Raw genomic sequence first — 142,676 nt, 5'->3', positions numbered from 1 at the left:
AGGATGCTTAAAAATGTTTTCGAGTGAAAACTTGGATCCTTCCTTGGGGAAAACAGCAGCATGTGCCTTTCAGGAAGCTGCAGTCAGACCCCAGCACCAGGAGGAGAAGTTATGAGCCCCCAGTGCAGCCGCACAGCAAGCAGGGTGGCTAGGCCTTGCTTCTGCACACTCTGAGGTAGTGGCATTTCTGTGTAAGTGGTGGTGCTCCCATCCAGGTTGCTCCCTGGGCTGTGTGCCTCTGCCAAGGGTGGGAGGCATGCAGCGAATCTCCCAGAGGCCTCTGTCCATTCCAGAGACACATGGGTCACCTAGGGGCTTAGTTTGTGGCCAAGGTGAGATCCAAGTCAGTGATATCTGTAAGGGGTCAGCATGGGGTGAGGTCAGAGGTCAGTTCCGTTCTCTATGCACAGGGGATGAAGCTGCCATCCGACTCCCCTCAGCTAAGGCCAGCCACCAGGATGTGAGAGCTTCCTCATGGTTTTGCTGCAGGCCTGAAGAGGTGGATGCCCTCTCCCTGAGTAACTCACCCCCTGCACCCATGGGTGCTGCAGAACTTGGGCAGCGCTCAGTCTCTGCTTCGCATCTCGGACCAGGAGCTTGGAGATGAGGTCTTTGGCCTCGTTGGAGATGTGAGCCCAGTCCTTGTCAGGAAACTCATACTTGCCTTTCTGGATGCTCTCAAACAGCTTGTTCTAGGTAAAGAAGATTCCTCCTGAGGCCACACCAGCCAGGGGATGGGCAGGGTGTGCCTGTCATGGTTTGATCATGTGGACCCAATCACCCTCAGCTGCAGGTACAGCTGGTGGCTTGGGTATTTCCCAGACCAGGGCTCCTTCCCCAACCCCTCCCCTTCCCTGAACTGTCAAACTGCAAAGAACACCCTGGGTGGGTGGGATGGCTATACTACTTGGACGGCCAGGTGGGTGACCAGTGAGGAATGAGCAACTAGAGAATAACGCCCAATTCCTTGGCCCTCCATCCAGATGCCTGGGCTCATCTACCCCCACCATCATCCTTATCCATCCTCCTCCTCCCTCGACATATGCAGCTGTTACAAACCTCCTGTCTTCAATTGTCCTGTTCCTTCTACTTGCATTTCGTGCCTCTCCTCCCCTGGGGCCAGACTCCAGCTCCAAGACTCACTCAGTTCAGGAGTGATTTTCTTGAACAACCTCCCCTGAACTCCTCAATGGCTGAGGGCCTGATTATCTCCATCTCACCTGGTGGCTGCCCTTGGCCAGAGAGGGACAGGGCACGATCCACCCCCTTCCAGATCAGGCACAGTCACCGAGCCCTGTTTTGCTTGGCCTCCCACAACCGCCTGACCCCGCAGCGGGCCCTGGGCTCACCTGGCACACTGTGCAGACCTCTCCCCGGTCCCAGCCACAGTCGGCCCCACAGTGACCCACAAAGGGCGGGTAGCCGCTCAGCATGATGTAGAGGACCACGCCCAGGCTCCACAGGTCACAGCGCTTGTCGTAGAAAGTGGCCTCATCCGTGAAGACCTCCACCACCTCAGGGGCCATGTATTCTGCAGAGCCGCACTGTGGGGGCCAGACACGGGAAAGGGGGAATGGCAGAGAAGAGAGAGGCTCAGTCCAGGGAGAGGACTACAATGGGATTTGAGCGAGAGGATGGAGTTGCAGAGGAAGAAGCTGTCAGGAAAGTCAGCCAGAGAGCTTGCTAGGTGCCACCAAGGCACTTAGAAAAGCTGGGTCACTGGACATTTGTAACCTGAGTCCTAGCATTGTCCATGATCCACAGCCCAGTTAGCTCCAGGTCACCTTCTGATCCTCTCAGGTCCTTCTCCAGAAGGCAGAGACCCTGGTCAAGAAGCTCCAGCCATCTCTCCCTGCCCTGGCTCTCTGCACACAGTCAGTGAGCAGGTACTTCCATGTCCCAGGAGCACAGCTCTTCGAGGACAGCCAATTCCATAAAGCAAGGATTTCTTAAAGCAAAGTCCTGCCAAGCCTCCCTGCTAGCTTTGAGCATGGAAGTGTCAGAATTTAGAATTAAGACACCATCAAAGCTAGGAGAGCTCTTAGAACAAAGCCAATCTCCTCAGGTCTCCCATTTATGGAAGTGAAACCAAGGACTAGAATGGGACGGGGGTTTGTTCAAGCACATCAGTAGCAAACTAGGACAAGAAACCAGGATTCCTTCCTCCCATCCTTGCACAGAAAGCTGCTGATAAAAACAAAATAAATTCCTTTTACTCCCCTCTTCATTATTTCAGGCTCACTGGGAGACAACCCTCCTCCCAACTCCCAACATACAAAACTAATTTGGTGGGAAGATGGCGAGTGCAGAAAGGACATTTTCTTTGTTATTGGCAATTAGAGTTAATGACTTTGAAAACAGGGTACCTCAGTGTGGTAGAAGCTAATATAGAAACATCTCTAATAATGTTGCTTAGGATGAGACATGGGCATATTTAATCGCAAGTCTTAAAAAACTGTTATTAGGAAAACTCACTTATGAAGCATGCAGATCTCAAAAGAATTATATAATAATTAGAGTATAGCCAGTATGTACAAGAGATGTCTGAGGAAGAAATAGCTTCCAGAAGCCCATCTGGGCAGGAAATGGGAAGTGAGAGAAGCAACAGGATAACTTGGCCAGGCTTATGTGCAGAGACCCTGGACCTCTCAGTTCTCCCCACACCACAGAGACATTCCCCATCCTCACCACAAAGTGGACGTGCCCCACCTCTGCCGTGGGAGTGGGAGCTGTCCACACGCTCATGAGCAAAAGGGTGGGCCTGGGAGTAGTGCCTGTCACCTGGGCCAGGGGTCAGGACTCAGCCAGTTCGTATAGATACCACTTGTCTTTTCATGAGCAGTGGACCCACCCCAAACTAAAAGCTCCAATGTCAGTTTCATTGAGTAGGGGAGGGGTAGGGGGCTGGGGGTGGTTATCAAGACAAGAAGTGAGGCTAAACAACTCAGGTAGCAGTAGATACCCTTGGTTTCCCTTCCTCAGCCCTCAGTCTGTTTCCAGAGCTTTGGGGACAGGAGCTGAGAAGGAAAGGGCACAGGTGCTTGGCCATACATACTGGAGTAGTCAGCTCTGGTGTGGTTATGGGGGTGCAGGAGTTGTTCAGTTTCACCCCACTGCCCAAGTCAAAGTCACAGATCTTCACTGGAGACACCTGAAAAGGAAAGCAGGAAGCAAAGTTACAAACAGGAGCAACCGAAGGGCATGAGGAAACAGCATGACTGTGTGGGTACACAGTCATGTGGCCGCCACGCTGAAGCCCAGCTTTACCTGGTGGGCATTTTCCCCTCCTTGAGTGAACTAGAAATCACCTGAGGATCTGTCCTAAGGGGCCCTGTTTCCCGTGCTCTTTCCTTATTTCCTGACTAGGGGAAAATGTGTGCACTACCTGGGGTCAGACTGTTGTGAACTTAGAAGACAAGGAGCAAACCTATAGATTTTCTGCCAACAGTGCAGGTTGCAACTCAGAAGTTAAGAGAACTTAGTATGTATTCCCTAGGTATGAACTACCCCCTTGTAGCTCATTCACTGCAGGGCAAAGGAGTTTTGCACAAAACCCTTGACCACTTCAGGTGGCTTGGGGCGACTGACCAGGTTTTGCTTGCTTGGGGCTTTGTCGGTTTAAGCACTGAAAGTTCTATGTTCCAGGAAATCCCTCAGGTTGGGAGGGCTGGTCATTCTGGGCAGCAGCAATGTAGCAGCCCAGCTCCCCTGGACTGGATGGACACTGCGCCTGAGACCGCAAACAGCACAGATCATCTCTGGAGCCGCATGGGAGGCCACTGTGCACACATGTGGTGTGAGAATGGTCTGTGAGGTGGAGGTAGCACAACGAGTGAGTCCAAGTGCCAGTCCTCACTCACTATTTGCCTGCTGTGCCTCCTACCTCTCTTTCCTCCCTCCCTTCCTTTGCTCTCCCGTATAGTCTACCTTTCCTCTTTTCCTTTTCACTTAGCTTCCCTTGTGGTTAAAATATTGGGTTGGCCACGAAGTTCATTTAACCTAAATGAACTTTGTGGCCAACCCAATATATATAACATAAATTTTAACTATTTTTAAATGTACAATTCAGTAGCATTAATTATACTCATACTGTTGTGCAACCACTACCAGTGTCTTTCCAAAACCGTCACATCACCTCAAACTGAAACTCTGCACCCATTAAGCAATAACCCCTCATTCCCCCTCTCCAGCCCTAGTAACATCTAATCTACTTTCTGTCTCTATGAATTTGCCTATTCCAGATATTTCATTAAATGGAATCACACAAAATTTGTCCTTTTGTGTCCGGATGGTTCATCCAAGTGGTAGCATGTGTCAGAATATCCTTCTGTTTTATGGGTGAACAATATTCCAACTGTATGGATATACCACATTTTGCTCACCCATTCATCTGTTGATGGGCACCTGGATTGTTTCCAGCTCTGGCTACTGTGATTAGTGCTGCTATGAACACTGGTGTTCAAGTCTCTGTTTTCAACCCTTTTAGGTATATACACAGGTGTGAAATTGCTGAGTGTTATGGTAATGCTATGCTTAGCTTTTTGAGGAACTGCCAAACTGTTTTTCACACTGGCTGAACCATTTTACACTCTCACCAGCAGTGGGCAAGAGTTCCAATTTCCCTACATCCTCATCAATATCAGGTAAGGCTTTATGGAGGTCCTTCCTGCAGCAAGGGGGAGCAAAAACAAACAAGAAATTCCCTTGTTTACTCGCCCCCAAGGGCATGGTGAGCTTGTTCTTTAATGGGGTGAAGGTAGGGGTGTGTCCAGGAGTCAGGCAGGAGAGGTGGCTTAAGTGGTTTTGGTCACCTCTTAGGTGGCATCGCATCAACACTTTTTATTTTCTGTTTTCTGTATTATAACCATCCTAGTAGATGTGAGGTGGTATCTCACTGTGGTTTTGATTTGCATTTCCCTGATGACTAAGGATGTTGAAGATCTTTTCTTACTGGCCATTTGTATACCTTCTTTGGAGAAATGTCTTTTCAAGTTCTTTGCTCATTTTTTAATTACATTGTCTTTTTGATGTTGAGTTTTAGCAGTTCTTCACATATTTTGGATATTAAATCCTTATCAGATATGTGATTTGCAATATTTTCTCCCATTTGTGGGTTGCTTTTTCACTTTCTTGATGCTATGTCATTTGACACTTAGTCTTTTTTAATTTTCATTTTTCAGCCATAAAAAGGGGCAACAGACCTGTGTCATGAAGATCAAATGAAACAAAGGACACGAAAGTACACTGTAAATCAGAGGTGCTATGACAGAGTCGTTCAGAGCACTAGTGGAGTCCGTGGTCAGACTACCTTAGTTTTAATCTCTGAGGGTGTTAGTTGCTTAGTCGTGTCTGACTCTTTGTGACCCCACGGACTGTAGCCCACTAGGCTCCTCTGTCCATTGAATTTTCCAGTCAAGAATACCGGAGTGGGTTGCCATTCCCTTCTCCAAGTTTCAATCTCTGCTACTTATCAACTGAGTGACTTTGGGCAATTTCTTAATCTATCTAAACTTCTGTTTCCTCATCCCCATAAAATGAAAATAATAGTATCTACCTCATGAGATTTTATAAAAACTAGATAAAATAAGTGTAAGTGTCTGGTACAATGTAAGTGCTCAAAAAATGTTAAACATAATTATTAATATTAACCATAATGATAATCATGATAAATTATAGTTTTATGCCAGAGCCATGGACAGGAAGCCACAAGCTCTTATTTAAGCAAATATATTTCTATTTCCCACAAAAGCGTTGTAGTAGCAGGCTGATTCACATGTTCCCTCACAGTCACTCCTTATTTATGAGCTCTCACCTAATCCATACCAAGACACGTGTATCATGCATATGTACATGTATACACACAGAGCTAGGAATGTGGGCCATCAAAATAACCCATGCCTAAACCCTCCTAACAAACAAAGAATCTGTCAAATTCACATATGCTTATGGAAATGCAAACACTTCCATTTACTAACAGATTAAGATAAAGATTAAAATAGGTTGCATTTGGGGACTTCCTTGGTGGTCCAGTGGTTAAGAATCTGCCTGCAAATGAACATGACTTCAATCCCTGGTCCAGAAACTAAGATACCATATGCAGTGGGGCAACTAAGCCCATGCACAGCAACTACCACGCCCGTGAGCCACAACGAAGACCCAGCACAGCCAAAAACAGATAAATAAATCCAATAGCTTAAAAAAAATAGGTTGCATTTGCTCAACACCAAGTATAAATGTCTTCTTTTTAATGGGTACCTTTGGAAATAAAAATGGAAGCAGAAACGCTTTTTAAGAACTTGCTTCCTATCTATAGCTCGTAGTGGCAGACAATAGCAGGCATACATACTGTAACATAAACATCATTCACAAGCAGAGATTTGCTTGATGTAAGATCGAACTGTTGTTTGACTCATACCTACTGCTCTAAAAGTAGGTGCCTTGGACTAGAAACAATCACTGTGTGCAGGTCTCATATATTTTACAAACTCTCAGGTTTATGACAATCTGCTCAGAAAGAACACAGAAGGGCCCAGGACTAGCCCTGCCTGGGACGTAGAAACACTACACGTTAGGATAACACTCTCACGTGTCTGTAACAGTCAGTTCAACTGAGGCTGACAGAGCCGCTGATGATTTACACTGAGAGTAAGGATGGCTTCCCTGCATCTGTGTCAACTGTGACACCCCAAATCAGGCCCCAAGTACCTTTTCTGGAGATTCACACAGTATATTTTCTGGCTTCAGATCGCGATGAGCAATGCCTGAAATGACAAAGAACAAAGAAATGGTTAACATATACACACAATTATCAAACATTCCACACACAATTAATTTTTTCCAAATGCTGTTGTTCGCAGATTAATTCCCAATTATGGTACATTAAAAAATCAACGAGCTACAGGAGGCAGAAGTAACCAGAGACACAAACAGAAAGCACAGTTGATTCTGCAAGTTCTTCTGAAGCAGAAGCTTTAGAAGTCTGGCAGGGATAAGAAGGGCTAAATGAATCCCAGCCAGCCCACCTCTCAGTACTGCACTACCAACCCAGAGTAAGGAACCTAATACGAACCAGAGCAAAGAGCCCTCCAAACAGCCCTGCTTGGAACAGCAATGAAGAAATAATTAGTGTCTTGTTTAAGAGCATCTCAGGGGGCTGGAACTGCTTTACCTCATTTCTTCATGTGTGGCCAATTAAAAAAAAAAAAAAGATTCCTTCAGTAGGACTCCCTGAATGTTCAGAGGATTGAGAGTTAGTTAACAAATCTCCCAAAGCTTGTCTGACTCCCTTCTCACTTGCTCTGCATGTATAAGACAGTCCTATCAGAAGGTCAGCAAGGACTGCTTTGGCCCAAGGGTGCTGTTCTTAAGAACCTCCCCTGTATTTTGGCCTTCCCTGGTGGCTCAGTGGAAAGAATCTGCCTGCCAATGCAGCAGACGTGGGTTCAATTCCTGGATCGGGAAGATTCCCTCGGAGAAGGAAATAACAACCCACTCCGGTATTCCTGCCTGAATAAGACCATGGACAGAGGAGCCTGGCAGGCTAGTCCATGGGGTCCAAAAGGAGTAGGACGCAACTTAGGGACTCAACAACAACAATCCCTGCATTTTGGTCAGACCTCCTTGAAGGAGACTGCAGATAGCAGCTTACCCCATGAGGCATTAAAAGCTGCTGACTTGGCCAACAAGGCATCTGGGGGTAAACCATCTCCTAATCAAAGACACTGACAAAGATTCATGACCATGGTGTTCTAGTGGTGGACACAGAAACCTCCCATTCCTTTTTCCTCCCACAGAGTGAATGGTGCAGAGATAGAAGGGCTGTAAAATAGAGTAAAAGTCCAACAGCTACTGCTTGGAAGTACTGGGAAGCAGCAGAGGATTCGTGGAATAATGGAGAACAGCAGACTCTGCTTCACTATACCTCCCTTGCTGATCAACTTTGCCGGCAGCCCTCTGGCTCACCGGCAGGAGGCAGAGGCCCAGCCCACCGGATGCTCTTCACTAGGGAGGAAGAACCTGAGCTCCAACAGGCTAAGTAACCTCATCAGTCACCTAATTGAATGAGAACCCGGAGCACCTCAGTCCAGGCTGCACAAATTGAGCCAGGCTGCAGCTTGCTGCACTAAAAGTGAAAGATATTTTCCATTACAGCAAGTGCTCCCACAGAAGGATCACAAGCCACGCATGGAGCCTTACTCTCCAAATAGATGCCCATGGCCCCGTCATCCCCCGGCCTGAGAACTAAGAGTCAGGCCGTAATAATGGGCTTGCCTCAGTGAGCACACCGGCCATCGAGCTGCTTCAGTTCATTTCCCAGAGGCTGAGCTGCACTGTGTCCAGTATTTAGAAGTATGGAACTTGTTTCAGGCTGACCCATTCTAGCCCAATTCATCTTTCAGGTGTGAAGTTATTTAGAAAACAGCCAAGTTCAGCTGCAAATCGTTTCTCATCCCCTCCAACTTCTAGTCACATGGGCAGCTGGCCATCTAGATGTTAACCAGCTCACTTCAGAACTCCTAAGACACCACCAGCCTCTGGTCCCTGTAGTGCATTCTGGTGAAAATAAATAAATAAATAAGAAATAAAACCACCTTTACCCCCTCCAAGGTATGGATCTTGTAAAAAGCGTGACCCAGTTTTGCAATCTACCGAGGCTGCTAGGGGAGCAGTTGTAAATCTCTGTCAGGCAGGTGTTACGTACATGCATCCCAGCTTTCAGAAACAGAACTACTGCTATTCATCATGCTGTGAGAAGTACAGACGCCCCCTTCTAGGAATTTTCAACCCATGTGCAAGTCAGGCCCCCAGCGTGGGCATGGAGCAGTTTCCTCAGGCCCCGGAAGAAGCGAGGTGGATCAGTGAGCCTCCCCTCCTGCACATGCCTCACTAGCTGCACTGTATCGCTCGCACAAAGCAGGATGCAGGAGCATCATGCCTGCAAGTGGACCTGAGCACTCCTGACCAATGAGACGGGCCAATGTCACAGAAGTGAAAGGAGCAGAACTAAGCCTCAAAGTATGCTCTCCACCTCCACCCCCAGAAGGCAAGACACTTTTCTTTAAGGAAATTAGTATAAGGAGTAAAAATGCTGCCTGCCTGGTGGGGGTGGAGGGTAGAGGAAATATTTTTGAAGAACTACTATGTGCCAGGCACTGTGCTCCACTATTACATGTGTACAACACACACACAAGAGACACACAATTATGTAAGCGAATCGATACATATAAAAGACCCAGGACAGTGCCTGGCACATAACAAGTGCTACGTAAGTGTTAGCTACTGTTGATGACGTCATTATGACCTCTCTTAATTCTCACCACAGCTCTAGGAGGGAGCCACTGTTACTAGGAAAGCACATAGCTGGTAAAAAAAAAAAAGATGAAGCCGGAATTCATTTTTGCCATGCTACTGCTATTAGGCAAATTTTAAAATGTATGTGATAGTACACATATTTCCAGAAATGTGAAAACATATAATGTGCAGGAATATTTAATTAACTACAAAAGTTCTAGATAAGGAATCATACACTGAAGTGTAATTCAAACAACAGTAGCCTGCTATTTACCATCACAATCAATGTTCGACAGATACATACTCCAACTTACCATGGTAACAGAAAAATGCATTTCCCATTTATTGTGAACAAGATATAACACTACACATATACTACCATGCCAGTTTTGAAAAGAGAGATACAGTGATATATTTTAAAACACTAGACTGAATAATACCCAAATATTCATCCTAGAATCTAGGTTGTATTATGCATGATTTTTGTATTCTTCATTAGTAAAGGAAAAGATCATTCACATACACACACTCAGACATCCCTTGTTCAACATGAAATCTATTTTTTCCCCTCCTTGCTCTTTCTCCTGTATCCCTAGCCTACTTAATAGCTCCACAACCACCTGCCATTCCCATCAGAAGTGTAGGAGCCACCCTGGCCTGCCCACTCACCATCCTGGGTGTGCCTGCTAGCTGCACCAGCTCCCAACCTCTACCTGGCTTGCCCCTCTCCCTTGGCCCTGAGAGGCGACCAGCCCAACCCACCCACTAAGGCCAAGGCCCGGCTCACCCTTGGTGTGCAGGAAGTCAAGGGCGGCGGCGACATCCCGCACCACTCGGCTGGCTTCTCGCTCATTAAAGTGCTTCTGCTTCTGGATGTGGGCCAGGATGGAGCCTGAAGAGCAGAGCGGACAGAGAGGACTGTCTTTTCAGGCTCTAGTAAGAGTAGTGACTTCTCAGAGGCCAAGTTTTCAAAGGTTTCAGGTGGGGACACAGGCTTCCTCAGCATTGAGTGTCCAGCACCAGTGGGGTATCTGGCACAGACCAGGTACCAGCACAAAACTGGACTGAACAGAACTGGACAGCTATCTTCTGCACCTGTCTATGATGAGTGCAGAAGGGCAGATTTGGGGCAGATCTGGCTTCTGAAATCAAAAAGAACTAAAAGTGACTCCACCTGGGGCTGAGGGCATCTCTAGAGGAACTTTTCCTCCCTTGCATCTGAGCTCAGGTCCAAACAAGAGCACAGGCCTTCTGGTGGAAACACCACACCTCTACTGGTTGTGTAAAGGTCTAGAAAAAGGGAAAAAGCTGCTTTCTCTCCTGAAATTTCCCATTTATTATTATTATTATTGTTGCTGTCATTTTGTTGGCAATGGCTAATATTATATTGAGTAGTTGCTCTGTACCAAGCACTACGTGATATTTTTTAAATAGATTACCTTATCCTCATTGCAACTGGACATAATGTACAAAACACAGTAATCCTCACTAACCTGAAGCCAAGAAAGGTTAAGCAACTTGTTCTAGATCACATATCAGTAAATGGTGGCGTCATCAGGATTCGAGCCCAGTTAAGTCTGGCCCCAGAGCCTGTGCAGACCTCTCCTCAGCAGGACTTGTGGTTTGACTGCTTGGGGGATATGATTCCCTGAGCCAACCAAACACTCTTTTTTACCCACTGGGTCTGGCCCTCAGAGCTGTGCTCTGAGTGATATGGCTACAGATGAACCCGGCTGCATCAAGCATCTCAGAACAGGTAACTCACAGTGCTAGTGTCGCTGGGTGAAGTGGGGCACACACAGGCATGAGCGCATGGCTTGGTTCCATGTGGTCTGTGCTCACCACTGGAACCAGAATTTCTGGCCTGAAGGTGCCATCTCGGTGTCCTACCAGTGGCACATGTTTACTTATTATCTTTTGGCTTTTGACATGGGAAGAGGATGAAGGATCTTTCACTTGCCAGAGTAAACAATCAAAGGATCCCAATACACTGTGGAACATTCTGAGAAAACTGGCTCTAGGTTAAGTCTTGCGCTTGTGCAAGTCTTGTTTCCAAATATGTTAAAAGGGAAGGTGAAGAGTACATGTCTACAATAGCCCCCAGTACACCCAATTGTTTTAATAATATTAACAGCTGACATTTATTAAACTTTTAGTGCCCACTGGGCACTGAGCTAAGCATTTCACATGAATTATCTCATTTAATCTTGACAGCATTCCAAGGAGGTAGGAGCTGTCATTTTCCCTATTTACACATTACAGAGAGTACCATTTGGAAAGGTTAGATAACTTGCTCAAGGTCACACAGCTAGTAAGAGATGGGGCTCCCTTAACCACCTAGCCCCTCCCTGTGTAGACCTCCACTTGGCTCCAGACATTCTCCTTAACCTTCACCTTGCAAATGTGACCTAGGGATGGGAGAGTGATAGGGAGGAAGGGGCTTCCTATGTCAGAAAGGCAACTTAAATATATATTCCAGTGATCATGTGTGTGGGTGATGGTAGTAGCAGTGGCGGTCAAGAATGGCATCTTTCCACCTGCAGGACGGCACTTCTCAGGCCTCCTTTCTATCCTGGTCTGTGTCCTAAACAATGCATCCTTCCTCTCCTGTGGTGAGCCTTTTTGGACTTCGCAATGTATGTAAGAGCTTCTGCCCCATAATTAATTTCATTAAATAGTGAATATGCCAAAACAATGGATTGATAAATTGATGATGAAATATATCTATATATGAGCCCTGTTATAATGAGAAGGCATTTATAGAATGCACACACCAATGACATTCTAAGTCCTGCAAAATGCTAATTATCATCCTTCCCTCCGGCCTCCCTTCTCCCAAATCAAGGGCAGTTTTAAGTCCTTCATCCTTTTTATTAGCTTGACTCATTTTAGAAGTCTCTGGGATTCATGATGGATGATCACTACCCTGGGTCTTAATCAGAAGTCCGAACACATGCTCAACAGTAAGTACCTCCTTGCAATTTCTCAAAGACCAAGTAAAACCTTGTGTCGTCTTCAAAGAACTCAATCAGCTCCAAAATGTGCCTTAAATAGGGAAAAATAGGAGGAAAAGGAAAAAAGGGAAAATGGTGTTATATATTGAAGCTCACTTATAAATAGATAAAAAAACATGCTCTGTAACAGGCAGAAATCAACTTGCAATCAGAATGCTTATTAAAGACCCAGGTTTAAGAAGTAGCCAACGGTGTTAGCAAGATTCAGGTCACCTTATCTTTCCATAATGTTTAGTCTCTGGTGTTTTCACCAAGTCTGTGCTGTCAAACCCCAACCTTAAAACCCACTAGGTAGAGTTATAAAAAAAAGTCCCGGTCACATTAAACTGAATAAAATCTGCAGCCGACTGGAAGCAATTGCGGCTAATAACACTGAATAGTAGGTGTGTGTCCTGGAGGCAAGCAGCAAATAATTACTTGCCCTCCCTCTTGCCCATAAATCACGGGGTAGTATTTACATTGCCTGGAGAAAATGGAAACATCTGTCAAATAGACTTGGGGCCTAACGTGGGCACCGCTAGACCCTAACTGCTAAGCGCTACTTAATGAAACGGCCACGTTCCCCACCACCATAGCACTTGTGGCCTTCCCCAGTGAGCACTCTCTGTCTGCCTGAGCATTACTGCGCTCTGCCAACAAGGTCATCTTGTAACTCAGTAGGGAAGCCACCAGCCTGGATATCAGAGGTGTTGGGGGCTTTTTTTCTTTTAAAGAATGAAATAAACCAAGTAGAGTCTGTAATGCTGAACTCAGAAGCTGCAGGGCTGAAAATAAAAATCTGTCCCTCATAAAAAAATGCTGACCACTTTGGGACAGACATCGGGCTTTTACTAGCAAAAAGGCGTCCGAATAAGATGGCCAAAATGGCCTAATTTGAAAGAAGATTGTAGAGGCAGTGCCTGGAGTTAAATCAACAGCAGCCCCCTTCTTCCAAGCTTAATGACAAAGCCATCAATACCGGCCACTGGCTCCCTGATGACCCTGCCATGACAGGAGAGAGCGGGAAGCAGAGTCCTAGAGGTGACCCTGATTTAAAGCCACAGTGGGAGAGCCACTCATTCCGAGCTGGTGGTGAGCAGAATAAGACAGGGCTAGAGACCACCTTGGCCCAGTTATTACGCAAAGAGTGTTAAACAAGGTTTCAGGACCCTTAGTAGTAGCTGAAAGTTAAAGTTGCTGTCGTGTCCAACTCTTTGCAACCCCATGGACTGTATAGTCCATGGAATTCTCTAGGCCAGAATACTGGAGTGGGTAACCTTTCCCTTCTCCAGGGGATCTTCCCAGCCCAGGGATTAAACCCAGGTCTCCTGCATTGCAGGCAGATTCTTTCCCAGCTGAGCCACAAGGAAAGCCCAAGAATACTGGAGTGGGTAGCCTATCCCTTCTCTGGTGGATCTTCCTGACCCAGGAATTGAACCGGGATCTCCTGCATTGTAGGTGGATTCTTTAACAACTGAGCTATGAGGGATGCCTTAGTAGTAGCTGCACATATGTAAACATGCCAGAAACAGGAAACAGCACAAATAGTCTCCATAGTTATCATCATCCTCATCTATTTACTAAAGCAGGTCTCTACAGATTTCTACTAGGCAACACTCAATCTACTTTCTACAGGTGCTTGCAAGAAATAAAACCTATTTTTTTTCCAAGTAGCCACTGATTCAGATTGCTTGCTCTTCTAACTTGCCTAAATTCCTGGTATGTACAGTATTTCAGCCTACACAGAAGACAGTTTCTTTGCTGCTGCTGCTTCTCTCTTTCTCTCTCTCTTTTAAAAATTGTAAGATGGAAAGAGTTAAATACAGTTGTGGGGGAAGGAGCAAGAGCTAACTGCTGGTGTTGGGAGATGGTGAGAAACAACTTCCTTTTCTGCAGCCAACCATTCCCCCAGGGAAGCAGCAAGTCACCCAACACTATACTCACTTGTTTCCTTGACACTGATAGAGAGTCTCCACTTCCCGAAATACCCTACTCCGACTGTGTCCTGCATGTTTTTCAATGATCTGTGTGAAAAATAAAACCTGTCATATACACCCACCTGGTCAAAACACTCCCAACAGGTGCCCTCTGGCAGAGTACAAGGCCAAATTCAGCCCAAATCCAGTGTCAAGCACAAGTCTGGAGTAGGCCATGGTGACACAGGCACTGTGGTTCTGTCAGCAAAGCAACAGACTGGCCCCAGGACCTTCCAGCCCACCTGTTTGACTCTGGCCAAGTACATCGCCATCGAAGCCTGTGAGGTTGTTATCCCAGAAGCCCAGGGGAGACTGAGGCAGCCAGCAAGACAAAGAACCAGCTCTACCAAGCTCCTACTCTGAAGGCATCTCTCTCTGCCTTAAGGGTAAGAACTTACAAGTTCTACTGAAGGATCTTCTAGTGCTGGAGGAAGAGCAAGGGGATAAGGGATACAGTGAAGAGGAAATAAAGCTCCAAGGCCCAGCTCAGATGCCGCTTCTGCAATTCATCTGAGAACGTACCCTTTGGCAGGCACTGTATGAAGTCATTTAGGTACATAATCTCAGTTAATCCTTACAACACAATCCCGAAAGAACAGGCAGAGGTAAAGCATTGGGCCCACAGCTCTGCTAAGTGGCAGGGCTGCCATTCAAGCCCAGAGCTGCTTCTAAAGCCCTCACTGTCCAACATCCGCTTATATCCTACACAACTTTGCTCAGAGAACCTGGAGGCTCTCTCTCTCCAACGATGCTGTGAGTTGCTCCCCCTCCCCACCTATACTGGAGATGCTTGGCAAGTACTGACTGAAGGAATGGGCCAGCCAACAGATGAGCAGGGGGGTTATGTGGGGACTGGCTGATTCTGTGCATCTCTACAGACCCATCCAGAGTCCCAAACCACTGCAGGTAGAGCCTGTGAGCAAGTCTTCCACAGAGCTGGCACTGCCTGACAGTCCCATGTGTGGGGTGGGCAGACATCTGGGTCCTTCATTCCAAGACTGTCACCAAGGACACTTCAAATGTCTCCAATATGTAGCAGCACACACATCTACAACCAAGTGTAATTTTCCAAATAAGTCCAAATTGGTTAGTAGACCACTGGACTCCCGTTCTGAGCTGTCAAAGAGGCATGGTTCTGGGGCACAGAAGCTATTCAGCTTGTTTGTTAATCAAGCAGATCAAAGTTAGGAAGAAATTCCTAGCAGGCAACTATCCAGCATAGTTGGATGGGGTAATTTTCTCTGAGGAGGTAAAGAGCTCTTGCTACCAGAGATCGTAGGGGTGTGCAAAACATGAAAAACTATGAGGAGTTACAAGGGAGGCTCAGGATCAGATTATCTTCAAATTCCATTCCAAGAGTAAGACTCTAGGATTCATCAGTTGGATGGCTGTTGTGAAAAGCCCTAATAAAATCAAGTATAGTGGAGCCAGGCTGGAGAAGTAGCTCACATCTGGGGCACTTTCAAAGAACAGAAGAGATGTGAGACATGGGCAGCATTGCTGAAACTGAAGCATTGCACGCCCAGGTCTGGTATTTGCCCAAAGATGCCAGGGAGCATGGAGGAAGGGCAGCCTTGAAGGAATAGTTCTGTCATCCACAAATGTATTAAATATTTGACAATTCATTTACATTTACCCACTTAAGCATATTTTTTTAAATTACTTGAAATTTATACTGATATGTTTAGAACAAGGAATCAAGATAATGCTTTTGCTATCACACGAAGCAACACTCCAGCAAAAAGGGCTGTGGCTTAGCATAAGTGTTCTCCTTTATAATTCCATCTGGGACTATGACCATTTGGTTAAAAGGAGAAACATATCTTTCAGAAGCCAGTTTGGCTGGGTTTACCCATTTGAGGCAGCGATGAGACCTGCTGGCTCAGGCAGATGTCTTGGAAACTTTGGTGGGTACCAGAATCACCTGGATGGTTCAAATTAATGTTTCTGGGGCGTGCCCCGAGTTTCTGATTCAGCAGGTCTAGGATAGAGCCAGATAATTTGTGTCTCTAACAAGTTCCCAGGTTGTGCTGATGCTGATAATGCAGGGACCACACTTTGAGAACTACTGCTTTAGATCCAACCCTTCTTTCATGTAGCATCAGCAAACAGAAGAGCAGAGGGGCAAGGTGAGCCACTATGAGGTCATGTAGCTGGAAGATACTTCTCCCGCCCCAAAGCTGAGCACTTAGTCCTGGTCATCACACTGGTGCACATCACTGGTACAGCATCTTGTAAACTGTGACATGTTTCTACCTCTACCAGTTCACTTTTGTTTTCATCTTCATAACCACTCCATGAGATTGGAAGGGTAGGTATTATTATCTTCCTTCTAGAAATGTGAGAACTGACACTCAAAGAGGTTCAGTGACTTGTCCCAAGTCAAATAGTAGTAGTTTGTCAAAAAAGAGATTCAGATAGGCCTTCTAATTCCAAATCTGACTGTTTTCTGAAGCTGACTTCATTCACCAGAGGAAGTGCCCTAGGCACTTTACACATATTATCTTATTTAAACCTCACAACAATACCATATAGGTTCTATTATCACACTCATTATGCAGATGAAGAAACTGAAGGACAGAAAGGTTAAGTAACTTGTCCAATGTTACACAGCAAGTAAGTAGAGAAACCGCCGAATCCAGTGAACACAGCTTTGGGGCTCCCATTCTTATTAAGCCACTATGCTGTGAAATGTAAAACATATCTGGTTTAGGACAAGCTGGGACTCACTATCCGCCAAGTAAAGCCTGGCATCTAGATGAGACACTCACTTTGACAGCATACTCATTGCCATTCTGCAGGCTCACAGCAACTTGAACTTTGGCATTGGCTCCCTCTCCCAGCAGTTCAGAGGTCAGCTTGTACACATCTAGAGGTGAAACGGAGGAGAAGCATAACAAGATGAGTCACCCCTTTGCAGAGAAGGAAAGAAGAGCTGTGTCACTTGGCTTCCCCAGGCTGACAGCGCAGGTGCTCAAGGACTCGGCAGTGCTCATTGATGAGAAAGGCCACTAGTGCTCCCGGCTGCCTTGGGACTCAGCTTCACAAGTAGGTATCATTGCAGGATCTTGTTCCTCATTTTAGAGATGAGGTCAGTGAAGGGGGTTCAATTCAGCACATGCTTCCCAAGCACCTACTGTGTGCCAGACAACATGTTAGTCTCACAATAGGGACAGAGTGAGGAATAAAATATAGTCCCTGGCCTTTGAGAGTCACAGTCTGCTAGGGAAGACAGACAGGTATGTACACAAGTGACCCCAGAATAAACCAGAGAGGGACAAAACACAGTAAGAAAAAAAAGAACAGGGGAAGGGAAAGGTTAAATCTGTTCAGTGGATCTGGGGGATCCTCACAGAAGGGATGTGATCTGAATGGACATCGTTCATTCACTCACTCATTTTTTGAGTACCTACTACGTGCCCAGTTCTGTGCTAGGAACTGGTGATACAAAGGGGAATAAAGCACTGTTTTATTTTATACCACACATAGTGGAAGTCACTGGAGATTTCTGAGAAGTTTCCAGCAGTTGCCCACAGGAAACAGGAGAGAGAAGTAAGATGCAAACGGATGCCTCGAGGTTTTTAGAGTGCTGAGTCAGAGCAATTCTAACACAGCAATAGCCCTGGGTTGTAAGTGTATTTAGGTGATCTCCCAGGCTCACAAAGACCACAAGCTCTCCAAACCCCTTCTAAAGGAAGCCACAGCTTCATCAAGGACTCTGCTGAGTTGACCTCCTCCTCCCTTGGCCACTGTTCTTCAGCTTTTTCCTCTAAAGGTAGCCTAGCATTAAAACCCGCAGAATACTGTTAACCATGAAATTAGATTTTATCACTTAGTTATGAGAAACTCCATAAGTGTACAAGTCATCTGTGAATAACAGGAAATACTCTCTTGTTCATTGAAAGAGAAAGACCTGTTGATTTGGAAACTTCTAAAACCCTCGGGACTTTTGTTCATTCCCCACCCTCACCCCCTCTGCCACACACACACATCTATTGTTAAACACAAACAGACAAAACCTTACACTAAGCACCTTCTTGGTTCCATCACTGTTTGGTCTTACAGCTGTTTGTATTTTAAATGACATGCTTCTCTCACAATGGATACTTGGATAGTAGCCTCTGCACATGTCAGGACAGGTTGGTGGCTGGAAGTCCAATATTCCTGACTTATAAAGGGTTTGTTTTAGGACCACGCTACAAAACAATCAATTCACTAGTATGTCTGCAGTGCTGGAAAGAGGGACCATATAGGGAAGCTATTTCAGATCTCACAATGAAGGAAACAAAAGTAGATGCGGGGGGTCACTCTGTCATTCCTTGGTTACTCCTAGGAATAGCGACTGAGACTTTCAGGTGTGTCCAATGAGTCACTTCATCTCATCCAGTGCCCGGTGATAACAGGACCAGCTCTGAGCCTGGTGCCTCACACACAGTGTTCAAAATGTTTGATGACCTGATCATGTCCCCTGAACACAACATGTACTCTTCAAATGGAGTCAGAGTCATCCAGCACAAATAGCTGCAATCTCTAGGAGCTGAATTCTCTACTGATAGAAGGTTTAAGTTTATTATTTTTTTTGGTCTGGCCATGCCACATGGCTTGCAGTATGTTAGTTCCCCAACTAGGGACGGAACCCAGGCCATAGTAGTGAAAGCGCTAAGTCCTAACCACTGGACTGCCAGGGAACTGCCTAGAAGATTTAAGTTTCATTTAGAGCCACGGCCTTTGATGTTTCATCTTCCTCTGCCATGGTTGCTCTACCTCTCAGCAGCTCCTCCAAGACTAGCTGAGGGAAAGATCACATCTGAAAAGGGGCTGAAACATACCAGGCGATCTTGCTCCAAGTGCAACTGTGACCGGCTGCCTTTCTGTTCCCTGATGAAGCGCTCAGACCATTCAGAGGAGGCCTGTGCATCATCTGGGAGCTTTCCCCATCCTGGTGCTCTCTCTGTCACCCACTTTCTATAAACCCTCTCATCCTCACCTTTTTTTTTTTTTTTTAATTTTCTCAGCTTAAAACTGCATTAGTCAGCTAGAGCTGCCATATCAAGATACCACCGACTGGGCGGCTTAAACCATAGAAATGTATTTTCACACAGTTCTGGAGGCCATAAGTCCAAGATTCACGGTGCTGTCAGATTTGGTGTCTATGAGGCTTACAGACGCTGCCTTCTTGCTGTGTCCTCACGTGGCTTTTTCTCTATGCTCATGTCTCTCACTCCTATCTTTCATGCCTATCGCATGGAGAAACATGAAGCTGGCTCTAAGATCTATACTCAGGGCTACCAGGATGCTTGCATGCTTGGGGAGTCACCAACCCAGCTCTAATAGATCAAAGAGAGTGACCAACCTTCAAACTTTCCTGGCAAGGAATCAGTGGCCCGGGCCTTCCGCTTCTTCTTCTTCCTCTTGTCACTTTCTGCAATGGGAACTGGTTCACTGCTACCCATCTCTGTGAGGAGAGAGGAGATGGAAGGGAAGTATCACTGGACTGATCAAGCTATAAGTTTACCCAGAAGAAAGAGGAGGAGGGAGACCCAGGAGCTTTACACTCGTGGCTTTTAAATATCTATGAGGACTATTGATCTGTTTTGACCCAGGAGGCAAAACTAAAGGCGAACCAGTATAGGAGATCATTAACTGTGGAAAGGAACTCAGACAGATGGGCTAGATTAAAAGAGGATAGCAGAAGCCTGCTGTAACCAAGCTCATTTGCACATGGATTTAGATGTGCACCCAAACTGAGCAATGAATCCATAAGCAGAATCCTACCTGTGACATCTTCCAGCCTCAGCACCAGAAAGGTAGGACCCAGAGAGCTAAGCAGAAAGGGAGATGGGTTTGGGAGGGCAGTCCATACAAATAAAGTGACATGCTCAGTAACGTCCCTGTGGATGTGCAAAGGATTCAAAAGGCCCTCAGTGGAGACTGCTTCTGTGAAGGTATAACAGGGTAGGGGTTCGGTTTGAGGGTGGCCCTAAATTCCTTCATGTCCAAGAGCATAGACTTGAGGGCCTGTGAGGGCCGGGGTACACTCTCCCTCCTCAGCTCCTTATTTGAGAGGATGCAGGTAGGGTCCATTCAGAAGTCTGCCGTTGACAGGTCTATGCCGAGTTGCTGGATTCAGTCATTTTACAAAAACATTATTATCTCTCCCTGGAAGGCATCTGGCTCTCCACCTTAAAGGGAGGATTTGTGAGGCAGACATTTAGACATTGGACAGGAAAGGGTGGGGCCAGAGAAAATAAAGCAGGAGACCGAGAGGGGGAAAGAGAAAAGGAGGAATAATGAACCAGTGGCCAATCATAGTCCTGTTTCTAAGACACTCTGGTAAGGGCCTTCCCCTGTTAAAGACAAATTACTTATAGAACATGTCATGCCCTTGATCCAGAGTGGAGCCTTAATACTCTTTGCCTGCAGTTAGAAATAATAAGATTTCTCTGAAGTCTCTGGGTCTAAATCCCCACCAGGGTGATTAAACCTTTACATCCTTCTAAAATAGAGGCGCTCGAGTGCTGATGGGGTATACAATGTGAGAGACTTTTAGACCAACCTTCAATAAACACAGGCCTGGGTTGCTGGATTTCTTTCTTTTTTTTTTTTCTGAGATTTTGAAACGGAAGCTGGCTCTTTGCCTACTGAGGGGAAAGGCCCACTCTCTTCTCAGAGGACTCCAGCTGAACACGATCAGAAAAATGGCAAGTCTGCTCAGGAAGATTGATTAGAGTCTAGGCATAGCTACTGTACACTGCTCTCAGAAGCAAGTATGCGACAGCCATTAGGAGAAAGCACACAGAACAATGGCGTGTTTCAATAGCAAGATCCAGAAAAACCTGGTTAAGCAGCCAAGTGTCTGACAGCTCAATGGAGGTGCATCCTTCCTTCCATTTTTAGGATCTGATGACAGCAGACTTTCATTTACATTTTAGAATACAGAGAAACACACGAAGACAAGGAATCCACAGAGGATCTCAAACTACTACTCTAGCTGACAGCTTCAAGCACAAGATATATATGGGGACTGCAACATGCTATGAATTCAAAGAATTGAACTTAAATATTAGCACCCCAAGATCCAACCTCCCAAAGGGAAACTAAAAGGAAAAGAGTTGCCCAACATAGTGAGAAATTCTACAGAAATAAACACAGGGTCACTTATCTTCAGGACCCCAGGAAGGGGGCACTGGCCATTGGGACAGCAGGCTGAGGAGGGACCACTGTCCCTCTTGCCCTGCCCTTGTGTGCAGTCCAGTGGCAAGCCCCCTCCCGCCCCTCCCCACATCTATTTTCTCACTAGCACTGTGAGCCAAGTGCAGAGTGGACAGATCTGGGATTTACTTCTCTTTTTCCTTCCCCTGTCCATGGTCTGAAGGAGGGCTGAAGGACAAGCAAAACAGCTCAAAGGCAGCAATGGAGAGGTGCAGCAAGAGAGCTGGGGGCGTTATGGTTCACGAGGGATGCCCAGACATACTTATGACTCTAGCTAGAAAACCCTGTTAGCCGCAATTTATACTTGGTTTTCACCACAGCAGGGCTGAGGGAGCCTCTCCTGGAAGCAGCATACCTCTGAGCACTGCCACACATGCGATATTAGATTTTATGGCTTCGCACACAAAAAAGAGTACCTGCTCTATTCTGCATGGATTCCAATGGAAGAGGGTATGCCAGAAGGGACAGATGGTTAAGACCTTCCTTGGAAACAGAACTTGTTGAAGGAGAGCTGTTTTTGAAACTAGGAAGAAAAAAATGTAGGAAGGCAGTGAAGTGAAAAAACATATTTAACTTCTCTGTTTACAGTGGGGTGGGGTAGGCAGGAAGTGGGATGGAGATGTATCATCATCTTACCAAAAGGGTCTTTACCTGGAGCCTGTCCATACACTCTCTTGGGACCTTAGTTTATTATGTGTGTAATCATTTGATAAAGGCTTCCTCAGGGTGCGAGGCTCCACAATCAAGCTGGTCCTTGGCTCACCTCCTTTCCTTGGCCTAAGAACTCCTCTCAGCCATCAAAGCCCAGCTCAAAAGTCTCCCCTCTCTTATAATAAGTTAAGGTTTTCACAAATACTTTGGAAATCTATGCAAATAGATGGTGTTACTGTACAGAACTCAAATAGGGTCCTCCATCCACTGCTTCCTAACACCCTGCTAGCAGCTAATGCTAGAGCACTGGTTCTATTTGGCCTTGAGCTCTCTCCAACGTCCTAAAGGCCAGGGCTGTCTTCACCTGCTCACCCCTGCGTCTTCTAAGTAAATCATGGTGCAGTGTCAGACGCATACGAGGCATCAAAAAATGTGTACTGAAATAAAAATGATATGAGAGGACACACATCCTTGGGCTTAGGTGCAGGCCTGTCACCAGGCCCTCTAAGTACCAAGTGCACACACTGTAAGAAATATAGGGACACCTTTGCCCTGCACGCAGCACAGAATAAGGCTTCATTCACTGAATTCCCTGAAACACTCCCTCTCAACAAAGCCCCCTGACTGAAAGGTCCTTAACTTTCTAGCAAGAAGCCTTGTCTCTGCTATAGGATCAAATGATGTATCTGCTGTTTCAGAGGGAGTGAGCACTTCCTTCACGTCTGAAGACAGACCTCAGCTAGCACTTCACTGCCTCCAGCCCTTGCTTTCCTCTTGGGCAAGGCTTAGGTATCATTGGAGGTGGAGCTGGAGAGGAAGCACACTGCTGACAAGAAAGGCATGTGGGCTTGGTGTTGGGAGACCTAAATGACAGTTCAGTGCAGATATTACCAGATGTAGCACCAAGACCAACTTACTTTGCCTTTTAAAAGTATCAGTTTCCTCATCTACAGATTAGGTTTAAAAATAATACCTGCCCTTTCCAGCAATGCTGTGAGGACCCAGTGTTTTACATAATATAAAAGTGTTTCAAAAAACATGTGTATGCATAAGTCTGCATGCACATACACAGAGGAGAAAGACTAGACAGAAATACATAAAAATGTTAAACTATTACAATCTGAAAGAGTGTTGATTATGCACCAAGCACAGGTTATTTTACATACATTATCTCTAATTCTCACAATAATCGCCAAAGGTAAGTACTTCACCATATTTCAAGTGAGGAAACTGAGGCTCAGAGGTTAATTTATTTGTGTGTGTTAGTTACTCAGTTGTGTCTGACTCTTTGCTACTCCATGAGCCTGCCAGGCTCCTCTGTCCATGGCATTCTCCAGGCAAGAGTGGGTTGCCATTCCCTTCTCCAGGGGATCTTCTCAACCCAGGGTTTGAACCCGGGTCTCCTGCATTGTGGGCAGATTCTTTACCATCTGAGCCATGAGGGAAGCTAAATTATCTACTGAATGCCAAACACCTAGTTAGTTGTTTAACTGGAATTCAAACTCAATGGTGCCCTTTCAAGTCCAGGTTATATCTGGCCTATAGTAGTTTTCTCTGTGTGATGGGGTGATTTTTATTTTCTTCTTTATATTTTTCAGTATTCTCCAAATGGTATACAATGATGTTTACTACTTTATTTAGTGCTATTACTGTTTCAGTCAAGTTTTTATTTTTCAACAAAATGTACAATATTATTTCTCTAACGTACACTTGAATTTAGTCTGTACAGCTTTACAAATTATACCTAGATTTCTTTATATCGAAATTCAACACTAGGTGGAGAAAAAAACATTTCAGGAATTCTGGTGCCTTGAATATATCATTTTTATAATTATGAAAAACAACAAATACCATTTTAATTTTTATCTTTATAAATACTGTTTTTTAAAAGGAAAAACTTTGTGGGAAAAAAAAAAACAACTCCAAAATAATGCATTGAACACTTGTGTCTGAGATACACCCTTTTAAGTCCTGGCTCTTCACACTGTGTGAGCTTTGGTAAATTGCTTAGCTTCTCTGAGGATCAGTTTCTTCATATACAAAACAAGGTCAGAGTAAGGCCCCCAGCTCTCTACATCAACAAGGCTTTTGTGAGGATCAAATGAAAAAAGAGACGTGAAAGCACTGCTGACTTATTCATTCAACAAATACTATATTTATTGGGCACCTACTGGCTGTCCGTGCTAGACAGTGAGAACACAAAAGAAGACACAGTCTCTACGCTGATGGAATTTAAATCCACTGACATGGAAAGCCATTTCAATTCAGCGGGATAAGTACTATGACAGGGGAGTACCAGGTGCTGTGGAGCAAAAGACAGGCATTTAACTCAGTTTGGTCACTGGAGGAAGGGACAGCTAAGCTGAGACCTGAAGGATGAGCAGGAACCAGCCAGGTGGGGGCTGGGGAGAGAGATAGAGGAGGTGCATGTGCTAAGGCCTGCAGAAGAGGTTGTGTGGCCGGCTAGTGGAACTGCAAGTCGTTCAGGCTGGCTGGAATGTAGAGGACGTGGGGAAGTGGTGATAAGTTAGTTGAAGGGGTGAGCAGACGCAGATCATATGCAGTCTCACCATCATAGTATCATCACCATCACCAGTTTATGTGTTTCTCTTCCTTGGCATAAGTTTATCTTGCTTTCTCCATTAAAATAAGAGGAGGGATGCATAGTCTCCTTTCTTTGTAAAACACATTATCAAGTGGAAGTGTAGTAGGTGTTAAAGATACGATCCAACCACCAACCTGGTTCCTGCATGTGGAGAGGGCCCAGAGAACTCACAGAGCACAAATGCATTGAGGGGTCTTACCCCATAGGGCTATAAGAGCCACATATATTCCTGACATGCAAGTACCCATCTACTGTTCAGCCCACAAGCTGACCTCAAGGCCCAGCTTCTGAAAGAACTGTGTCATTTCTCCACGAAGTCTTAGGAGCCACACTGCCCCCAAAGGCACCAGATCTGTTCTCCACCTTTTGGTAGAGCTTAGACAGAACTAACCAGCACGAACATCTGGTGCATGACACCAAAGATGATAATTCTTCCCCAAGAACATGACTTTGCTGGCTATGTCAGCTTGGCAAGCTTAGTTCATGCTCCTCTCCCAACTACCCTAGAATTCTTGTTAAGGTCTATAATTCACTTTCCAACCTGTGAGAGTAGTTCCCTTAGTCACTGGAGCTTTCTAGAGAATGAATAGTGGTGGCAGTAAGCTGCTGAGGATAATTATCAATTCAGCTGTCTTCTCAGTCATCAGCTGGCTAAGGGCCCCCAAACAAATGGAGAACTAAGAAACTGAAAGGAAACTGAGGAAATGAAAGGAAGGGCAATGGACACTCCTAAGGAAGAGGCTGAGACTGAGGAATCTGGGCAGAGGAAGAGGCAGGGAGGAGGAGCTGGGGAGTCTGGCCTGGAACATTTACTTCTCTGAAGTAGTAGTAAGAGTACACACACCACACTGACTTGATGCTTACCACATGCCAGGCAAAGTTCTAAGCATTTTACAAATACCACAGTTTACATAAACTGACTTACTCAAGCATTAGAGCTCTATAAGGTAAGTATAATTATTATACACATTTTACAGATGAAGAAACTGGGTACAAACAGATTAAGTAATCTGCCACAATCATACCGCTAGTGAGTGGCAGAACTGGGATTTAAATCTAGAGAGTCTGGCTCAGAATTCAAGCTTTTAACTATTACAGTATATTTAAACATGAATGCTGAAAGGCAGAAGTGGACAGGCAGCCAGAGTTAGCCAGGGGCCAGACAAGAATGCTTTTATCTAGAAACCTTAGCATGGAGCCTCCCCTCTGATGTGCTGTGAGCTACTGATCCTCTCACCAGCTGAACAACATCATTTTCTCTGAGTACTATGATGTCAAAAACATTGGGCGGCTCTACCTTACATAAAACAAGGTCATGACTTACCACATTATCACTATTAATCTAAAATCTAATTATGCAGAAGTTTCCTCTCCCTTGCTCTAGGGTAGTTTTGTATTTTGTGTTTTGGCCTGTTACCAGCCAGTCCAACTACATTATACCATGGCAGTTCTGATATCAGGACAAGGCTACTGTACTCTTCTGTCTGACTGATTAGTTGGTTGATTTGATTTCTTGTGGTATCATTACTATGTAGGGGACAAGATCAAGGAAAGGGCACACTCAAATGGAAGCCAGTCCAATTTAACACATGATGGATGAAAGGAGCACCTGGTGAAATCAGCTTGTCCTGATCAAAGGACGGCCTGTGAATGTGATTCCAAGGGTCTACAGTATTTCACAGGTTTGCCCCCGAGTCCAGGGTGCAGCAAGGCTGGGCAGCATTATGCAGACTGCAGCCTACCACTCAACTACAGTGAGGCCCACTAAGGCTCCAGTGGGGTGATGATTCACAACAGGCCTCAAACAGGGCGGGGGTAGTACGATTCCCAGGGGCAAAAGGTCTACTTTCAGGACCATCTTCTTCCTCTGTTCTGATTCTGGGATCATGTGTAGCCTTCAGAGCTGTCACTGCATCACCTGGTAAAAGGAATGAGAAGAGGAAAGGTGGAGGGGGTAAAGAGAATGTGTACTTAAGAAATGGTAAACAGGAAAACAGAACTACCATATGACCACACCTGGGTATTTTTCTGAAGAAAAATGAAAACTTTAACCTGAAAAGATACTTGCTCCCTCATGCCCACAGCAGCATTATTTACAACAGCCAAGATATGGAAACAATCTAAGTATCCACTGATGGATAAGCAGATAAAAGAGCATGAGATACACACATACAGACATATATATATACACAATGGAATAGTATTCAGCCATAAAAAAGAATGACATCTTGCAATCTGCAATGATATGGATGGTCCTTGAAGATATTAGGCTAAGTGAAATAAGTCAGACAGAGAAAGACAAATACTATATGATCAGTGAATGTAACTTATATGTGAAATCTTAAAAAAGAGAATAGACTGCTCATTGCTCGAGGTGGCAAGTAAAGGGTGGGTGAAATTGGGGGTAAAAGGAGTCAAAAGGTACAAAATTCTAGTCATAAAATAAATAAGTCATGGGACAGAATGTGCAGCATGGCAATTATAAGGGCTTCCCTGGTGGCTCAGTTGGTAAAGAGTCTGCCTGCAGTGCTGGAGAGTGGAGTTCGATCCCTGGGTTGGGAAGATCCCCTGGAGAAGAAAACGGCAACCCATTCCGGTATTCTTACCTGAAGAATTCCATGGACAGAGGAGCCTGGTAGGCTACAGTACGTGGGGTCACAAAGAGTTGGACATGACTGAGTGACTAGCATACAACACAGGACAATTATACATAATAATACCGTATGGTATATTTGAAAGTTGCTAAGAGTAGACCTTAAAAATTCTCATCAAGCACAAAATTCTGTAACTGTGTACAGTGATAGATGTTAATGAGACTTACTGTGGTGATCATTTCACAAATATCAAATCATTATGTTGTACACCTGAAACTAATATAATGTTGTATGTTGATTATGTCTCAATTAAAAAAAAAAAAGAAATAGCAAGCAGGAGTAAAGGACTGGATTTGAGTGAGCAGGATAGTATAAAAAGCCTAAGTCAGCTCATCCAAGCTTATTAATACAGCCCACAAGGCCCTTCAACATCTGGTGCCCATCTACTTTCCAGCCTCACCAACCTTTAGTCCTTTATTCTTTCAAGAAAAAATGAAAAGAGTGGCTAATTCAGCTTGCAATTCACAAACAATCTCACAAGTGCTTTTCCTCAATACAAGTGCTGTGCTTTGATATACAGCAGGAGTGCTTTGAACATTTTCACTGTGTCATATGGAATATTAAAAACTTGTGTACTCAAGGAGATTCAGTAAAATTAATGATTTCTACTGCTTCATCAAGGACAGATTTAACTGAAAACGGCATTTAAAAACAATTCGAAGTGTGTAGTGGTAAGGAATACAATGACTGCGAGTACAGGTCAGTGCCACTGCCAGGATTTGTGCTAAGGCACCAGCAGTTTGCCTGTTGTTGCTCTGCAACAACAAACAGCATCCTGGCACTATTATGAAAACAGCTTTGACCTTGTAGATACCCTGAAAGGTTTTCAAGGCGCCCCAGGGTCTGCAGAGCACATTTGTGAACCACTGTTCTAGGCAATGGGGAGGGACTAGCCACCCCTGGAGCTATGCCTTAGGGCAGGGGTCCCCAACCTCCAGGCCTCCTGTTAGATCTGTGGCAGCATCAGATTAAAATAAAGTGCACAACAGATGTGTAACTCACCCGAATCATCCCTAAACCACCCCACAATCCCCAGTCCATGGAAAAATTGTCTTCCAAGAAATTGGGCCCTGGTGCCAAAAAGGTTGGGGACCCCTGCTTTAAGGCCATCAAACTGGCTGTGATGGCAAAACAAACTGTAGGCTGGAGGGGACTGAAGGGCAGAGTGAGGCTGTGGCAACCTGGAAGAAAGCAGGGAAGGTGTGTAGCAGAGGTGGGGACAGAAAGGAAGAAAAAGAGGTGAGGGGTGTTATGGGGAGAGGGAATGAAGCCACAGAGGCAAAGCTGGTCCTGATCCTGCCCAGTGACTGGAGATGGAGGAAGAGTCAAAGACCACTACCCTCCTCAAAGGAAGGCATGGGGCCTAAGTTCTCACCATCCCCACTGCCTTGTATGGAACCAGGCACAAAGGGTTACCTCAATATGTGTTACCTAACCAAAGTCAGGTAACGTAAGAACAGCAGTACCATCAAAGAAGGGGAGAATTCACCAAGGGCAGCTCATTGGGATGGGAAGCAAGGGAAGTCTGTGTCCCTGGCAAGCTTCAGCCGAAGGAGGGTGACATAGCAGCCAAGTAGGAAAACTCACAGGTCAGGCTAAAGCCATTCTCACATAGCCCACAGCTAAACCAATCAGCAAATGAGGCACTGCTGTAACTCTGAGGCATGATGAGACCTCAAGTCAGCATGTCATACAGAACCCTTCAAAAAGTCCTCAGATACATTTACATTTATTTTAAAAACCTGAAAAGATACATTTCAAGCCATTATTAACAGCAGTTACTTGGGAAGAATGAAATTAAGTGGGTTCAGAATTTTATTTTTTATATTTCTGTTGTATTTGATTTTGTTTTGTTATGATACAGTTGTTTTACCTTTATAATTAAAAGGGAATAAATGTTTTATTTACTGCATGGTTTTCCTTATGACCCTCTCCGCCGTTTTCTTCTTGTGCTTCTCCCTGCTTAGTAACTGTCTTAGGCGTGCCAAGGAGCCCAGCTAATCCCAGTTGCCCAATTGAACACTGAAGTCTCGGATTTACTCCTTCCTCTGGCAATATCAGATATAGGTCTACGCCGCTTATGGAAAGTTCGCTTTATGCCACTTTGCTTTTATGAAAGACCTTTGTTAGTATGTACCCATTTTCAAGAAATACTAAGAGGGTTTTCCTTTTTATGAGAAAGGATGAAAAGTGAAAATGTAGTTCAGCACATCTTGAATGTTACAGTGGCAGCATGCACCATAAGCAGTGAGAGTGGCACCACTGAACTCCTTCCCTAGGAACTACACTCAGCATCCAGCTGATGGAGCTTGGAACTCTATCTGTGAGCATCTGCGCTTGAGCTCCATTTATTTTGTGCATCCATTAGCAAGATGTGTCCTAAGATAACTGCTTTACACCATTTCAGCTTAAGGAAAGTTTAACCAGAAGGTTCTACTTTCAGATAGCGGGGAAATCTGTAATTTCAACCTGATGCAATCTAAAGTGTTAAGTAAGGGACTTCCCTGGAGGCCCAGTGATTAAGACTGAGTTTCCAATGCAGGGGACACAGGTTCCATCATTGGCTGGGGAACTAAGATCCTATGAACTGTCCGGTGTGGCCAAAAGGTAACAATTTTTTTTTTAAAGTTAAGTAAAATGTGGGCATCCAATCTTACCTATAGGTCTGCCCAACTCTGCGAAGTGAATCCTTTGTAAAGTTGAAATTTCAAACGCAATAATGCTTCTGTTAGGGGGCTGCGGTTTTCCAGCTACAGGAAAGGTTTCAATGGCCTCTGTGCACAGCAGACATTATTCAGTTCTCCATCGGCCTCTGCTTCATCATATCTGGCATGAAAATCTTCAGAAAGCAGAAACGGAAAGGACATAAAGATACTGACTTAATCACCAGAGAACATAAAGATCAACCTGTATTCCCTAAATCTATGTGTTATACCAGTAAGTAGGTAATCACAAGGCAATCATAGATTTCCCCAGTCTTTAAAATCAGGCATTGAAGCATTTAAAATGCTGACACAAAGCTTTGACTTAACAAGTGTCTGGGTTAAAGTTTTCAAATTATGCTTCTACTGTGGCATTCCAGACCCAAAAAGAAGGAACTGGACCTGGATAACAGATATGGACACCTTTGTTCCCTGAAGAGCCTAGCACAGAAGGTAAAGGCTGCCACTGCTCTGTTGTCCACTTATTTAGAGAGGAATGAATTTTGGGTCCCTCTCCCAGTGGTCAGGTCTAAGACATACAGTGGGGAGGCAAGAGTCAGAAAGGAAAAGTAGATGCTGAGAACAGCAGGTGGCATGAACAGGAACAAGGTTTTCTGCCAATTGCCTCACTATTGCTGGTTTTCCATCTGATGACTTCATTTTCCGAACGTCTACTGCTATTTTTAATCTCATGGCTCCACTTACCAGCTGCCAAGGTTGATTTGTCAATTTCTCTATGCAATGAGTATGTACTTCCCCTTTTCCCAACGGAAAAGCTCTGAAAATGTAGTTTAAATCCGAATTCTAGGCCCTCGTGCTAACATTTCTAAAGTGTTTTCCTAACTGGAAGCCGGATGTGTTTCATCATTACCTCAAATCACATGTCCCAAACTGGACTTGTCCCCAACCCCCAGCTACCACCTCCTTCCTCTTTTTCTCTATCACATTATCACCCTGCCAGTCACTTAGCCACAGAACCTTTAAATCATTTCTAATTTTGCTTTCTTTTCCAACCTCATAAGCTCCAACTATTACTACGGTCAGGCTCTCCTTCAGCCTGGTATGTAGTTCCTTGAAAAATAACACCCATTCATCCTTCCAGGCCCATTATAAATTACTGAGAGCAGTCCCACAAATTACAGGAATAGTCCCTGGCTTTTTTTCTACTTCATCCAACATTGAATTGAAAGCACACCTACTATTGTAATACTTAGAGTTGGCTCCCCTCATGCACACGTGGCTCTCCCATGAGGTTGTAAGCTCCTCAAAGGCAAGGACGTATCTTTTTCATCTTTGTATTTCCAGCATCTAATGTAGTATCTGGCACAAAAAAGGGCTTCAGTTAATATTTGAATGAATTATTTCATCCATAAAATATTTCTTTATTGTTCAGAAAAGAACATTAACACATAGAATAATCCCTCCTATTGTGCATTTTATTCCCAAACAAATCTCTGTGGCCCAAGGCAACTATTTCCAAGGTCTACCAAAGCTCAGGTTATGTTCCCTCTCCCTATGGCAACAATGCTTCCAGGGACAACCTTGAACACCCTTGACTTTTAACTCTTTGCTTTCAGTCTTGCCATAGGTTTGAATCTTTTGGTCCCTTCTTATTGCCTATAGTAGGGGTTGGCAGTTTTTCTCTGTAAAGGGCCAGAAGTCAATATTTTATACTTTGTATGTCACATGGCCTCTGTCAAAACAACTACTCAATTTTGCCTTTGCAGAGCAAAAGTAGCCAGAGATGATATGAAAATGAGTGAGTGTGGCTATATTTCAGTAAGACTTTATTTATGGATGCTGAAGTTTTAATTTTATATGATTTTTGTGTCACAAAACATTAATTTTCTCTTGAACTTTTATCCAGCCATTTAAAAATGTAAATGGCTTGCAGTCCAGACCAAAACAAGTGGTGAGCCAGATATGGATTGTAGGCCATAGTTTGCCAATACAGCTTTCCTTTCCTCACCAACTCCATCCTTCTACACACACACACACACACACATTTCTGTTCATTTCCACCTCTAGCAGTCTTCACAGTTTCTTTATGGACTTTCATGTTATTCTGTTTGGAGCCACTCCAGGGCTGGGGAGAGAGAAAGTGAGTGGGCTTTTGAGTCATTAGGGCCTAGATTCAGAGTCTAGCTTTATCGTGTAATAATGAGGTATTGGACATAATATTTAACCTCTCTGTGTTTCACTGTTGTCATCTATCAAAAGGGGCAGTAACATCTATGTGACAGGGATTTTGTGAGAATGAGCTAATCTGTATCAAGTTCATGGCACAATGCCTGGTTTATAGTATGCACTCAATAAACAGTAATTATTACTCTAGCTTGGGATACTGCTTCCTCAGACCAGCTGTGACTCTGGAAAGCAATCCAGCCACTCTGTAAACCACAACTGGGCAGCAGAAGAGAACAAACGGAGAGCAGAGTACAAAGGTAGAGTCAGAACTTGGAGGTTTTCCGACATGTGACCCAGGATTCTGAGTGCCTGGTTGGCCCTGATTCCTTCTGACACCATTCCAAATTTCAGTGGGCCTCTTTTCCTCCTCAGAAAGAACTTCTGACACTCACACTACCTGAATCTTCTTAGCATTTCATATGAAATATCCAGAAGAGCCCTGGAACCCTCTCCTCATTCCCGCACCTCTTCCTGGTATAGAGCTGGGAAAGAGTGAAATGTGACTGGGCCAAATCTCATAGACTGGTCTGCCACCGGATCTTATACAGGTCAAGCACCCAACTCTCTCTTAATTATTCATGAATTTTCTGCTATACAGGGAATGAATTTTTTTCAGAGTTCAAGAACTAGTCTCTCTATAGAAGCTTTCGAGAAAAAAAACCAAGGACACAAATAAGACATTTCCCCCCATAAAACATCAGTGGGGCGCAGATAAGACAGATAAGCTTGTGGTATCTCTGTCCTTTATTCGAACAGCCAGATTTGAACCTGGTGCTTCCCTGCTGCAACACTTCTAATGGGTACCTACAGCCTCCGGAATGGCCAAGCTCCCATGCTGCCACTCAGGGCCTCCACAATCTTGCCCTAGCCCACCCCTCCGGCATTGTATCTTACCACCCCTCTTCAGAAGTCCTCATCTGTAGCCCAGGCAAAATGGACAGTTTCTGCCTAACTTCACTGAACAATTTCCAGCTTCCCACACTTGTGCATAACTCAATCACGGTACCTGTAGTATTTTATTGCACATCTCCCCCTAGACTGTGAGCTAGCCACAGGGAAGAAACTGTGTCTGATTCACCTCTGGGTCCCCTACCCCTAGCACGGTGCCTGACATGCGGCAAACATTCAATAAATGTTAATGAATGAATGAAAACATCTGAAGTTATTCTGCCCTTAAACTGTTTTAGTTGGACTCCTATTAGTAGACTAAGCACAGTCTGGGTCATTCTCAAGAAGGAGAAAGACCTAAGAGAAAGAAAAGCATGACCAATGTGATCCAAGCAACAGAAAATATGTTTTAAGAGTGAAGTAAAAGAAAACAACATGGCTGTTTAGCCTCCAGAAGAGAAGATGAGGCCCAATCTGATTCTGGTTTTAAGTCTACAAAAGGTTCTCATGAGAAAATCTTGATCTCATCCTTCCTTATAATCAGAGGGAACTCTTCCATATTCATGAAAAGTGGAAAAAGAAGAAACAGCTTAAGATCAGGCTAGAGGGGCTTAAGTTGGAGAGAAAGAAGAACCAAATCAGGCAGCACTTTTCAAAAGACACTGTTACTGTACTTTTTGGCAAGTGAATTGAAGGGGTTTGGCTGAGTACTGTTTTTTGGGGCCATGCTACACAATTTGTGGGATTTTAGTAATCTGACCAGGGACTGAACCCTGGTCCTCGGCAGTGAGAACAGAGTCCTCTGGGCTGCCAGGGAATTCCTGGTAGGCACTTTTGTTGAAGGCTGTGCAAAAGGAAATAAATATGCAGCTCTGTTCCTGTTTGCTGTGGAGATCAGGTGGATGAAACAAAAATCAGGTAAGACTCTTCTAATGAGTCACTGACTTTTTTTTTTGAGCCACTGACTTTTAATTGACCCTTTTCCTACCGATAGTTTTGGTCATATCATCCTTTGCAGTCCTGTGATGGAACAATCTAGTACAGGCCTACCTCAGAGATATTGCATGTTTGGTTCCAGATCACTTCAATAAATCAAGTCACATAAATTCTTCGGTTTTTTGGTACATGTAAAAGTTATATCTATACTATATGGTAGTCTATTAAGTAGGCAATAGCATTATGTCTTAAAAAAATGTACATACCTTAATTAAAATTAATAATTAAATTAAACCAATTTAATATCAAAATTAATTAAAAATAATAAAATACACTTATTGCTAAAAAATGTTAACCATCATCTGACAATATATAGTTGCCACAAACCTTTAATATGTAAGAAATGCAATATTTTCGAAGTGCAATAAAATGAGGTATGACTATATTTCAAATTTTCTTGATGGGACAATGGAAAGAAAGAGAAGGCAATGATATCAGAGTAAGACAGTATGGAAAATGGTCATAAAAATATACCTTCTATAAAACCAATACCTAATTGGATATCAATAATAATTATCAATAGTATTACTATTGGGACTTTCCTGGTGGTCCAGTGGCTAAGACTTCATGCTCCCAATGCATGGGGTCCTGGTTCCATTTCTGGTTAGGGAACTAGATCCTGCATGTCACAACTAAAGAGCTCAGGTGCTGCAACAAAATGTTCCCTTTCTCCAACTTTCTTTACCTCTTTTCTGAAGACAGAATAAACAGAGCCCCAGTCACAGCATTGGAGTCTTGCAGTATAATGAAAAGAACACAGGTCTCTGAATCCAACACTAATAGGTTTGGACCAAGCTCTGTCACTTATGAGCTACATGACTTTGGGCAAATCACTCTCATCTTTCTGAGGTCCAGTTTCTTCATCTTTAAATTGGGGTTAAATATCCCCATGCTACAGGATTCTGAGGATTAAATAAATCATAGTGTGTAATACATCTAATATACTCAGCCACAAAGCAGAGTAGAGACTAGATAAATGTCAGTGTTCTTCTCTTCACACCTCTGTACATTATGGCCACAATTCATCATTTCAGTTTGTTTCCCTTCCTCACCAAATTCATTCCTCTCCCTCTACCTCACCCCCACCTCTAGACCACTGCCCAGGTTGTTCCTTCTCACCAGAATGGACCTCCTTCAAGGCCGAGCATAAAATTTCCAACCTTCAGGAATCCTTGCTGAACTCCCTTTGGTCATGTTGGGATTGATTTCTCCCACTTTGTTTACATTCTTTACTACATTTACTCGAGTCAATCTGATTTCAGTTATTTATGTACTTATCTGTCTTGCCAATTACACTGGAGGGAGAAGGCTCTGAGAACACAATTACTTATAGGAGGGCAGGAAATGTGCTGCTCTCTTCTGTGTATATTTCTTAGCACCAGGGTCCTGTATGTAGAAAGAGCTCAATATGTGTTTATTGAATTGAATCTCGCCACCATGGTTTTTCCAGTACTCATGTATGGATGTGAGAGTTGGGACTATAAAGAAAGCTGAGCACCGAAGAATTGATGCTTTTGAACTGTGGTGTTGGAGAAGACTCTTGAGAGTCCCTTATACTGCAAGGAGATCCAACCAGTCCATCCTAAAGGAGATCAGTCCTGGGTGTTCACTGGAAGGACTGATGCTGAAGCTGAAACTCCAATACTTTAGCTACCTGATGCGAAGAATTGGCTCATTTGAGAAGACCCTGATGCTGGGAAAGACTGAAGGCAGAAGGAGAAGGGGATGACAGAGGATGAGATGGTTGGATGATATCACCGACTCAATGGACATGAGTTTGAGTAAACTCCAGGAGTTGGTGATGGATAGGGAGGCCTGGTGTGCTGTAGTCCATGGGGATGCAAAGAGTCAGACATGACTGGGCAACTGAACTGAACTGAACTGAATCACTGACTGATAACCTTTACAGAAAGCTCCTGGACTGAGTTTCTAAAATTTTGCTCTCACTGCCTGACTTGTTTAACATGCAATTTTTAAAGTATACTAATATTCCTAAACTAAGAGCCACCAATGTTCATGCAGTTTGCTTCATTCTATCACTCATTCTTTCAACACACTCTGGACTTGTCTAAAGACATTTCTTCAGGATATAGGAAGACATGGCTGGGAGGACATCACTCACTCATGGAGGTAGGTGACCCTGAAGAACTGTTCTACCCCACTGGTTAGAATGACAGTCATTGAAACCATATTAAAAGCAAACAATATTCCAGGCCAGAATACTGGAGTGGGTAGCCTTTCCCTTCTCTAGGAATCGAACCAGGGTCTCCTGCATTGCAGGCAAATTCTTTACCAACTGAGCTATCAGGGAAGCCCATAAAGCAAACATGTAGAACCCAAAAGTAGAGCTGAATGATTTCTAGCTGCCTCCATTTCCAAGTGTGTAAAATACATAGTTTTGACATGTCACATATAAAGCACTTAAAACAGTATATGTATGCCACATAATAAGTACTCAATAAATGTTCAATATTTTCTTATAAAGTAGCAGACTGGAAGAAAACAGAGTCAGAATCTTTCACTTTTCATATTATCTCTACCACTGACTCATGTCTTGTCCAGTCTTGTCCCTTCCCCTCTCTGGGCCTCTCCTCATATGTAAAACTGAAGAAGAACCAGATGTTGCCCAGGCTCCCTGTATCTTCAACGAGGTATATTTCTCTACAATCAACAAAGAGCCTTCCTGTTCCAGGTGGCAAAGCTGCTGGCAAGGAAAAATTGTAGCTGCTGGTCCCCAGAGGAGAGGGGCGAAGGCAAGGTCAGGACAATTGATTGGTAAACTACCTGTGCACCTTCCCCCTGTGTGAACTATAACACATTCAGTGCAGGTTCCTGAACAGAACATCACCTCCTTGCCAACAGAACTCACAGCAAAGGCAAGGCAAGAGGCTGAAAACAATAGTAGCAATGACAAATTCTGCCTTGTGCAGAATTCCTGCACTTTCTCACCTTTGATGCCTATAATTAGGGCCCATCAACCTAAATTAGGACTCTCCTTAGGCACAAAAAGAAGGAAGAACACAAAGGCCCACTCTGAACCTGAAAGCTCATAAAACAAAGACCAAAGCGAGTATATAAAAATGTCACTGACTCATCTGACTGCACACACTGCAGAGGCCTACTATGTGCCCGGCAGAAGAGGGATGAAACAGACACAGTCCCTTTCCACCAATGTACTCAAGAGCACATCTCGGGTGACATATCCCAAGGCACGCTGTAATCAGAGCTATAATCAAGGTGTAGGTTCTACTATAGAAGTTGGGAAGGGGGCAACTAATCCAGTAGTGGGGATCAGAGAAGCTTCAATGACAAGTTACAGGAGACACAGGCCTTGAAAGATGGAGGTGGGGACTCTAGGAAGAGTGAATAAAGGAACATGCAGGGAGTAGTTGAGGGAAATTTTAAAAAAAAGTTTATTTTGCCTGGGCCACAGGGTTCAGGTTTGGGAGAACAAAGGGAAACAGGGCAGGAGAGAGATTTGGGAACAGATTATGGAAGGATTTTTCCAAGAGGCCGAGGAGTCCAAACTCCATAAGGTAGGCAACAAGGCCAACCAAGGTTACTGAGCAGAGATATGTTGAGAACATTTCTCAGGAAGATCACATGGGCACCCATGAAAAGGAAAAAGGAACCAAGTTACTAAATTACTATGGGATCTTCATAAGTTTGTGCCAGAACCCAACAACTCCTGTTCACAGAACTCACTGCCCAGGTTCAGCTTCATGCAATCTGAGTTTAAGAGGTGCTCCCTTGCTAGGCCCTATAACCATCAAAATCTGCTAGCATAATAGGCCTCCCAAAGTCAAGAACCCAAGTAGCACTATGGATCACAGAAAGGGAAGAGCTGATGTGGGAGAAGTTGGGGCGAGATCACCAAAATCCCCAGCTGGCCCAGCTCCACATTAAAAAACAAAACAAAACACCAACCCTCTTTACATTACTTCCAGCCAAGCCTTCTTTAGAGGGGCTGAAGCTAAGGATAGTGAGGCTGAAAGCACTTGGGTCAATGGCTGAGAATCCAGTGAAATAACAGTCATGAATTGTTCAGTACAGTGCTGGGCATATGAGGACTGGTCAATAAGCACTGATCCAACCTGCAAGGTCAGCTCCACCTGTAAACCCACTGAGGCTTCAAAACCTAGATCACCTTAACTCTTCCCCCAAGGCCTTTCTAATGTCCAAAATGACCTAATTCCTAGAAATCACACTCATTTCATACACCAAATATTCAGCACCCAATTCATGACAGATGCCACACTAGGGGACTGCAACTCACCTTCACAATGACCCTCCTATGCCCTTTTAATACAAGAGAAGCTAAAGCTCTGGGTGGGACAACAACTTGCACAGCTACTAAGTGGCAGATACAGTCTGTCTCCTTAGGGAGTTAATTTCAGCCACCTGTCAGATGGTCAATGGCAGATCAGAGGCCAGCGTGGTGAGGGCACACAGCTAGTTAAGTGGCAGAGGTGAGATCTGAACCCGGGACTGCCTGACCCAAACTCTCGAGCATTTCCAACATTTCAATCCTGTCACCCACGCTGGCCTCTGATCGGCCGCTGACCATCTGACATGGTAGCCTGGACACTCCCTAAGGAGACAGATTGTTTCTCACACTATTCTCTCTCCTCACAGTACAGCGACCCACACAAGGCAGGAACTTTTAAGTGAAAACAGTTCACTTTAAAATAATGGAGTACACAGATATGAAACATTCCTCACATGAAAAACTATTCATGACGCTGGACTGCCTGAGCCTTGAGTCCAGCCATACAGCCTGAATCGTACCGAGTCTCAAACCGGCCCCTGGCTAAACTCCGATCTCGGACACCTATCACAACCCAAGCCCCGAACCCAGGCGCCGGCTGAGCCCGGACTGGAGACACACGATGCCCCCAGAGCTCGTCCCAGACAGAGCTCCAAGGAGAGTCTTAAAGAAGCTGCTCCTTCAGCTGTCCGCCCCCGCCTGCCCGCCCGGCCGGCAACAGAATAGAATCTGGTCGTGACCTCGGGCCGCTCCGAAAGTCCCGACAGCTCCTTCCCAGGAACAGGACTCATTCACGGGGCGCCTCCCCTCCCCCGTGGGCGCCCCATTTTACTCGCAGAGATATCTCGCTGTCTGGGCTTTACCTCAGCTGCCTCCCTGCGGTATAGGTCGCTCGCACTCCACCTACAGAACACTCCCCGGAGAACGCGGAAGAGGCAGTACTAGCCCCGAGGGGAGGGCCCGACCTAAGAGAGGCATGAGGGGCGGAGCTGCGCCTGCGCCCTGTTGGCTACGCGCTGGAAAGGGGTGTGGCCTACTAAGTACACTGCGCAGGCGTGATGGAAGGGGGCGGGGAGATTGCTGGGGTAGGGGGCGGGGCCTGGCGCCTTCAGACGCTACCTTTTCGGACTGGAGGTCTGGAGTCCTGGGAAGCCCCTGGAAGGAGGAAGCCAGGCAAGGAGCAGGTATAATTATATTTACCGAGCGCTTCTGCATGCTTGGGAGGGATATTTTGAATGCTGCCAGTCTTTTTAAAAACGAGAACGAGTTCTGTAAAATTTCTTAAAAGGTTTGCGTGTTTGGAAATTTCTTAAAGAGATGGGAATACCAGACGACCCTACCTGTCTCCTGAGAAATCTGCATGTAAGTCAAGGAGCAACATTTAGAACGGGGACAGACATGGAACAACGGACTGGTTCCAAATTGTGAAAGGAGTACATCATGGCTATATATTGTCACCCTGCTTATTTAACTTACATGCACAGTACATCATGCGAAACGCTGGGCTGGATGAAGCACAGGCTGGAATTAAGGTTGCTGGGAGAAATATCAATAACCTGAGATATGCAGATGACACCACCCTTATAGCAGAAAGCCAAGAGGAACTAAAGAGCCTCTTGAAGAAAGTGAAAGAGGAGAGTGAAAAAGCTGGCTTAAAACTCAACATTCAGAAAACTAAGATCATGGCATCCGGTCCCGTCATTTAATGGCAAATGGATGGGGAAATGATGGAAACAGTGACAGACTTTATTTTCTTCGGCTCCAAAATCACTGCAGATGGTGACTGCAGCCATGAAATTAAAAGACGCTTGCTCCTTGGAAGAAAAGCTATGACCAATCTAAACAGCATGTTAAAAAGCAGAGACATTATTTTGCCGACAAAGGTCCATCTAGTCAAAGCTATCATTTTTCCAGTAGTCATGTATGGATGTGAGAGTTGGACCACAAAGAAAGCTGAGAGCTGAAGAATTGATGCTTTTGAGCTGTGGTGTTGGAGAAGGCTCTTGAGAGTGTCTTGGACTGCCGGGAGATCAAACCAGTCCATCCTAAAGGAAATCAATCCTGAATATTCGTTGGGAAGACTGATGCTGAAGCTGAAGCTCCAGTACTTTGGGCACCTGATGTGAAGAACTGACACATTGGAAAAGACCCTGATGCTGGGAAAGATTGAAGGTGGGGAGAGAAGGAGATGACAGAGGATGAGATTGTTGGATGGCATCACTGACTCAATGGACATGAGTTTGAGCAAGCTCCGGGAGTTGGTGGACAGGGAAGCCTGGCATGCTGCAGTCCATGGGGTTGCAAAGAGTTGGACACGACTGAGCAACTGAACTAAACTGAACTGAATTTCTCAATAGCCAGATGATCCTGAGTCACTCAGGCTTAGGTTCCAGCCGAGGTTCTCAAAATTGCTATGTGCCCCACATGGCAACCAAGTTCAGTTAAACAGAGATGAAGGCTCCAGGGACTCAGAGGAGTAAAGTCTTAAGAAAGGTCTCCCCACATCAGATGGAGTTCCAGCCATGCCTGTGGCTCCCTTCACCATACACTCCACACAGCTCCTGAGGGTGGGGCAGTAGGAGTACCAGCAGGAAACAACCTCCAAGAGGCTACAGTGTTCATGAGGGCCAAGGATATTGGGGCATCCTTTACTCAGCAGGTGAATGCTCTGCTCCAGGGTGGGGCAAATGGCATGCTTCCCTATTCCCTGCTCCAAATATTTTTATGGCTCCTGAGCCAACAGGAAAACAAAGCCTTCTGCAGCCTGGCTGCCCTTCTGCATTCAATACACTGCCTCTCCCCAGATCTCTCTTGCCAAGTTTTGCCCTATGGGGGCTCTTTTCTTTGTGTAGCTGAGGCCCCAGCTCTCTCTTTTATCTTCTTTTTCTGTCTAGTCTTCTCCAAGCATCCCTCTCTGAATTTCTCAAAGTAGTTTTATGAGGGCTTTCTGATGCATTCAGACATTCTCATGTAAGGTACAGGTCTTGGCCACACAGTTCTGAGGTAAATCTACCTTTATATGGTGTATTCCAGAACAACTGTGATCCCAGAGCCTGAAGTTTCTGAGTCTAGTAATTGAGGAAGTAGTGAGTGACCTGTCATAGGAGGTGTGCAAGCAAAGCCACCTTTTAGAATGCTGGACTGGGGCCTCCTCTGGTAAGCCAGAGGAAGGGGCTGCAGAGTGGAGGGCCTTAGACACCTACAGCAATGAAAAGAGGGACACTGGGCATCAGGAAGGCAGCCAGGCAACAAATGATTCAACAAGCTATTACATGTCAAGCATTTAGAGTTTTAACACAGGGTGCGTGCTCAGTTGCTCAGTCGTGTCTGACTCCTTGCAACCCCATGGACTGTAGCCCGCCAGGCTCCTCTGCCCATGGGATTTTCCAGGCGAGAATACTGGAGTGGGTTGCCATTCCCTTCTCCAGGGGAATCTTCCTGACCCAGGGATGGAACCCATATCTCCTGAGTCTCCTGCATTGGCAGGTGGACTCTTTACCACTGAGCTACCTGGAAAGCCCATACCTAACACATAGTATTTGTTATTATTGTGAATGATCCACAAACTGAGTAACCAGGAGTTTAGAAATCAGTAAGTCCCTTCCTCCCACACCTGATCATGAAGGAGATGGGGGAAACTGAGGTTCAGAGGAGAAAGGAATGTGCCAGAATATCTTGGGGGCTGGGCTGGGATGGGACTCGAACCCAGGTCTCTGCCTCCTAGGAGAGCCACTGCATAAAGCCAGGCTGTCTCCTTCTTAGGGAGAAAGAAGAGGTCTAGGTGGGTCTTTGCTGACTCTTTAAGAACAAAGCTGTTTTTTTTCAACTCTTATCTAGGCAGTTGGCGTTAAGGGGCTGTGGACTGATAGCAGGACCTGAGCTCAGAGCTTCAGGTGTCCCTGGGGAATAAACTTAGGAGTCAGCCCATGTCTTGCCACCCCCACTTAGAGCTCTAACCAGCACCCAACAAACAGCCTTCTCTTAAGACGGCCTTCTTCTGCTCTGATTAGGGTTACGGCTGCATTTCTGTCCTGTCCCTTAACCCATTAGCTCCAATAAACTACCCAGATTAATAGGATGGGTGAGAGTGGCCTGTGCCAGGTGCGCTGAGCTGAAACAATGACTCTCCAGAGACTGAGTTCTCCGAAGGTAAGGCCCAGCCCTCCCCACTCTAAGGTTCCTAGCCTAGCCCAGGAATTCTAGGTCCTGAATTCTTAGAGCCCCGGGGAAAACCTCAGTGTCTCCACCCTGGAGAGCTGGGCCAGACGTGACCACACCAGCCAGCCCTTCACAAGGCCCAGGATCTCAGGACACAAAGCCCTCCCTGCCCCATTCTGGCCCAGTTCCTTCCACAGCCTGCCCAGAAGCCATGTGGCACCCAGACCACAGCTTCCCACCAGGCCCTTTAGTTTGCCTCCTTTATTTTACCTAAAATAACAAAGATAAATCTTCCCTCTGTTTCACATAAAATAGACTGCCCCCATCCCACCCCCACCCCCCTTTCATAATCAGCACTGGCAGTAGCCTAGACTCCAACTCCCAATATCCAGTCCTTTTTGGGAGAATCTTTGACTCCCCCCAGGACCCCCAGCCCCACGCCAGAATTTCTGAAGCTGCTGAGCCAGTGTTTCCCTCGGGAACTTCTCTGGAGGCAGCTGTCCCAGGTCCAAATGGCTGCCCCCAGGAGCCCCCTGTGCTTCCCCAGAGATCTGGCAGCGGCAGGGCCATGGAGAGGGGCATGATTTTGGAGGCTTGGCTCAGCAGACAACCCCAGCAGACCACAGGGGTGGTGGGGTACTCTGGCATCAGGCTAGAAATCCTTGCTCAAAGCAAAAAACAGCTGTGTTCTGGAGAGAGCTGTCAAACACTCCTTTGGAGTGCTCTCATCTCCCTGTGTGGCAATCCACAGGCCTGGGGTGAAAGTCAGAACCCCTGGTTTCTACTCCAGCTCCACAAAAGCTTTGCTGGGAGGCCTTGGACAATTTCTCCCACCTCTCTTCTGGCTTCAGTTTCCTCCTGTGTCCACGGATGGTTCTGTGAGCGAGACTGGATGATCCTCAGATTCCTTCTGGTTCTCCATCCTGGGCCCCCTAGCCCACCATCTCCAGGAGAGGAGGGCCCTGTCCCTGCCTCAGTTTTCTCACTTGTGGGTCTGGGTGCAGGGCTGGACATGGAGGTGCTGAGTAATAAGTGCTGAATGACCATGCCAGTTTCTCTGTGGATAGCTATGCTCTGAGATCCAACCAGCTGGAATGTCTCAGGGATGGTTGGGAAGGAGGGAGGTACTTGCAGGATGCAGGCTCTCCAAGCCTGGAAGAGTCTGTTCACAGCTATGTGGTCCTCAATATCTCAGATGGGAGATAAAGCACTGGAGTTTCCCAGTTCAAGTTCATTAGCTCTGTGAGTTGGAGGATTATCTTCTACTGGGTTTCAGATCCTCACAACCACATCTGGAGATCTGGGGAGCTAGACTGGAGTGTATGATTCCTGATTTAAGGACAGAGGACCTTTGCGGACATGAGGGATCACCCCTGATGCCTAGGAGGCTGTCTATAACCAGGCCTTCCTGGAGGCAGAGGGATGAGGGAAATGATAGTGCATGAGCATCTGTGGCTGAGCAAATCCTAACCTGTGTCTACGGTGGGCCAGGATTTTAGGTACTCAGGATAGGGCTCCCCTTCCTACCTCCTACTAGCTCCTCAGAACTCATGCTGATGGAAGATGGTGGCTTGGAAGGTTCATATATGGAGCTACATCTACAACCACAGTTTGTGCACTTAACACACAAGGTCAGGCACACCAAATGGGGTAACTGACTTGTCATCATTTCTAAGTGGTCATGGTCTGAAGGCCCTAGTCCCTGCTTCCTTCCATCCATCTATCCATTTACCTAACATTTATGGAGGGCCCATGTGCCAGGAAGGGTCTAAGGCAGCTTGCTCTCACAGACATACCCCATAGTCAATATCACACACATACACACAGATACACACATCTCATCTGTGTCCACTCACAGACCAGCTGCTCATGCTCTTGCACCTTTCTTGCCATCACTTTAGCCACATCCACACTCCCCAAACAGGCTTGGGAAGCACTGTGGAAGGGTCAAGTGTCAGAGCAGAAACCCTCTAGACTTCATGCTGGGGGGTTAGCTCCTCCTTGCCTCCTGTCTGCCCGCCTTTAAGCTCTTCCCTTCTCCATTCCCAAGCAGTCAGGAGGACATGTGGGCAGATTCCTGAGAACCAGAAGTTCAGGGGCTTTGGGTGTGTGGAGGGGCTCCAGGGCCTTCAGGTTCCTCTGCCACCAGACTTCTGAGGGTCCTCGCCCCTGGACACTCTGTGTTCAGATGGTCCATCTGACGGTCAACAAGGTCCAGGTCTGGGCTCAGTGACAAATCCGCTCTGTCATCTCCCTCTGCAGAGACACGAGGTGAGGAGGGGTCAGTCAGAGCTCAGTGTACCAGGCAGCCCCTTCCCAAACCACAGGGCCTGGCAACTCTTCTGCCTGAGCCTGGCCCCTGCTTGCCACCACCACCCCCCAACTCCAGGCTGTAGACCTGTGTCTGTAAACTGATACTTGAATGAATTCGCTATTAAAGTACAATATCCACTGTTAAATGAGTTGCAGTCCCCTAATATATCCACTTGGGTATTGGATTTTCTTAAAGCAGGGAGCCTTTGGATCTGAAAACTCACAGAGGCTAGCCCTGGTAGGGGAGGGCAGTGGGGGCTTGGCCTCACCAGTGGCTCCAGTTCCCGCTGGTCCACCAGGCTGAACTCGCGGATGAAGTAATAGAAGTGCTTGTAGCAGGTATTGACATGTGCCTCGGCCCCCATGCTGAGGATGCTGTCAAAGTGGTGGATGTAGACGTGTACAAAGACGCGGAAGAGGCGGGTCAGGATCTTGGTGCAGACCTGCTGGAAGTTCTTGGGGAAGGGAACTCCTAGGGGGTGGGATGGGCAGATAGATACAGGACATCAGCAACCTTTTGATGAAACTCTACCCAACCCTGCCCTTCCCCCACACTGCCCAGGATGGCCTCTTTCCCTAGCACACTTCCTTGTGGGAAACAGAGATTAAGGTTTGCTTTCTCCCGTACTTCCCTTTTTAATGAAGCACAAAGCTCACTGTGCCTCTCCGCTGCTGAAATACAAATCATCTTCCAATTTCCCCATCACCCTGAACAGGACTCTACAGCCTTGCTGGATCACTGACCAGCCCTGCTGAGACTATCATGGAAGTTATGCCACAGTTCTCTCCAGAAACATGTGCATCTGTAGGTGCTTGCACACAATACTGTTGGATGCAATTCCAAGGGGAGTTCATCAATATCTGGAGCCCACTTTTTCGGGGGGGGCCCCACTTTTTAAATTATGGGCCTTCAGGATTGAGTCCTGTCTTCCCAGCATGGTAGCTACTCAAAGCCTTTCATGATCTGATCCTGACTTGCCTCTCCAACCCCACCTGACTTCTTCCCCTTTGCAACATTCACACAGTAGGCCTCAGACCCCAATCCTGAGAGTTCCTAAATATTCAAGAATGAATGCAGATATTTCTCAGTCCTTCAAACATTCAATAACACCTGCAAGAACCTTCCATCCGTGAGCCAGGCCCTGTGCTGGGTCCTCTGCACCTTTAGCCTGGTATGATAATGGATATGGCAGCCACTCTAGATTTGATAAAACAGAGGTGCATAAGCATAGAACCACTTGCCCAAGGCCACATAACTATTAATTAGTATAGACTGGAGGAAGAATTCAAGCCCTCTTTGCACTGCACCCAGCACCCCTCAAATAAATGCTATAGACCCTGCCAGCGAGAAATCCCAGGACCTGTGAAAAAGGCACGATTTCTGCACAGTCTCCCATGCTCACAGTTGAATTTGAGGCTACACCCTCTTCTCTGCTGTGGCAGAGTCATCCCAGGGTTAAGGCACAGGCATCTGGGATCTCACAGGCCTGGGGCTAAAGACTAAAAGGGAACAAGAGCTCAGACACAGGCCCACACTGAATCACCCCACTGCATGAGGCCCTTCCCCTTCCTCACTGCTCTTAGGTGAGGCTGAGCCCTGTCTCCCTGTGAGCTCTTCCAGGCCCAGCCCAGGTCCCTCAGACTTGTCCTGCCCATCTAGAGTCGGGGTCCTGGGTCCCACGAGAGCTGAGCAAGTTCTGAGTACCTCCTGATTCAGTGCATTGTCCATCTCTCCACCTGTTTTCCTCCCATGTGAAATGAAGATACCTGGGTTGCACATAATAGTGCAGGAGAGGGCAGGCCACCAAATGGGGAGGGGTGCGGGTGGTGATTTGTGACTCAAGGCTCTCAGCATTTAGACTTCTCCCCTCTGGGCCTGACCACCCTGGCCCGCCCATCTCTGATTCCCATAATCTTAACAAAGATACACAGGAGGCCAGGTAGGGCGAGCTGCAGTGATGAACACAAGGTCATGCCTGCTTAGCTTCTAAGCCAACGCCCCCTCTTGCTGCCCTTGAGTGAAGAAGCAGGGCCAGGATGATGTCACTCATCTCCCCTGCCCACCCTCACCCTTCCAGCTGCCTAACTGAGCTAAGACAAGGCTCCCTGACTGGCTTGAAATGGAAAAATTCTGCCCTGAGGGCCCAGGGCAGTGGAGATACTGTCTGGCCCCCAGTCCTGATTCCCTTTACTTTCCTGGGGCCAGGAGTCAGAAAAGACTCCCAAGCGGCAGCAACTCAGATTAGCCCAAACAGGGTAACTTGCTAGGAGCACCTTGAGGCGCTTGTTCTAGAAGATTCTGAGAATCATCATGGTCTTGCCTGGGTGGTCCCTGGAGGGACACTCAAGCTTCAGACAAAAAGAGGCCCCAGAGAAAACAAAACAAAACAAAAAAGGAGCCTGACCTGCCTGCCAGGCGGGACTCACCGACGCGCGTGGGAAAGACATCCTCGTCGTTGATGAGGCCTTCTATCCAGTCCATGAGCAGCGCCATGTAGCGTGGCGCCGAGAGCTTGGCCGGCCGCCGATACTGGCGCTCGTCCTGCCAGCGGTACTCATAGCGGGGCCCGCCGGCCATGACCGGGCAGCTCGTCTCGCTGCAGCGCTCGGCCATGGTGCCGTAGATGAGGTTTATGCGGTTGAAGAAGTCCACCACGTGCACGGCGATCCAGTCATCTATGTTCTCGCCGGGCGGCAGCCTCACCACGCTGCGCAGGTCCAGGCCGGACTTGAGCGACGCCTGCGCCTTCTTATACAGCTCAAAGCGCTGCGTGCCTGGCTCAAAGCGCTTCCGCGGCCTGAACGTCTTGTCCTTGGAGAACACCTGCTTCAGGCACAGCGCCATGGCCAGGCTGGGCCAAGGGCCAAGGTTCCAAGGGCAGGACCTGTGGACGCCCTGCCAAGGCCAAGGGCAGAGGGGAGCACGGTGGTCAGGTCCTTACCAGATGGACTTGACTTGCGCCACATCATTGCCCTCTCACCTCTTGACTTTTGGCTTGGATCTAAATCCTCCTCATCCCCTCAATCCAGTATCCTGCCCTATTTCCAGCTCCCCTGGTCCCCCCTGCCAAGCCTCCACAACCCTCCCATCTTTTTTCTTTCCTCTCCACTTTCATTGTGTCTCAGAGAGGGCTGGGCCTAGGCTCCAAACAGGTGCTCCTCAGACATGCTGTGGACTATTAAGAGAGTTGGCAGAGGCTCCTGCAGGAGGCAGGGGCATGGGTGAGATGATCTCTGGGGATCTCATGGGCCAGTTGGTACAGCGTGGGAGAGCCTGCCGGCATTGTGCTGAGGGTACAGAGGGAGTCCCCACCCTCGGTTTCCTCTGGGATATCCCGTAGTCCATCCGGCCACCGGGGATTCCCAGGGAGCAGGAGGGACTTTTCTACCAAAAATGTCCTTTCCTTTTACTACCCTGAAAGGAAAAAGCTCTCAGATGGCCAGCTGGGTGGCCTCTGAATGTGGCTGCAGGCACTGGAGGAGAGGGGGAGGGTGGCAGGTCTAGAAGGGCACCACTTCCTCCAACAGTGGCTGGAGATCTTTCCTCCCAAGCCTGCCTCTCCAGCCTGACACCCAAACCAGAACAAGCCACTGGCCCCTCCCACTGCACCTGACATTTGGCAGACATTCCTAGAGCTCCTACTATGTGCCTGGCACTGGGAGGAAAATGCAGTCATATCACCCAGTTGGGACCATCCAGAATTCAGAATTTGCTTTGCTTCTTAGAATTGAAGGATCTCAGACTCAGAACAGCCTTTGGGGATGATGATAAGAGCCCTAGGCTTTGAGGCAGGAGACCTGGGTTCTAGTGTTGTCCACCATTGCTGGGTGACCCCTGAAGCAGGCAGGGATTTGGCCCATGCCGTTTCCCAGGTCACTCATAGGCCAAGTTCCTGGGACTTCCAGGGTAAGCACCTCATTTTCTCTGTGAGTACTTGTGCTCTTGGGAAATGCAGTGACCCAGGTACCCACTGGAATTTAGCCACATGAACCCTGATCCTGACCTCAGACCAAGCACTAAGGCTGAGAGTAGGCTAAGCACTCAGCTTTGGCTCCAGGCTGAACTCTGACCTGGCCCTGACCCTTGTCAATTTGAGTCCTGAACTCTAACCTTAGACTAAGGCTTGAAAACAGCCACAAAGCCTGGCCTTGATCACAGAGCTGACACTGGAGTATTTTCCTTTCTCACATCTCTAGTAATACTGGGTCAGGTTTGGGGAAAGGAGGGTGGGAACAAGGTGATAACTGGGTGTAACCAAAGGCACATGTGGGTTGTCACGTCAGACAACAAGTCAAGCTAGTGGAGAAGTTTGAAACAAGGATTCCTCCCTGTGCACATAACACACAGGCCAGAAGCAGAGAAGTCAAGTAAAATGAGAGGAGTTTGGAGAGCAGGGACAGGTCTCCCTGCAGGATCTTGTCATCTTGAAAAAAATCTCCAAGATGTGGCAGGCCATCCATCTGCTACCCATCAACTTCTCACCCAAAGAAGCCCTCAGTGTGGGACCCAAGCTTCCTGACCCTAGAGGAGATTTCCACACTTCACATGCCCCTGCATCTAAATTCTGCTTGGGGAACTTCCCTGGCCGTCCAGTGGTTAAGACTCTGTGCTTTCAATGCAAGCGGTGTGGGTTCAATCCCTGGTCAGAGAACTAAGATCCTACACATTACGTGGCATGGCCAAGAAAATTTTTTTAAAAAGTAAAAGAAACACCTCACCTTATTCTTAGGGCAGGAGCTTCCAAAATCACACTACAATTAGTTGGGTCCCTGGGCTCACCACCTTTGCACAGCCCCCCTCACTGACAGCTACCAACAAACCTACCCTGGCATTCAACACCTCATCCTAGCTTTCTTGCCCCACTCTGGGTTTCTTCCTGATCCATGAACAGCCCCCCAACTCCTGCTTCTGTATGTTTTCTTACACTGGTCCCTGGGCTTGACTCCCACTGTCAAGTTGAACACTACCTGTTCCCATAGCCTCCTCTACTGCACCCAGATCTCTTTGTCCTCGGGTGGAGACTACTCTTTGGTCATTTCGTCCTCCACCAGCTTCACCTCCCAGCCTAGGTCAGGCCTGGTACATACTGGATGCTCAGGCTTTGTGGAAAGCTCAAAAGCAAGAATCATCCAGTTGAAATAGCTCTGAGAAATCAACTGATCCAACTCACTTCTTGAATGGATGATGAAACTGAGGCCCCGTAAGAGGACTTTAGGAGCCTGGGTTCACACAGCAAGTCACAAGCAGGGGATCTCCAATGGCACAACGGGACACTGGGATAAGGTGGGGCATGACAACTGGTCAAGGGCCATTTTCCTGCCCTAGCTGCTTGTCACTGGTCTGGTGGAGATAAGGAGAGGAGGGGAGTGAAGGAAAAGGGGAAGCATCTTCCCATCCATTAGGCCAACTTAATTCCTGTTCCCCCAACACACTGTGCCTCCCCCACACTCCACAGCAACTTGGGTGTCCTGACCAGTGAGCGAGGGTCCCACCTTCTCGTTGCAGAATGTCAACGCCTGGGTCTTTCCCAGAGAAAATGAAAGCTTGTAAAGGAGGGAACATGGATAGATGCCCTTGTACCCAGGCCACTTGTCTGTTTTCACTTCCCACTCGCATCCCTTTAGTGAGTCTCTTATCTCACAAAATCTCTGTCCCCTCCCTGGAACCTGTCCCCCTCTTGGCCCCTGTTTCCTAACTCTGGACGTCCTTTCACTCCTAAAGTGGCCAGTGATGGCTGGCTCCCTGGGTGGGCATCTGGGTTTCCCAAATAAAGGCCACAGAGGGGTCCTGCCTGCTTTTGACACTCAGCCCCCTGCCAGGGCCACACCTGCCACTCCTCCAGTCCTGACCCAGGATCTTGGTCCCAGTTGGAAAGCAGAATCCAGCCTAGAGTAGAGCGAGGTGTATTAACGGGGTGGTGGTGGGCGGGAGCGCTGAGAGCAGAAATCCAAGAGAAAAGTCAAGGCGAGGACTCCCAGCTCCTCCCCGTGGCGCTCGGCCACCCACGACCACTTCTCGATCTCTCCCAGAACACCTGACGCCCCCGTCTCCCCAGCCCAGCTGCCAGGACAGATGCGTCGTAGGACCCAGAGGAGCAGGCCTGAAATTTCCGCCTGCGAAGACACGCCCTCTTCAACCGACGCGCCCCCACCCCACCCTGACTTTCCAGCTCCGAGCCCCGGACCCCGGAACCAGGGTTGTGGGCAGCCTGCTCCGGGCGCAGGTCGTCTGGGGACGGTGCCAGGCCGGGACAGCCGAAGAAATGAAAGTGGAAGAGAGGCTGGGCTGTGTGCGCGGCGGGGCGCGGAGGGAACTCACTCACGGGGTCCGCCGGGTGCGTTAGCGCGAGTCCTCTCTGGTCGCGGAGTCACATCCCCGGCGCGTGGTCCTCTCCTTCTGCTGTTCCCGGCCGTGCCGGTCTTCTCGCTTGTCTGCCTGCGTGCCCTGCCGAACCCGCTGTCGCCCTCCGCCCCCGAGGCGACGCCAGCTCCGCCCAGGCCCTCCCGGCCCCGCCACGCTGCGGCCAAGGGGCGGGGAAGGGGCGGGGAGAGAGGACCCCCCTTCCAATACCTTCGCCTTTCCGGAAAGTCCGTATCGCTCCCCCAGCTTCCCAGGGGCAAAGGACCAAGAGCTGGTTCTCTTAGGAGGGCCAAGGAGGCAGCCTCAGTTTCCTTGACTGTAAAATGGGGACAAACCAGCTTCTGTCTGGAGCTGGATAATGGTGGTTTGCTTCCCCTCCTAGAATCTTGTTTCCCTTGTAGCTGAGCTCAATTAGAGATCAGATCTGCCATCCACTCCCATACCCTCAGCTCCTGGCAGAGTGCCTGGCACACAGCAGGCACTTAATAACCCATTTGCTGATTGAATGAACGAACGCTTTGGGAACCATTACCTCAGCACTCAAAGGACTGGCTCCCAAGGGTGCTCAGATCAGAGTTTCACCTCACCCACCAGGGCTGGGGTCTTGGCTCAGGCTGGGCAGATTCTCCTCACTCCTGGGCCAAGTCATCCCATTCCCACCCTCCCCCCCCCACCCACATTTTTGTTCCAGCTATTCCCACTTTGGAACATCTTTTTTCCCTCCTTTCTTCCAACCAGATCCAAACTCTTCAAGACCTGTTTTGCTTTCCCTACTTTTCTACCTGGGTTATTTTCCCCCGAGGGCAGACCCATACCCTGCCGAAGCACAGAATGCACACTGTGGGTCCCAGGCCCAGGGACCAGTTGGCAGGCTCTGCCCTGGGATGGGAGGAAAGGGTGGGGGCCTTCTACAGGAGGAGGGCCAAGGCAGACAGATGGGCTGCAGAAATTACTCTGGAGGGGTGCTGGAGGTGAGCAAGTGGGGAGAGGGGCAGGAGGCATTTACATGGCACAGATACCCCACTGGGCTCCTCTTGTGTCTGGAACATCTCTTGCTGGATGGCATGAGAACACACTGGATTCTTAAAAATGAACTAAAGAGTCATTTTTTTGTTGGATACCTATATTCGCCCCAGTCTAAAGCTATCACTCTCTTCCCCCACTCCCACCCCCAATATCTGAGTCTTAACTCTGCCCCAGATCCTCTATAAGCGAACATTTGCATGTTCTAGTGTATACAGAAGGAATTCAAACCTAGTCCTTCATTTGTTTGGTATCATGATTAATACCCTTTACTGAGTGTGACTTTGTGCACTGAGAACAGGGAGATCAGGTGATGGAGTTGACCCAGTGGTGACCTTAGGTGCTGAGGGGTCAGCCGGGGTGGGGTGGGGGACCAACACACAGAGATAACACAAGGTCAGAGCTCAGCCATCCAGATGTGAGAACTTGGTTATGTACTGACAGTGAGCACTTGGTAAGCGTGGCGTTACTGGCAGGAAACACATGGAATACCCAAAGTGGGAGCTCGAGGAGAGTTTAAAGAAGGCAGTATTTAGAGCCATAGTCAGGGTGTAGGAAAACCACAAGGATTGCATATCACAAAAGGACTAGCAGCCATTTGCTGTCTGCCCAAGGCTGGAGGGGTGCTGGGAGGGAGAGGTAAAAGTGGGAGCCATGAGGATGGCACTACTGACCAGATTCGTGGCCTGAGCTCCACTGGAATACCCTGCCTACAGCAAATCATACTGTGAAGGACTGGGGGTAAAAGGGGGCCTCACTTCCCTCCATGTGATTTCTGGGAAGGTTTCCCCATTGGCCAAATCCTACCAGAAGCCGAGAACAAGGGAACCAGTTGATGTAGCCCATAGAGGTCAGCCTCCTGGGACCCAGAGCTGGGAGGAGAAGGGTGGAGAGTGCAGAAGAGTCTTGGCATGTGGGCCCAGGGACTTTGACTTTACAAAGGAAATAGAAACTGCTTGTGCCTTCCTTATCATTCAGTTCTAAATATTTCATAATTTCATTGTCATTTCCTGTTTAACCCATGGATGATTTAGAAGTGTGTTTTTTAGCTTCTCAACCTATGGAAGGTTTATATTTTTCTTGTTGACGTCTAATTATATTTCACTGTGGTCAGAGATCATGGTCTGTAAGATTCTTTGGAATGTGATGTGCCTCCCTCTGTGGCTTTATACATGGTCATTTGCTGTACCTCTGAGCTGGGTTTTAGGAGATAGGCAGGAGTTTGCTTGGTGAAGAGTGAAAAACACAGAATCTTACATTGTGGGAAATTTAGATGATCCATTTTGAAGAAACTTCAGAAGCTCCCAGCTTATCCACAGAGCCCCTGGGTGTCTGCCTCAATACAAACCAACAGGCTGGCATGTGGGTTGGGAGGCACGTGGAAGGATTGGGAGAAGCCAGAGACAGCCCAGATCCTGCAAACACATGTATACCCTTCCTGTTGCTCTCAGTCTGGGCTCAAGACACTCTATTCTTCTAGGAGGCCCTGTTGGGGCTGAGAAGACTCATACCTTAGAGAACGAGGTCCTGGCTTTACCGTGTATTAGCTGTGTGTCCTTGGGGGTACTCCAGCCCTTTTTGATGGCATGCTGAAGCACCACAGCACAGCATATTGACACAGGACAGGCACGGTTTCCTGACACTGTGTCCTGAGTATGACAAGTCCTCACATAAGGCCATCTCTGAAGCTTGGCAGGAGTCAGCAAGGACCTAGTTGAGGAAATACCCTCTTCCACTGCACAGCCCAGGCTTCTCAATGGGAGAGTCAAGTGGCAGTGGAGTGGTATCCAGACCTAGACTCCTGCCCTGCTGTGTGTCTCTGGGAAAGCCTCTGCCCCTCTCTGGGCCTCAGCTTTCCCCCATCTTCCAGCCATACCTTTCCAAGTGCCTTATCAAGACCAGCTTCCCGTTCCTGCCTCTGTGCGCCCGTACCCAGTGACTCCATTGATACAGAGTGACCTCTTCATGGGAATCCCCAGCCTGTCCTATGCCAGGAAACCATCTCCCCCCAACACCACACTCCTCCAAGAATGAGCAATAGTATCCTCAGTTCACCCCACCAGGCATCTGGCTGTTCCTGTAGCCTGACGTAGCTCACCTTCTCCTCACTAGCCCAAGAAAATGTTTCTCTTTTAAGTTTCTGTCCCTCTCTGTCCAGAAGGCAGAATCTCCCATCCTGGATCTTTCCTCCTGGCACACTGAGGAAAACGCAAAGGACATTCTTATGGTGTGTGTGCCTGCTAAGTCGCTACAGTTGTGTCCGACTCTTTGTGAACCTATGGACCATAGTTTGCCAGGCTCCTCTATCCATGGGATTCTCCAGCCAAGGATACTGGAGTGGATTACCATACCCTCCTCCAAGGGATCTTCCCGACCCAGGGATCGAACCCACATCTCTTATGTCTACCTGCACTGGAAGGCAGGTTCTTTACCACTAGTGCCCCTTGGAAAGCCCACCTTTCGTGGCAGTAAGAGGAATTATGGTTAGACTTCCTTTAGTTTGAGGAAGACAGGGTTCAAGGGAATGTGACAGGGGAAGACAAGGTTGAGAAGCATGTACATCAAAATTCTGTGTGACCTCTCTGAGCCTATTTCTGCTTCCCTGGTGGCTCAGTGATAATGAATCTGCCTGCAGTGCAGGAGATGTGGGTTCAGTCCCTGGAAATGGCAACCCAGTCCAGTATTCTTGCCTGGGAAATCCCATGGACAGAGGAGCCTGGTGAGCTACAAGTCCATGGGGTTGCAAAAGAGTTGGACACAACTTGGTGACTAAACAACAATGATACAGAAGCAACAACAACAGTAATAAAAATATACCTCCCATGGAAGAGATGTGAGGATCAGACGTGCTAGTCCTTATAAACAGCAGAACGGGTGACAGTTCTGTATCCAGACAATGGTTCCACAAACCTATGCATGTGATAAAATTTCATAGACTTATATACGCAAAAGGAAACAAATGAAACATGAGTGCATATGAAAACTGGTAAAATCCAAATAAAGTCTATAGTTTTAATAGTATTGTTCTAGTACCAGTTTCCTGGTTTTGATAATTCTACTATGCCTATGTAACATGTTATTATTAAGGGAAGCTGGGTAAAGGGTACACGAGAATTCTGTATCAGTTTTGCAACTTCTATGTGTGTCTAAAATTACTAAAAAATAAAAGGTAAAAAAAACAGACTTAAAAGACATATCCAGTTAAAAGGTATGGATCTTATTTGGAGCCTGATTTGAACAAACCAAGTATAAATAGAAAAGTTATAGGATTAACAGGTACAAACTACTATATGTAAAATAGATAAATATCAAGGACCTACTCTATAGCACAGGGAACTATATTCAATATCTTCTAATAACCTATAATGGAAAAGAAGCTGGAAAAATATATATATATCTGAATCACTTTGCTATACGCCTGAAACTGGCACAACATGGTAAATCAACTGTACTTACATTTTTAAAAAACCACCAAAAAATAGGAAATCTATAATAAAATTCATCATTAATGGATCTAGGGTGAAAATCAAATTATCATCTCCATCAGTTCAGTTCAGTCGCTCAGTCGTGTCCGACTCTTTGCGACCCCCTGAATTGCAGCACGCCAGGCCTCCCTGTCCATCACCAACTCCCAGAGTTTACCCAAACTCATGTCCATTGAGTCGGTGATGCCATCCAGCCATCTCATCCTCTGTCGTCCCCTTCTCCTGCCCCCAATTCTTCCCAGCGTCAGGGTCTTTTCCAATGAGTCACCTCTTCGCATGAAGTGGCCAAAGTATTGGAGTTTCAGCTTCAAAATCAGTCCTTCCAATGAACACCCAGGACTGATCTCCTTTAGGATGGACTGGTTGGATCTCCTTGCAGTCCAAGGGACTCTCAAGAGTCTTCTCCAACACCACAGTTCAAAAGCATCAATTCTTCGGCGTTCAGCCTTCTTCACAGTCCAACTCTCACATCCATACATGACTACTGGAAAAACCATAGCCTGGACTAGACAGACCTTTGTTGACAAAGTAATGTCTCTGCTTTTCAATATGCTATCTAGGCTGGTTATAACTTTCCTTCCAAGGAGTAAGCGTCTTTTAATTTCATGGCTGCAGTCACCATCTGCAGTGATTTTGGAGCCCAAAAAAATAAAGTCTGACACTGTTTCCACTGTTTCCCCAACTATTTCCCATGAAGTGATGGGGCTGGATGCCATGATCTTAGTTTTCTGAATGTTGAGCTTTAAGCCAACTTTTTCACTCTCCTCTTTCACTTTCATCAAGAGGCTTTTTAGTTCTTCTTCACTTTCTGCCATAAGGGTGGTATCATCTGCATATCTGAGGTTATTGATATTTCTCCCGGCAATCTTCATTCCAGCTTGTGCTTCCTCCAGCCCAGCGTTTCTCTGCATATGTACTCTGCATATAAGTTAAATAAGCAGAGTGACAGTATACAGCCTTGACGTACTCCTTTTCCTATTTGGAACCAGTCTGTTGTTCCATGTCCAATACTAACTGTTGCTTCCTGACCTGCATACAGGTTTCTCAAGAGGCAGGTCAGGTGGTCTGGTATTCCCATCTCTTTCAGAATTTTCCACAGTTTATTGTGATCCACACAGTCAAAGGCTTTGGCATAGTCAATAAAGGAGAAATAGATGTTTTTCTGGAACTCTCTTGCTTTTTTGATGATCTCCATAGGTGTTAGAAAAACATTTGCTAAAATCAACACTCTTGATTTTTAAAAGCAACTCTATAAGATAGAAGTCAAGTTCACTTTTCCTAATGTGAAAAAATATATCTTTTTCAGATCCAAATGGAATAGTTAGGGAACTAATATTTATTTTTTTCAACACTGTTAATTGTGAAGTGGGAATTCAGGCATTATTTCTACTAAAGTCACAAACAAGACAAGGATGCCCATGTCATCAGTGTTATTTAACATTATATTGGAGGTAATAGCCAATGCAATTAGGTAAGAGAAAGACATTAGAAGTTTAAAATTTGACAAGGAAGAAGGAAAACATCTATTATTTGCAGACAATATGGTTGTCTCTCTAGAAAACCCAAGAAGTCAACTAAAATTTTTGCTATAAATAGTACGAGAAGTCAGTAAGGCAGAAGAGTACAAAAATATACATAAATTAATAGTTTTTTTATATTAAAAATACAGCTAGCTAGAAAATGTAATAGAAAAAGAAAAGTCCCACTTACAATGTCAACAAAAATGATAAAATAACTAATAATAACTCTAACAAGAGATGCAAACCTATATGAAAAAACTTTAAGACAACACTGATGGATACACTCAGGTAGTTCAGCGGTTAAGAATCTGCCTGCCAATGCAGGAGACTCAGGAAATGCGAGTTTGATCCCTGAACTGAGAAGATGCCCTGGAGGAGGAAATGGCAACCAGCTCCACTGTTCTTGCCTGAAAAATCCCATGGACAGAGGAACATGGTGGGCTACAGTCCATGGGGTCGCAAAGAGTTGAACGAGCTTGACTGACTGAGCACACAAACATGATGGATACAAAATAAGATAAGCAAATGGAAAGATATGCATTTTCAGATAGAAATATTTGTCTTTATTAAAGATGCTGATTTCCCCTATGTTAATAAATTTAATCTGATTTCAATAAATATTCCTGTAGTGTTAAAAAATGTTATGAGACAATTGGGGAAATTTGAATATGATTGAACTTTTGATAATATTAGGAATTATTGTTATTTTAGAAATTTTTAAAAGTACTTATATTTTAGAAATATAAACATAAGCAGTATGGATGAAACAGTATGATGTCCAGGATTTAGAGGGAAAGTGGGTGGGGATATAAATGAAACCAGAATGCCATGTGTCGAAATTTTTTAATGTTGGGTCACAAGAACTTGAGTTCATGATACTGTTGGCTCAATGTTTGACATTTCAACAATAAAGTGTTTAAAAATGAACCACACTAGATTTCTCGACAGAAACTCAGCAGGCCAGGAGAGAGTGGGATGATATATTCAAAATGCTGGAAGAAAAACTTCCTGCCAAGAATCTTTACTCAGAAAAGTTGTTTCTCTGAAATGAACAAACAAAAGTCGAGGGTGTTCATCACCACTAGACCAGCCTTACAAGACATTCTAAAAGGAGATCTTCAAGCTGAAAAGGACACTAATTAGTAACACGAAACCATATGAAAATATGAAACACAATGGCAAAATTCTGCAGTCAACTCAGGTTTGTTGAGTTGAGCACCAGAAGTTAGAGAGACTGAAAAGTGTGTCTGACCAGCCCAACCTCAAGACTTTCAAAGCTAAATTGCAAAGGAATGCAATACATTCAGAGTCTACAAAACCAGGGATGATGGGGAAACTAACATTGTAAGAGATTGGACAAATCATTTCCATCATCACTTCGAGGCAAAACATCATCAGATTAAGGAAATGAGAGTTGAAATGTGTTGTTTCATCATTGTTTGAATGACATCATCTCATTACCTAGTGCTGGTTAAGTTTGCTGTCCCTGTCAGGCTGGTTAGTTTCTGATTGTTTATTCTGACAAAAATCACAGCTCTTCTGTTTCTTCAGACATCCTGCAATGTGACTGGGATGCTCATAAAACCTAATATAAATCTAAAAGAGAAATGTATAAAATCCTTAGCATCAAAAAAGGCAAAAGAATATGTTCCTGGGTAGGTCTGACACTTTCTGTTCCATGTCCTGGGTACAACACAGGGTGGTTTCTATTCACATGAGCATGCATGTGTCTTTGTGCATAAACCACAGAGAGCAACATAATCCATTAAATTAAAAAAAAAGATGAACCACACTAAAAGTAGATATCTGGGTCCTTCTCATAGAGATTTTGTTTAAGTGTCTCTGGGATGGGCCCATGAATCTGATGTTTAGCAAGCTCCCCAGTGATGTTTATATAGAAGACTAAGGTTTGAGCACCTTTGCTATGGACTGAATGCTTGTGTCCCCTCAAATTCATGTGTTGATAGACCTAACCCACAATGTGATGATCTTTGGAGATGAGGCCTTTGCGAAGTGATGAGGCCATAAGGTTGGAGCCCTCATAAATGGGATTAGCGCCCATATAAGAGACCCCAGAGAATTCCCTTGTCCCTTCCACCACGTGAGGACACAGTGAGATGATAACTGTTTATGAACCAGGAAGCAGGTCCTAACCAGATGCTGAATCTGTGGATGCCTTTCTTTTGGACTTCCCTCCAGAATTGTGAAAAATAAATTTCTGTTGCTTATAAGGCACCCAGCAGTCTGCCTGCAACATGGGAGACCTAGGTTCGATCCTTGGGTTGGGAAGATCCCCTGGAGAAGGGAACAGCTACCCATTCCAGTATTCTGGCTTAGAGAATTCCATGGACTGTATAGTCCATGGGGTGGCAATGAGTCAGACACGACTGAGCAACTTTCACTTTCACATAAACCACTCAGTCTATGGTATTCTATTCTGTTAGCCTGATGGGCTAAGACAACCTCTTCCTGTTCCCCGTACTACTTGTGGGGTGGGATAAAAATGGGGGACCTTCCAGAGAGCTGAGGCAATGTCTTCTAGTAATAACAGGCATAAATTAGTATAGTTTTAACATCTTATAGAGACAGCATGAAGGAGTGGAGATAGTCCATCTATTTCATTCATTCATTCTTTCCATAAATATTTACTAGGGGCTCATTAGATGGCAGGCACTGTACTGGGGTCAGGTGCAGATCTTGCTCTTGATTTGTGGGTGATGACAAAGCCTCAGTCTTCTGAGGAACGTCCACGAGGCCCAGGTGTCCTACTTCGTAGCTCATAAGACTGAGGCTGCTGAAGATGCTTAGCAAGCAGCAGGTCAGAGAGAGGGTGGCTCTTAAAGGGGGAGGGCCTTGGCTATCAGTCTAATCTCCACAGAGTGCATGAGAAAACTGAGACCCAGGGAGCAAAAGGGACCGGCCCAAAGATATTAATACATACTGAGGATGTGGACATCCATGAACCTTCTCTACACCTGTGCTGGAGATGCTTGTTCTCATTTCTTCCTCTCATCAACTCTGGGAAGGAGGGAGACTTGTCTTTCTGTAGCAGTTTTGTCCTTCCCTCCAGAGGGAGGGAGGGAGGGGCATGAAATAAAAAGATACAATTCCCCTAAATGGGGAAGAAAGCGCTGGATGTATTAGGATGACACCCCAAACTCTGCCCTGGGGCTCTGTCTGGGAGAACCTCTTGGTGAAACATCCTGGTTTCATTTCCTGGAAGTGAGAAAATGGTGTCCTCCCACTTCCAGGAAGCTGAAATTCAGGCAGCGAGCAGCAACTACTTCTTGGTGGGGACCCACACTGCACCCCGTGGAGTCTGGATTCCACACCAAGTACCGCCCACGACTTCCCGAAGTTGTTTTCCAGCTGGTCATGGCTGCATTTGGGCCTTTTTCAGAAGCAGCTCTAAGGGTGTAGCATTGCCCAAGGCTAAGGGAACCAAGGGCGTGTGCTCTCTTCTTCCAGAAAGTCTGCCAGTCTTACGCTAGCTGCCTGGAACCAACCTTCCTCAGGGGGGAGCCCTTGGCACAGAAAGTTCTTTGTGATTTGCAGATACACTTGGTGGTTCAGATGGTAAAGAATCTGCCTGCAGTGCAGGAGATCCCTAGGTCAGGAAGATCCCCTGGAGAAGGGAATGGCAACCCACTACAGTATTCTTGCCAGAATTCCATGGACAGAGGAGCCAAGTGGGCTACAGTCCACAGAGGTCACAAAGAGCTGGATACGACTGAGTGACTAACACTTTTCATTTCAACTTTCCTTGTTTAAGCTGTGAGATTCTGTCTTCCACTTGGATCACAAACCCTGAATAGTGGGTTCTTATTTTACCTTCTCCCATGGAACACTGTAGCAACAACTGACATTTGTAAGGAATTTTCTAGCTGACAAAGTGCTTTCACCATGCCAGACATTTTTGAGTCCTGCAACAACCCTGGGAGGTGAGTACTGATAGCAAAATGTGAAATGACTTGGCCAAGGGGCACAGCCTGAAAGTGGCAGAGTTAGGACTCAAACCCAGGCTGCCCAACTCCATTCGTGTACCAGCCCCCCTGCCCCACACTGCCTGAGGGCTTAGCAGGTGTACTCACATGACCTACCCAGTAAGTTAGGAGAACTTATTTGAAAGGGAGCTAGATACTTTTCTGAAGATGTTCTCCTGGGAAAGTAAATGAACATAGACATTTGTACCTGGATCTGTATTAATGCAATTAACATTATTAAGATCCTCAACCATCCTCAGTAACCTTGACACCACCTTAGATTTTTTGCTTACTTTTTTGATACCCCTGCAAAATCTGCTGAGACAGGTCATATCCCACACATATGGGGATAAGACCTGTGTCCGGCAACCAAGAAAGAACATCATTTAGTGTGAGCCAAAGGTAGAAAAGCAGAAGGAGATAGGAAGGAGACCAAGTACAGACAGAAGGGGTTCAGGAAACAGAAGGCTACTGGAGAGTCTTGTTTTTATTTCTGGGTCTTCACTGTGTGAGGGCTTTCTCTAGTTGCAGAGAGTGGGGGCTACTTTCTATTTGTGATGCGTGGGCTTCGCATTGTGGTGACTTCTCTTGCTGTGAAGCATAGGCTCTAAGCATGTGGGTTTCAATAGTTGTGATGCACAGGCTTACTTGCCCTGAGTTTGTGGGATCTTCCCGGACCAGGGATCGAACTGATGTCCCCGGCATTGGCAGGCGAATCCTTAACCACTGGACCATTAGGGAAGTCCTCACTTGGTTTCTAGAGTGGAGAATCACCTGCCTCTGGGAATAAGGTATATGGCAGAACAACTCTGAGATACCCAGAGCTTCCCCGACCTTGACAGCAATTCCTTTTCCCAGAGGACACAGTGCAGGCTGCTGTCTCTGAGACAAACTGAGAAGGGTGAGAAAGTTCCAGCCAATCAATCCCAGCTTCAATGGGGTGAGAGTACCCCAGCCGAGCTTTGTGTCTGAGTTCCCAATCATTCTCTATCATTGCTGTCTGGCCAGCTATCTATACATCATCTCCGTCTGCTTCCTCACCACAGGCAAGAGCAAATGCACACACGATGGATGGAGAGCTTCAGTCTACACAGGCAACACACAATTCTCCGTGCAGTTGCAGGGGCCAGGCACAATAACCCAGTGCAACAGATAATCCAGCACTGGGCTCCAGGGGTCATGGGCCTGGGGCATTCTCAGCTCTCAACAATCAAATGAGGAAGCCATCTGGACTTAAAGATTCTCGGGGGCCTCTGGTTTCCTCTGCTGTCCCTTGAGGTGCTCAACTGAGACATGCTAGGAACAGCTAGCCTCTTCCCAGAAATCTTCCCTAGAAGCAGAAAATAATCAAATCCTTATTTTTTAGATATTTTCCAGTTGTGTTGCTTGGCACGGAAGTGCAGAGAAAAATTACAACAAAGGGATGGTAGGAACGTTGCCACCAAAACTGTGTATGATGTAAGGGCAGTCATCTTGCCTGGTTTGGGGCCTTTTTCCTCAGCTATAAAATCACTAATTTATCATAGGGGTTCCCAAACCAGGCTGAGCTTCAGAATTACCTGGAGCTTTTTTTTTTTTTTTTTAAAGTAAACAGTTTCCCAGACCTCATCCAGACCAAAATAATCCATATCTCAGTGATGGGCCCCAAGAATCAACATCTTTGACGAGTTCTTCTGGAGTTTCTGATGTCTAGCCAGAGGGGTAAATTACAGGCTTTGGTCTTTTTAAGCTGTAAACTGTTATGTGTAGTGAGTTGTCAAGGAATTAAATAAGTAGCAGTCTGCAATCAGAAGTAACTTGGTCTGATAAGTCATCCATAAATAATTAGGTAGGCCCTGCACCTTGGCCTGGAACTTCAAGTGCCACCTGGCTCCTGACCCAGAGGGCAGCTCCCAGGCTCTCGGTCCTGCCTTCACACCTCCCTTTCTTTGCCCACTTGCGGGCACTGCGTCTAGCCACCTGGTGGTTAAGGAGAGGGAAACAGTGATGTCTCCAACCTGTATGCTCTGTTTGGGCTTAACCCAGCCTTCCCATCTTTGCTCCTACCTGCTGATTTCTGAATCCAGCCTTGAGATTCCCCAGTTCCTAATGTCATGCTTTCTGGTATGCTTAATATTGCTCAAGCCTCTTTAAAATGTTGAAAGAGAATGTCTAAAAATGGAAACATAGTGCAGGAAAAATAGCACAATAGACACTTGTAACTAACACAACATTGTAAAGCAATTAACCTCTGATTAAAAAGAAAACAACAACTTGTGTTCCAGAAGTAGAAGATCTATGTTCCAGAAGCGGAGTTTCCCACCTCTTCTATATAGGAGATGAGAGCCTTGAAAAGGTCAAGTAACTTAATCTACCAGCCACTACTCTGCACTTATATTGTGTGTGAACTATAGTGCCATGTACTCTATATATATCATTTAATCCTTTTCTTTGAGATACGATCATTGTTTTTTAATTTACAGGTGAGAATACAAAGGCTCAGAGAGATTAACTTGTCCAAAGGCAGAGCTGAGAGTCTAATTTAGTCCTTACTCTTAACAGCTACAATGCTCTCTCTCCAGTGTCGTCATTTGTAAGATGGGAGTAATGTTATCCTCATAGCCCTGCTGAAAAAGATCAAATGGAAGAAACAGATAGTGGAAGCAAATGTCTCAGAGTCTGTTGGGAGTTGTGGACCTTTCCAAGAAATACTAAAAAAAATAAAAAGAACTTGGTCTAGTTTAACCTCCTACCCACCACAGCAGCCCTGCCTACAGCATCTCCAAGTCATTGGGCAACTGTTTGAAAACTTCCAGGGACTGGGAACTCTCCACCTGCCAGCTGACCTGGCCCCTGCAGGGCTCAGGAAAACACCTCCATGCTTCCTCTCTTCCCTGCAAAATCAGTGTCAAAATGAAAGATCTGTCAGCTACTTCTGTCCTGACCAGAGCAAGGCCAAAAGGGGAGAATACATGTAGGTTGAAGAAATAAGAATGCAAGGTGGAGATTCATGCCAAATCATGGATGTTAGAACAATAACAACAAAAGTGATCTGGGGAATCACAGTGAACCAAAAGTTAAGTGTGACCCAGTAGTGATGTTTCAACCAAGGCAAGAATTTGTATGTGTGTCGGGGGGGCGGGGGGGGAGGTAAGTGAAACGCTTGAGGGGACATCACTTTCCTCTGATCACTGCCAGGGCAGATGTAGAAGAGCACCGAGGAAAAGCGAGTATCACATCCATAGAGAGGGACATGGGCTCTGGGCACCAGGCAAAATTCAAGTCAAGATATGATGGAACGCTGAGCTGAAACCAGCCAGATGAAATGAAATAGTAAATGCAAAGAGTTCTCGGTAGGAAAAGCCATGTTTGACAGATCATGGGAAGACAGCTGAGGATGGCAGTGAGGATGAGGATGAGGGAGGACAAGGTGGACGAGTCAGTAAGGTGACCTTAGTGAGAGGCAATGTGGAGAGGTCACTGCCAAGTGGGCCAGGCCAACTCCCAAAGGACTTCCATCTCAAATCCACTCTGGTCACCCTACAAGGCTATTTTTGGCTTAACTCCAGGCCCCAACCATGAGGCAGACACTGGTGAGTTTGTCCAGAAGCAGAGGCTGGGGTTTTGGGTCATATAAGGAAAGACAGAGTTTGTTTCCTCTGCCGAAAAGACTCCAAGGTAATGTGAACATTATCTTCACACATCAGCAGGAGGTGCTATGGGGACGGAAAAGCCAACAGACTTCTCTAGGAGGCTGTAGCTATGGTGGGCAGAGCAAAGTCCAGTGAGGGTGGGGAGAGGTGGTGAGATTTCAACGTAGGGTGGGGACAAACTTGCAGTCACTCAGAGCTGTCCTTGCAGGGGCCAGGTCAGCTGGCAGGTGGAGAGTTCCCAGTCCCTGGAAGTTTTCAAACAGTTACCCAATGACTTGGAGATGCTGCAGGCAGGGCTGCTGTGGTGAGTAGAAGGTTAAACTAGACCAGGTTCTTTTTTCTTTTCAGTATTTCTTGGAAACTGTTTCTTCAAATGACAGCTTAGGGAAATCCTAGTAAATAAAGTTTGCTTCTCTCTGGTTGACTTAGGGATAAGGACCAGGCTCTCACCCCTAGGAACTGTTGGGGTTTCTTTTTTTTATTATTTATTTGGCTGTGCTTGGTCTTAGTAGCGGCACATGGGATCTTCAATCTTCATTGTGGCATGTGGGATATTTAGTTGCAGCATGTAGGATCTAGTTCCCTGACCCCAGGCCCCCTGCACTGGGAGTGCAGAGTCTTAGCCTGGACCACCAGGGAAGTCCATGTTGGGATTTCTTTTTTAGAGAATATTTAAAAAATAGTTTTTTATTTGGCTGCATCAGATCTAGTTGCTGCTTGAGATATCTTCATTGCGTCATGGGGGATGTTTCGTTTGCAGAGCATGGGCTCAGTAGTTGTGGCACGTGGGCTTAGTTGCTCTGCGGCATGTGAGATCTTAGTTCCCTGAACAGGGATCAAACCCACATCCCCTGTGTCACAAGGTGGATTCTCAACCACTGGACCACCAGGGAAGTCCGCCTGTAAGGATTCCTTGAAGCACAGTTGAAAACTAGTGACTGGACAGTGTCTGAGATCTTTTTAGTGCTGAGACTTAGTCAGCCAAGATGGGAGCTTGAAATGGGTTCAGCTGGTAAAAATAATTGTTCTGTTCCCCAAGTCTGTTCACTGTCTCAGTTCTGCTTACAAACCTTGGACCAGCTGCCTCCTCTGATGGCCCCTTGGCTTTGTTTTCACATAGCAGCCTCTGTAGGAAGGGCAAACAAAGTGGCCACTGCCTCAGGCTGGGACACAGTCAGTGTTTGCCAGGGCTGGGTCTCACTGTGCAAGGGATGCTTGTAGACACAGGTAGTCTGAGGTGAGCATTCATCCAAGAGGAATTTATACAAGTCATTGGTACCTTCTCTGTGCTGAGCTTCTTGCTGGACACTGGGAACATGATGCCAGTAAGACATGATGTGTGTCTCCGAGGAGTGTCCAGTCTATGGAAAGAGAGCCTTGTAAAGGCAGAGCACAAAATGCTGGGGAAGCATAAAGGAGCACACAACTGGGCAGGGACAGCATGGAGCGGCTAGGGGCCAGGAAGGCTCTGGTAGAGATGCTTCAGTGGACCTTTGAGAGACAAATCAGAATTAACTTGATGAAGGGGGAACAGGCATTCAAAGCTTGCAAATTCTATGCAAAGATCCGAGTAGAGGGAAGAAGAACAGTATATTCAGGAAACTGCCAGTCATCCAGACTGGTGGGAGCTAAGGGAGTGGGTGGGGCCTACTAAGAGATGAGCCTGGAGAAGTCACTGGAGACTAGTTCTGAAAGCTCTCGTGAGCTGATCCAAAGGGACTTTGTTCTGAAAGTGCTGGACACCTTGGGAGGATTCATAAGTGATATGAACTGATTTTTCTTGTGGCTCTTCCAGTATCTGAGGCCCAGAGAGCTCAGAAGTAGCCTTGTGAATGTGAGGGATGAGACTGCTCAGTGGACGTTACAAATGATATCATTAAGTCTGAGCATGGCCTTCTATTCCTGGCTTGGTTCCTGATGCAGTGACCTTCAAGTCATCACTTGCCTTTTTGTGCACCAAGTCTCCTTTATCAGAATAGGGATAAAAATGCTGCCATCAACCTGCCACATTAAGAGAACTGCCAAGACCAAAACGCTTCACGCAGGATGAAACAGCACAAAAACTCCTCTTTTAGGTAGAATATGATGTCTTTAGAAATAAAGTTTGGATGAATCAGAAATATATAACAAGTGCATTTTGTTCTTAAGGTGTAGGCAGGAAAATTGGCACACCTGTTTCTCAGAGCAAGGGCTGGTTCAAGACACCCACGGCTTCTAAAGGTTTGAGTTGGTTGCTGAAGTTAGGGTTAGGGGTGACTGGGAGGCTGCCCTCTTTTCTGAGCTCGAGGTGGGGAAAGGCAGGGGGCACAAGGGGAGCAGTGGCACATCCCACCAATCATCTGGTTCCTGTGACCTCACTGGGTTGTAGGAAGGATTGATACAATCCAGGTAAAGGGTTCAGCTTCGTGCCTGGCACATGGTAGGTAAGCCACCAATGACAGATGTTAGTGGTATTGTTAACATGTATATATTTTGAGATCAACTGTGAACTCATAGCACCTCCTGTCTCTTGCATGGAACACACATTCTTTGAGACTTTTAATAGTCTTTCATTCCTTATTAAGTCATAGGTGCTTCAGGGCAGGTGCCGTGGTCTAGCAAGATCTGCATTCCCCACAGCACCTGATAGTGTTCTCTAACCCTCCCTGCCCCTCTAAGACAGCACTGGTCTTGCAATTAGTATTCACGGCAGTGTCTTGCCTTGCTGAACTCTTAAGCTCCTCAGCGGCTGAACTGAACCCTTAAGCATGCTTAGCTTGGCCCCACTTCATGGCCTCAGCAAATGGTGATCTCTACCTGGTTCTTTCCACAGGTCAAGCAGCAGCTGTCACCTCTGCAGAGATGGTATGCCTGACCATTAAGTTATTGCCTCCACTCTTATGTTTTATCACATTTTAAACATTTCCCAGCACTACCAGTATTTGAAATAATCTTACTGCTTTATTCATCTTCTCCACAATAATATAAGCTCCATGAGAACAGAGGCCTTATTTGTCCCCTTCATTGCTGTATTCCCCAGTTTCTTATATCTGTGTTTGGGATAGAATAGGTGTTCCATAACTACTAATGAATGCTGAATCAATTCTAAGTCAAATGACAGGCGGACTGTGCATTTGTACCTCTTCTCCAAGACTGAACAAGAGGTCAGTGTTGCTGAGACTGCAAAAAAACAGAGCCTGTGGCTCCTGCTTCCCAACTGCTTGAGGAAGAATGCACCCACCCTCAGAACAAGATGAGGCAAACTCTGACCAGGCGCTAGATTGAGGCAGAGTCAAAGGCAAGATGCAGCTGGTGGCTGGAACACAGCTTGAGCGCAGGGATCACTGTGCTCACCCTCCTGTGTCACCACCTAAGTTGGAGGTTGTAGAGGACATCCTCTGGAATGACTGCTGAATCACACTGCGCAGACAGCACCATAGAAGTGCAGGAGATTTAGCTAAGATACAGAGAATGTTTGTTTACCTTGCTGTCTTGATTACCAAATATTCCTACTCAGTAAATTTTTCACTTATGTGTGTCAAGAGAATCTCTTAAGTACAAACTACTTAAATATAAGGCATATACACGAACAAGATAATGTTTTGGCTAAAATCCATGTCATTTATTTATTCAACAAAAATCTGAGTATCTTCAATGTTCCAAGCCATGTCCTTGGTGCTAGAAATGGAGATTAAACCCCTGGCCCTCAAGGAGCTCACAGTCTAGGGGGGAAAAGACATACATAAATAAATATAACATAGAGTATGCCGAGGGGACCACTATAGGAGGCAAAGAGCCGAGGAGGCTGATTCTATGGTTAATGTCCACAGGAAAGAGAGACCTGGCTAATGTGGATTTTTTGTGAAGAATAGATAAGGCAGTGGTTCTCAAAGTGTGACTGGCTAATTATCTTCATCATAATCATCTGGAGCACATATTAAAATGGAGATTCCCAGCACTTCAGCAGGTTGGAGTTTCAGACCTGGGAGTCTACATTCTAAAGTGCTCTAGGTAATTCCACTGCAACTTAAAGTTTGAGAACCTGTGAGATAAGGCTTGCTCTTAAAACTGGAATAAAGAATGATCTGCACATCTGATATACTCATTTGTGTGGGTCTTTAGCGAGAGGTGAAGTAAAGAAGGGAGTTGACATTTATTAAGCTCTACTACAATCTTTATATAAGTTAATGTAATTCTCACAATGATCCCATGAGGTAGATACTATTATTCTCATCATACAGATGGAGAAACAGAATTAGAGAGTTTAAATAATTTGCTCAACATTTAGAGCTAATGAATCCCAACACTGAACCCAGATTCACTTAACTCTAAAAAAGCCTGTCCACGTTTATAAGACCACACTATACCAGGGGACTGATTAATTTGACAATTTTCTTGTCATTCTTTGCCAGATCTTGCTAGGTAAATATAAAGAACAACCAGATGGTACTTCGATCACATCTGATGTAACTAGCCATGGACAGGCCGTTCTCTGGATTTAGGGCAAAGCTGGGAGGAACGTAAAATGAGCAGTCAGTTTCGACTTATTTCTTCATCATTTTCTCATCCTCTGGTAGAGATGTTATAAAAGGTACTAAGGCTAAAGACTGGAGCCATCTGGAGGGGAAAAGGAAACATATCTATGAAAGTAATTCCACTGAACATCAAACATTCTTGGGACTCAAAACATCCAGACTCGTTTCTCAAAAAAAAAAAAAGAAATGTCAGGACAAGAGGCCTGAATCTGCATTAGGAAATAGCTCAACCTTTAGAGAAATTGTGAAAGACCAGTAACTTTTCCAGGTTAAACAAATGCTGTGTCTTTCTACATACAGATTCAGAAGTACAAAAAAAAAAACACAGCTCAGAAAATAATGGGAAGTCCAATCCCATTTAAAGGACTTGGGGAAAAGCTCAACCTATAAAAAGTCTGCAGTAATAAACAAAACACACATAAACTACAAATCCTGGTTATATTCCCACATACCATGCTCGGCATTGTTCGCCAGACCATAGGCAGGAGCAGCAAAGTGGAACATGTTAGTTGAAGAAAAGGAAAGACATTATAATAAAGGTGGCTGACAACAATAGTGGAGTAGGGGGGTGCTCTGAGGCCTCGAGTTCAGAAGGCTGGTGTGTTACTGTCACCCTCTTCTATCACTGAGGTTGGAGCCACAAGAGGGACACTATAAGCCAAACCTGAGTTTCCAGTGCTGGGGAGCTTCTTTTTTTTTTTTTTCTGTTATTTTAAGCAACTGCTGAGTCCAAAGATGAGTTTTGATGAGATCAGCCCACAGTACAGACACAATGGACAGCACACAGCTTAGATTTCACTATTTAGTGTAACAAAGATTATAAGCCAGACTTTATTTTATTGCTACATTTTCCCCCACACACAATAGGGTATATTTGCTTCCACCTACCTTTTCTTTTAATATAATACTGGCATGGTTTAGAGTTGTTTAAAAAAACAAAAAGCAAATCTGGATTGATTCTCTCTTTACAAAACAGTTGATTTATTTATACTGCATCAATTCAGCCCCTACAAATACACAGCTTCCAATAGGTAGAATAGTTAGAGAAGCAGGTGTCACAAATTATGGTTTAAAAATATGCAGGCAGCAGGCACTGTACCTGTGCATTTAATATACCTGAAATCTGCTGATACTCCAAACCAGCTACACTAACAGCAATTCTTAATCCTGATGGCAATATGTGGTTGTTTGAGGGTCTAACTAGGTTATGCCTTTGGCCAGCCAAGTGGGAAGAGAAGGCAAAGACCATTATAGCAAGTCTTCAAGTTTATTATCCTGTCACAGTTTATAAAGGTGAGGAACTAATTATTAGGAGCTGTGCAGTCTAAATGGCCAGAGAACAAATACACTCCTATAGTGCATAAGATCAAGTCAGCCATCTGTGGACCCCTGATTGTCTCTGGATGCAACCTCAAACACTTGAAAAGGAAACTGCAAGTACACTGGGAGATAGTTATCAGACTATTTAGGTATCTTTGTTCCTGAATATCAAGTAACAGGGCTCACCTTCACGTTACTTCTTGCAGTAAGCACACAGGGCGACTCCTTAGAGACGGCTCATTATAGATACTGAGCCTCCGAGAGTTCAAGGGGTGGGCAGGCTCAGTGCTATCCAGGGCTGAGCAGAAAACTCTGTAAGCCAACCTGACATCCCTAAGTCTTATCCTGGTTCTGAGAACACTTCAGTTCGGCTCCAAGTCCGCTTTGCTCCAACTCCGCGATGACAGACATATACTTGAACTCATTCGGTCTGAAGTTAAAGGTCTCCACTAACCCGTAGGTCTCTTTTCGATCGGTGGCATAGAAGAGCTGAACTTGGTTGGCTATGCACTGTGCCTCAGCAACATTCTGAAAGGTAGAAAGAACAGTGAGGTCCCTTCCAGCACAGGGCCACACAGCTCTGTGTCTAAGGCCTGTGGCAGGTGGGGGCCCTCGCCCAGGAGTCACTGCTTCCAGAAAGCTTCCTGACTCACTGACATCCCAAGTCTTGGTGAGGTGCCCCTTTTCTGTGTACCCAAATTAGTCTACTCTTCCTCTAGCACTGTATGTATCATACTACATTTTATCTGTCCTTTGTCTCCTCTTTTTCTTTTTTGTCTGTCTACCCTTATGTGAATTCCTCACAGTATGAGCCTGTTTTACATCCCTGCATATAGTGAAATCTGGTGAATGCTTGCTGATAAATTAATGCACATGTTAAAAATTTCCCTCTTTAAAAAAAATCCATCTTCATTCAGTTCCTTAGTAACTGTTAAGTATATCTCAAGGGGAAAAAAAAGAGCAATAGTTAATCAGCTCTCCAGCTCTAAGAACTAAGTTTGTGAGTTGGTACTAAGGTTTTGACTAACTAGACATACTCTTGAATAAAACCTATTCCTCATACCACCTCAGTAAAAAAAGTGTTGCCAAAGCCAGCTGTAGTTTAACAAATTGCCCACAAAGTCTATGACATCCTTTTCTTTCTCTTGGGCCCCACAACTTGTGGGATTAGTTCCCCAACCAGGAAATGAAGCCAAGCCATCAGCAGTGAAAGCATGGAGTCCTAACCACTGGACCACCAAGGAATTCCCCATGACACTTTTTCTTCCCTATGATACAGCCTTGTTTCTCTTTCCTTGAGTGACGGTTATACTTAGTGACTTGCTTTCTAACAAATGGACTAAAGTGGAATGATGAAAAATGACTTCTAGTATTCAGTCACAGAAGACATCATTGTTTCTGTCTTGCTATCTCAAATCACTTGCTTTGGGGAAAATCAGTTTCCATGTCATGAGGACATTCAAGTAGCCTACGGAGAAGCCAGTGTGGCAAGGAAATGAGGCCTCCTGTCAACCGCCATGCAAGTGGGGTCAGAGGTGGATCGTCAAGCCCAATCAACCTTCAAATGACAGTAGCCCTTTCCAATATCTTGACAGCAACTTCATGAGACTCTGAGCCAGAACCACCCATCTATGCTGCTCCTGAACTCCTGACACAAAGAAACTGTGAGGTAATCAATATTTATTGTTTTATGTCACAAAGTTTTGGATTAGTAATTTGCTATACAGTCATTTCTAACTAATCCACAGCAAAGTCCAAGGAAAGAGAAGAGGCCACCTTCTCTAAAGCTCAGGAGCAGGAAAACAGTGACCTGACCACTCTGTAACAGAACTGGGATCAAGATACAGGCTACACTCTTGAAATTTTATAAAAGAATTACCTCAAAAACTCTTACTTTGCTTCCTATACATTCTCTAGTGCTAGCTGATCAGAGGCATTTATTCATCATTATAATGTTCACACAGCCAAAATACAACCCCAAACGATAATGGAAAATTCCTACTAAAACTGTCAAAAGCGTGCTATGTCTAGCTACAGAGTGATGAAAATGGGTTTATAAATACCACAGGCTGCTTCACCTCCTTTCCCTCCCATGGGTTGCAGGTCATTTCTCATAAGCAGGCACTGATCTCTGAGACTGGATTTTCAATCAAAAGCCATTTTCCAAATGGCTGGCTATTTCAAATTAATAGAATTTTAGACCAGGAAGGGGCCTTAGAGATCATCCAGTCCTCATTTAATGGACCAGGAAACCAAAGCAGATGACGGTCAAGGATGGACTCAAGGTCATGTGGCATGCAAGTGGCAGAGCAAGGACTAGATCTCTGGACTCCCAGGCTGGTACTCCCTCCACATCACCCTGATACTATTTCTGGTGGGGCAAAATAATTAAGGTCGATAACTCTACTTCATCATTTTCACCTTTACAAATTCAAACATGTCTCAAGGACAAACCATTTTTTAAGCAAGTGCATAATCTGAGGCAGATGTCACCACTCTCTGAGGCCCTGAACTGTAGGGACTGTGACAGTCAACTTTTATTTGAGGCTTAGGATGGTGGAGGTAAGGGTAATTTCAGTTGTGTTCATTCTAGAACAGTGCTGTTCAAGCTGCAGAGTCCTAGGGCCTCTGTGGAGGTGCCTCAGTCCCTTTACCTCTCTTTCAGCTGTTATATCCTGGGGTTTTACATATAAGATTTTGTGTGGATAAAGGACTCTGACCACTTGTTTGAAGACCACTAGAATGATGGGAAGAGAGTTAAGACATGGAGCTCTGTACAAATGTGTCTCATGGAGGATCATGGAAAGCCACCCTGCACCCCAGCCACTGCCGACTCATTCGCCCCTTGTCTTTTATTCCCTTAATTCTCGACAAGAAACAGTAGTCTCTTCCCTTTCCAAGACCCAAGAAGATAAACATTAATTCCCTATGCTGCTCAACAAGGAGGTACATTAACAGACCTGATTCCTCCCTCTCTTTCAATCTTAATAGCTACAATCAAAGTACCAAGTCTTGCCCATTTTATTCCCTATACATTTCCGAGGTCATTCTCTCTCCTCCTTCCCTACTCTGCTCTGGGTAAGGTCTTTACCATCTCTTGCCCAGACTACTGCAACTGCATTTTAAATGATCACACTGACCAGGCTAGAACTAAAAAATGTTCAGGAAGCAAATGATTAAGGTTAATGGTCTCTAAATCCAACTCTTTATGGGTCAACTCCTCATCTTTCTGTGCTCACAGGCTAAAGTCAATCCTCTGAACACAATCCATGAAATTTCCTTTTTTAATATATCAGTACAGCAAACTGTAATACCCCAAGTCATTTTATGCTTCCTAGCGTTTCTGTATTCCATTCCCACTGTCTGGAACATTCCCCTCCCCCTTTGCCCTCCCCACTTTATGCTGCTAAACTCCTGCTAATCTTTGAGGTTCAGTTCAGGTGTCATTTCTTCCTTCTTCTGGGTCAGGAACACTCTCCCTGACCCCTCCAAAGCTGTGCATGTCTTTATCCTAGCACTTACTACATTCCAATGAAATTATCTGCTGACACACATGTGGAACCAAATAAGGTTTTTAAATAATATACTAAATTTTCATCATTAAAATTAATCAGTTTAGAAGAAACCTCTAGTTTCCATCTATTTCTATCCGTTTGCTTTACTGTATTTGGAAACACGATGCCTAAAATATAAATGTATGCATGAGTATGCAGGGGATCATATATTTATATTACATTTCTAGGTTTCCCATCTCTGAATCATGTTATCTCTACACTAAATTTTAACATGTCTAATTCTGTACTACACTGGAAACTCACAGGTTGATTTATACAAGGCAAATGTATGTTGTCTGGTATGCTGTTGAATGTTATAAGACTAGGAAGCAAATTTTAATAATTATGGGAACCGTGTAGCAGTTTGAGACCACCAGAGTGAGGTGGTATAAATGCTAAAGCAGAAACGGTCTCTCCTCTGACCTTGAGAGTCCACTTCTAATATGGTTGGATGTTATGCTTTGTTGAAGATCAGAAAATACAAAACCATCTCTATGTCACTCACTCCTGTCTGTGGTCAAGTTTTACATTTTATCATTATTGGTAACTCCTTCCCTCCAAGTCTCAATTTCAAAATTCACACTTTGTCTACTATTTACTACATTTAACACTCACTCCCAACTTCAAAAATCCTTTAACTACACAACACTGTAAAATAACTATACTTCAATAAATTAAAAAAAGAGAACAGATCACAACTAAATACAACAATAAAAATTTTGCAAGTCAAACAAACAAAAAAAACACCTTTTTCCTCAAGTAGGACTCACAGTTCTTATTGTCTCTTCTCTTCATCTTTCTTATGTTTCCACTTCCCTCTTTACCCAACTTGCACTCCACTGTCAATAATTACAGCCATTTCTTTGCATTCACCTTTAACTTCCCAGTCCCTGTCTTACTTCCATACATCACTTGGCGAAACCGTAACCCTAGGTAAATCCAACTCTCAGTCCTTTATCTCTGTGCTTGTCATTCCCACACAGCCACTCTCTCTGCCTTTTTCCTAGATCACACATTGGCAAACACCTTCTGGAAAGGGAGAGACCATTAATATTTTAGGTTTTATGGCCCTACAGTCTCTTGTTGCAGCTACTCAACTCTCTGTTGTAGATGTAAAGCAGTCATAGATAACATGTAAATGATAAGCATGGCTGTGTTCCAATAAAATTTTATTTATTCACATTGAGATTTGAATTTCATATAATTTTCACAGGCCATGACACATTACTTTTTTAGTTTTTGTTTCTTCAACTACTTAAAGATGTAGAACAATTCTCACTTCATGTTCTAGACAACAATTTCACACCTCTTTTCTACTCAAATGTCCAACATCTATTCTTCCATCCCCACTCTCAGCTAACGATTCTTCTTTTCACTAAGCAATCTGGAGAGAACATCTTACAAGCTACCATTACCTCTATTCACTTAACTGTATGTGTCCTTATATCCTGGCTTCTCTCTAGTTACATTTCTGGCAAAGATTAGCCCCTCATTCTCAAGACTCATCCATTCAAAACATCACTTAAACAACTCTCTTTCTCCTGCATTTTCAATATTTTCCTCTTTACCGGATCTTTCCATCAGCATATACATACAAGGCTCTCATTTAAAACAAAACAAAAAACCCACTCTCATCCCCACTTCTTACACCCCATTCTTTCCTTTTCTTTTCAAAAACACTCCTTCAAAGACAAATTTATGCTTACTTTTTCTAATTTCTCTTTCCCACCTTTCCTAAATGTACTCCAAATACACTGTTGTCCTATCCCTCCTTTGAAACTGCCCCCATAGAGGTCCCCAATGACTTCCATGTTGTGAAATCTAATAAATTCTCAGTCCTCATCTCACTTGCCCTACCAGCATGTGTGCTGCTGGCTCAGCACCCCTATTCCCTGAAACATTTTATCTTAGCCTCCAGGGGATTCTACCATCTTAGTTTTCCTTCTACCTTACTGACTCTTTCTTTTTCATCTTCTTTGCTGATGCTTTTCTCATCGCTCCAGGGCTTAGTTCTTAGACCTCTTCTCTTTTCTACCTTCATTAACTTCCTTGGTGATTTCATTCAGTCTCATGGCTGTAAATAATCTGTATGCTGACAACTCCCATTTTCTTCTCTCCAGCTTGGATATCTCCCCTGAACTTCAGACTTATATGCCTAACTGCCTATTACTTGGATTATCTAACAGGCACCTCAAACTTAATGTGTCCAAAATTCAGTTCCTGATCTTCCTCCCAAACCTGTTCTGCCCACAGTCTTGTCTGTCTCAGTTAATGGCAACTTCATTCTTCTGGATAGGATTTTGGGTGACTTCCAGTTGAGTGTGATGAGTAGAAGGAAGAATGGGAGAAATGAGACTGATAATAGACAGGACTAACAGACAGTGAAAGAGACTCTCAATTACGCCCTAGACTTGGGGCTTACTATTACTATGCGATACTAGCTGAGTACCATCACTTTCCCCTTCCTTGTATGCAGCTGGTAAAAGAGAGAGGAAAAGTAAGTGGGTGTTATAATAAAGAACCTGAGGAGGAAAAGGCACTAAAGGGCCCACTATCTTGAGGACATCCTGAACTTAAATACTGCTGGATAAATGAGACTGAAATGAGCAAGGACTAGACAAACAGGCTGAACAGCAATCATAAAACTGCTCCTGGTCCTGGATATACAGAGAACAAACACAACAGACATCATTACCTACAGGCACATGGTCAATGCTCTATCCTAGGAAATGGGAAAAGGAGGAAGGAAAAACACTATGTATGATGAAAGCTGTACATGTGACCAGTGTGGAGAAAGATAAAAGATTAAGAACTATTCTAGACTTTGAACTCTTTCGTACACTTAAGAAGCCATTTATTTGTCCAGAGCCTCTTACCTGAAACCCCATAGGCCAGATGTGTTTTAGAGTTAGAATTACTGGATTTTAGAAAGATAACAAATGCATTATGTAACTGTATTATGTAACACTCATAATCCAATACATTAATATTTCCCTTGTAAAATGCATGAATATTCCACACCGAGTAGGATTAATAAGGACTATCAGTGGCCTCACATCAAAGTGAAGTTACAGTGAAGATACAGCTATCAGATAAGTTCAAATCAGATAAGGTTTGGCAACCAAAGGAGTTATGAAAAAATTTTGTGGTCAAAGCTTTTGGACTTTCAAATTGTGAATAAATGAACGAGAATCTGTACTAACTTCAATTTGGAAGAGCTTGAGCAAGACAAAATTACTATCAATTTAAGTAAGAAACAAGTATGTTTCTTACGTTTGTCTTTGGAATTTTACTTCTCATGACATTTGGCAGAAGAATATCTTCAGGGCCACCAGATAAATGCAAAAAGGTAAAAGTTGATTCTTACCAGAAATGTGGAATCCATTTCTGCTGTCATCAGCACTATGCCCTTTTCTTCCTTAAGTTCAGGGTAGTGATATAAAATCAGCTGGCTGGCCGCAGCTTCCCCTCGGGTCTGTAAGGAGGAACACTTATCAAGACTCAATAAGGTACCACCACAACAAAACTGCAGTTTCACAGCAATAGAGAGTCTGGAGGAAATTCTGGCTCTTAACAGTCCCCTGGGTGGCTAGTGAGTTGGAGGATTGGTACGTAGGGATGGTCAGGTTTGCCAAGTCACAGCAAAACTGACAGTTTGCACAGTGTTATTTGTGTCTTCAACTGAAAAAGGTTTGGCTTTTTTCCCAGAAAATGTTTACAGTAGGCAGTGAATCCTTCATCATGGCCATATATTTAAAAACAAAACGACACCAGCAGCTACCAAATCAAGTTCTAAAGAAAGCAATATGCCTGTGTAATTGCCACTTTTATGGACTAGTGCATTTCACAGTTGAAATCTACTCCCCTTGGCTGGCTCTGAAGACTGAGCTCTTTTAAGCTGTAGCAAACAGCTGGAGAGTTTGCACATGGGCCAGATTTGTAATGTGCAGTTTTAAAATATAATCTGGGTGGGAGGAAGGGGGGAAAAGAAGAATTGGAACATCATAATTTCATGAAGAATGGACAGGGCAGTGGTTACCAGATCTCAGTTCAGACTAGGAAGAGAGGCTGGGTTCAAAGGCTAAGCCCTCATATAGTATAGGAAGAAACAACCATACATTCAAAAGATCTCCGAGTTTCATCTTTAAAATTTCAGAAAAAGTCCTTTTAATTATCAATACCTAACTATTGCTAGGGCTCTCTTAGTAATAGTGTAGGCTCTCAATTCTCCCGAACATATTTCTATAGATACACTATCATTTTGATCATAATTATGTTTCTGGATCTTTCTTATACCTGTATATGAGCTTCAGGAGAGTAGTCCTAGCATAGTTTCCAACACAACAGCATAATGGTTAAGTTCACAGACTTTGGAGTCAATAACACGGAGTCAAGCAAACCTAGCTCTATGACTTATAGCAGTGTGAACTAACTTCTCTAAGCTTGCTATTTTTTTTTCCTTTTCTTTCTTTTTAAAAAAAATAAGTATGATACAATTTTTGGATACAATCACAAGGGATAAAGTCATAAGAAAATTCTCATTATGTTGTGTGCTCCCTTCATCCCAACTGCAAAGCCGTTATAATCCACTCTTGTTTTTGCCAGATCTGGCCTAAAAATAAAGACTGTCAATCCTAGTGATTATCTCTTTTAAAATACTTTTATTTTAAAAGCTTCAAATGCTTTGGATCAAACTTCTTAATCTAGTATTTGGGAATAAAACAAAGAAAAATGAAGGAAGGATGGAAGCAAACAAACTAACATCTGTGAAATGAAAAATATGCATCTAGCACCTTAGATAATGCTCATCTGGTTAATAAAACACATGTAAGACACAGAACCTACCTTAAGGTTATAACTCATAGGTATTGGGTGGGGCCTAAAAAGCTAGCCCAACGAAGTATGACAATTCATCAATGCTGCAGCAAATGCTGCTGGCAGTTAGTATATATTCTGTGTCCTAAAGTCTTAGCAAGGGCTTGTAGTCCCACAAAGGGGTAGGCCTCTTTCACCGAAGAGATGAACACAGGACACCTACCTGAATATTTATAAGTGCAGTGAAGTGGAGTTCAGTACCTGTCCATTGCCCGACAAAAAACTCATAACCTTCCCTTCTTGGTAGTGCACAGAGAAACTGTGGGAAACGAACACACAAGGAGACAGGTGGATAAATAAAACCGCTTGCTCTACATCAACCACCTGTGTCATTCACTCCATTTCTTCAGCATTTGGTTTTTAAACTTCTGTTGTATTTTGAAATTCATATGTGATAATAAAACACTCTTACACTTCCCAACCCACCTAAGAAAGAAAGTATTAGAGATCCACTGAAGCTCTCTATGTAAACCCATTCTAATTCCATTCTAGAATGACAGCTAACCCACATTCGCTAACCTGTCATTCCCTTCCAGGTTTTTATACTTTTAGTGTGTAAGTATACATCTATAAACGAGAAACAGTACTGTTTGCATGTTTAAAAACTTAAATCTTACCAAACTATATGTATACTTTTGCTACTTGCTTTTTTTACTTCATATCATACTTCTGAGATTTACTGATGTTGATAAATATTACTAATTCATTATTTTCACTGTTATGTGGAAATTGACAATTTTACTACAATTTTACCCATCCTTCTTTTGATGAACTTTTTGGTCTTTTTCAATTTCTAAACTTCCTCATGTTGCTGAATTAATTTTTGCTACAATTATTATAATCACTCAATATTCTACTATCTGAGGCTCATACTGAAGTATGGCTCTAATCACTGAGATGATTAATTTTATGCTCAAGACAAACTTGGGAGGAGTGGTAAAGAGACTGATGCCAGAACAAAACAAAGTATAATCAGCCTAATACGCATTAGTCATGGAATTGTCGCCTTACTGCCAACCACTAAGGCTCCCTTTTGTTATTACTAATATTAGATGAGATAACCGTAGTGCCTACCTAATGAAGAAAAAAAAATTTTTTAAAGCTTTCTTGAGGTATATTTGAGGTATAAGTTGCACATATTTAAAGTGTACAATTAAAATAGTTTTGACATATGTATACTGTGAAACCACAGTCAACATGATTACCACAATCAACATAATGAAGGTATCTATCATGTCCAAAAGTCCCTTTGTGTTTCATCCCTCCCTCTCTCCAACTGTTTCTAAGCAACCACTGACTTGGTTTCTGTCACTACTGGTCAGGCTTTCCAGAATTTCATATAAATGGAACCACAGAATCTATACTTCTTTGTACACACAGTTTCTTTACTGTTTCACCTGTGATGGATTTGGATATCTTCAGCATTTGTTATTACAAATAAAGCTGCCATGAACACTTGTGTATAAGTCACGGAATGGATGTTTGCTTTCAGTTCCTTTGGGAAACTATCTAGGAGTAGAATGGCTGGGTAGTATGGCAGGTATATGCTTAACTTATAAAGAAACTGCCAGACTAAAGCGGTTGCACCATTTTATACTATTATCAGCAATATATTAGAGTTCTAGTTGTTTCACATCCTCACCAATACCTGGTACTGTCAGTCTTTTTAATTTTAGTCATCTTAGTGGTATCTCACTGTGGTTTATTTATTTATTTATTTTTGGCTGTGCTGGATCTCCCCTGCTGCAGAGGCTTTCTCAAGTTGCAGAGAGTGGGGGCTACTCTCTAGCCGCGATTTGCAGGCTTCTCTTGTTGCAGAGCATGGGCTCTAGGGCACACAGCTTTCAGCAGTTGTGGTGTGTGGGCTCAGTAGTTGCAGCTCCTGGGCTCCAGAGCACAAACTCAGGAGTTGTGGTGCAGGGGTTTAGTTATCCCGTAGCCCAGGGATTTCTTAAAAAAAAAAAAAAAAAGCTTATAAAGATTTTGATTGGGATTATATTTTATCTAGAGATCAATTTGGAGAGAAATGCCAACAATACTGAGTCATCAAACACAGTATATCTCTCCATTTACTTAGATGTTTTTTATTTTCTCTCAGCAATGTTTAGAAGCATTTTTTGAGAATCTGAGAAATCAGTACAGACACCAAGTCAGCTGACCCACCTCACCTATTCCCTCTCTCTTAGGTCTTCTGGCAGCTCACTACTACAGCAACAATTTCATAATTTCTTTCAGACATATATAATCAAAATAGCATGGCCAAAACTGAAAAGAAACTGCCAACAGAAGAGAAACTTAGAGGAGGTTGAAAAGACTAAGGTCTCAGGTGCTGCTTCCAATATTCACTTATATTCTTTTTTTTCACTTATATTAATAGATTAAGATCCATATCAGAAAGGGCTGAGATGTTTCAGAGAGCTTAACAGCCACAGACTTATTGAGCAAACCCACAAGGTTAGTTAGGGTTAAGGTTAAAAATCTCACTTATCAGTACAATCAACACGTAAGCATCTTTGTTAAATAACTATAAAATGTGTGACAGCATGGAGCATGACGAGATTGGTTAGAAAACACCCTTGTCTGACAGCACTGAGAAGCAATCCCCACATGGTCATCGGAAACTTACTGTTGGGCAGGACTGAGCCCGGTTCCAAATCAAATCAAACTTTTCTTTCTGTAGGTTAGAAACGAGTAAAATTCAAAGACAAGAAAATAAAAAAGGCCGTAATCACATTTAAAGTCACCAAGACTGAATTCCAGAACTAAAATACAACTAAAACAATCTCAAACTGCATCATTTACAAACCCCTCTTACAACAGAGAGGAAAAACCAGATGTATGCTTTCTTATTCAGTATCAGAATTATGTGTGAGGAGTGGATACTCCAAATGCTTTAAACTCTTCAGGGGACTCTGAAAAGTGTCAGAGACAACAAATCACCGAGTCTGTATGAGGGAGAGCTAAGAGGGCCTGCTCAAACAATGAGTCAGTATTAGAGATTTAAAATAACATGAAAAGCACAGATTCTTTTGGCTGTTGAACTCATGTTAAGGGAAGGGTACATATGTAAAAGAGGAAGAAAAAAAAAGATAGCAATACTCTCAACAACAACCAAAAGGCCTGGCTTTATTTTTCCATCTGTACATTTTCCTCCTTAAACTTAACACGTGTAAGCTAGATGTATATTTGTGGGCTTGATATAAACTTAACCTAAAGCTACTTCCTCTTCAGAGAAGAACAATTAATCAACTAGCTGATAACCTAGAACAATAAATACTTTCTTCTGGTAGAAGGCGGCAGGACACTAAACCAGAAGTCAGCAGCATTCCTTCCTAGTCACAGATCTTCAATGTCAAGCAGTGGCCCGTGACTATCTCCAAGGCAGCAATTTTGAGGAGGGAGACGCCTCCAAAGCTTGGGAAGCTCCAAGTCAGCTCAGGGATAGGTCACTTATAGACAGGAAGGGAAGGAAGGTATACTTGAGGACCTGTCCTAAATTCCAACAGCTTGATTGGAAAACACGAAAAAGAAATAAAAGACACTTGGAAATTGCTCAGCAACATAAACTTACACCATGCTCCCTTGTCAGAGACTTGACTCAAAGAGACATTTCTAAACCAGAAAGAGGAAAAACAAGAGCCATAAATATACCATATGGAGCTCCCAATCTTTGGTGCTCAGGGCATAATAAAAACCCTCAGAGCTATAAATGTAGGTTCTCAAGAGGCAATAAACACAGGAACAGTAAAAGCAACTGCCTACTAAGGTTAGAGCCCTGACCCCCGTGCTGTAACACTTTCATTTTCCCCTCCAAACTACTTACAGGAATAACTGCGTAGACTGTATCTTTTGCTGCAAAATACTGCTGCCAAATCTGTACAAAAAAGAGAGTGTCTGTGAGCCGTCGGTCATCTTTTCAACCTGCACCAAGAAGCAGTGACAGCTTTCATTGCTCACAGTAATATGTTATTTGATAACAGGGAAGAAAATCCAAGGTAATACTTTTATTACTTGTACATGATTACAAAAAAGATTTAATAGCATCTACTCTTCTAGATGATTAAACTGTAACTCTTAGTAGCAAATTCCTGTCAGAGAAACAGATTCTATGACCTTGTTAATCATTTCTTCTAAGATGTGCTTTGTGTGTAACAGACACATTCTTTTTTCCATATGTTCTCTCCCCAAACCCACAATGCCCAGCCAACTGTGAGCCCTCTCAGAGAACCCGGAGTCTCAAGGTCAGGCAGAGATGGGTGCAAATTCCAGCTCCTATCACTTGCCGTCTATGCTACTTTGGGCAAACTACTGAAAATAACTAAATAACAACAATGTAATCATTGATAAAATAGCAATAACATCAACCTCATGGGATTATTGTGAATTTGAAATAATTATTTGAAACAATCATTTCAATAATATTATTGAAAAAATAATTTGCAACATGATTTGAAATAATGTTTGTACTTAACACAACAGAATTACAATGCAAACCATAGACAATGTGCTCTGAGGGCAACAAAGAGGCACTTAACCCGATTTAGGGTACAAGTACCAGAGGAAAGGACACTTGAGCTATGTCCTGAAGAATGATGAGGAGTTAGCCAGATGAATGGGGAGTCTGGGAAGATAGACAAGCAGGAGAGATGATAAGAGATGTTCTAAGCAGAGAAGGACAAGCATTAGCAAAGGCACAGAAGTTAGGAAAGGCATCAGAGCCAATGTGATACCTAAGGTGCTAAAGAATGGGTCACCTTCCTTTAGAACTGCTCTGCTTTGTCAACATCCCCAAGAACATGGGACAGGGGCAACTGAAGACACTAATCAAAGTGAGATCTAACCATCACAAAGCACAGAAGGAATATTACCTCCTAGGACCTGGGCAAATCACCTTATCAATGCAGCCTAAGATTGCTATGCCTTTCTTTTTTTACGTCAAAATACTGCCTCCTCATTTTAAGGACAGCATGTCCTGCTTATTTTTATTTAATTTATATTAGCAGATAGTTTATGAATCAACACTGAATTTATGAGACTGATAGATATTTCCTAACATAGTTGACCTTGGCCACTCAAAATTATTTTAATGAACACAAATTTGTATCTAAAAATATAGGTTGGAATGATATTTGTCATGTAATGGTCAGGGCTCCTGGGCCTGGCTTCTCTCTCTCCTAAAGGACATACTTGGTGTCCACTTTCTATTGGCACTTCTTCCCAAAGGCAGTTTGAAGCTTCCTGGAGACTTTGTATTAAGCCTAAATTAGCAGAAGCTAGAACTCTGTGCTGTTCTCTTTCTATTTTTGTGTCTGTCTTTTCAATAGGCTGAAATTCCTTGAGAGGAGGGGGTCCCTCATTTATTTCTACATCTGGCACAGAGGCTGACATTTAATAAATGCCTGCTGAAATGAATGATACAGTACCCAAGGACACCCATAGCAACTGGCACAACTTCTTATAAGGGAATATGATGCAGAGTCAAACAGACATGGGTTTGAATCCTAGTTCTATCACTAAGTAGGTTACTTTATCTCTTTAAGTTAATTTCCTCAGTTGTAAATTGGGAATAATAGTACCTACTTTATTTTTTAGTTTTTTAAAAAATTTTATGGTTTTTTTCTTGTCTTAGCTTCTTATTTATATTGGAGTATAGCTAATTAGCAATCCTATGTTAGTATCAGGTGTACAGCAAAGTGATTCAGTTACACATATACATATACCTATTCTTTTTCAAATTATTTTCCCATTTAGGTTGTTACATAATATTGAGCAGAGTTCCCTGTAATAACACCTACTTTATAAGGGGGTTATGAGAATATAATGAAATAGTGCATATAAAGAACTAACTACAGCACCTGACACACAGTATACTACTTCTATTATTGATTCTCTCAATCTACCTAAAATACAATTATGAAACTATAAGGAATGCCAATAAATAGCTTATTGTATTCTAATTATAGAAAAAAGAATCAGACATGCAAATGTAAACAGCAGTGCAAATCAAGGTATATGGAATGACCAAACAAGTGGAATAGATAACGAGTGCTTTGATGGAAGGTGTCCAGAAGGCTTCCTGCAGAAGGTCCTAAAATAATGGAGGACTCTGAATGTCAAACAAAGGAACATGGGAAGTCACTGAATTTTTGGAGCAGGTTACTTCATAAGATTTATTTTTATTCTTTTATTTAAAAGCACAAATATAGCATTTATTCTGTGCCAGGCACTGTTCCAAGTACTCGTTTGACTCCCCAAATAATTCCATGAAGTAAGTACTATTATTATGTCCATTTTACAGATAGGGAATCTGAGACCTAGAAAGCTTAACTAACTTATCAAAGTCATTCTGCTAGTAAGTGGCAGAGCTTGGACTTAAAACTGGCAGCTTGGTTCTAGAGTCTGAACCAACACACTATGAGTAGAACTTCAGGAGGATTGAATGAGGGAGGATATGACAGGGGGAGGGGGAGGAAGAGAAATAAGAGCAGGGAAACCTATTTAGAAAGGTAATACAGTCATCCGGGGAGAGAGCAGTGATGATTTTAAATAAGGTGTGGACAACAGGAATGAAAAAGAAAGGGGAAATATGAGTTGATTAGACATACAGGAGTGAGACCAAGTTTTCTCATGCACTATTTTTCATGTAATTCATCACTTTTACTTTCAATGATTGGCTTTCATTTTGGCTAGGAAGAGGTATCAGGAAACATATGTTCCTTTCTACCTTCAGATTTGGTTCACAGAGCACATATTTTCATAAAGTATGCCAATTCACTTTCATTCATTACCTGTTTTATTTCTTCTGCAGTTTTGTCTTTCACCATCTCAATGTTGAAGATTGAACTGAGAGTCTGAAAGGAAAAAATAAAAGGCAATTAACACTTGTACAATTGAAAAAATAAAACAGCTTAACTCTATCTGTAAGCCTTATAAGAAGCATCATGTTAGGACAGTAAAACAGATCTTCAGTAAGTGGAGAATGAGTATTAAAAAACCCACAAGCTCAGAGAAGGCAGCCACCAGGGTCAGGCAGGTTTCACAGTTCTATTTTCAGGGAGTATCTGCAGGGATTTCCCAAAAGTTTCACACTCACTCATGAGCACTGAAGCTTGTAGCTGGTAAGAGGAGAAAGTTCAGTTGTTACCTTTAATTTAACTGCTATTCTATCAGAAATGGTTCCTTATTTGCAAGTTAAATGACAGAGTAAACATGTATTTATTTGATTTTTTTAAAACTATTTCCTACAGACAGGACAGGTATCCCTACATTTCCTCTAGCACACCAGGACCCACACTATGTAGGAGTCATAATAAAACTGTAACAAACTCGTAACAAAAATTCATAGAAATATTTCTAATCTCCACAGTTCAATTCAGTCACTCAGTCATGTCCGACTCTTTGCGACCCCATGAATCGCAGCACGCCAGGCCTCCCTGTCCATCACCAACTCCCGGAGTCTACGCAAACCCATGTCCATCAAGTCGGTGATGCCATCCAGCCATCTCATCCTCTGTCATCCCCTTCTCCTCCTGCCCCCAATCCTTCCCAGCATCAGGGTCTAACGAGTCAACTCTTCGCATGAGGTGGTCAAAGTATTAGAGTTTCAGCTTCAACATCAGTCCTTTCAATGAACACCCAGGACTGATCTCCACAGTTAGAAAAGCACAAAAACACCAAACCACAGTACCTATGTTCAAATATGCAGTCTCTTGTTATAGATGTTCCACATGACTTCAGACTTGGCTATTTAATTAGAAACCTACCTTGTCCTTAGTGAATCCTCTGCTCACAGGCTCTTTCCCCAGTGTCTGAAATACAGGATGGGACAGGATATTACTCTAAAAGACCACCCTCCCTAGATGAGCTGCCAATACCTCATTTAGTAATGTTGCACCTAAGAACTCACTTCTCTCCACTCTATATAGCAACTGTTCTAAGAGTTATTGTTTGTGAGACAACTTTTGACTGATTCTGAGATGCAGAGATGAGAAACCTCTTTGTTAGTAACCACTATCTACTGGTACTGAGAATCCATTCAATCCCTGGATGAGGGGCTTTCCCAGAACGAGCCTGCTTAGGTTTCCCGTGCTCCACTTCCCAGTGAGCCACAGAGGAGATGAGAAATGGAATGATGTCTTTTCCAAGCTGCTTCTCATCTGTGACAGCACTTCTGAAGGCAGGCATCCTTAGCAGACTATCGAGTCTTTTCCAGTAATCCCTATTATAATGTATTCCCGCCCTCAAATTAGACTCCCCCTCACAAAAGGCCAAGAAAAACTGAAAGTGATTATTTTCTCTCCTAACTCACTCTCAGATAAAGGCCACAGCAGGAAATCATATCTGGAGTTGTTTCTGATAGTAGGGATGGGTTATTCTGAGTCTTCCATTCAATTTCTCAGCTCACAACTATCTTTCAGAGAGCACAATCCACACCTGGGAATCTGAAACTGAAACATACTTTCTGCATTAAACTGTGTTTTTCATTACTCTGTGCTTGAATCCAAATCTTCCATAAATGATGTCTGTAGAACTAGTACCTACAAACTAGACAAAAGCATGGTATAGAAAAACCTACCGGATACACCGTATGGGCCAAAGTTTCAAGAGCAATTAATGAAACATTTAAAGCATCTCTACTACAGATGCTTTGGAAATCTCTGGGGACTTGTTTTTGTTTTTTGTCATCACAATAATTGACTGGATGGTTACACCTGCATTTATCGGAGGGGTAGTAGTGCCTAATGAACTGCAATTTTGCAGGTGAGTTCTACATAATGAAGAATTTTCCCTCATCTCATACAACTTTTCAATGTCTAGCCAGACCTACCTTTCTCCTTTTCTTTTTCCATCCATCCCTTCCTCTTCCTTTTTTTAAACAGTTTTAATATTGAATTTTTCAGAAATGCAACTATATGTAACTTGAGAGAAGATTGTACCAATACATTGTGGAATCTCATGAGAGTCACTGATAACAACACTGCTATTGTTTGAGAGTTTTTATAATTACCAACACAACACCTCCTACCAGTTGGCATTTGTTGCAAAAGTATTCATGGTGATGTTACACAGAGGTAAAAGTACCTGATGACTGCATTAGGTCTCATAGCATAGTTGTGCCTAAGAACTTACATACTATTATCTATATTTTTTTAAAAAATATTAAAATTAAGGCATTATATTCCCTGACATTATATGGGTAGGTGGGTTATATTGTCTACATTTCATTTCAGGGTAGAATAGAGAGAATTAAATACAATTTATTACAAAAAGGGGATGTTTGGTGTTATGTGGTAGGAACCAATGACTCAAAGAAAAGGCTTTAGAAATAGAGTCATTAGTCATTAACTTTCCTCCAGCTAGATAAGAAAGACAGTAAGTGAATATTTAGTTGAGAATTGCCATAATTTAAATTAAATCTTTACTTATTCTGCTCATGTCATCATAAAGGTGAATTTCTAAGTCTTATTTCAAAGGGGGGCAAAAAGTTTTCCCATATAATATTGAAAGTTTATAACAAAGTAATATTTCCAATAGCTATTCACTTGTAATCTTGACATTATAAATGTTTTAGGAAATTACATTAGATTAAATATTTGTAGTAGAGTTGTTTATTCACACAAAGTTGTAAACTAGGTTTGTCATAAGAGGTTGAATTTGCTCCTCAACCTTATAATGATTAATCTATTAACTATTCTGATTCTAATTAACTCAACCAATCATTAAGAGTGAATGAACTCTTTTAAAATTTGGGATACCAAGCCAAAAAAGGGTGCTTCACAGGTGGCACCAGTGGTAAAGAATCCACCTGCCAATGTAGGAGATGCAAGAGATGCAAGGGTTCAAACCCTGAGTCAGGATGAATAGGAAATGGCAACCCACTCCAGTATTCTTGCCTGAAAAATTCCATGGAGAGAGGAGCCTGGCACGCTATAGTCTATGGGGCCTCAAAGCATCATTCACAACTGAGCAAGTAAGGCAAAAAGTTATTTTCCGAGTAAAAGAAACACCTATCCTTTTACAATGTAGAATCCCAGTTTTCCATTGTAACTACCTTATTTCAGGCCCATGCAGCCCATATCTAGATATATTCTCCCTGGCTTTGGTCTCTCCCACTTGGATTTGTTCTGTGCACCACCCTAGATTAGTATTTTTCAAATCATAGGTTGTGAAATAAATTTAGTGGACTGTGGCCAAAGGTTTTTTAAAAGATGAAAATAATATTAAGAGTGCACTGCATGCAATAAAAGTAAGTATTGTTTTGTAAAAATTTTGTTTCAGTTATAATCATATACATATATGGGTAAGGAACTGCAATGTAAAATATATTTTTTACTGTGGGTCATGGTCAAAAAGTGTGGAAGCACTTTTAATTAGGTTAATTTTCCTATACAAGTGTCCCTTAGTATCAGTCAGGGATTGGTTCCAGGACCCCTGAAGACACCAGAATGTGTAGGCACTCAATTCTCTTGTATAAAATGGTATAGTATTTGCTTATAAGCTACGCACATCTTCCCATACATTTTAAATCATCTCTAGATTACTTATAATACCCAGTAAATGTAAACTCTACATAAATAGTTAGAAATACAATAAACGCTAAGTAAACAGCTGCCTGCAAGTGGCAAACTGGAGTTCTGCTTTCTGGAACTTTCTAGAGTTCCCTACCCTGCCCGCGAATATTTTCCACCTTCTGTTGGTTGAATCCACAGGTGTGAAATCTGTGGATGCAGAACCTGTATTGCTTGTACACAGCTTTCAAGATGCTTTTCCCCAGCTCTGATTTTTGTTTAAGGATAACAAAAGCTAACACGTATTAAGCACCTTTTCCTCCCTAATTCCCACAGCTGTTGTCACGTGTATCTTGCTTTGACCACTCAACTATACCCCTTGGAAGCAGAGATTATCTTTTTCATCCCCTTAAATCTCCACCATGACTACAATACCTTGCCAAAAAGAGCAGAATACCATTTACAGATGGAGACTGAGCTGAGTAAAGATAGAGTGAGTTCAGTTTGTCCAGTTGACCCCTCAATGAGCCCATTCCCAGGATAAGGGTCAGGCGTGGTGGTGCAGAGTATTGGGGCGCCAACAGCACCCAAAGGGGCAGGTCTTACCTTCTGTTCCACACATTTGATAAAGTCACCTTGCTTGGAGTGCCCCACTGGCTGCTTCCTAAACTCATTGCGCTTCTCCAGTCTGGACTCAAAAGCAGCTGGGTCAGACCTGATCAAAGAAAAACAAAAGGTTAAACCACCTGGGCCTTTCTGGATTTTGAAATAACGAAACACCATATTTCACTTTCAGAGATGGGGCACAGACATCATTTGACTTAATTACCCTGAGCACAGGCCTACAAATCAAGAAAGTGGACAAAGAAATCCATTTATTCAACTATTTTTAATCCTCATGGAGCCTGTGTAACATTTTTCTCCTGCAGGATATTCCCTAGGATGCCATGGGGATTGGTCTCTCAGGTACTTGGAATTTGAATCCTCAAGACAGGAAAGGTACTTCGTGGGCATCTTTCTCGGTCACCTCCTCAGACAGGAATCCCACTGTCCAGCTTTTACTAGAACACATCTAATTCTCAGCCATCTCCCTTCCCTCCCCCACTAGGGCAAATCTCCATTCAGAGCCTGGCAATCCAGAGGCTTCAGGCAGCCTATTTTGCAGATTTAACACCTGAGTTTCCCCTGATCCTCTCTCCAAAGAACATGTTGATGGAACATCAGAATTTGTTCTTTGTGTCAAAATGGGGCTGGTCTTCAGGCCTGAAGTTCAGGTTGGGGCTGCCATTTGTTAAGAGTTCTTCAGGCAGTGTACATTCTGGTGAAAATGTCATACAGGGGCTCCAGCTCCTGGACCATGAGACCTATAGTGTCATGCGTGAGGTCTGCAGGATCTAAAGATATCCTGGTCACCCCTGTGGTGGAGTTCTTCTTGGTCAAGACACTGCTGATTGCTGCTTCTCCATACAACTCTTTTCTGGAGGTGACATCAAATACCACTATCTTCACTGCCATGTATTCTGGCAGATCTTCCTCCCCTCCAGGGCAGGCCAACTCCTCCTCAATGAGGAGCTGCACCGGGGGCCCCAGCTGGTAGGGTGTGGCATCTGTCTGACCAGGGCTGCAAGTACCAGGGCCTAGGTCAGTGTTGCCAGTGAGTGGATGGAGAGGTGACAGGGTGGCAGAGCCCTGTCGTGTACTCCACCCTGGGCATCTTTCATGACGAAAACTTTCCGAGTCTACATCTACCCCTCTGTATCTTTCACCAGGAACGGGAGAAAATAGCTAGTTTTTTTATGAGTACATGAAAATTGCTCTTATGTCACTTAAGTTTTTCTTCTCTAGGTTAAAATTCTTCCTTTTTTTTTTCAGCCCCTCTTCATATATGTGATTTGTAAAGCTTTCCCTACTGTGGACCTGCTCTCTGGACATGCTCGTTTGTGCATGTCCTACCTACAGTGGGCCTAAAGCTAGATGAAATCCTGTAGCTCACCAGTGTAGTGTGATGCAAAAACCCAGGGGCTAGACTGGAGTGGGGTCAGCAGGGCATACAGGCTTGTCCTGCCCTTGGCTCACAATGAACTTGTAGCTGGTGCTCCAAGAGCCTGAGTTTAGTGAGCGTGCTCCAGCACTAACCAGCCAGGACTATAATTCCTTCTAAAATATCTCAGGAGAGACACTACCTGTTTGGTCCTGGGCCTCATGGCTATGCTCTATCCTGCCCGTTTTCTTAATTTGGCACAGGTTCTACTGACTCTTTTTCTGGGGGGCCTGCTTTCATTTCATACCTCCCTTTCCCTCTACTTCGTGTTTCCTTTTTCTTTTTGTAGGCACACAGGTTTCCCTCACTCAACTTCTTTTAGGACTTATCCCTTTCTGTCTCCCTTTTACTCATTCAGTAAACTTGACTTGTTGTCTCTTGCCTGTTAGTTAACTTGCTGGGTTCTAGAGATACAGAAACACATAAGAAAGAGTACCTACCTCAAGGAGCGTACTACCTAGTAGGACGGAAAGACAAGTAAATATGCACATTAGAGCGCTACAGGTATGATGATGAGGATTTGCTCAAAGATTCCCAAACGGCTGAGGTGGTTTTATGCCGCTGTACCTTTGTTTATGCTGCTGCTCCCCTTATCTGGAATATCTGCCCCCAACACCAGTCCTTTATTCCTTTGTGCTAGGCCACAGAGCTCAAAGGAAGTTTTGGCAAGAGATAAAAGCTAGGGAGATTGGCAGGTACTAGAGCACGAAGGCCTTGTATGGAACACTAAGGATGTGGACATTATCCAGAAGTCTGGGGTGCCTTGGAAAGCCACTCTTCAGGAGATGACAGTAGTGTAAATACTGACGGCAACGACTGAGTGAGGAAGGAAAGTAAAATCAGCCATTCATTTGTTCATGAATAAGAACAAACAGGAGCTGTGAAGTACTCAAGCGTGTATGCAGACCACTCTTCTGAGATGCTTGTCTGTGAAAGCGATCAGTGAGAAAAGGCTGAAGGGGAATGAAGCTTAAGAGATTTTTAAAAAGACAAATACTTGAGTATATCTAAATGCTATTGAAGGAAAGCAAAAATATTCATTTATTCTGTTATTCTTTCAAAGAAAGATCACTATAGTAGCAGTGACATGGACTGGGGGTCGACGGGTCCAAGACTGAAAGAGGGGAAGACTGCAATACTCTAGGTGAAGATGATGCAGTACATCAACGCTGTGGAAGTAGAAATGATGGAACTCAGAGAAGTTATAGGAGCAGTCTTAGGTTTTCCCTCCTAAGACAACTGCCTGCCCACCCCGCCAGGTTCTCTCCCAAGTCCCTTCAATTTTCACTTTTGATCTCCTTCAGGTCTTCCCAGTCAAACTCTTTGGACCCACCATGCCCCATTATATCTACCTCTAATGTCCAAGACCTTCTCTCTAGAAGGTGGAAGGTAGTCTTAGGAACCTGGGATTCCAAGTCGGACAAATCCCAACCAGCTGCGTGACCTTTGGCAGGCCTCTAACTCTCCCATCCTCAGTTCCTCATCTTAATGAGGGTCCAACCTAGAACCAGCTGTGACACTATTACTTCTTGATGTCCTGCTCCCTTCTCAATCTCCTTTCCTTCTAGTCAGGGTCCTTAGCTAGAAGCCTGGGACCCCGAGTTCTAGGTCAAGCTTCAGCTGACTCAATATTTGATCTTGAGCAAATCAAGTCCTTTCTCTGCAGAGCTCTACTTTCCCATTTCGATAATGAGGACAGGTCTCCCCGAGGTGCCTGCCCCTTAAGGGCTGTCCTAAGAGTCGACCTCAGCGTTTTGAGAACTAAAGCAGAAAAAAAAAAAAAAAAAAGACAGCTGGAGTAGAGACTCCTGGCTCTCACACTAGCGGTGTGATCTTAGAGTGGGGACAGAAACAGAGGTCCTTAAGCAGGGCTGCGGGAAGGACTGAGTGCGCCAGATACAGATACACCAGAGGTGCGGACCGCGCGCCGCCCCTCCTCCCCGCCCGCCGCCGGCCGGGCCCGCACCTGCGCAACTGCTGGATCTTGTCGCGGTAGCGGTCGTAGAAGGGGTTGGCCTCGAGCTCGTCCCCGACCCCGCTGCCGTCGGCTCCCCCGGCGGGCCGGCCCGAGCTGCGGCGCACCGGGAACACGCGCAGCTGCCCGGCTGACACGAGCCCCAGGCCCAGGGCACGGCTGCGCACTGCGCATAGGCCGCGGTAAAGGCCGGCCACCTGCAAGACGGCCGGGCCCGCGCCACCCGCTGCCGCCGCCACGGCAGCCATGGCCGTTCCCACCTCCACCTCCTCCTCCCCCTCCTCCCCGGGCGCGTCGGCCTCGGCCCGCGGCCCGCGCGCCTGCTCCATCGCCTTCCGGGTCCGCCGCGCCCGCGTTTCAGCAACGAGGTTCCGCGCTCTCAATGTTCCGGGTGCCGCGGAGAAAAGTCCAGTGGGCGGCAGGGGATTCGCTGCTCCTGCCGGGGCCCCTGCTCCCGCCCCGAGTGTTCTGCAGCTCTAGCACCCCCGCCCGCCTTCTCCCAGAGCCCGCGACCAGCAGCCCTTGCACGCCAAGTCTCCTCTTGAAAGCTGCTCAGACCTGCTGGTCCCCACCGTGCTTGCTGCCTTTTAAATTCCTTAGGCACACGCTGGAGTCGTCGTCCTTCAGCATCGAAGGCCCTTTCATCAGCTGTTAATCACGGCAGCAGCTTCTCTTTACTGAGCGTTTCTATGTGCAGGACGCTATCTGATTCATAGCACGTGAGACAGGTTTCATCCTCATTTTACCGACGAGGAAACTGATGCTGAGAATCATTAAGAGATTTGCCCCAAAGCTGAATTCTTTTCAAGATGCCAGCTGTTTCCAAGGTCTTGTCTTCTTTGCTTCCTAACACCTACCTTGAACTCCAGCCAAACTGAACTACTCTTCTCCCCAGAGAGACATCTAGGTTTATCTTTGACAAGTCCTTATACCTGGAATGCTCTCTCTCCATCCAGTGCCATCATCTTCTTCATCCCCTGGACTTGGACAGTGACATCAATACCTGTGTCTCACCTGGAGCAGGCCCCCTGTGATGACACCAATCAGTCTGTCCTCAAGAAATTCCTCCTGTCTGGGGCTTACCTGATAGAAGCCCCTCTTGAATGGTGGACGTCTCAGGGACAGGAACAGCACTTTCAACTCTGCTCAGCCCAACCTGCACTTTTGGAGATGGGCCCTAGGCCCTGGCCTGCGCTGGCAGTAGTGTGGTGAACTCTGAGATCAGCAAGTCCTTTAAGTGTGCCGGCCTGTACCTGCGTTAGCATCCTTGCACTGGCTGCTCCCTTTGCACATGGCTGTCTTCTCATCATTTAGGGCTCAGTTCACAAGAGAGCACCTCAAAGGGACTTTTCTTGATGCACTTGCATCACTTTATATTCTTTATTCCACTATCTTATTTTCAGAGCAGTTGACTGCCTGAAATTCTTAGGTGTTTGTTTACAGTAATTCATGGAACTTACATCCTAGTAGGGTGAGGTGCAGTATAAATAAATAAATAATGTTAGGTGATAATAACATGTTATGCAAAAAACAACAGGCTAACAGAGACAGAGATTAGGGGACATGTGAGCAGAGACCTGAAGGAAATGAGGCATGGTCTGCATGGATAGCTGAGGGAAGAGCCTTCCAGATGGAACAGCAAGTGGAAAGGTCCTGATGCAGAAGCATGCTTGCCCTACTTGTGGAACAGCAAGGAAGTGACTGTGTGAAGGAGGCATGGGGACAGGCAGTTTGATTTTTCAGGGCTTTGTAGGCTTTGGTTGAGGACTTTGGTTTTAAATCTGAGTGAGATGGGGAGTCACTATGGGTTCTGAGTAGAGAAAGTGAAAGTAGCTCAGTCATTTCTGACTCTTTGCAGCCCCATGGACTATACAGTCCATGGAATTCTCCAGGCCAGAATACTGGAGTGGGTAGCCTTTCCCTTCTCCAGGGGATCTTCCCAACCCAGGGATGGAACCCAGGTCTCCTGCATTGCAGGTGGATTATTTACCAGCTGAGCCACAAAGGAAGCCCAAGAATACTGAAGTGGGTAGCTTATAAGTGCCACTTTTAAAAAGGATCATTCTGACTGCTGGTGGAATATAGGCTGTGGGGGACAAGGATGGAAGCTCTCCTAAGGGTGACTAATTTGTCCTAGTTTACCTGGCATTTCCCTGATTTTAGCATCAAAAGTCCTATGTCCTGGAAACTCCCTCAATCCCAGGCAATCGAGGATGGCTGGTCACACTATAGGGAGACCAGGTGAGAGAGGATGGGGCTTGCACTAAAGTGATGGTAATGGAACAGTGGTCAGATTCTGGGCATGTCTTGAAAGCAAAGCCTAAAGATTTTGCTACTGGAGTGAATGTGGGTGTGAGAAAATGAAGAGCATCAAGGATGACTGTCAGGGTTTTGGCCTGAACAACTGGAAGAAGTTGCCATTTACAGACAGGCTGGAAGATGGGCCATCAGGAGTTTGGGTTTGGACGAGGTAGTTTGAGATAACTTAATAGACTGGCTAGGAGGGATGTCAGTCAGGCTTTTGGGTATATGAGTCTAAAATTCTGAGAAATGATCTGGGCTAGAGGTGTAACAGTGAGAGTTGACAGTGTAGCTATGATATTTAAAGCCATGAGTCTGGGGGGGGGATCACTGAGGGAATGAATGTGGATAGAGGGCTGAGGACTGCGTCCTAGGGCACCTGACATTTAGAGATCAGGGAAAAGAAGGGAAACTAGCAAAGGAGACTGAAAAGCAGGAGCCAGTAAGCAGAGCCCAGATTAAGTGGAACCAGGAGAGAAATCTATGCTTATTATCCCCAGGTGCCATGCTGAAGGCTTATAGAGGGAAGTAATTAGATGGTGCCAAGAAGCCAATCTAAGCTTAGTGGTGCAGCCTACATGGAGGCTGACTTGGGCTTAGTTAGCTTTCTGAGCTGCCCATAACCTCAGGAGGTGTGAGCAAGTCCCTGACCCAAGCAGTTCCTAGGGATTACTGGTGCATAGAGAAGATCTGCTTCTAGGACTCAAGCATCTGCTGCGAGTTGGACTAGGCAACTCTCAAAGTGCCTTCAAACTGGACGTGGTGAAATTCTGGGAGCTGATGGAAACAACTGTCTGTCACAAAGTATGGGGTGTTGAGCTGAGCCTTCAAGGATAAGCAGGTGTTTGAGGATGTGGTGAGGGGGGGAAGTGGGGAGGGGCACTCCTAGGTGGAGGAGCAGTGTGAGCAAAGCTCCAGAGATGGGAATGGGCAGGGTCTGTTGAACAGTTACCTGGTCAGAAGGGAAACGTGTATGAAGGATGGGGAGGAAGGTGAGGCTGGAAAGAGATGTAGGGACAGATGGTGGGAAGCTCCCATAGGGCCAGATGCCCCAGAAACACTTGCCAACACTTGGCTGAAGGAAGGTGATTAAACAAAAGAGATTGTAAGAGCCAAGGAACGAGGTGATAACTCAATCATAGAAGACTTGAGGTCAGGGCTGCCCACTGCTCTGGGTGTACCCTGTCCCGGTCCCCATTTGGGACAGGTATCCATCAACTTTTCCTTAAAGCCTAGGGACACAGTAAGCTGCTGAGGGACCTAGGGCCCTGTCCTGGAGGCTGCTCTGTGGGTCAGGGGTAGAGGACTGACAATTCAGAGGGTGGGTCAAGCCCTGGTAGAAGCAGTAGAGGTGCGCAATGTCCAGGAAACACCACTGGTGGAGTCCCTTCCTTCCATTAGACTTTACAAATGCTGCCCCTGGGTGCTCGGAACTCAGTGTTCGGAACTCAGTGACCCGCCTTTAAGGAACAATGGGGTCTGGGCATTCTGGGGACTCCTATTGGCTAAACAGATGAGTAGGTGAGCTCCCTGTCCCCAGAGCCACCACCGAGTTACCAAGATTTAACTGTATGGATTCCCAAAGGGAGGACCTCAGCCTCCCTGGTGGTAAATGTGATCCCTTCCCAAACCCCTGCCACTTGCTTTGTGCCCTTAGGCTTGGGGCACTCAGGGAAGACATTTTGCCTGGATGGGAGTGATGACTGCCTGCATGGAAGAGTATTTAAGAGTTGGGACAGGGTTTACTCTACAAAATTAAGATTTCTTGAGGGCAGAGGCCATGGATCTCTGCCCACCCAGAGAATATCCCAGGACCATCTCAATTGAATGGTTAGGGTTTGGTGAAATGGGATGGGATACTGGTGTCCCATCCACTGGTAAAATTCTACTTTCTTGATGGGCTTTGCCTGCAGTGAGGCTTCTTATTCTGATGTTTTGGATGGGCCAGGGTTGGGATCCAGAGGCTTGAGTAAGCCTAGGCAGTCATGCTTCTCTAGACCTTACTTTCCTTATCTGTGAAGGGCTAAAGGTGGCCTCTTAAGCTCCCTGAAAATTCTGCTTTGACTGAATAAAAGAATGATGAAGCAAGTCAATGAGAAGAAAAGGAAGGAATGGAGAGAGTGGTTAAATGGAGGAGTTGTTGTTCAGTCGCTAAGTCGTATCCGACTCTGCGACCCCATGGATTGCAGCACACCAGGCTTTCATGTCCTTCACTGCTCCTAGAGTTTGCTCAAACTCATGTCCATTGAGTCGATGATGCCATCCAACCATCTCATTCTCAGTCATCCCCTTCTCCTGCCTTCAATCTTTCTCAGCATCAGGGTCTTCCCAATGAGTGGTCTCTTCACATCAAGTGGCCCAAGTATTGGAGCTTCAGCTTTAGCATCAGTCCTTCCACTGAGTATTCAGAATTGATTTCCTTTAGGATGGACTGGTTTGATAAGTGGAGGGGATGACTGGTAAAAGGGCTAAGGAGAGGAATGAGAAACAGCTGAGGTCCCCCCCCCAAAAAAACTACACCTTTCAGCCAGTTTATTCTTTTTTTCATATTGCCTTTAGTGTGGGTGTCACTGTACTTTGGATTCCTGGGGCTGTGTTCTGTGGTAATGGGCAGCTGCATTCTCTTTCTGCACTGGAGGAAGAACTTGCGGCGGGAAGAGCGTGCCCAGGAGTGGGTGGAGGTGATGAGAGCAGCCACATTCAGTTACAGCCCGCTGTTGTACTGGATTAACAAGCGACGGCACTATGGCATGAACACAGCCATCAATACTGGCCCTCCCCCTGCTGCCACCAACACTTCGACTGACGTCCAGAATTCAGATCACCCCTGGGAGCTGGATGTCCCTGAGAGGAGGAGCTATGCTGCTCAAGACAGCAGCCCCAAGATGGAGGCCCCTGGCCCCCTGCAACCTGCAGTGCAGCTGGCCCCACAGCAGCCCCTACCTTCTTCCCCAATGCTGCGGCCCCAGGCCAGCTCCCCACTCCCAATTCCCATCTTTCAGGAGGTGCCCTTTGCCCTCTCCCTGTGTAACCTGCCCCCAATGCTGAACCACTCTGTCTCCTACCCTTTGGCCACCTGTCCTCAAAGGAATGTCCACTTCAATTCCCTTCCCACAATGGCCCAGGGGGACCACTGCTTGAATGCCAAGCCCTTTGTTTCAGAACTGTAGCCTCTTCTCACTGAGGATGAGAGCTGGAGGTATCAGGGGCAGAACAGGAAATAGAGCTGACTTCAGGGAGGTGGTATTGACACAAGGCCAGGGCCCATGTGGATGTCACCTAATGAAAGATTTAAAAAGTCCAAGGCTCCATGTGTCTCATTTGTTGTTAGGAGGGCAGTGTCTGATGGAGGGCATTTTGCAAACCAAGCTAAAGGTCAGAGTCTCACCAACACCAGTGGGAATGACTGTGGGGAGACATATTGAGCCAGTACTTGTGATGGGCTCTACATCCCTCTATCCGTTGTTTCAGAACAAAACCATGTGCCAGACCCTGGGTTAGGTGCCCAAAAGCACTGCTGTTCTGTAGGACACTGAGCACAGCCACAAGAGTGACAGTCACGGAGGATGCACGAGCAATGGTGATTCGTAGTGGCCAAAACAAGTCAGTATGAAATCTATGAACCACACTGCACTGCTGCTTGAATTGCATTCTTTGTTAACATCTGTGATCTATTGTCTCTACATTATTTCTAATACAAGAACACTGTCAAACAGATATCACAACCTTTCTCTTACAGATCAAGAGTTTCCAAGGGTATTTCGCATATCATCTAAAAAAATATTTATTTTGGCTGTGCTGGGTCTTGGTTATGGTGCACAGGATCTTTATTTGAGGCATGTGAACTCTTAGTAGCGGCATGTGGTATCTAGTTCCCTGACCAGGGATTGAACCCAGACCCTCTGCATTGGGAGCAGAGTCTAAGCCATTGGACTACCAGGGAAGTCCATCATATCATGTTGCAGTCTCAAATTTATGTCTGCCTGGCATCAAAGTTCCTGATCTTTCCACCATTCACCATGGTCTCCATTCCCTAATGTCTTTTTTGAAAACTCTTGGAAAATGATTTGTGTGTGTAGGGCATGATTAACTTGGTTCACAGATTGACTTGGCAGAGGGCTGGCCAATCAATCCCCTAAAAGTACCCCCCCCTTTTTTTTAATTTAAAGGGATTCATGGCTTCTCCCAAAGTTAAGATCCAGTGCATGTGAATATTATTTTTTGTATCTTCTGGAAACTATTCTAAAAGGAGAGACAAAGATAATACTGGCTATTTGATCCCAGTTCAAATCTAAGAAAACTTAGTTCTGCTCCAGGATATAAAATTTTCCTTCACTTTGGAAATGAGAAAATCCCCTTACCATATTTATGAGCTAGGCTTTATGTATGGTTTTTCCTGAGAGGAAAGGCCTCTCAGATTGTGTGTGTGTAATCCCAAAATCTAGCAACCATGTAGAGCTAATTAAACATTTTTTCTTATGTGTGAAAAAAGCCCCAGCCTCTTCCTTTATGACCCTTATCTTGCAATGGATTTCAAGCCTTTTTCTTTCATTTTTCCTGAAGACATGGAATATTTCCTGTAAACATGCTCCTATAGTGAATCTCAAATTAAAAAGCAGGCCTAAGTGGAACTTCTCTGGTTGATGCAGAGTCAGGGGCTTTTCTCTTCCCCCACCCTGCCCACATCCCCACAGATGCCAAAATGCCTTCATTTCTTCAGGCCAAATCTGCAGATTCTTCAATGTTACTTTCTGTCCACCATCTGTTAGGCTTTGCATTCAAAAGGAGGAAGGAGTTCATAAGAATAAGGATCAAAGTAGATTTTTTTTTCTTAGTAATGGGGGGGGGTGAGCCTTTAATCATAGACACGGTGGAAGAAAAAAGCAATGTTTAATTTAGACAAATTAAAATGGTTTTATTACTGATATGAAATTAGCAAAGCCCAAATCAAGTGATGGAAATCTTGAATTCACTCTCTAAACAGAACCAAAACTGCTTAAACATTACCAAAATAGCTCCACTAAAGCAAAGTAGATTTACATTTCTTAATATGAGAAAACAACAAGGTAGGTTAGGTTCGTATAACAAACAATATACGCTCTATAAAGTCTCAGGAATACCCAAATGTGTTCTGGTTTGGATATGAAAGAGAGGACCCACATCTAACTGGTGTTGTGTTGGTAAGCAAGCCAATGAGGTGTGTAGCAAACAAAAGCTGTCACTAAAAACAACTCAACAGCAGGCCATTATGAATATGAGCCCATCTCAGTCAAAATCTTCAACTGTGACCGCCGAGATCAGAGCGGGAAGGGGGGCAGATGGGGCTCCGTCCAGCAACAAAGTGAGGGAATGCCGAAGGCAGGGAAAGCAGCTAGCAGCAGGTGGAGGGTGTCCATTCTTCAGCTGTGCTGTAAGACACAACCCTAAGAGCCAGGCCCTTCTCTGCCTGTAAGATGACACTACTATTTAGGGATCTAAGCCAGTTTCTCTCTTCGAGTCTTCTCTTCCTTTAATATATTGCCCCTCGATTTATGGGGGAGTCTCTCTAGGTAAACATTATACCAGATAGAAGGCAAAAGAAAAACAGGACCAAGAAGTCATGCCTTGGGTAACCAGATAGAAGGCAAAAGAAAAACAGGACCAAGAAGTCATGCCTTGGGTAACTTAGTAAAGCAGTAGGAGCTGCCAGAATGAAGAGAGAAAAAAGCATTTGAAATGAAAACCGAAACTACTAATTCTACTCAGCCTCCCTCTCAGGATTGAGGTGTGGCAGGTTAGGCTTGATTACAGGTCAACACACGCCGGGTAAGTTAAGACAACTTTCAAATAAAAATCCAAAATTAATACTGAACGATACTGATTCATGTTGATGTATGTTAAAACAAACAATATTGTAAAGCAATTATCCTCCAATTAAAAATAAAAAAACAATGAACAATATAGGCTTATGGGAATTCTTTTTTTAAGCCAACAAATATGCTTAACTTAGAGCAAAGGAATTCAAGATGTCCTAGTTCTGCCTGGGAGATATAGCACTTTTCCAGGCGGTGTGACAAGGGTATTCACAGGTCTGAGAGTGTAGAGGAACACCTCTGCCAAATTTGGTAGGGGAGAGGATGGTACCATCCACCTCGAGGTGGGAAGAACAGAGGATAAACTAAAAAGCACAGCTGATGCAAAAGAAAAGTACATACAAAGAGTAAAGGTGTCCTCAAAGTGTTTGCCTATGAATAAGAATTTGAAACTAAAAAGGACAAGCTACATTACCCTCAAGTATATTTCATATAAATCAATTCTCAAAAAAATACCTTCCAGGTATGGACATACTATTTATGGTACAATATATACAAATATAGCAGTATAATTTATTGCTAGAATTTTATTTGGTTGTTACAAAATCTGCAAGGGTATATATATATATATATATATATATTATAAAAAGGGGGGGGGCGTGAAAGGCAGCCAGAAGAGTAAGTATCTTCAAGTTACCTAAAGTGCCAGACTAATTTTATACTATATTTAAACCTTTCCAAGAACATAAAATAGCACAGAAAGGCAAAGGAATTAGAGAGAAGCATGAGCCATAATGAGGTAAGCAAACACATTCATAGGAAAAGACTTCATCCTGCCCTAACTAAATTTTAAAATCTCTAGGGAAAAAGAAAGGTTAGCCAACACCAAGCTGAACATCATGTGAAGAAAAAAACCAGCCCTTAAACATTTAAGGGTGCTCAACTGCATCCATGGCTAACAGGGAAACTTGGAAAAGTGAAAATGGAAATAAGCTCTACTAAAGAAGTCTGAAGGCTTCTCTAGTTTCTCCCTGACTTGGCTGACAGCACAGTTAAATTCTTCAGTTTCCCTTGTGTGTAGCCTGAAGATTGCTTCTAAGATCAACACAGCACAAACATAGGTGACATGGAGAAACAATTCCTTCTAGTCCAGGGACCTTTTAGTACCAGGGCTACAGAAGTATTTAATGGGAGGATTACATTTGCTTGTATTAGATTTGAAAAAACTTGCTGCCATCATGTGAAGCCCCTGCTCCAGGCCTGCCTGCCATGTTCTCTAGACAGAATCCTCTGGACAGAAAGCCTCTAGTTATTTCTGAGCTGCAGTTGTAAGGAAATGTAATATGATTTCAGGTGTTTCATTTTAGAACGTTTTTGGCCTTAGTCAGCCCACAGAGGAACACATTAGGTTCTTGGTTAAAGGAAAGGAAGGAAAGGAAAGGAAAGTCGCTCAGTCGTGTCCGACTCTTTGCGACCCCGTGGACTGTAGCCTGCCAGGCTCCTCCGTCCATGGGATTCTCCAGGCAAGAACACTGGAGTGGTTTGCCATTTCCTTCTCCAGGGGATCTTCCCGACCCAGGGATCGAACCCAGGTCTCCCGCATTGGAGGCAGACGCTTTAATCTCTGAGCCACCAGGGAAGTCCAGTTCTTGGTTAGCCCCCAGGTAAAAATCTCAAGAAGTTTCCTGGATCAGAATTAGAGGCAGTGCTTTCCTCTATAGTTCCTGAGTAGCCAGGCTGAGACAGTGGCCAAGGGACTGTGGCCCTGCCATTCAGAATGGAGATAGTATCAGAGGTGAAAATTGGTTAGAGCTTAAAGGTAGACTTGAGTGGGTGGGTGGGGGAAGATAATCTAGTTCACTTAGGGGGGAAAATGTGGCTCCTACTGGATTAACTTTTTATGCATATAAACCCTGAAACAGGATTAACATGAGAAAATCCCCAACAAGACTTCTGGTTCACAGGCTGGGATTAGCTGAGAGGACAGAACAAATAGCCAGATCTTACCTTCCTGAGTCTAGAAGCAACCCTGTCCCCACAGTGTCTGTTCTCTAAATCTATTCCCCCAGCACCAGGCCACACCCCATGGCAGCACCTAAAGATGTCTTAAGGAGACGGGGACATAGCTTCAAGCTGCTACCAGGTAAGATTAGCAATTTTTAATAACAAGTCATTTGTTCACATCCTGTTTCAAACCATTCTTCCCACTTCTCACAAAATATGCACAACTCTTTCATTTTAAATATTTACAAAGAGAAAAGGTCTATCTGTTAAAGGAAAGACATTTTCTGAGTCTGTATAAAGTGCAGCTAATTTAAGGCAAATTTATGTGAAATATAAAAGGTGGCTTAGTCTCTCTCTATATACACACTTTCCAGTTTTAAAAGATAAGGTCTCCTCCCGTCAGAAAAAGGAAAGAGAAAAAAAGAGGGTTTGACTTTTTTCTGGCAATTTTAAAATTAAGATCTTACTGGTTTCAGGAAATCATAGATTTCTAAATATCATAAGTAAAATGGTCTTTTTTAAAAAAATAACTTTTATACAGCTTTTTCAAACCAGTTAAAAGGTGACAATGTGTCTGCTACTGTAGTTTGGAGGACTGGAGGATTGATGGGTAGGTCAAGGGTTGTTTTTGTTAGCTGAGCAGATAAAAGGTAGTCCACAGCATACATCCACTTCTGAAATAAGCCTGATAAGGCTAGACACCTAAAGCTGCTCTCAGCTCCAGGAATGAGTATCTTCCATCTCCATCAGAATCAAACTCTTTCAAACGCTCTGGTTCTGGCCCAACAGATTCTAAGGAGTCCTTGATTTCCTGGTAGGTCAGCTTCCCATCCACATCCTGGCCAGTCTTATGGAATAAGCCCTGAAGATCTGTTAAAAAGGAATCACAAAAACACGTATATACCTATACGCATAGCTAAATTTAGTTAACAGTTTAAAAAGTAGTCTCAACTGAATTTAAAGCACTAAAAGAAAAGCTACTTTGCAGATTTTGTTCCCCAAAGGTAAAGTATAAGGTCTTACTAAATCTCAAAGAGGAATTCTTTTTGCTTTTTTAATTTTTATTTATTTATTTTTGGCTGTGCTGGGTCTTCGCTGCCTTGTGCAGACTGCTCCACTTGTGGCAAGTGGAGGCTGCTCTTCGTTGTGGTGTGTGGGCTTCTCATTGAGGTGGCTTCTCTTGTTGTGGAGCACAGGCTCCAGGCAAGCAGGCTTCAGTAGGTGCAGTAGCTGTGACACATGGGGCTTAGTTGCTCCGCGGCATGTGGAATCGTCCTGGACCAGGAATCAAACCTGTGCCCCAGCACTGCAGGTGGACCCCTATCCGCTGAGCCACCAGGGAAGTCCCTGAAAGACTAATTCTTGATCCTTTAAGGCTGAGAGAATACTGTAGGGCACCATCCTCCCAAAACAGAAGCAGTGACAGATAATCACAGGAGAAGTGAATGGACTAGCTTTCTCTCTATGCAGGGCCTTTAAGATTTTCCATATTTTATTCATATGTTGAAGGGGTGGAAGGGACTGCAGAAGCCTAAAGAGCTAACTGATAGGAGCTCTGATGGCCTATAAAACAGACTACGGCATACTGTCAATTCAGTAGTTATTATATAACCCAGCAGTTCCATTCCTAGGGTATAAACTCAAGAGAAATGAAAACGTGTGTCTACACAAAAAGTTGTAAATGAGTGTTCATAGCTTCATTGTTTCTAATAGTCAAAATGTAGTATATCCATAGGATGGAATATTATTCAGTCAAAAAAGGAATGAAGTATTGTTGCACGCCACAAAATAGATAAACCTTGAAAACATTGTGCTAAGTGAAAGAAGGATATTGAAAGAAAGAAGCACATATAAGACCATGTATTACATGATTCCACTTATATGAAACACCCAGAATTGGCAAATCAAAAGAGAAATTGGTTGAGAGATTAGTGGTTGCCAGGGGTTGGGGGAAGGGGGATAATAGGATGTGACTATTCTCTTTCTGAGACTGACCTTCCCCACTCTCCCACCCTGCCCAAGAGTGGACTCTGTAATGAATACCTAGGAGGGCCAACTGTTTATATAATGTTTAACAAGGGCTTGACTGTGTCCCCACAGAATGACTTCAGTCTCTGGAACAGACTTATGGACATGGGGGAGCAGGGAAAGAGAGGGAGACAAATGGAGATTGTAGCGTGGAAACATATAGATAGCCAGTGGGAATTTGCTGTATGACTCAGGAAACTCCAACCAGGGCTCTATGACAACCCAGAGGGGTGGGAAGGGGTGAGAGGCAGGAGGGAGGTTCAAGAGGGAGGGGACATATGTATACCTATGGCTGAGTCATGTTGATGTATGGTAGAAACCAATACAATATTGTAAAGCAGTTATCCTTCAATTAAACATAAACAATAAAAAAAAAAATAGATTCAGTCTCTAATACCAGAGGACAGTACCGTCAAGCAATTTTGTAGACAACCTTTTGTATAAGTCCCTACTTTCAGTCCTAAGAGCCCCAGCAAAGCAGCTATATAAAGCTCTCTGAAAGCCAGGAAAGCAATGAGACACTTGTTCCCAATTCCTGCCACCAAGTGGTCAACTGGAAAATGGTTTTTGTGTGTGTGTGTGTGCATGTGTACACATGGGGCATGAGTTTATAGAACGTGCTATGCACTCTGCAAGAGTATTCTAATAAAAATCAGATTGTTGCCTCAGGTCATTTAAAAAATGTAGTCATTCAAAAGTGTGCACCATCTATATCAGGGATTAAAGTATAAATGTTAAGATGGCTATTTCTTAATCTAACAGTCTTTCCTCCTTTTATTTCATCAATTCTTGATGTAAAAATGAAGAGCAAGAGGAGGCAACTTGTGTTGCCAACAAACACAACTTAACACTGTCCTGTCTCCCCAGGAAACAGAAAAAAATTGGGGATAGGGAAGAAAGTATTTAAATGGCAATATCAATTTTTTAAAAAAAATTTTAATTGAATGATAATTGCTTTACAGAATTATGTTGTTTCCTGTCAAATATTCAACATGACTCAGCCATAGGTATACATATGTCCCCTCCCTCCGAACCTCCCTCCCGCCTCTTACCCCTTCCCACCCCTCTAGGTTGTCATAAAGCCCTGGTTGGAGTTTCCTGAGTCATACAGCAAATTCCCACTGGCTATCTATTTTACATATGGTAATGTAAGTTTCCATATTACTTTCTCCATACATCTCACCCTCTCCTTCCTCCCCCCGCCAAGTCTGTAAGTCTGTTCTCTGTGTCTGCTTCTCCATTGCTGCCCTGCAAATAAATTCATCAGTACCATCCTTCTAGATTCCATATATATGTGTTAGTATACAATACTTATCTTTCTCTTTCTGACTTACTTCACTCTATATAATAGGCTCTAGGTTCATCTACCTCATTAGAACTAACTCAAATTAAATGGCAATGTAAATTTAAGTCTTCTATGCTTTAAGAATTAATTGTAACCTGTAGATAACTTATTCACTTAACAAATATTCACATGTACCAGGAACAACGATAGGGCCTGGGAGTGAAGTTAAATGTTATAGCTCCCCAGGAAATTACAGCAGCGTGACACGTGCAAACATAAGATACTGTGAGTACACACACAGGAGGAGCCTAGTCCAGTCCTAGGAGGTAAGAAAATGTTTCCTGGTGGAAGGGTTTCTAAAGTGAGGTGAAGAGTCAGGCAGAGAGGGTGATAGGAATGCGTGATTTTCCAGGCACTTATCAAGTGCAAAACCACAAAGAGGGACGGAACACACACTGCTGGAAGCAAGACAAACACATTCCTCTGTGAATCAGATCCTTCCTACTAACATTTATCTTGCCGATTTTCAGCCAAAGATCCCTCATTTTTGGAGGACTTCTGACAAACAGGGTTTACTTTTACTTTTACTTTGCTAGTCACACAGTATTATGTTTGCTTGTCTTCTTCACTGGACTGTTATATCCACGGGGAAAGTGAGACTGTATCTTCTTATACTGTATTCTTACTGCTTACACTGGGTCTAACTAGGTACTCATGGAATGACTGAAGACTCTAAAAAACATTCACAGAGAGATAACATAGTGCAGTGTGGTTAAGAGTAAAAGCTTCGTTGTCAAACTGCCTTGGTGTGAATTTTGCCTCATCAGTTATTGGCTGTGTGGACTTCAGGCAATTCCCTATCGGTAAAATGGGTATAATACATGACTACTGATAGTCCCAGGATTGTTACCAGCATTATATGATATAATGCATATCAAGTATCTAGCCCACAGGAAGTGCTCAACAGTGTTAGATATCAATCTTTATCTTACAAGTTAAAAAAGTTAGAAAGTTACAACTTTGAGCTATTTCCTCTGCTGCTGCTGCTAAGTCGCTTCAGTCGTGTCCGACTCTGTGCGACCCTATAGACGGCAGCCCACCAGGCTCCGCTGTCCCTAGGATTCTCCAGGCAAGAATACTGGAGTGGGTTGCCATTTCCTTCTCCAGTGCATGAAAGGGAAAAGTTAAAGTGAAGTCGCTCAGTCGTGTCCAACTCTTAGCGACCCCATGGACTATAGCCTACCAGGCTCCTCCGTCCACGGGATTTTCCAGGCAAGAGTACTGGAGTGGGGTGCCATTGCCTTCTCCGTATTTCCTCTATCACTCCATAATATAAAAATTTTACCTTCGATGCTAGAAATTCCTGGAAGGGAAACAGGTCTTAGCTGGACAGCTTTCTCAATCTGGTCTCCAAGAGACCGTGGGAATTTTGGCAATGTTGATGGCTTTGATGTGAAATTCTGTACTTGCTCTGTAACAAACAATATACAGTTTTAGTATTACCAGTCTGACATAAAATTAAACCAATATTGAAGGTCACCTTCAAACTTTAATATTCAGTATTAAAGTTTGAAGCTGTGGTCCCAACTGGATGCTCTTACAGTACAAGTTAGCATTACACGTGTTTAGAGGTTGAGAGTTCAAGCTGCAGTGAGAAAAGCACTGGGGATTTGACATCATAGGAACTCTGCTAAGAGCCTGATTTTAGTGTATGTGTCACCAGACCGGCTATGCTGAAAGAGCGCTACCATACAATTATGTAGCACAATGTCAGGGCAAGGCCTCCCACTGTACTTTGTCTCCCACGTAAAAGAGAGTAACAGAAGTTGTATTGCTTTCCCCCAAATGAAAAATATTTGTGGGCGGGTAGAGGTCAAAACGAACATAATCTAGTGCCTTGGTTACATCATGAAGTAGCACCAGCAGAGGTTGATGCAACTGCTAGTATCGATTAGGTTATGTCCCTGCCTAAAGTCAAAGGCCCTTCCAACCCAATGATCCCACTGTTATTACTTGTTAATGGCTTTTCAGGAGGACTAATATTTATTTTTAAGTAAATGTTATGCACTTACAGAAATGAAGACTCCCGTAAACAACATTTAGGGCTGGTTTAATACACACTATGACAGTAATGTTTTTGCCTATAATTGGATGCAGACAGCATGGAGAAGTCTATTTCCAGCTAAACATTACCCATTCTTCCCTTAATAGACTGGAGTACAAATCATGTGCAAAATGGGTTTTTTCTAAATGAAAGCAAAGTGTAGCAGCTTCAACTCGGTGCGCTCAGGCATCATTCACTCCGTGCCATCAGTCCTGCCAGAACACCTTTCCCCATTTCCCGTGTGGGAGGCGAGCTGCCCAAGCCTGCGTGAAATATTCAGAAGCCAATCCTGAATATCTTACCTTCATTGGCAGTCTCTGGAGGCCTGCTGCTCTCAGGTTTGTTTGTGAGAGCACTTATCAGCTGCAGTTTCTCTCTAAGCTTAGATACCTGAGACTCTGAACTATCTTCTTTCTGTCCAAAACAAAGATCATAGAAGATTTAAGGCAGAAGGAGGACCTCATCTGATTCTTCATGATGTTTCCAAAGCCTAGTTAGCCTGTAGTTCTTGACCCCAAATAGGCTCCCTCTGAGGGCAATGAAGGAATGAATCAATAATTACTACAGACATCTTTAGTACTCAGTGTTGATGAGGGCTGGGCTGGATTTGAGCCTAGACCATTCAGGGAACATTATGGCACAAATAATCTGATTTGCTGTGTGCACCTGGCAGCTGGGGAAGGCATGCCAGCAGTAAAGGAATGCACACTTGCTCAGGTGCCTTCATGACACCCATTTCCTAAATGGGCAGGATCCTGTTGTCTAGGAACTATTTCATACTAACTAAATAATTTTTTTGAGTAGCTTACTCCACCTTGTGACTATACCACTTTAGGCAGAGTTTCATGCTCTTATCACCTTAAAAAAAAAAAGCAACCAGACCACAAGTATTCCTTTGATCTGCCTTCTCGTCCCCCATGATAACTATTCAACTGGTGGCAGGAACTGTTAGGAACATGAAAGAATTGTAGTATTTCTAATTCAAGGCCTTACTTGTATCTTTAAAAAAAATTTTCCCCCCTCCTCTGCCTCATTCCTAGATGATACAGTGGCATATAAAAAATACAATTAATTATAAAAAGAGAGAAGTCTGGTTTCTATGAAGTAATTTTCTAACTGCATAGGCTAGTATGAAAGGTCCTGATCCTATGTCTAATTACAATATTGACCACTATGTTTCTTTCATTCAACATATATTTACTTATTTTTCTCCTATCCTTATTCTATACTAACAGTTACTGTATAGTAGAAGGAAATGGCAACCCACTCCAGTAATCTTGCCTGGGAAATCCCACGGACAGAGGAGCCTGGCAGGCTATAGTCCATGGGGTCACAAGAGTCAGACACAACTTATCGACTAAACCACCACCATGGCTCACTCTTAGTTTATTTAGGGAGTCAAAATATGGATATATATAGCTAAAACTAGGTACTAAATGCTTGAATAATTTATGGCAAGGAGAAATTGCACTTTGCTAGGATGCTTAGATGAGGCAGCACTAAGACATCGGGGTAACAGTTAAAAATCACAAAGTGTCAGAAAGTACAGCCAAAAAATTCGGGCAAAAATGTGTACTAGCTCTATTTTATTCAAATATTTACTATCAAAATCTGAACTGTTGTTGAAATCACTACTATTTTCCAATAGCAACCACCTGTTACTTTTTTTGTGCTCAACATTTTTATCTGGATCTTAAATTTCTCTTGTCATTCTCTAGGTGAAGTTCAAATTTTTTTTGGTAGCAGCAGTTAGAAAACTCAACAAAAACCTTACAAAGCACTAAAATGTTATTTTTATCTAGATAATACAAAACTGTTAAGAACAAGTATAGATGGAAAGCATTATACTGAAAACTGTCTGATATATGGTTCATTTCCAAGTTCATTTCCTGTGAACTCACATCCTTGGACTTATCAAATGCAATGTGCATATGAAATGATATTTCAGTAACTCAGTCACGATCTTCCTGGCTTTTCCTTTATCTTAACCCAGGTCTTATAATACTAATATTACACAATACCCTAATCACAGAGAATGTTGAAAACACCCTTTCTTTCTGGGGACATCAAAACGTATCAGATTGTCTGTCTTATCTAGACAATATATCGGGGAGAAAGGAAAAAAGGGAAGGTACAAGGTGAAGGGAACTGGCTGAAGCTTAAAGGGACTTTGTATGCACTGAGACTACAATCTTTTCTCCCCTCTTCCATTCCCCCAAAGATTGTAATCTTAACAACAAGAAATAATTTTTAGTTTAGGTACCATTTTTAGATAATTTATGCCTCTGTTCCCCATCAACAGTACAGAGAACTTACTGTCTTAGCTTAAAAGTCCCTTCCTTAGGGAAGTCTTCCTGTTCTGTTAACACTCTGTGATATCCTATACTTTTCCTCTGTAGCACTTATATTCCACTCAATTATGTGTTAATGATCTTTTGATTGATGGACTTTGAGCTCCACCACAAGAGCGGTCACATGTCTATCCTGCTTACTGTGGTCACCCCAGCTTCTAGCAGAGAGCTTGGCATGGGGCAGGTGCCTGATTAAGTATTTGCTTATTTACTAATATACTAACTACTGTGTCTTGAAGTTGCAGCAAAAAAGACTGAAGTGCTCCCTTTGAGAAAGAACCAGATGCCTATGCATTTACTCTTACTTCAGAGAAAGCCTCTTATTATTTACCTTTAAGCCCTGGGATTTTACTGGCTCTATTCTGTTGGTCACTTGATGCAAAGACTCTCTCTTCAGAGTGGCAGCTCTATCATTCACCTTAAAGGGTAAAAGGAACAAAATGAGAGAAGATTAAAGGAAAACATGAAAACTTAAGCAACATTTAGGACTTTTTAACCAAACTTGCCAAACTTATTTAAGGGGTCTCAGAACACTCAACAGAAATACCAGCAGGAGAATAAGAGGAGAGGGAGAAAGGTCTGAGAGAGACAAAGCTTGAAACTGGTGTTTCTAGTTGTTTCCATCACAAACTTCAAAAAGCGACAGAACTTTAACCCAAAACCATGCTGGGTATGATACAGTTGGAAAAAACAGTAGGACAGATGGTACTATTAGCAATTTCCTCTTCTGGAGAAAAATAGAGTGGGGAGGGGAGGGACAGTATGGGGAGCTTTACGGCTGATGAGTTTTCACAATAAGCCTTGAAAACCAACCTTCAAGGCCTAATACTCATCAAATCATCCCAAATTCCTAGCCTCTATCGTCCTTAGTTTAGCTAAGTTCAAAAGGACTTTTTGAAAGAAGGCTCCTTTAATCTTCCCAGCTTTGTAGTAAATTACACACCCCTGGAAAGGAGGAGGAGGAACGGGTCCTCCTCCTCTAATCTCAAAGTCAAGGCCAGGCAACTTGCCAAGGCTGCACTGTGGCAGAGCCAGTTCAAAGGTTGTTTTCTATGTGCCAGAGCTTGACGTTACTTGTGGGCTTGCTTCCAGCTTTGGCAGTTACTTGATTTACAGTACAATGTCCTGTATTTGGTTTCTATTTCTACATATGCCTATGTCTTTGCTGTATGAAATTTTTAAGGGTGGGGCTTGCAGCTATTAAAAAATAACCCACATGGATTCCAAACAGTGCATATGTGAAAGGTGATTTTTTAAAAAAGAAAAGAAAAAAAAACCTCACCACATTTGATTTGCAGAAACATAAAAACCAGTAAACCATACAATCTGTCAGCATCAGTGACTCAGTACATCATTCGGGTTCCGCTTGAGTAAAATGAGAGGATGGACTCAATGATCTCTTTAGGGGAGGAGCTGGTCTGACCTGACGTGTCTTAAACAGCTTTCCTGAAATTTTCTGCAATGTCAGATGCAGACTGAAACAGGACAAATCTGAAAGCCTAGTTTGGGCTTAAAGAAACAAGATTCTCTAGTTACTGTCACTGTCATTGTTCATACCCTTAATAACATTTTTTTTTAAGTCCTGATTTTTTTTTTTTTTAATTTGGCTGTGCCGAGTCTTATTTGTGGCATGTGGGATCTAGTTCCCTGAGCAGGGATTGAACTGGGGCGCCCTGCATTGGGAGCATGGAATCTTAGCCAGTAGACCACCAGGAAGTCCCAAACTGAAGTAGAGTTGATTTACAGTGTTGCATTAGTTTTCAATGTACAACAAAGTGATTCCAATTTCATGTACGTATATATATTTTTTCAGACTTTTTTCCATCCTTAGTAACTTAAAAAAGAAAAGATCAAGAAGACTTTCCTTGGAAATATATGCCGGAGCTTCCCTACCAGATGAGTCACCAGCAACACAAAAGGAGGCTTGTCATCTTTGCCAATAACTTGTGGGGAGGCCTTGGCAAGCAACTGAACCTCTCCACATCTCCCTTCCAAATCAGGACTAACACCGTCTGTGCCATTCACATCATAGAGCTAGTGTAAGGATTAAAGGAGACAGGATTAAGCACAACACAAATGTGGAGCCTCTCAAGTATGCCAAAGGTCGGTGTCTGAAAAGGTGGTGGAATGTCATCTGTGTACAGACAAAACACACTGCAACATAGAACACATCAAAAAGAGGGGAAGAGGCTTACCATGCTGGAGGACAGGTTCGCTTGCTTTTCTACCTTGCTCATAGCAACCAGATCTCTTTCTATCAAGTTGACTCTCTGGGTAAGATTACTGACGCTCTCATTCATCCCCTCGAGTTTAAGATCATTCTGTCTCTGGTACCCCACTCGGGCACTGTTTACTTCCTCTAAAAAGCTGTGGAGGTACAGGATATCCTGGAGTGGAAATAAATCAAGTTATGGAATCCAGCTAAAGACATGTACTAGACAAGCAGGGGAGTAGCAGTGAACAACCCTTATTTTGTCAAGTTACTGAAGTAAACTCCTTTCCCTGCTCTAGACCATCGATCGTCTGTCTCTGCTTTGTCCTTCCACTCTGAACTGCTCCCAGTTGACTCCTGCTGGAATTATCTGACCTCAGCTCGACAGGATGGGGAAAGAGGGAAGAGACTACCCACATGCTTCCCTCTCTGGTCCTAGAAAGCTGAGAGCTTGGGAATTGATTTCCCAATGTTTACCTCACCTGCTGGCGAGAAGCTTGCTGGGTTATTAACTGAAATGCTCATTAACCTAATATCTCAGAACAAAACCACCATCAGAACAATACCAATTACTGAATTGGCTCATGTAGCAAAACCGTAACAGGTAGTGCATTATTTAGTATAAGATTCAATTATTTTTATTGACATTCTCCAGTACTGATTGCTATTTAAAAAGGAATGATGACTACAGGCTTTACAGGGCATTAAACTCAGTACAAGAATTCTTCTTAGTGAAGATTTCTTTTATTCTCTTTAATGTGATTCTGAACTCAATATTCTTTTCCCTCCTCTGGTCTTTCATCTTTAGAAACTCTTCATTTTCAAGGATATGCTTTCTACTGTTCTAAACTGTGACTCAAAACAGCTATCATTTTAATCTACTATACACCCATCTTTAATTTGTCCAGATTGCTATTTTCCAAAAACAGTTTCAGGATAATCTGGTCACTCTATGACTTTCAAGATGTGAAAAGGAATTTACTCCATTGATGGACATGTAGGGAAAAAAAAAAGCAGTGTGTCAGGGAGACAGGCAGCATGTTGGATCCCTGACAGAGCCACACGTACCCTCTCTCTGCTTAGCTCTCAGGCAGGCAAACGTGTGCAAGAGATGCTGAGGGACCACAACACGGAGCCCACAATACTCAGGTCACCTTCAGAGTATAGTGTGGTCACAAGGGAGTTAAACCAGGGTCAAAAGTACCTCTTTCAAATTCTCACTGTGGGTTTTATTGTCAAGTTCAGATATAGTGGAAGGTGGTGGAATGATCTGGTTGCTTCCATTGGTCTCCTTCAAGGTGTGCTGATTCTGTTAACAGGAACAGAGGTTGGTATAGGCAATAAGTACTAATAATAACTACATGTACTTATTCATCAGGGATGGCCCTGAACATTCCAGCTTCTTACAGGGGCATTCACAGATTAATCAACAATTATTTTCTGAAAGCCTTAGTGTGATCAGTCCTGTGCTAGGCCTGAGGGCACCAGGTACTTCTGGGGAGGCCTGGCCTCAAGCCTGGACTGGACCAGCAGCACCCAGACTACGTCAGGGAACTGAGGTCCTGTTTCTTAGCCTCAGAATGAGAAACTGAGAATAAACTCCCTAAAAACTAGGTCTTCTCTCCCAGTTCGCTTTATTCTCAGAGAAACTACAGAACCACTGTATCTCCCAGGGCCAACTCAGTCTGAACCTGGTTAGTGTCACCATTTTCCCAGAACTAAAGAGATCTGTACATTCAAAGAACAGCCAGTCATGGAACCACTGGCTTTGGGCATTGAGCAACATAATCAACCATGCACATTATTAACTTTTCAGTTTGTACAGCACATCCAAGAGTTATGTTTAAAGGTTACCCTTCCTTTCTCATTCCATTCCCACTGCTCAAGACTCTTTCTGAAGAGACTGAAGTATGACATGTTTATATACACTTTTCCCTCCAACAGAAAATGTTTGTACGGCTTATTCAATAGTAGGATTACCACTGGCAACCACGGAAGTTTAAAAGATGCAAATTTAATGATAAGAGTATGCAACTGGCCAAAATAAACTGTTTTCCTTGAAATTTGAAATCCTAGTACATTGTCAACTCTGCTTCTATAATAATCAAATGGTAAAATAAAGAAAAGGAGAGGAGGAGGAAAAAAAGAAAAAATAATCCCATGGTTCTATAAAGTATGAATTTTTGAGTTAGGAAAAAGTATTTTAGAAAATAACTACTTTGAGAAAATGCTCAAGCTATTAAAATAATGATAATGATAATAATAATAATAATAATAATAATAGCTGTTGGGTTAGAGAAACCTTTATTATTATGGATCACACAGTTACAGGGTAGAATTCGAATTAGAATCCAGGGTGTCTGGACATTCAGATCAAGGCTTTTTTCTTCTGGGTCAGCCCCACCAAATGAAAATGAGGACTACTTGTTCTGAAGAAAATGAAAAACCCTCCTTTCCAGAGCTCTAATATAGCCCAGGTCTCCTTGGTACAAACTGCTTAGTTTAAACTTGAAACTCCAAAGCTTGAAAACAACATGTAGGGGAGATCTAGAAATTGGTGGAGAAGCTAGGGAACTTTTGTGTGCCTTGAACCATCCTGATTTCACATATGGATAACTCTTCTCTCTGGCAGGACAGTGAGTGCTGTGCCATTCTTTTTCATCCTTCATAAACCTTTCGTGGAGAGGAGTATCCATTAGGAGATAAATTAAAGCCTCTGAAGGACTGAGATAGCTTACATTGGCACAGCAGTACGAGAAATTTGAAAGCAATTCCTGAACACTGCAGGGGTTTTGCTTGTGTCTCAGTTATCTGTTGCTGTATAACAAATCATCCCCAAACTTGGTGGCTTAAAACAATAGCTTACTATTTCTCATGATTCTGTTGGTTGACTGGGCTCAGAGCAGGTGGGGCAGCATCCTGCTTCACATGGTGTAGCCTGAGGTCATCCATGCAGCTGTAATCTGAATGGGAGACTGGCTAAAACTGGAACACCCAAGCTGGCCTTTCACCCTCTGGAGCTCCTCTTTGCTTGGCTGCTAATCATTCCACAGTCTAAGAGCCCTGCCCCAACTCTTGATCCACAGAAGAGTGAGAAATAATCCAGTGTTGTTTTAAGCCACTAAGTTTTAGGGTGATTTGTTATGTAGCGATAAGTAAGACACTTCCCCACCCTCTTTCCTTCTTTTCCATTTTATTTCTGACACAGTCCACTCAGAGAATGGTATCTTAGTGCTGTACCTCCTTCACCACATTTGCAAAAGACTAGGCTTTTAATCCTATCTAACTTAGTTTACAGATTGTAGAAAAATCAATAAACACTGTCTATTGTATCTTTTAAAAAGGCGCTTAGTGTGGTCTGTTTAGGTAAGTGGAAAGTTAGGATCACCTGATAAGACAGAAAAGGGCAGGCGGGAGTGTGCTGACTTTCCGTAGCATTTGTAGATTTCCTTACCATGTCACTCTGTAGTAGCTCGACGGTTTTCTTGTGTTCATCCACAGTCTTCTGTATTGCCTCCACAGCAAGATGGACGCTATTTAAAGTGTTGCCAATAGAAGCTACACTCTGAACAGAAACATGGAGTAGGGTCAGGTGTGTTTTAATAGCTTTATTATGACAACTGATAAACAATAAACTGAACATTTTAAAAATGTATAACTTGCTAAATTTTGACACACACACATCTGTGAAACCATTACTGCAATCAAGATAATAAACATCAATCATCCCCAAGTTTCCTCACACCCCTTTGTAATTCATTCCTCCCCACTGCCAGGCAACCACTGATCCACTTTCTATCACTACCTATCTATTTATCTATATACCTATATATGTCAGTTTGCATTTGCTAGAATTTTATATAAATAGAACAGTAAGTGAGCATGTACTTTTTTTGTTGTTGTTCTGGTATGGCTTCTTTCACACAGTATTATTATTCTGAGATTTATATACATTGTAGCTACTCAGCATGTTGTTGAGTAGCATTCCACTGTATGGATACACCACAGTTTATCTCCTGACCTGTTGATGGCCACTTGTTTTCAACATTTGATTATTACAAATAAAGCTGCTATGAACATTCACATACAAGTCTTCATGTGGGCATATGTTTTCATTTCCCTTCATCATATGCTTTCTTGTCATCACAATACTTAGGAGTGAATGTCTGATCATATGGTATGTATGTTTAACTTGTTTATTCCATCTCCTCATCAATACTAATATCCTCAGTCTGTTCTTTGTTAGTCATTCTAGTGGGAGTGCAGTGGTATATCATTGTGATTTTACATTAAACACTGACCTAATATAGGATTATTTCAAATATCTTCGAACTATGAATTCCATGTAGCTTGTGCTGACACAATTAACCAGAAACTACACACACACACACACACACACAATTTTCATAGAGGAAAGCCAGAGCTTTCCTAAAAAGAAAAAAAAAAATTACTAGTTTATAAACCTGGGACCTGTAGGTAAAGTTCTCCCACAAACTGTCTCTATCAAGCCCTGCAGGCAGATGACCAGAGGTAACACGGTAGATTGCCACTCTCAGGAGAAAATGATGACTTCTGAGTAAAAACAGGTGGAGCTATTTTTGGCTTTGGGAAACCCAACACTGCAGAGATGAACAGAAAATTTCATTTGGCAGCATGTGTTCTTCTGCTTTAGAATCCCATCAGTAACTACTGAGTAGAGTTTGATATGGGTAGTAGCTTATTTGCTTTCATTATGTGTAAGGAGCCCAAGTGGATTGGGGACTTAGGAATATAATTCAGAAATTATCTTTTTAAAAACGGCTTGTTCTAAGGGATCATACAAAAGAGTGTTATTAATTTGGTAGGTTTTGGCCTTTCATTAAGACATACTGACAATTTTATAGTGTCCCATTAGTATTTTTAACCAAGGGTATTTTTATTATACCGATAGCCAGCCAGGACTGGAGAAGACAATGGCACCCCACTTTAGTACTCTTGCCTGGAGAATCCCATGGACGGAGAAGCCTGGTAGACTGCAGTCCATAGGGTCGCTAAGAGTCGGACACAACTGAGCAACTTCACTTTCATGCATTGGAGAAGGAAATGGCAACCCACTCCAGTGTTCTTGCCTGGAGAATCCCAGGGACGGGGGAGCCTGGTGGGCTGCTGTCTATGGGGTCGCACAGAATCGGACACGACTGAAGCGACTTAGCAGCAGCAGCAGCCAGCCAGGAATCCAAGAGAAAAAGAAATGTCATTTTCAACATTAAAAAAAAAAATTACAGGAGATACACTGAGGTTAGGTTTTTGAGATGACCTACCACTTCAAAACTGAGCCACTTGTAATAAAAGTAGTGCCTGACATTATAAATGCACAGGACTGCAAGGAGACAACACACTGGGCAGAAGTCTCTAAGCAAGGATGTTATCTATACAAGCTCTGTTGTTACAGAAGCTACAAGCATTCAAAGACATCCACTGTTAGAGAATCCTCACTGACTGCACGTATGAGCCCATCAGGATGCAAAAAGATAGTAAGCTCTTGTTTAAGATTTTTTTTTAAGGAAGCAGCTGACAGCACCATGTGAACTCTACAGCAAAACCCTGAAACTAGTCTTCTCACCAACTGCAAAGTGCCTGGCACATACTGGAGGAAGACCCACAAATATTTATTGAATTAATGAATGTGAGAATAAACCAATTTCCTCTTCGAATGCAAGACTGCCAGAGTTGCTTCTGTACTGAAGGCCAGAGAGGCCTACCTTTTCCCCACTTGACCTTTGGAACAATGGCAAAAAGAATCTGGCCTCATCTCGCCCCTATTTTTTTTTTTTTTAAAGTTGTAGCAGATGACCATATTGGACAAATAGCAGACTATAGAGACTGCACACACAGTGGTGTGGCTGTAAAAGTTTTGTTTCTGGCTTAGGAATTTCTCATTCCTTTGTGGAAACAATTTATACGTTTATAGAGGGTGGTGTGGGGCTTCCCTGGTGGCTCAGTGGTAAAGAATCCACCTGCCAACACAGGAGACACAGGTTCAATCCCTGGGTCGGGAAGATCCCCTGGAGAAGAAAATGGCAACCCACTCCAGTATTCTTGCCTGGGAAATCCCATGGACAGAGCAGCCTGGTGGGCTACAGTTCATGGGGTTGCAAAAGGGTCGGATACAACTTAGCGACTGAACAACAGCAACAAAGACAAAAACAATAGCCTGGTGCATAATCAAATCAAACTTGTCACATGTTGCCTTTTAAAAGTCAAAGATTCTAGATTTGATACCCATTGTCTGGGGTTCTCTGCTCCAGAATCTCTTCTTTCATTTCCTGCCCCAGGGCCGCATGTTGCTTGTGTGCCCTCTTTTCCTTCCGTTCCCAACCCATTCTCCCCACCCAGGTCTAGAGATCCTCACATATTCTTCATTTGGTTGGTCACTGCCTCTTGCTCTCAGCCTGAATCCTAGGGATCAAGTAAACAGAAATTCTAAAGTACTGTTTGCCTAGGGCCTACAGTCTAAGGTACATACTGAAGAGTGATTTGCTTAGAGGGTGTGCCCCTTCACCTTTATAAAATAATATATACTGTTTTCTAAAATGCTTTTTACCAATTTATACTCTCAGCAGGAGTGTTCGAAAGTTTTCTTTGCACCACATCTTCGTCAGCATTTATCTTATCTCGGAATTTTATTTGTACTTCTACAAATCTTTTTTTTTAAACCAAAACCAATAAAAACACACACACCAAAAACACCTCTCTTCCTCACTTATGGAAAACAAGAGCAATTTAGGGCAACTCTCATGTACAACTGCTCTGCTTTCATAAAGACACTGTGGATGATGAACTGAAAAGGCAAGTAATGAAAAGCAAACCCACACATGTTAACATAAGAGTCCAAGCAAAGCACTCCTGGGATTTGGAAAGCCAAATAAAATGGTGTGAATCCATATAAACCAGAGCTAAACTCACCTGTTGCAAATTAAAAGTCCAACTAACCACATCGAAACAGAGATATCTTGAACTCTGCTACTATCTTCTTGGAATAGCTGATTTCAAATACCAGCCTTTCAAAGAAAATTTGCAAGAAGGCAGAATTACAGTTGGTTAATTTCAGTATCTACACACAGCACTTACCTTCTGAAGTCCCTCTACAGTGGCAGGCAGGCTAATTAAGTCTGCAGCTGACTTGACGTTGGCTTTGAGGTGGTTTACTGCAGAAGTCAGCAGAGAAATCTGAAAGGAAGTGAGTAATAAACAATGAAAACAGAATCTGTAGAACAAATGATCGCTTCACACACACTGCAGTTGTGGATTGTCAAGGCACCTTTGGATGCCACATGATTCTGTAATCCAGACATTCCACCCCGTTAGCTCACAGGAACAGAGGAACTCTGTGGAGTACCTTGGATAGACCTGAGGTGTGGGAGGCAGCAATAATACCCCTTCTCTCTTGGCCAGGCCAAAGAGGGAAAGGCAGGTATTATTCTTTATCCCACTGTTGGCAGCTACAAGATTCAAACATCTTAAATTACCCAAAAGATGCAGTGATTATAATACAACCCTTAAACAACTGTACAGGAAGAAAGCTAATGATCAAGGACCTCTGAAAGATTTCATTTTGATAAAAAAATACCACCTCACTCACTGAACTTTTGTTCCTACCCAAGTGGGAACATACATTATAAAGTGAAAGCCCATCATCACAAATATAGTCGACAGGAACTGAACCTGACAACCTGAATGGCACTTTCAACTACTTGGGGATTTAGTTTTGGTTTAACAATGTGATTAATATTTCAAACTCAATTGCTCAACCAAAGCACCACTTTGGACCCTGAAGGGGCTCAATAAATACCCACTAACTTGCTGGCTGACTGACAGACCGAATGTATTAAAATAGAAGTTGAATCAAAATAAAATGTATCTTCCCTTCTGCAGTTTAGGGATAAAATTCTAAATAGCTGGACTTCTCTCTTGACTGAGGACTGGGGGAACCTGTGTAATATGCCATTTCAGGTTGCAGAGATCATACTCCAACAACTGCAATGTGGCTGAAGATGCAGTTCCACACTGCTTTCCTGTCCCAAATTCGAGGATGAGGACACAGACCTACCAACAGCAATTATACTCAGAGTGGCCTCACAGAGTAATCAAGGAAGGCTCTGGGCACTTGTGACATGCCTAACCCTGTGGTAGGTGTAAACCTGACCCCTTATTCTTTTCTTCAACACATATCTGGCACCTTCTCTGTGCCCAACACTGTGGAGAAAGTAGCAAACAAGACCATGAGGTTTTGCTCTCATGGAGCTTACATCCTGGTAGAAAGGTGACAGAAGAACAAAAAAAAAAGTACTAGATAATAACAAGTACTATGTAAAGTATTTAAAGGGAGCTCCTGGAGTGAGCAGCAGCATGTTCTGAACAAAGGAGTGCAGTGGGGAGCCCTGGAACTTTTCTCCCTCTTTCCTTTTAGGAGGGGTATGTTCAGGGGTGTCAGACCATTTTCCTTTCATTCATCCTCTCATTCATTCGTGCGTGCTGAGTCACAGTCAGGTCCAACTATCTGTGACCCCATGGACTGCAGCCTGCCAGGCTCCTCCGTTAATGGGATTTTCCAGGCAAGAATACTGGAGTGGGTTGCCATTTCCTACTCCAGGGGATCTTCCTGACCCAGGGATCAAACCTGGGTCTCCTGTGCTTTTTTGCATTAGCAGATGGATTCTTTACCACTGAGTCACCAGGGAAGCCTTCTCATTCATTCATTCCTACAACAAATATTTATCGAGCCCTATTTTATTCCAGTGGTGAACAACACAGATGTCAGTGATCACTGGTGTTTACATTTTAGTGCAAAGAGACACAGAATTTCATATAATAAAAATATTTAGATAGTGGGATGCATTAGAGGAAAATTAAAATAAGCTGACTTGATGAATGACTGGGTAGCTACTTCAGACTGGACTATCAGAGAAGGCCTCTATTAGAAGATGAAGTCTAAGATGAGATCCAAATAATAAGGAATTAACCAGCCAGATCAAAAGAAGTACATTTCAGGCTAGAGGGAACTGTTAGGTCCCAGTGTGGGGAAGAACTTGGCATGTTTGGAGGATAGAAAGAAGGCCTGGGGGCAGGAGCAAAAAATGAGTGAGAAAAGGAGGGGGGGAGGGGAAGAGAGCAGAGGGTGGAGAGGCAGAGGCAGGGGAGAGGGGTGGAGATGGAGGTATCATTAAAGAAACAAGTACTAAATGTGATACCAAATAAAGTCTGAGAAAAGACTATCACTGTGGGCTGAAAGGGACAAGCTTCACTGAAGCAGGACTCAAATCAGACTCTGCCAGAGAAGCAAGAGTTTTATATATAGAAATAAATCAGCTTTCCTTTCTAGGTTAGAAGGGTGAGTGTGGCATCAGTGAGTAGGTAGGAAGCAACAGCAAGAATACTCTTCCTTCATAGCATTTCTCAAAGTGACAGTGATTTATTTATGGTGTGATTTTAAATTAAGGTTTCTCTCCTCCACTAGACTGTAAGCTCCATGTCATCAAGGACCACCTCTTTTTTATTTTCCATAACACACCTGGCACAAAGACAGGCGTTCAGTAAGTATCTACCAAATGAATGAATGGCTAAGAATGAAAACTCTATGGCTGAGATGGACACTGAGAAGGCGAGTCTGAGCAGAGCAGAGGGTGGAGGCTATGAAGCAGAGATAAAAGTACATAAGTGTGAACTAATTTTCCTCACTGGGAGTATAGTATAACAACAACCATCTCATAGGGATGTCTGATGGTTTTAAAATATGCCCACAAATTCTTTGATGGTCCTCTCTTCAAGAGGTGAACACTTAATTCCCTTCCCTTGAGTATGGCCTGCACCTGTGACTCATTTTTGGTCCACAGAATAAAGTGCAAGTGACAATGGGCAACTTTGGAAACTAGATCATAAGAAAGCAGTGCTGCTGCTGCTAGGTCACTTCAGTCGTGTCCGACTCTGTGTGACCTCATAGACGGCAGCCCACCAGGCTCCCCCGTTCCTGGGATTCTCCAGGCAAGAACACTGGAGTGGGTTGCCATTTCCTTCTCCAATGCATGAAAGTGAAAAGCGAAAGTGAAGTTGCTCAGTCGTGTCTGACTCTTAGCGACCCCATGGACTGCAGCCTACCAGGCTCCTCCATCCATGGGAATCTCCAGGCAAGAGTACTGGAGTGGGGTGCCATTGCCTTCTCCGTAAGAGAGCAGTAAGTCTTCCTTTTTGTCCTCTATTAGATCACTTGCTCTGGACAAGCCAGGTGCCATGTTGTAAGAACACCCAAGCAGCCCCATGGAGAAGCCATGATGGAACAAACTGAGAACTCCTGCCAACAGCCCTGTGACAGAGGATCCTTCAGTCCCAGTCAAGCCTTCGGATAATGGAGCCTTGATACTATATTTTAGCTGCAACCTTAAGATCCTAGCCAGAGCAACTCAACTAAGCTGCTTCCAAATTTCTGACCCAGAAAAACTGTGAGATGTTTTAAGTCATCAAGTTTTGGGACAAATGTAACACAGCAAGAGATAACTAATACAGGCTATGAGGATTAAATGAGATAACTAGAACTCTTAGCATAGTAACTGATACAAACAAAATACCAAGTAAATGTTAGCTTTTTAATAACGAAATTTAATAAGTACTTAAACATGGAATTCTCCATAAGTGTCCCAAAATATTCAGACAAATCATCAACATTCCAACTCTATCCATTTAAAAATAAAATGAGTGAGAAACCTCAGCCCCAGAGAGATACTCGCAGCAAACCATAAACTCTCAAGAGCAGCAATTACATCAAGGAAGTTTTAACCATGCCTTTAAAAAGGTATGAATAATATTGAGGTCTGAAAAGCACGTAAGGAAACAGGTATTCTCATGCATTGTTAATGGAAATGTAAATTGGAGACACTAGTTAGATGGTTATCTAGCAGTATCTGTCACAACTTGAAATGTTTATACTCTTTAATCCAGCAACTTCATTTCTAGAAATATCTATCCTAGAGGTTACTTGCTTAATCAAAAAGAAGAAAATACCTAGGAATAAATCCAACTAAGGAGGTAAAGGACCTGTACTTGGAAAACTATTAGACACTAATAAAAGAAACAGAAAATGACACAAACAGATGGAAACATATACTGTGTTCATGGATTGGGAAAAAAAATCATTGTTAAAATGACCACACTACCCAAGGCAATCTATAGATTCGATGCAATCTGTATCAAAATACCAATGGCATTTTTCACAGAACTAGAATAAATAATTTTATATGGAAACACAAAAGACCTCAAAAAGTCAAAACAATCTTGAGACAGAACAAAACTACAGGCATCATGCTCCCTGATTTCAAACTATACTATAAAGCTACATTCAACATCACGGTAATCCAAGTCTATGCCCCGACCAGTAATGCCGAAGAAGCTGAAGTTGAACGGTTCTATGAAGACCTACAAGACCTTCTAGAACTAACACCCAAAAAAGATGTCCTTTTCATTATAGGGGACTGGAATGCAAAAGTAGGAAGTCAAGAAACACCTGGCGTAACAGGCAAGTTTGGCCTTGGAGTACAGAATGAAGCAGGGCAAAGGCTAATAGAGTTTTGCCACGAGAACGCACTGGTAATAGCAAACACCCTATTCCAACAACACAAGAGAAGACTCTACACATGGACATCACCAGATGGTCAACACCGAAATCAGATTGATTATATTCTTTGCAGCCAAAGATGGAGAAGCTCTATACAGTCAGCAAAAACAAGACCAGGAGCAGACTGTGGCTCAGATCATGAACTGCTTATTGCCCAATTCAGACTTAAATTGAAGAAAGTAGGGAAAACCACTAGACCATTCAGGTATGACCTAGAGCAAATCCCTTATGAGTATACAGTGGAAGTGACAAATAGATTTAAGGGACTAGACCTGATAGACAGAGTGCCTGATGAACTATGGACAGAGGTTCGTGACATTGTACAGGAGACAGGGATCAAGAAAATCCCCATGGAAAAGAAATGCAAAAAAGCAAAATGGCTGTCTGAGGAGGCCTTACAGATAGCTGGGAAGAGAAGAGAAGCAAAAAGGAGACAAGGAAAGATATTCTCATCTGAATGCAGAGTTCCAAAGAATAGCAAGGAGAGATAAGAAAGCCTTCCTCAGCGATCAGTGCAAAGAAATAGAGGAAAACAACAGATTGGGAAAGACTAGAGACCTCTTCAAGAAAATTAGAGATACCAAAGGAACATTTCATGCAAAGATAGGCTCAATAAAGGACAGAAATGGTATGGACCTAAGAGAAGCAGAAGATATTAAGAAGAGGCGGCAAGAATACACAGAAGAACTGTACAAAAAAGATCTTCACGACCCAGATAATCACGATGGTGTGATCACTCACCTAGAGCCAGACATCCTGGAATGTGAAGTCAAGTGGGCCTTAGAAAGCATCACTATGAACAAAGCTAGTGGAGGTGATGGAATTCCAGTTGAGCTATTTCAAATCCTCAAAGGTGATGCTGTGAAAGTGCTGCACTCGATATGCCAGCAAATTTGGAAAACTCAGCAGTGGCCACAGGAAGGGAAAAGGTCAGTTTTCATTCCAATCCCAAAGAAAGGCAATGCCAAAGAATGCTCAAACTACCGTACAATTGCACTCATCTCACATGCTATTAAAGTAATGCTCAAAATTCTCCAAGCCAGGCTTCAGCAATACGTGAACCGTGAACTTCCAGATGTTCAAGCTGGTTTTAGAAAAGGCAGAGGAACCAGAGATCAAATTGCCAATATCTGCTGGATCATCAAAAAAGCAAGAGAGTTCTAGAAAAACATCTATTTCTGCTTTATTGACTATGCCAAAGCCTTTGACTGTGTGGATCACAATAAACTGTGGAAAATTCTGAAAGAGATGGGAATACCAGACCATCTGACCTGTCTCTTGAGAAACCTGTATGCAGGTCAGGAAGCAACAGTTAGAACTGGACATGGAACAACAGACTGGTTCCAAATAGGAAAAGGAGTACGTCAAGGCTGTATATTGTCACCCTGCTTATTCAACTTATATGCAGAGTACATCATGAGAAACGCTGGGTTGGAAGAAACACAAGCTGGAATCAAGATTGCCGGGAGAAATATCAATAACCTCAGATATGCAGATGACACCACCCAAGGCAGAAAGTGAAGAAGAACTAAAGAGCCTCTTGATGAAGGTGAAAGAGGAGAGTGAAAAAGTTGGCTTAAAGCTCAATGTTCAGAAAACTAAGATCATGGCATCTGGTCCCATCACTTCATGGGAAATAGATGGGGAAACAGTGTCAGACTTTACTTTTTTGGGCTCCAGAATCACTGCTGATGGTGACTGCAGCCATGAAATTAAAAGACGCTTACTCCTTGGAAGGAAGGTTATGGCCAACCTAGATAGCATGTTTAAAAGCAGAGACATTACTTTGCCAACAAAAGTCCGTCTAGTCAAGGCTATGGTTTTTCCAGTGGTCACGTATGGATGTGAGAGTTGGACGGTGAAGAAAGCTGAGCACCGCAGAATTGATACTTTTGAACTGTGGTGTTGGAGAAGACTCTTGAGAGTCCCTTGGACTGCAAGAAGATCCAATCAATACATCCTAAAAGAGATCAATCCTGGGTGTTCATTGGAAGGACTGATGTTGAAGCTGAAACTCCAATACTTTGGCCACCTTATGCGAAGAGTTGACTCATTGGAAAAGACCCTGATGCTGGGTAGGATTGGGGGCAGGAGGAGAAGGGGACGACAGAGGATGAGATGGTTGGATGGCATCACCAACTCGATGGACATGGGTTTGGGTGGACTCCGGGAGTTGGTGATGGACAGGGAGGCCTGGCGTGCTGCAATTCATGGGGTCGCAAAGAGTCGGACACGACTGAGCGACTGAACTGAACTGAACTCTCTCACACCATGCACAAAAAAGATCTGAAATCGTAAAACTTATATAAGAAAACACAGGCAGTAAACTCTTTGACACTGGTCTTAGTAATATTTTTTTGAATCTATCTCCTTAGGCAAGAGAAACAAAAGCAAAAACAAATGGGACTTCATCAAATTAAAATGCTTTTACACAGTGAAGGAAACTATCAGCAAATGAAAAGGGATTCTACTGAATGGGAGAAGTTATCTGCAAACAATATATCTGACAAGGAGTTAATACTCAAAATATACAAAGAGCTCATACAATTCAACACCTAAAAAAAACAACCCAATTAAAAAATGGGCAGGAGATCTGAACAGATTTTTTTCCAGTGAAGACAGGCACATGAAAAGATGTTCAACATCACTGATCATCAGGGAAAAAGCAAATGAAAAACCACATGAGATATTGCCTCACACCTGTCAGAATGGCTACTGTCAAAAAGACAAACAGATAACAAGTATTGCAGAAGATGTGGAGAAAAAGGAACCTTCTGCAGTGCTAATGGGAATGTAAACTGGTGCAGCTACTATGGAAAACAGTATGGAGATTCCTCAAAAAATAAAAAACAAAACTACCATATCATCCAGCAGTTTCATTTCTGGGTACTTATCTGAAGAAAATGAAAACATTAGAAAAGATGTATGTTTCAAACACTCCCCGAAACGTTCTTATGCAAACATAAAGTTGAGATCACTATCAAAAATAAAAGTGATAAAAGTAGCCAGAGAGTATCTTAATAAGTTTCAAATCACTGTATAAAATGATTAAAAGTGACTATGCATGAAATGGCTTTAGTGTAAATAAAAGTTCCTGCTTTAAGTCAGGAAATTAATTTTTTTAAAAATTAAATCAGTCCACACCAAAAAGAGAAAAAAAAAGAAATATGCATCTCTATGTTCACTGTAACAACAGAAAAGATATACAAGCAACCTAAGTGCCCATCAACAGATGAATGGATTCAGAAGTTGTGGTGTGTACTGTGTGTACACACACACACATATACATACAAAGGAATATTATCCAGTCATAGAAAAGTATAAAATCTTGCCATTTGTGACAATACAGATGAACCCAAAGGACATGATGCTATGTGAAATAAATCAGACAGAGAAGACAAACACTGTAGGAAATCACTTATATGTGGAATCTAAAGAACAAATGAACAAACATAACAAAACAGAAACAGATACAGAGGACAAACAGGTGTCTGCCAGAGGGGAAGGAAAGAACTAAGTGAAGGAGATAAAGAGGTACAAACTTCCAGCTGCAAAATAAATGAGTTACAGGCATGAAATGGGCAGTGTGGGGAAGGCAGTCAATAACTACATAATATCTTTGCATGGTGACGTAAGTAACACTGGTGATCACTTTGAAATGAAAATAAATATCAAATCATTTGTTGTGTAACAGAAACTAAGTGTTACAGGTCAATCATACTTCAAAAACAAAGTCATAAAAAGAGACCAAATTTGTGGTTGGTTACCATAAGTGGGGGGTGGGGATGGTGATGGTGGGGGAGGGGAATTTGGAGGAAGATAGTCAAAACGTACAAACCTCTTGTTATAAGATAAATAAGTACTAGAGATGTAATGTACAACACGATGAAGATAATTAACACTGTTGTATGTTATACATGAAAGTTGTTAAAACAGTAAATCCTAAGAGTTCTCATCACAAGGAGAAATATTTTTTTCTACTCCTTTAATTTTGTATCTGTATGAGATGATGGATGCTCGATAAACATACTGTGATAATCATTTTATGATGTAAATCAAATCATTATGCTGTACACCTTCAACTCATACAGTACTTAGTGTTAATTTTATCTCAATAAAACTGGAAGAAAACACAAATTAAAAAAAAGATTATGCTCACAAGCATAAAGATGTATGCTCAAGACTATTCACTGCTTTCTTATTTGTAACAGCAAAATACTAGAAAACAATCTAAATGTCTATCACTAAGGATATAGATATATTAAGTAAACAGAAAAAGCTGTAGAATATATACCTAATGACTCCATTTATAAAGTCACACATATGTGTGCACTTGTATACAATAACCTATAAGCTGATTCATATTAAAAGCTATTATGATTTTGTAAATGCATATAAAGTGAACTGTAAAAATGTAGCCCAGACTATTGACAATAACTATGGGGACAGGAAATGTGTGTATCTGTGTATGATGGGGGCACATACAGAGACGGCAGTGAAGAATTTTCTTAAGAGTTTTATGTGTATCTTACTATTAAATCTTATATAAGAGTATGTTCACATATTACTCATGAAATTTTAAAGACAAAAGATGGGAAGGAAATAGACACATAGGAAAAACACATCACAAAGCTTTGGGAGGGACATGACAGATTTCCTTGGCTAGCCCTTTCCCAGCCCTTTTTCCCATGCCCTCCACTGGGCCTTCCAAGACTATCTTAACATGCTCAACCCTGAAGTACTGGGAAGGGGTCTCTCCCACATCTGTTTTATTCAATGCCCCAGAGCACATACACAACTGGCTCTATACCAACTTGATGAGCAAGGATATGATTATTACAAATACCGTATCAATTGTGTGATTACCTTTTTTCCACCTGAGGGAACAACTCCTTTCACTGACAACTGGCCAGATTTTAAACAGACAACAAGCTGTGTTCTGGGTGAAGCGATCTGGGTAGAGCTACTCTCCCAGGTACTGCACTATCTTGATCACAGGTATCTGGAGAATGGTCATGGCCTCACAAATGGCCAGTGTGACTAGTTGGCAGCTACCATTTCATCCAAACCAGAGGAACAGCTGAAAGCGAAGGTAATGAAAGATGAGGTGCTGTCCACTTCTCCCCATGCCCCAAGTGCTCTAGGCCTGGGCTATCAGCTGACTCACAGAAAGAGTGTGCTCTGGAGAGTTGACCATTCATTTTCCTCTAAGTGTTCTCTTAGAGGACCATTCAAGTTCTCTAAGTGTTAGAGGACTTAGAGGACTTCGTACTCACTTATATGACCTGGATCACACACTGGTCACCAGGACTCAGCTACAGTCCCAGAAACCACAAAGCTGAATTCGGTTTTTCAGCATTCCTCTCTTGAGTGGAATAATGCCCACATCTGTGGAAAACTACTGCAAAGCTACATGTGTAACTAAAATAAAAGGCAAGGGACACTCTCCCATTACTGAAATCAGAGGCTCCTTAGGTCTCTGATAGACACACTCTAGAATGTTAGGTTGGATTTGAGCTTTATAAAAACTTATCTCTAACAATCACACAATGCAATTCAAAGAGTCTAAAAAGTTGAATTAAATACAAACCATTAAGAAAAAAAGCCCCTACATTCCAGCCAAAAGATGAGTCATGACTTTCATGGATATTACATGACTTTTCATTAGCAAAATTAAAAATAGCTACTGTAGACCATTTACTTATTATTAGACCATTTCATACTATAAGGTCTGAAATGTTGCTTTTTTGCTTTGGGGTTAAAATTAAGTGCTCTTTAAATAGTAAGTAAAAAAGTTACTAAAACAGATAATCATCCATTATAAGCCCTGATACAGACTTGACTTCACCTTCTTTCAGCCTTATCTACTAAGCTCCTACTGCATCCTCTAGAGGCTATAAAGATGGAAGGTAGAATAGAAAATTGGAAAGAAAATAGGTTCCTACAACTTGAATATTTTGTTAGCACTGCTACACAGCAGTTGACCTTGGGTAAACCTCTTAACCTCAATGAGCCTTGGTTTTCTTATCTGTAAAATGGAGACAGTACCTCCTACTTCATAGAGCTACAGAAGCAAAACAGGATATCTCATATGTAGTGCATCTAATAGAGGCCTGCATAAAGAAGGAATTTAATGGGTGGCAGTTACCATCTTAAGTGCCATCATCATTATTACTGTGCTCAAACCTCAGAATTCAATGGACAACCTTCTAGTATAATTAGATGCCTCAGAGCTGCAAAAGAACCCACAGTTTGCCCCAGAGAGAGATGTTAATTATTTCTCAGTGCTTCATGGTGGTTACTTTGACTTGTACTCTCTGGCCAAACTGCTCATTTGTTCTGTGAATACAAGTAAGGCCAGAGTCTAGCCTATATTTCTTGTAAAAAAGGAGTGAATCTCTGCTTTTCCCTTATTACTGAGACTCCAAGGCTAAACGATAACTAGTCAATAGTAGGTGCTCTAACCCATCAATTATTTCATGATACTTATAAAAATGAAAGAGAACTAAATAAAAAATAAAATATCATAAGGCAGCATTATATTAAGGCAAGTGATTGTTTTCAGAAACTTTTATTTCAGTCACACCCAGGTGGCGCTAGTAGTGAAGAATCCAAGTGCCAATGCAGGAGATAACAGGAGACAAGGTTTCAATCCCTGGGTGGGGAAGATCCCCTGGAGAAGGAAATGGCAACCCATTCAGTATTCTTGCCAGGGAAATCCCATTTTCAGAGGAGCCTGGTGGGCTACAGTCCACGGGGTCACAAAGAGTTGGACATGACCAAGTGTGTGCATGCGCGTGTGCACATACATACATATGTGTTTACTGGGTAATTATGGAAAATATTTCTTATTGTGGGTTCCAGGCAAAAGTCTAAAAGCCACTGCCCTAGGCCATTGATCTCTGGTCACAAGTGCTGGCCTGTGCCACTCCCAAACTACTGCTGAAAGGAGCAGGTAGCTTCAAAAACATTGGCAAGCACTTTATTCCAGCACAGTGCTCTCTGCCCTGACTGATTCTGAACTTTGTGACTCCACTCTGAAGAACAGAACATCCTTTCAGCCACAACAGGAATGACAAAGCTATTTTTAAGGACTTTGTGGGTGGACCATTCACTTGGCACTTGAGTTTTCTTTTCAGTCAATGCATGTCTTTCTTTAACTAAAGCACACAAACTGAGAACAAAGGCTAGAGCCACCAAGTTGCAGCTGCAGCACCTTATTCATATAAGATGCCCCATCAACATCTTCTGAATATCCCCTTTTCCTCTGGCAGTCCCTCTTTCGGAATCAGTGTGAGATATGGCCAATTTAGGGACTGGAAAAGTTTTGGCTCTAAGCCTACTTGCCTGGTCAAGGTATTTAACCAACTCTGCCATTTTCTCTAATACTATTCTAGAATAATAATTATCATTAGCTGCTAAGTTTCCAGTGTGGCATACAGTAGCACTACACCCAAAGGCTGTAAGTTTGTAAGAGTTAGACTTGAATTGCAACTCAGTATCTTATTGTGATCTTGAGCAAATTACTCAAATTCTATTAAGCAAAATAAGCTCTCATTATCTAATAAAAACCAGTTATCCAATTTTCTTGTGTGTGGGGGGTAGATGATACGTTCTTAAATTTAATATCTACACTGCTCTTTAGGAAAAGCTGATTCATGAATTTCTAACTCCTTCTAAGCTGCTCTACTTGGTAAAACTCTGCTCCTCTGTAGAAAGGGTTAACATTTTAAATTTTCTGGTAAATGCATAACTATTATCTATTTTACCTGACTTTAATGTGTTGGGATCACAGTATGCAAAGCACCATTTCAAAAAGTAAAACAATCTGAAGTGAGTTCCCTACACTTACTGATACATACTAGACAGACAAAATGAAATATTCACAGCTTATACAGAAAGACAATCACATTTTTGCTACCTGCTTATTCATTTCTGTGATGTTTATCCAGACTTTGTTCAACCCGAGCTCTCCAGATTCAATCTTCTCAAGTTGTTTTTGTTCGGTGAGTAGTTCTTCATTAAGTTTGGGAATTTCTTGGAATGAGCTTTTCTGATTAGATTCCACTAAAAGCAAACATAAGAACAATCATAAATAGCCATAAGTTCCCTCATGGCTCCAAGATGAAAAAATAATCATACAGCAGGAAAGAAGACAGATTAATGAAAGTTAATTCTGGGAGGATAATGACAAATCTTATCTATCAGCTCCACCTTTTACTTTCTTTTTACCTCTGTAAATGTGTATCTTTAACACTAAAGCTTCATTTAACTGGGGCTATCTCACTACTGGCAGTACAACTTTTTTAAAGCCAGGTGGCTAAAAATGACAACAAACAACATCAGCAGAAAGAGTTAGACTTGGATTGCAACTCGGTAACTTACTGTGATCTTGAGCAAATTACTCAAATTCTTTGAGCTCACTTTCTTCATGTGTAATACAGTGATAATTCTAACCATCCTGTGAAAATATTTTAAGTGAAAGAAGGGCTATGAAGCACTAAACACAGCTGGCCAGGCATACAATAAGTGACAAATAAATGTTAAGCATTGACCTGCTCAATTAAGAAACTTTCTGATTGGTCAACAAAGATTTATAAACTTTACTCCATTAATGCTCAAGGTGACAGCCTAAGTTATATCTCTAAATGTTTAAATTTATTTTTTCTACCTCAAACTGGTCAAATGCAAGATAGATTCTTACTACCTTTCAAGTGCTGCTTTGACAACTAAGATTTTAAATCTTTTTCATAAACAGCAAACAGTGCTTTCGTAAATCTTAACTCAACCCAAAAGCTCAAAGTGAAATAGAAGATGAAGAAAAACGTTAGGTGAATTTGGCTCTTCTTTTGAGAAACAGCATCTTCTGGATGGTTTAGAGATTTGCCAGCTTGAAGGCAGAGGCCTGAAAGAGTGCTTTCTCTTCACTCTTTACAGTATTCTTTCCTTTTCATGGAAAATAAAATATTGATAATGGCTGGTCCTCCAGAATAAAACCTATGTCTTTCTTTTAAAGCCACAGACTTCTTGATTAGTTATCATGTGCTCTTTTTAAAATCAAAAACTGGCATAAGGGGACAGATATAAAACTATTTACTAAAATCTTAAGTTCTCAAACTTTTTTTGTTTCTGTATGGTCAGCATTGAGAATACACCTGGCACACTTCAGGCACTCAGTAAGTATTAATGACTGAATAAATCTGGCCTTTGCTTACCTCTCAACCATATTTCTCATCACTTTAGCTACACTTCAGTCTACTTTCCAAGTTGCCTTTCCTGACACAGCTCTTTAAGCCTCAGTGACTGCACACACTAGCCTCTCTGCCTAGTTGACTTTTGCCCCTTCATTTCCTCCACCTTAGCCTAGTTGATTCCTTTCAAGATTCAGCACAGATAGCTGGCCCCCACCTGAGGCCACTGTTACTTCTTTACAACTCCAAACTCTACTGAGGACTGAACATGCTGTGCTGTAATTATTTACTTATCTGTCTCCTCCATCAGACTGAAGAGAGCTGCCTGAGGGCAGGGATCGGGTCTTATTTGGTCATGTATTCCCAGGGACCAGCACAGTCCCAGGTACACAGAAGCATTTAAATGCTTGTCCAGTGAAATGATTATAGGGTATAAAATGGAGTTAATATTATCCTAATTAAGTTAAATAAGGAAAACTCAACAAATAAATTCAACAACAAAAAAATCCCCACAAAAATCGGGGGTGGTGGTGGTGGTATCCTCACTGTAAACAAACTCACTATGTGAAAATTATTAAAAGAAATTAGACATTTTTATTCACTTTTCAAAAATATGTGAAGGAGTTCTTTATAAATAGTAGCCTTGGCTAAGTGCTTTTAATGTAACATTTGATTTACACACAGTTTTCAGGAATACATTCACCTCATGTAGTAGGAATATTTTACCAGTCTAAATTAATGTAGCACTTAGCACCCAACTGAATTTCGAATTCACTTAGGTTATAAAGAAAAGCTTATCCCACACATATCTGCCATTCTCACATGGTAAAACATCCCAAGGCTGGGGAAGTCTCTCTCTTTCCTGCAATCTATATGAATTAAGTAGAAGAGGAAGTAAGACAAACACATAAGTAACTCGGATTAAAATAATTAACTAATAAACATATAAATCTGACAAGCCCTGCAAATGGTTTAAATCCTGAGGACTGTGTGAGCCAGGAAGGGATTATATTCATTATCTGATTTGGGGTTTTTTAGGAGAGAGAAGACAAGTAAAGGCACTCTGATTACATACATGGAATGAAATACAGTAAACAAACTTACGATTAAGTTTAATCATAAAAAAACTTACAATTACTAATTCATGTTCTTTCAACATGAAGCAACTCATTTAAAATTTAGTATAATCCTACTCAAAAGAACTTAGTTAGCTCTTTTCCTGATCTTTAAGAAGAGGAAATGAAGATTTCTGCACATGCCCTTTAGATACAACACATAATGCCAAGAGTAATATTTTATATTTGTGCATCTTTACAGTTTACAAGATACTTTTATGTAATCACTCATCTTGTAATTGGGCCCCTACTATGTGCCCAGCCATGTACTTGGCACTAGTGCATACAAAAGAACCTGAACTTCTCAGTCTGGTGGGGAACGAGGCATCAGCCCAGAATTACTACAGAGTGTGACAGATATTATGACACAGGAATGCCCAAAGTGCTTTTGTAGCACAAATTTATCTTTATGTTTTACGGATGGGAAAATGTAGGCTCAGAAAGAATAAGTGACTTGTCTGGGTTTCGTAGCTTGTAATCAGAAAGTGAGGATTCAACAGTCAAACTTTCTGGTTCTAGAAAGTTTGGAAAGGAAAGTGCTAGAAAGGACCAGCACTCTTTCTAGAACACTTCAGCTGTCACAGATGCTTACATCCTAGCACCCTTATTAGCATAAGACCAATTTTAAGTTCTGCATGAAATGATCAAACTGCTACTCTTCTGTATGACCAGAAACAGAGATGTTTGCCTTATCAATACTGTCCTTCTCTTCCAAATTCTTTCCCCTCCGTCTACCTTTGAGTGATAGAGTGGAATGGCTGGGAATAGAATCTTCCTTAGAATAACTGTGGAGGTCTTCTGGAGTACCTGGTTCTAGAAAAAGAAAACTGAGTGAAGAGTTTCACAGCCAGGCAGCACTTTTAGCTTAAGGATCAAATTACTCATTGGCCTCAAGGAAAAAATACCTAGCCTATCTGCTCTGCTTTCTGCTCCAGATATCTCGGCAATCCCGCCTCCTTTCCTCGCAAGTGTCTTGGAAGATAATGAAATAAATGACAAAGTGCTCTGAATTTTTAAAAAAGGTATTTAAGCCAGACCAGCAGGTAGTCTTATCTCCACTATCCTCTTGAAAAACAAGAAATAAAAATAAACTTATTGAAATATATTTAAAGTAGCAACATAATTCAAAGAAAGATTATATAAGTTTAACAAGATTAACATCATTTAGCTAAGAGAATGATTTTCCCAAAAAGCCTCTTGCCAAGTGGTCCACTAAGGTTCAGCCTATAGACTGACTCATAGAGCCCCAGGCCCACGTCTATGCTCTCTCAGGAAGTTCTGCTTCAGATAGTATAGGCACTAGCATATCTATTGCAGCAAACCAAAGCCCACAGAGCAGCTGGACTGACAATTCCAAATCTGCTTCATTCGGCTGGCTGACAAGTATAGCCAGGGTCCCAGGGGAATGCTGCTCAGTGGTAGAAAGCAGGTCTCACAGTCCAGGGCACAACTCCTGGCATCTCCTGAACAGAGTATTTCCAGGAATTGGTATTAACAAGTGCTCAAAACATATTCGTGGCCTGATTGATTGTTAGGTCTATTGTGTGTACACACTTCAAACATGACTTTCTAAACAAAGAAATTTCCTGAGAATGAAAAGCTCAGCTAAGGTACGCATTACACTGGTGTCCTGAAAACACAGGCACAGAGCAGTCAGAGAAATAAATCCCTTGAAGGCAGAATTGAGCAATGTTTTGAAATGTATAAATAAATAATTGCTTTATGTGACCCAAAGAGTCAGACGCAACTTAGTGACTGAACAACAACAACAAATATGTGACCCAAACAAGCTGCAGTACAAACGTAGGAGGCCCAACTAGTTACGGAGAGATGTCAGCATAGACAGGTGTCGTCAGTGGCTATTTATAGTTAAAACACTGCTTCTCAGAACCTCCTTTCCAAGTTATGATTATTACTTACCAAGAAAAACACCATGTAATACTGCTAAGTACAAAATTAAGGAGGGAAAATAACTAGAATACAAAGCTCATTCTTTCTTATACTGTACTCTGATCCCACCAATTTATAATACAGAAATCAGGATGATCCTGGCAGAGAATTGCGGCCTATCCAATCCTATTTCCTGAATCAGAAGCTCAGAAGAAAACTAAAGTTAATATTTCAATATATTTTTTTTAAGCAACATCCCTAGGAACGTCATTAATACACTAAGGATTAGCTGTCCCTAGGTTAGGTTTGGAACTTAACTAACTGCAAGCAACAAAGAGAAACTGGGGTGAAGGAAAGCTAGGATGTTGTGATCATCTAGGGCTTACTTCTAGGAAGTAAGGAAACAACTCTAATTCTAGTTCTAGGGACAGATTTCTTTATGACTTTGAGAAAGCCTAGTGGTCAGTTTTCTGGAATGTTAAAGCTGCTAAAGTTAGGGTATTTGTGATTTTGTGATTAACCTGAAACTGGTTCCTTAGCTTAGAAATTAAAAAAAAAACTAATTTTATTACTTATAAAAAAATGCACGTTGTAATTATAGCTATGCATTATTTGTTAGTTAAAACAAAGACTAAGTAAAGCATCTTTTGGGTATAAGTTTCTTTCCTTTTTTTGTAATTTGCTGTTGTTGTTTTAAGATTTTTATTAGCTTAGAAAATTAACCCTTGTAACCTAGAACCAAAGATCTCAGTGTTGCTAAAGAAAGATCTTTAGGCTAAAACGGGTTGAACCTACCATGCAAGCACATCTCTCAGAAAAAGGACGTTGGATGCACAAAATACAACTTAACAATTTAGAATATATAAAACTCTTCAACTTCAAAAGTTTCTTAGGAGACACTGCCTCATGAGACAAATATTTATTTGTGACTCAGCACAGAGTAAGCACTCCATACATGCTGGGTATTATTATTACTGCTCAGTACTATGCTTCTCTAGGTTTTTCTTAAGGAGGATATTGTCTGATAGACACGCCCACATTCTTTCTCAAATGGCCCTGTGAAGAGGAAGGAAACAGCCTAGTGTTGCTACTGCCACTTTACAGTTGGGAAACATGAAGTGGCAACAGGTGGAAATTAACCCAGGTTCTAGAATCCTGGATCTCAGCCCTTCCTTTCTATGCTATAAACGCTGACTGCAATGCCATTATTTCAGATGCTATTTGTCCCAATGATGCATAAGCACTGTGTTTTGTTTGTGCATTTAAAAATAAATGTTACTGCATTCAAGCTGACAGCTAAGAAAGAGTTTAAAAAATGCTGAAAGGAACATGTAATTGCTTCATCAGAGTGAGCAAAAATCTTAACTCAGTGTGGTTCACTTTGTCCTAGAACCTGGCAGAGTCCAAAATTATACTCTGAAAAGAGTGACCACTTACTTGTTCGGAACTTTTCCTTGAGGGAATCCAGATCCTCCTTCAGAGCAACTTGCATCCACACCAGGCCAACGCAGGCCACGACACAGGCGGCAAGGATGACAAACGCACAGAGGGGATAACAGATCCTGCAGCATCGTAAATAGTCTCCCCTGATCATAAGAACAAATTCAACCAGGAGTATGAAAGGGATTATGAATAGTTTGATTCCAAATAGCACATGTGTGGGCATGCAATTAGCATCTCTAATGAATAACCAACCCATTTACCAGGGAACATAGGGTAACACACTTAAATCTGAACAGCAGGTTGAATATGTCAAGATAATATGACCCAGGAAGAGTTCATCTATTGGGGACAAACTTCTCACGAAATGGGGGAGTTTCTGAGTTACAGGAAGCACCTGTGGGCACTGCAGCTCACTGCTATCATCATCAGTTCAGGTCTTTGGAAACTGACTCAGGTTAGGGAAGCATAAAGATCAGAGTTTTCTCTGCCATTTATTATTCTACTGTAATTCACTTATCTATCTAGTTCTCTCTCTCAAATATATAGTCATTCCAGAAGACCTAGTTTCACTTTACTGAAACTTTATAGAGTAAGCTTTATTGAAAATGGAATGAAAAAAACTAGAACGGTAGGTTAAAGTGGACACCTCATACACTCCAGCTGATTGGCTCAGAAGGAAGGAAACATAGGAAGGAGTTAGATTTCACATCAAACGTCAACCAGCACTCAAGGTCTAAACTAAACCAACAGGGTAACTGTTCCAGTTAACTATTCTACTTCATCAGATCTTCATAGCTGAAGCCCAGGGTTGCCCTGAACTACTTCAGCTGGCAAAGCTCATTAGAAACCAATCTCTTCCTTTAACATAAAAGGACAAAGACATTCCAAACAAACAAACCTCAAAGGATTTGATCTCTTTTAGCATCCTAAGCTTCAGCCTAGCTCTTGTTTTCACATCCTCAGCAGCATACTCTTTTAATGTGCTCCTTAAGAGAGTCCAAGGGCACTTTAAAGATTCCCTTCAGCCCCTTCCTATCCTAACTCCCAATTCCCAATGTCTTTGTGATTACTAGAGGAGGGCATGGCAATCTGCTCCAGTATTCTTCCCTGGAGAATCCTATGGACAGAGGAGCCTGGCAGGCTACAGTCCATGGAGTCACAAAGAGCTGGACACGACTGAGTGAGTAACACTTTCACTTGTGCTCACTACTGGAGGGTGTTACCATCTAAAAGTAGTTTGAAAAAAGCTGTCTCTTCTTTTTGTCTCCCACCCTCCATTTCTCTCAAGGTTCATAGTTTTTACAGAACGTCCTTCATCATATTCCCCCATTACCAGATTCAGAGTCATCAACAAGGGGAAAAAAAAAAAAACCCAAACAAACAAATAAAAAACCCTGTGTCTCCTAAATTTAACAACAAGGCCTTGTCTCTCAAATTTCTCTCTCCCTATGTTCCTATTCTTAGCTTCTTTGCTACTCTCACCGGGCTCTTGGCACATTCCCCAAGTCCACACTTCCACCCTAGATTCAGGGCTCTTTGTACACTTAGAGACAGATCTCTAACTTATACTTCATTCAGAACCTGAACTCATCTTCTCCCTAACATTTTTCCTCCCTTGTGCCTTCCAGGGACTACACACTTTTTTCTTCCTAAGAACTCCCCTCTGCTTCCCTTTCATTTGCCCCCTTGGTAGTGCAAGGAGATGCCTTTTCCCATCCCAGCCTCAGCACTTCTTTACTCACTTGACAAAGCGAGAGCGATTTCCAGCTACACCAAATTCCTCTTCCTCCTCTGAGCTGGACTCAGAGTCTGAGTCAGGAGGCTCCGTGCGAAGCAGGCGGTGGCCTGAGCCTTTCTTGGGTTTCTTTCTCCGGCTGTCCCCAGCTAAGCCGATCAATGCATTGAGTTCTTTGCGCTTTTTCATCTTCTTGTGTGGGGTAAGTGGAGCACCCACTCCTGAGCTGCCAGGTTCGTACCCGACGCCCAATTCTCTCCCTGCCTTGGAGCTGCCTTCCAGGGTGAGGAATCCTGGGCCAGAGCCCTCTGGTCACTCCCACCCAGGGGTGGGACTGACCAGATACGCTAGGGGCTGGAGATTGGACTCCAGAGGAAACTGGAACTCAGATGAATGGGGGAAGTCACATAGAGATGGCCAGGGAGCTGGTGATCCAAATGGGTAAAGGCCTATGCACGGAGTGCCAGTTACTTAAGAGGGTACTGGGGAGGGGAGCAACTTTTGTCTCTCAGGATAAAAAGTCAAGTCAAGAACGAGAGATTCTGAACCCTGGTCAACAGACAGTGTTTCTAAGGGTACTCCAGGAGCTGGGAAGGACGCACAGATAGGTGTTTAGGACTTCCGGGGCAGCATTTCCAATCGAGAGAAAAACAAGAAACTTGGTTCCTGAATGGGAAGAGACGGGGAGATGCAAAGAAAGACGGTGGGAACGCGCTGGTCCCTCTCTACATGTAGCAGGAAGGGTCTCTCAGCTACTACAACCCTGACAGAGAAAATGCCCGAGTCCGAGAAGATCACCGTCCACCGGCCTCCGTCCTGAGTTTGAAGGGAGTCAGAGGCCAAGGAAGACCCAGAGCCCAGCCTGGAAGATTCGGCCTGAGAGGAGCCAGTCCCGCGCCTGGGAAGACCCCAGCCCTGCTGTCTGGGCCTGGGGGCGCGGTGAGGAGGGGTGACCGCGGCTCAGCCCACCTGAAGCGCTCCCGCCCAGAGTTTGAGGTGTTCCGGTACGGGCGACTCTCGGCAATTCACACGCGCCGCCTCCACTCCAGCCGCGACTCCGGCCCCAGCTCCGGTTGCGGCCGCAGCTGCTCCCAAGTCGCTGGTGGCGGCGGCGGCTGTGGCCGCAGGCTCCAGACCCGGGCCATCGCTTCAGCCCCAGCTCACTTCCTCTTTGGCAGCAGCCGCCGGCACCGCCTGCCAGTAAGACGCACTCCCATTGGCCGCCTGTTCGATGACGTCACGAAAGGGGGGTAGGGGAGGCGGGGCGTTAAAAGGCGCAAGCTCTGGCGCGGGCAAGTGCCTCTGCCCGGTCGAGGAGGCCCCGCCCCCAGGAGGGTCCCAGGGGACCTGTCTCTCACCCGTCCTGGGCCGTGTGTTGTTTCCAGAGGAGCAGGGATGAGCCAGGCAAAGCACCCAGCTGGATGAACTTGCTTGGGAAGTTCATCACCGCACCGGCCCCCAGTTGTGACTAACCCAGTTTAGAGGTGCCACCCCTCTAACTCTCCAGCTGTTTATTAAAGGTTTAGGCGTGTTACAGGTTAATGACGCGGTTGAACACATTCATTCATTCATTCTGTAAATATTTATTGATTTATTTATTGATTACCACGTGTCAGAAACAGTTCTACCGCTGAGGATACAGCAATAAACAAAATAACCACTGTCCCTCTCTTCCAGCGTAGGGTTGCCCGATTTAGGGAATAAAAATATAGGACACTTAGGAAAGTTTAAATTTCAGATAAACAACGAATATATATATATTTTTAATGTAACTATATCTCATGTAACGTCTGGGACATCTTCATACTTAAAAGTTATTTTATTTGAAATTCAATTTTAACTGGACATCCTGTGTTTTATCTGCCAACCCTGTTCCTGCAGTTTATACTTCAGTGGA

General features: G+C 43.6%; 5 protein-coding genes and 1 long non-coding RNA gene across 28 annotated transcripts in view; 2 read left to right on the top strand and 4 right to left on the bottom strand.

The window, feature by feature from the left end:
* Positions 1 to 39,336, bottom strand: part of MKNK1 (MAPK interacting serine/threonine kinase 1) — a 42,706-nt gene extending 3,370 nt beyond the window's left edge. For 3 of the 17 annotated variants that reach the window (XM_081488519.1, XM_081488510.1, XM_081488522.1), the window contains exons 1-13: positions 39,286 to 39,336; positions 31,284 to 31,404; positions 30,040 to 30,221; positions 21,889 to 21,995; positions 19,614 to 19,715; positions 17,032 to 17,129; positions 14,229 to 14,308; positions 12,263 to 12,336; positions 10,079 to 10,183; positions 6,706 to 6,761; positions 3,056 to 3,151; positions 1,350 to 1,544; positions 528 to 692 (exon numbers count right to left, since the gene is read on the bottom strand). In XM_081488519.1, coding sequence (XP_081344645.1) covers positions 528 to 692; positions 1,350 to 1,544; positions 3,056 to 3,151; positions 6,706 to 6,761; positions 10,079 to 10,183; positions 12,263 to 12,336; positions 14,229 to 14,308; positions 17,032 to 17,129; positions 19,614 to 19,715; positions 21,889 to 21,904 — 987 coding nt within the window. In that variant the 5' untranslated portion in view covers positions 21,905 to 21,995; positions 30,040 to 30,221; positions 31,284 to 31,404; positions 39,286 to 39,336. Of the gene's footprint in view, positions 1 to 527; positions 693 to 1,349; positions 1,545 to 3,055; positions 3,152 to 6,705; positions 6,762 to 10,078; positions 10,184 to 12,262; positions 12,337 to 14,228; positions 14,309 to 17,031; positions 17,130 to 19,613; positions 19,716 to 21,888; positions 21,996 to 26,337; positions 26,647 to 30,039; positions 30,222 to 30,789; positions 30,930 to 31,279; positions 31,405 to 39,285 lie in introns of those variants that run through there. The other 14 variants (XM_081488521.1, XM_081488515.1, XM_081488524.1 and 11 more) reach the window with 8 other exon arrangements.
* A 187-nt stretch (positions 39,337 to 39,523) lies between these two features.
* Positions 39,524 to 45,039, top strand: LOC145505740 (uncharacterized). The gene is made up of 2 exons (XR_014053247.1): positions 39,524 to 39,606; positions 39,711 to 45,039. It is a non-coding gene; the product is annotated as an uncharacterized LOC145505740 (long non-coding RNA).
* MOB3C (MOB kinase activator 3C) lies at positions 42,827 to 51,368 on the bottom strand. Of its 3 annotated transcripts, XM_081488509.1 has the most exons (5): positions 50,722 to 50,780; positions 50,065 to 50,234; positions 47,321 to 47,789; positions 45,163 to 45,365; positions 42,827 to 44,836 (listed from the first exon to the last, which is right to left on the bottom strand). In XM_081488509.1, exons 3-5 carry the CDS (start codon positions 47,736 to 47,738, stop codon positions 44,807 to 44,809), a joined length of 651 nt encoding a protein of 216 aa, XP_081344635.1. In that variant the 5' UTR covers positions 47,739 to 47,789; positions 50,065 to 50,234; positions 50,722 to 50,780; the 3' UTR covers positions 42,827 to 44,806. The 3 variants fall into 3 exon arrangements, with proteins under 3 accessions (XP_081344635.1, XP_081344634.1, XP_081344633.1); XM_081488508.1 differs by lacking the exons at positions 50,065 to 50,234; positions 50,722 to 50,780 and adding an exon at positions 51,213 to 51,368; XM_081488507.1 differs by lacking the exons at positions 50,065 to 50,234; positions 50,722 to 50,780 and adding an exon at positions 51,217 to 51,368.
* Positions 51,369 to 70,212: 18,844 nt separating this feature from the next.
* ATPAF1 (ATP synthase mitochondrial F1 complex assembly factor 1) lies at positions 70,213 to 94,027 on the bottom strand. Of its 3 annotated transcripts, none has more exons than XM_081488497.1 (9): positions 93,676 to 94,027; positions 90,275 to 90,383; positions 86,924 to 86,968; positions 85,949 to 86,011; positions 82,984 to 83,034; positions 81,787 to 81,834; positions 79,324 to 79,419; positions 77,618 to 77,760; positions 70,213 to 71,287 (listed from the first exon to the last, which is right to left on the bottom strand). In XM_081488497.1, the coding sequence occupies exons 1-9, from the start codon at positions 94,011 to 94,013 to the stop codon at positions 71,065 to 71,067; spliced, it is 1,116 nt and encodes a 371-aa protein (XP_081344623.1). In that variant the 5' UTR covers positions 94,014 to 94,027; the 3' UTR covers positions 70,213 to 71,064. The 3 variants fall into 3 exon arrangements, with proteins under 3 accessions (XP_081344623.1, XP_081344624.1, XP_081344625.1); XM_081488498.1 differs by having other exon boundaries at positions 70,213 to 71,259; positions 77,653 to 77,760; XM_081488499.1 differs by lacking the exons at positions 77,618 to 77,760; positions 79,324 to 79,419 and having other exon boundaries at positions 70,213 to 71,259.
* Positions 94,028 to 97,508: 3,481 nt separating this feature from the next.
* On the top strand, positions 97,509 to 99,286 carry TEX38 (testis expressed 38). 2 transcript variants are annotated; one of them, XM_081488506.1, is made up of 2 exons: positions 97,509 to 97,593; positions 98,624 to 99,286. In XM_081488506.1, exon 2 carries the CDS (start codon positions 98,670 to 98,672, stop codon positions 99,153 to 99,155), a length of 486 nt encoding a protein of 161 aa, XP_081344632.1. In that variant the 5' UTR covers positions 97,509 to 97,593; positions 98,624 to 98,669; the 3' UTR covers positions 99,156 to 99,286. The 2 variants fall into 2 exon arrangements, with proteins under 2 accessions (XP_081344632.1, XP_081344631.1); XM_081488505.1 differs by having other exon boundaries at positions 98,545 to 99,286.
* Positions 99,287 to 103,921: 4,635 nt separating this feature from the next.
* On the bottom strand, positions 103,922 to 141,958 carry EFCAB14 (EF-hand calcium binding domain 14). 2 transcript variants are annotated; one of them, XM_081488495.1, is made up of 12 exons: positions 140,787 to 141,958; positions 139,039 to 139,187; positions 133,327 to 133,472; positions 120,872 to 120,970; positions 117,216 to 117,326; positions 114,966 to 115,070; positions 113,745 to 113,936; positions 113,443 to 113,583; positions 111,881 to 111,967; positions 109,501 to 109,612; positions 108,440 to 108,565; positions 103,922 to 104,651 (listed from the first exon to the last, which is right to left on the bottom strand). In XM_081488495.1, exons 1-12 carry the CDS (start codon positions 140,966 to 140,968, stop codon positions 104,476 to 104,478), a joined length of 1,626 nt encoding a protein of 541 aa, XP_081344621.1. In that variant the 5' UTR covers positions 140,969 to 141,958; the 3' UTR covers positions 103,922 to 104,475. The 2 variants fall into 2 exon arrangements, with proteins under 2 accessions (XP_081344621.1, XP_081344622.1); XM_081488496.1 differs by lacking the exon at positions 113,443 to 113,583.
* Positions 141,959 to 142,676: the final 718 nt, after the last annotated feature.

The sequence above is a fragment of the Giraffa tippelskirchi genome, chromosome 5 (assembly GCF_054371585.1).
Source record: "Giraffa tippelskirchi isolate mGirTip1 chromosome 5, T2T-mGirTip1v1.2.pri, whole genome shotgun sequence".
Lineage (NCBI taxonomy): Eukaryota > Metazoa > Chordata > Mammalia > Artiodactyla > Giraffidae > Giraffa > Giraffa tippelskirchi.
The sequence above is the reverse complement of the archived record's forward strand: the minus strand, read 5'-3'. Positions and strand labels throughout refer to the sequence as shown.

Excerpts from the sequence above, each read along its gene's own strand:
- MOB3C (XM_081488508.1), bottom strand. The coding sequence starts at position 47,738 with ATGGCGCTGTGCCTGAAGCAGGTGTTCTCCAAGGACAAGACGTTCAGG. Across the intron at positions 45,366-47,320 it reads TGTCTTTCCCACGCGCGTCG|GAGTTCCCTTCCCCAAGAAC; the intron begins GTGAGTCCCGCC and ends CCCACCCCCTAG. Across the intron at positions 44,837-45,162 it reads AGCGGGAACTGGAGCCACTG|AGGGAGATGACAGAGCGGAT; the intron begins GTGAGGCCAAGC and ends GTGTCTCTGCAG.
- ATPAF1 (XM_081488497.1), bottom strand. The coding sequence starts at position 94,013 with ATGGAGCAGGCGCGCGGGCCGCGGGCCGAGGCCGACGCGCCCGGGGAG. Across the intron at positions 90,384-93,675 it reads AAGATCCAGCAGTTGCGCAG|GTCTGACCCAGCTGCTTTTG; the intron begins GTGCGGGCCCGG and ends TTCTTTGATCAG. Across the intron at positions 83,035-85,948 it reads CTGCAGAAGAAATAAAACAG|ATTTGGCAGCAGTATTTTGC; the intron begins GTAATGAATGAA and ends TTTTTTGTACAG.
- TEX38 (XM_081488505.1), top strand. The coding sequence starts at position 97,557 with ATGGATTCCCAAAGGGAGGACCTCAGCCTCCCTGGTG. Across the intron at positions 97,594-98,544 it reads GGACCTCAGCCTCCCTGGTG|TGTGGGTGTCACTGTACTTT; the intron begins GTAAATGTGATC and ends TATTGCCTTTAG.
- EFCAB14 (XM_081488495.1), bottom strand. The coding sequence starts at position 140,968 with ATGAAAAAGCGCAAAGAACTCAATGCATTGATCGGCTTAGCTGGGGAC. Across the intron at positions 139,188-140,786 it reads AATCGCTCTCGCTTTGTCAA|GGGAGACTATTTACGATGCT; the intron begins GTGAGTAAAGAA and ends TCTTATGATCAG. Across the intron at positions 104,652-108,439 it reads AGGAATTTCTAGCATCGAAG|ATCTTCAGGGCTTATTCCAT; the intron begins GTAAAATTTTTA and ends CCTTTTTAACAG.